The sequence below is a fragment of the Phalacrocorax aristotelis genome, chromosome 8, assembly GCF_949628215.1.
Source record: "Phalacrocorax aristotelis chromosome 8, bGulAri2.1, whole genome shotgun sequence".
In the NCBI taxonomy this organism is placed as follows: domain Eukaryota; kingdom Metazoa; phylum Chordata; class Aves; order Suliformes; family Phalacrocoracidae; genus Phalacrocorax; species Phalacrocorax aristotelis.
Genome location: NC_134283.1, coordinates 17,092,324 through 17,236,502, shown reverse-complemented (window position 1 = coordinate 17,236,502; position 144,179 = coordinate 17,092,324). Strand labels below are relative to the sequence as shown.

Sequence of the window (144,179 nt, the reverse complement as noted above, 5' to 3'; positions counted from 1 at the left end):
TAATACTTGAAAAGTAAATGCACCTGCTTTAGCACAGAAATGTCTTAGTCAAGTAAAGACAATGATTGGGGTGCTAAAAAAATATCATTTCAATACAGTAGAGACTGGAGTTTTACTCCTCCAGAATTCAGAACTCCCACTAAAAAGAAAAAAGGAAAAGGTAATTAAACCTCCAACAACTTCTTCAGCACGTTTTCATCCAGTTTAATTCCTGGGTGTTTTTCAGCATAGCTAAATACTTTTAGGAACACATGCCTGAACCGTGCATTTGTACATGTGAAATATCTCTGGAAAGCGTGTTACAGCAAAACATAGTTTTTATATTTGTGTACCTTAGTATTTTTGGAGGGCATGAACAAATAATTTAATATTGGGAATTTGTTTCCATTTTGGATAAACACTCAAAATCTGACAGCTCATTTCGATTATATTATTATTTCCTTTTAAGGATCAAACCTCTTTAAGCCTGCAAAGTTGCAAGACTTCAGAGTTAGGGTCCTGCAACTGCTAGTTTAAGATGGCTTGTAACGTCCTTTCTACAAAACAACTACTACCAAATTGAATGAAATAAAATAACAAGCCACATGTGTCTGCTTTCAGGGGATTGATAAAGATTTTGTTTGAATTAATCACTCCAGAACGGATGTTTGATGACTTTTCCTGTTTTGTTAATTTAGTCATTTTGACATAAAAGATTACTATTCCTGTACTACAGAGACCTCATGTTCTGTAGTAGTGAACTTTCTGGGAATTGACCGTAAGTCAGACTAGACAGAATGCAGAGTTGAAGCCAGAATCTCTGCTAAATTTCTTGAGGGCCACAAATATGGTAGTCCAAGAGATTTTGAACCTCCTGTCATCTGGGACAAGGATTTTGCTGTCAGAGAAAGAGGCAAGAGAAGTTAATAAATGTGGTGAAAGCAGCCCTTATCCAGTATTCAGCTTAGTGGAGCAGAGTAATTCAGACAGAAGAGCAAGGGGATGTGTGTCCTCTGATAAAGGAGGGCAAAAGAGTCAATGTCTCATACTTCTGACCAATATAATCACTGGATAAAAAGATAGCTTTACATCACATTTGGCAGAGTACTTGCCAACAAATTCTCAGTTTTAAAAATTGAGCTCTGCTCGGTATAGAAAAGGCATAGACCTCTGTTCATGAAACTATCTCATACTATGGCTTCCACATGGCTGAGTCTTTTTTGATGCTGAAAAGAACTTGATTTAAAGGCTTGTTTCTTTCCTCAGTGTTTCCTCACTGACGTGCTTTAGGCAGCAGTGTTTCAACCTTTGCTGACACTGGCTAGATTAGCAGTGATTCACCTCTGAGGCACTCAGCTCTCCCTGTGCACTGAGAGGGAGCCCAGGTTGGACTACATAGAACTTACACTCTGGGTGGGCAATACCATTTAACACCTCACTATAGGACTGCTTCCCAATCACAGTCCTCTGAGAATGCCCGCTTTGCATTTTTCTGTCCAGAGAGGAAAACATGTCATCCCCACATAGCTGTAGCAGAGAAGCCTTCAGGACTTAGGTCTTCTAGATCTTAGAAGAGGAAAGAGGTTGGAAGTGGCATGTTGCGCTAAGCCTAGGGGTGGGCCACAGGAGTGATGGCAGCACATAAAGTCAGCATGTGGATGCTGTTTTGATAATGTGTATGTTTAGCATCACTATATTATCTTGCCCATCAGATCATTTCACTTTAAGGTTGAAAGTTTATAGTTTTAATGCTACACTTTTAAGTGTTTGAATCATCTGAAGTATCCAGCTCTTACGCTCAGAGTATGAGCAAAGTAGCACCTATGGACTTTAAAAATCCAGAGCTTGAACTTAGTATAACTCCCATTCAAGTCAATGGATGCTGAGTTAGACTTTAATTATTTTTGCACACTAAAGACTCAAGAGGTGAAAATCCTGGCACCACCAGTGTTTTGCCATTGACCTCATAGGGTCAGGTTTTCATGCTAAAAGACATAAAATGACACCAACATTTCGTTACTGCTGTCTTGGAACAGATTCATAACAGTGACCCAGGAGAAAAAAATCTGCATAATTCATTACCATCGTGCATCTACCCAGCACTGTATCACGACCTTCTACCTTGTTTAAAGACAGGGAATAATCTATAATTTTGAGCTGCCTTATTTTAGCCTTATTTAAACCCTCTAAGTAAATTCTTGATTATTTTAAATGAATATAATTAGAAAATTCTCTTTTGGAAATGATGGGGTTTTTGTTGGAGTTGTGGTTTTTTTTTCATTTCAATACCTATTCTAAAAAGGCTTTGTAGTAAAGCTGGAAGGCAAAATTCAGATTTATAACTGCTTGTGAATGAAGTGCTTATGATTAACATTGAGAACTATGAAGAGTTTATATATAATTCCTTAATGATCCTTAATGAAATATCTAATTAAAGACCAGCTGGAAAGATAATCTTGGTTAATAAAAGGAAATCAGGGGATGAACTGTTTTCTATTATGTAAGAGAACATGCAATATACAATAGACACTATGTGCCGTCTGCACTTAGGTACAATAAACTGATAAAATAGAAATATATTCTGCAGCCCCCTATTAAGTTGTTTTCAAGATTGCAAATGCAAAATATTGGCCATACGTTCTATATGATAAAAATAATAGATTCTTAATTCATAGACGTAAGTGTACTGAAAAATGCAGTTTAAAAATTGTGCAGGAAATAATATTATATAAAACATGGCAGCTGTTACTTTAGCAGATTTTTGATGCTGTAGAATAATCTGAACCAAAATCTGTTGCCCGTTAGAATGAAAAAAATCTGGAATAACTTTACTGAATTCAGTGGAGTTCCTTGAATTTGCTGAAATAGATAAGCTTCCCTAATGCCATTCTCTGCATATTTCTCTAAAAACACAGAGATGATCCAAATGAAAAGCATGTTCACAGAAATAGACAATCACTGAAAAAGAAAAACATTCTCATTTTATTAAAGAAGAAATTAAATTCAGCAAAAATTAAGTAAATCCTAATTGCATGAGGCTTTGCCTCAGATCTGTTGGATCACTGGTGTGGCAATTGATAAGCAAATATACAGAAAATGTCATCTCTGTCCCTTCTGCTGGCCCCTGTTAAACTTTGCCCTACATTACAACTTTTACATGTTTTTAACTTTGCAAACAGAATTATCTTATCCATCATAGAATAATGAGTTATTATGGACTCTGACAGCTTTTTTGTCATAAGCTGCATATTTTGCTTTTGTACTGCACACAACTGACAGTGAACAATATTGAAAACATACACACAAATTTTTTAGCTGGTATCTCATGAGAACTAATTGATAAGAAATTCACACTTTTGGTAAAGCCCATCTAGGACAAATTGTACAGGAAATTTTTCCCAGCTGCTGCTTGTTATATGCTTGTTATATGCTGGGACAGTGGAGTCAATGTAATACTCTGGAATCAGGTGTGAAACCCTGGAAAAGAACTATGAAAACATGAACCTGTAAGAGAAACTACCCAACAGTGAAGGCAATCACAGCACAGTTAAAGCAGGGTCGTTAAATAATGAGCAGTAATAGGTGACTGCTCGAAGTTGCCCTATAAAGCATCTGTTACCTGCTGTAGGGTACAGGATTAATTCTGAAACATGTAATCTAGAAAAGTAGCAAGACTTCAGTCTATTCAGTCTTCAGCAGCAAATAAATTGGTAGAAGATGCTTTAGCATAGGCTGTCGCATTACTTTGCGGACAGTCACTCTGTCCAATGCTTTGGATTATAATTCTGTTTCTTCCTTTTGGTAAAGCGTGGCACTCTGTATTCCCCAACCCAGCTCATTTTATTAGTTGCTACTTAGGGGGGTTTTGCTTAATTTTCTAATGTCTATTTCTTGTTGCAAAGCTTATCTTGTATGGGGTTCAAAAATATGTTTATTTCTTTTCATAGGTAAGCAATTCTGCCTGTGAATTGTCTGGTCAGGTGTATAATTTCTTGTCCTTGTTCAAAGTCTGCTTCCTTACTTCTAAATTTGTCAATTTTGGTCATTATATTTGTAGTACAGTCAGATTTTTAAAACATATTGCATACAGAGGGGGAAGGGAGTACAGAATCAGACTCTTCTGCTTGGTATAAGCTAAACAGGCAATTGTTTGCCAACAAGGCCATTAACTTCAGTAACAGCTAATTGTACTTATCCATGCATGCAGTTACCCAATTTACACTGCAGCTATGCTAGTTAAGGCACTCAGCACCTTGCGTGATTTTAACACATATTTGCAAAGCTACAAAGCTTTGAAGAGCTGCCCCACACTGCGTCTTCTGCGTGACTAATATTGGAAAGCAAATCAGCTGCTACCACTATTAGTATTAGTAAGATTCAGCTGAGAACAACACATAGATTAAGGTAAGGGTAGAGACTTTGGAAGTGTAAGCAGAAGGTGTCACATTAGATAAGGCTGTTATTTGGGAAAATTCGTTCCAAATAGAATGAACCAAATATTTTGCAGAGCTACAACAGGTGTCACTGTGAAACTAAACAAGATGCATGGGACAAACTGTATCAAATTCTCAGTTCTAATCATAGGCATTGTAATAGCTTTTCCATTTAGAAGTTCTCAATTATTATAACCCCTATTAACTTGGTTTTATAACTTTCATCCTAGTGATAGACTTGCTACCCTACTGGAATCAATGCTTTGCATGTACCTAAGTACAGGCATAGCCTGAACCAGAGTTGATCTGCTTATTGAAACAGTACATATTTACATTTGGAAATGAAAAGAGCCTGCTTGTGAGTTTTGTGCAAACTTTGTTTTCCCATCATTAAGACTTCTGTTTGTTGAATAACTGCAGAACTTGAGACTTTAGGGGTACTCATATTGCTTAACTTTGTTTCTCTGACCTCTTTCTGAAGGAGTCTACGGAGACTAATTTAGAAACCTCCCTCATATTCCTAGAGGAAAGTGGTGTGAAAATTCCTGTTTGTGTCAAACTGCACTCTGAGTCCATATATTGACTTTACTGGAGTAGCTTGGGCTTTCCACCACTCAAGGAGACCTTGGTGTCCTATGAGTTTTATGCAGTTGAACATCCGAGTCAGGAGTGGTACAATATCTCCAAGGAATGTGTATTTAAAGACTGGTTAATAATAAGATTTTAACCATTTGTTTCCCTGTTAACATTAATGAAAGCACATATTTATATGCTGAGCCCTTTCAAATTAATTTCCTGGACTTCTCTAAGGAAGTAAGAATAGTGTACAATGCACAGTTTTTCCTTGTATTGTGTATGAATACACTGGTATAATCTAGTATCAACTCTTTTTGTGCACAATTTTTTAAGCTCATTAAGCCAGTTTAGTTGCACTAAACTGAGATAAGAATCAAGCCCTCTTTCTCTTTATTGGGAGCTTTTCTTAGAATGTGGAACATGCTTCTTTCCAGAATACCGTGTAAATTTTTCCAAAACAGGTGCTTTGCAAATAAGCTATTATGGTACTAAAGAAAACATTGATTAGTTTTAAATGGCAGTAACAATTCAACTGCAAGTAAAGACAAGTGCATTTGCTTTTGAGGTTAAGCCTCTAAATTTAATAATTGAAGGAAAAAAATACAATAAGGTGCAACAGAAGAAGCTTCTGTGAAATGCATTACACAGTTACAACTGCCATAACTACAATTGCCTTACCAGGTCATATGTTTTCTACTCAGACTGTTTTTTAAAACAAAATATTTCTTTATTACTTTGTTATTTGGAAATATGTACTATTTGGAAAAGGTTAAATGTTCTGTGTGTTGATTAAGGAAATCTGAAAACTCAAGACACCATTCAAGGGAATATGGTATCCAGCTTGTGCAATCTATTTATTTTTAGTCTTGCAAACATTGATTTTACATGTGAAAACTCTGTTTTTAGGGTATTTCTCTCCCAGTTCCCTCAATTAAATCATGTTACATTTTGCTTAACATACACAAGACCAGAATTATTAGAAAAGAGATTTTGGCTATGTATAGTGCAGCTTAACTTTAAAGAGATTCTTGACACCTTTCTTACATAGTGAATTGCATAAGTCATTAACTCTCTAGATCTGAGCCTGATTGTACTATTCACACAACCTGTGTGCTAGAAAAAAAGCTGTATGATGTAAAAAGACCTCAAACTGCACAACATGAAGCAATAGCAGTTTTATACCCTTCTGACGGAATGAGGGTTTAATTCCTCTGAAGTTACAGAAGACTTTGGACAGCGAAAGGAATCTTCATTTGGTGTGAATACCCTAAGCCATTCTTCTTGCCTGTAATGCTGTTCCAGATCTGGGAGTACTTTTCGGGAAAACATGATGTATGAGGAAGAGCAGAAAGAGTGGGGTTGGAATGAAATTGTGATGACTGTGTTTACATAGTCAAATTTATTGCAAAAGGGAATACTAAACCTGTTCTTCATCCCGTAAAAAAGGCCAAGAAGTAGGAGTTAAATTATAGTAGCAACGATTCAGATTAGACTTTAAAAAAAAACCCAACTTTTATAATAAAAAGAAAATAAAGCACTGAAATATATTGCCTGGTAAATTTTGAAGTCTCTGTCTTTGGAGGTCTTCAGGAACAGGTTAAACAACAGCTGTCTGGAATTATACAGATACACTTGTCCCAACCCCCAGCATTTCTTTTTCTGTTATCCAAACAAAACTTCTGTGTCACCAGAGTTTGGGTTCTAGGGTTTGGCCCATGTTGTTTTGGCTTTTTCGAGCTTAATGAGTAGCCAGCAGTTACATGATTTATATAATGTGTAACTCTGTGAAAATATAAAGGCCACACTGGCAAATAGTAAATCATATGTTATATTTCAAAACATATATTAATGGATACATTTCTGGCATTTTGTTCAGTTTCCTTTTTGTGTATGCAGATACATTATTTTTGCATGACTTATGCATACTTTGATTATGTGTTTAAAATGTTATTAAAAAAAACAGTGTGCTGGTTTTGGCTGAGAAGGGGTTAATTCTCCTCACCGTGGGGGGTCAGCTACCTTCCCAGCTTCCCGCGCTCTGCCACGTGGCGGGGGGGCTGGGAGGGACAGGGCCATGGTGGGGGCGGCTGACCCCGACTGGCCAATGGCAGGTTCATTCCATACCATGTGACACCATGACCAGTATATTAAGGGGAGGCACTTTTGTGGCTCGGGAGCGGCGCGGCATCGGGTCGGCAGGCGGTGAGTGGCTGTGGCACGTGCAGTTTGTTTCGGCGGTTCGTTCCCCTTCCCCCTCCCTTCCCCCTCCCTTCCCCCTCCCTTCCCCCTCCCTTCCCCCTCCCTTCCCCCTCCCTTCCCCCTCCCTTCCCCCCTCCCCTGGGGTTTTGCGCCTCTCGTTGTTCTCCTTTACATTGCATTTCTGTTTTGTTCCTTTGAAGTTTAATTATTAAACTGTTCTTATCACAACCCACGAGCGTTACCCTTCTGATTCTCTCCCCCATCTACTGGTGGGGGAGTGAGCAAGCGACTGTGTGGGGCTGTGCTGCCGGCTAAACCGCGACAGTCTTTTTGGCGCCCAACGTGGGGCTCAAGGGTTGGAGATAACAACAGCTGCTGGTCACAGCACCATGTTGTCCTTTTTGCAGTTGGTGTTAAAGATTGGTGTTGGTTTGTTGAGTCTGCTGTGTTCTGCTGTGATTAGTTACGTTTTGCCTATGAGATTTGTTATACAAACACTCGTTTTCAGCTTTATCTGGTATTTGGGGTTTTTGCTGAAACCGTTACTGTACTTTGGATACCACCTTGTTGAGGCAATTAACAATTATACCTCCTCCTCGGAGAAATTTTATCTGGAGGAAATACAGAATACTATCATTGCAACTTTGTTCTATGATGTCTCTGCCTCTATTACAACAACCTTTTTGTATCTTGAACATCCTTGGGTGGTTAAGGTACACTTATTGTTAGTTTTTGGGCATGTTGTTTTGGTTTTGACTAAGCAACTTCAGAATATCACCCAGAAATCTGCCCCAAGGCTTGATAGTTACGAGTGGCAGGGCATGTGGGATAGCATGGGCAAATACCTAGGGCAGTGGGCACCCCCAGTGTTTTGGAATTTCACCCCCGAACAAGTGCAGAATCCTGAAAAACTAGTAGAATATTTGGAGAAAGTATGTTGTTACGCTGGGAACTCTAGAGACACAGATAACTGCAATGTGCTGGGGCCTGACCCGTGCATACCGAGCCCTGCTCAACAGTATTCAGTGCTCCCAAGGGAAAGAGAAGGTCTCTGGATTGAAATGCAAAGTGACTGGCACTGTAGTCACTCCAGCCCTGACAACAGGCACTGCAGCCACTCAAACCCCCACAACAAGTACCAGAGCTAGCTCAGAAAATCAACCTGTACCAGTATCAGTTGCCCCCATACACAAGACGAAATATTGGAAGCAGACATCAACTCATTTAGAACGGGATGATGAAAAAGCAGGGCCATCACGGGGAGAGGAGGAAGAAGTCATAAATGAAATAGAGACCACCCAATCCCTGTCCTTGAGCGAGTTCCGAGAGATGCGAAACGATTTCAGCCATCGTTCAGGTGAGCACTTTGTCACCTGGCTGCTCCGATGCTGGGATAATGGGGCCAGTAGCCTGAACTAGAGGAAAAACAAGCCAAACAATTGGGATCCCTTTCTGGGGAAGGGGGCGTTGACAAAGCAATTGGGGAAAAAAACACAAGCCCTCAGCCTCTGGAGGCTACTCCTGTCTGGAGTGAAGGAAAGGTATCCCTTTAAAGATGATGTTACATATCGCCCAGGAAAATGGACAACCATGGAGAAAGGCATCCAGTGACTAAGGGAATTAGCTGTGCTTGAGGTGATTTATGGTGACCTGGATGATCAACGGTCATCCAAAGATCCAGATGAAGCCGAGTACACACGACCCACATGGCGGAAGTTTGTACAGAGCGCACCATCTTCGCATGCAAACTCACTGGCAGTAATGTCCTGGAAAGATGATGAGACACCAACGGTGGGGGAGGTGATTGATAGACTCTGGGATTACGACACAAATATCTCTTCCTCGCTTGTCTCTGCTGTGGAGAAACTATCCCAAGAGATCCAGAACTCAAAGAAGATATGTCCTGCTCCCCACCTCTAGAGAGTAGTGTCTCAGCTGTTAGGAATAAGAGTCCTTTAGCTCAAAGGAGGGGATACACACCACGGGCCACCCTATGGTTCTACCTGCGTGACCACGGAGAGGACATGATGAGGTGGGATGGCAAGCCTACCTCGACCCTACAGGCACGAGTGCATGAACTGCAAGGAAGAACAGTCACTCAGGGAGGTTCTTCCAGGAAAGCTGCTGCTCCAGTTTCCAGCGAGCAAGTCCCCAGACAGAGGAGTAGAAGAGCTGATTTTATTTCTAAGCATAATAGAGGGACTCCTGATTCACATTTACAGGAAGTGAGTTGTGACTGTCATGATCAAGACTAGAGGGGCCCTGCCTCCAGCCAGGTGGAGGAAAGGGATAACCGGGGTTACTGGACTGTGTGGATCCGATGGTCTGGCACGTCTGACCCACAGGAGTATAAAGCTTTAGTGGACACCAGTGCACAGTGCACCTTAATGCCATCAAACTATAAAGGGGCAGAACCCATCAGTATTGCTGGAGTGACAGGGGGATCCCAAGAGCTAACTGTATTGGAGGCCAAAGTGAGCCTAACTGGCAATGAGTGGCAGACGCACCCCATTGTGACTGGCCCCGAGGCTCCGTGCATCCTTGGCATAGACTACCTCAGGAGAGGGTATTTCAAGGACCCAAAAGGTTACAAGTGGGCTTTTGGTGTAGCTGCCTTGGAGATGGAGGAAACTGAACAGCTGTCTACCTTGCCTGGCCTCTCGAAGGACCCTTCTGTTGTGGGGTTGCTGAAGGTCAAAGAACAACAGGTGCCAATCACCACCACAACAGTGCACCAGCGGCAATATCGCACCAACTGAGACTCTCTGATCCCCATCCATGAGCTCATTCACCAACTGAGGAGCCAAGGAGTCATCAGTAAGACCCACTCACCCTTTAACAGTCCCATATGGCCAGTGCGGAAGTCTAATGGAGAGTGGAGACTAACAGTAGACTATTGTGGCCTGAATGAAGTCACTCCACCGTTGAGTGCTGCTGTGCCAGACATGCTAGAACTTCAGTATGAACTGGAGTCCGAGGCAGCCAAGTGGTATGCCACAACTGATATTGCTAATGCATTCTTCTCAATCCCTCTGTCAGCAGAGTGCAGGCCACAATTTGCTTTCACATGGAGGGGCGTCCAGTACACCTGGAATTGACTGCCCCAGGGGTGGAAACACAGTCCTACCATTTGCCACGGACTGATTCAGACTGTACTGGAACAGGAAGAAGCTCCAGAACACCTTCAATACATTGATGACATCATTGTGTGGGGCAACACAGCGGAAGAAGTTTTTGAGAAAGGAGAGAAAATAGTCCAAATCCTTCTGAAAGCTGGTTTTGCCATAAAACAAAGTAAGGTGAAGGGACCCGCACAAGAGATCCAGTTCTTAGGAATCAAATGGCAAGATGGTCGTCGTCAGATTCCAATGGTTGTGATCAACAAAATAGCAGCCATGTCTCCACCAACTAGCAAAAAGGAAACACAAGCTTTCTTGGGCGTTGTGGGTTTTTGGAGAATGCATATTCCAAACTACAGTCTGAACGTAAGCCCTCTCTATCAAGTGACCCGGAAAAAGAATGATTTCAAACGGGGCCCTGAGCAACGACAAGCCTTTGAACAGATTAAACGAGAAATAGTTCATGTGGTAGGCCTTGGGCCAGTCCGGGCAGGACAAGATATAAAAAATGTGCTCTACGCTGCAGCCGGGGAGAATGGCCCTACCTGGAGCCTCTGGCAGAAAACGCCAGGGAAGACCCGGGGTCGACCCCTAGGGTTTTGGAGTCGGGGATACAGAGGGTCTGAAGCCCGCTATAGTCCAACTGAAAAAGAGATATTGGCAGCATATGAAGGGGTTCGAGCTGCTTCAGAAGTGGTTGGTACTGAGGCACAGTTGCTCCTGGCACCCCAACTACCGGTGCTGGGCTGGATGTTCAAAGGAAACATCCCTTCTGCACACCATGCAACTGATGCTACGTGGAGTAAATGGGTTGCACTGATCACCCAGCGGGCTCGAGTAGGAAACCCCAGTCGCCCAGGAATCTTGGAAGTGATTATGGACTGGCCAGAAGGCAAAGATTTTGGATTATCACCAGAGGAGGAGGTGACACGTGCTGAAGAAGCTCCACTCTATAACAAACTGTCAGAAGATGAAAAGCAGTATGCCCTGTTCACTGATGGGTCCTGTCGCCTTGTGGGAAAGCACCAGAGATGGAAGGCTGCTGTATGGAGTCCTACACGACAAGTAGCAGAAACTGCTGAAGGAGAAGGTGAATCGAGCCAGTTTGCAGAGGTAAAGGCCATCCAGCTGGCCTTAGACATTGCTGAACGGGAAAAGTGGCCAGTGCTCTATCTTTATACTGACGCCTGGATGGTGGCAAATGCCCTGTGCGGCTGGCTGCAGCAGCGGAAGCAAGGCAAGTGGCAGCATAGAGGTTAAACCATCTGGGCCGCCACATTGTGGCAAGATATTGCTGCCCGGGTAGAGAACCTGGTTGTAAAGGTACGTCATGTGGATGCTCACGTCCCCAAGAGTCGGGCCACTGAAGAACATCGAAACAACCAGCAGGTAGATCAGGCTGCCAAGATTGAAGTGGCTGAGGTGGATCTGGACTGGCAGCATAAGGGTGAACTATTTCTATCTCGGTGGGTCCATGACACCTCAGGCCATCAAGGGAGGGATGCAACATACAGGTGGGCTTGTGATCGAGGGGTGGACTTGACCATGGATATTATTGCACAGGTTATCCACGAATGTGACACATGCACTGCAATCAAGCAAGCGAAGCGGGTAAAGCCTCTGTGGTATGGGGGACGATGGCTGAAATATAAATATGGGGAGGCCTGGCAAATTGACTGTATCACACTCCCACAGACCCGCCAAGGCAAGCGCCATGTGCTTACAATGGTAGAAACAATAACTGGCTGGCTGGAAACATATCCTGTCCCCCACGCCACTGCCCGGAACACTATCCTGGGTCTAGAGAAACAAGTCCTGTGGCGACATGGCACCCCAGAGAGAATTGAGTCAGACAACGGGACTCATTTCCGAAATAACCTCATAGACACCTGGGCCAAAGATCATGGCATTGAGTGGGTGTATCACATCCCCTATCACGCACCAGCCTCTGAGAAAATTGAACGGTACGATGGACTGTTAAAAACTACACTGAGAGCAATGGGGGGGTGGAACAGTCAAGCACTGGGATACACATTTAGCAAAAGCCACGTGATTAGTCAACACAAGGGGATCTGCCAACTGAGCTGGCCCTGCCCAGTCAGAAATCCTACATACTGTGGGAGGGGATAGAGTCCCTGTAGTGCACGCAAAAAGTATGCTGGGCAAAACAGTCTGGGTTCTTCCTGCCTCCGGCAAAGGCAAACCCATTCGTGGGACTGCTTTTGCTCGAGGACCTGGGTGCACTTGGTGGGTGATGCAGGAGGATGGAGAAATCTGATGTGCGCCTAAAGGGGATTTGATTTTGGACAGAAACAGTCAATGAACTGAATGGCACAATGCGAACTGCTATATAATATTGTGTGTCACCTCTGTGTTCTATCAATGATATCAGAGTACAAGCCTCCCAATCCATGGAAGATCAACTATGAAACAAGCAAAGTGCAGCAGTGATGGAACGATAACTGACTTGGTATGCAGCAACCCAATGCCACACACACCATCTCTCCTGCCCTGAAACACTGATATGACAGGTGGAGCCCAGAGTCATGGACTGGGTGAACTCAGTGGACATTTTAATGGACATTTTACAGGGAAGGTCCATGAACTAAGGGAATGATGTCTGTGTATTATGTTAAAGGATGGGGGGGGTGGGGGTGGTTGGTAAGGTTGTCTTGGATGGTATGGGACCTGGGCATGGTGTATATGGTATGGAATAAGGGGTGGAGAATGTGCTGGTTTTGGCTGAGAAGGGGCTAATCCTCTTCACTGTGGGGGTCGGCTACCTTTCCAGCTTCCCGCGCTCTGCCACGTAGCGGGGGACTGGGAGGGGCAGGGCCATGGTGGGGGCGGCTGACCCCGACTGGCCAATGGCAGGTTCATTCCATACCATGTGACACCATGACCAGTATATTAAGGGGAGGCACTTTTGTGGCTTGGGAGTGGTGTGGCATTGGGTTGGTAGGCAGCTGTGGTTTGTTTCCCTTCCCCCCTCCCCTGGGGTTTTGTGCCTCTCGTTGTTCTCCTTTACATTGCATTTCTGTTGTTGTTCCTTTGAAGTTTAATTATTAAACTGTTCTTATCACAACCCACGAGCGTTACCCTTCTGATTCTCTTCCCCCATCTACTGGTGGGGGAGTGAGTGAGCAACTGTGTGGGGCTGAGCTGCTGGCTAAACCACGACAGACAGAAATAATATTTTGTGTGAAATATTACTTTTTTTTTTACATTTACATCCCCACAGAAAAGCTGTGAAATCTGAAAAGGTAGCAAGCTTCCAAACTTAGGAAGGTCAAGCCATATGAAATAAGGAGGGGAAAACCAGAAATAGCATATAGAAAGCAAGGAGAACGGTATAACATGCTGGTGTGGCATGTTTGCAGAATAAAGGGGATATATAGGGATGGGTGGGGAGACTAATGAGGAGAGAAGCAGAAAAAGGGAAGATTCATGAAGAACCATAAAGGGTAGGGAGGATGAATTTAAAGCAGTGAATTATGACCTAGGTAGTGATTCTAGGGAGTGAAATTCAGTTCTGCATCTTGAAAATAGAAGACACAACAAAGTTTGGACTTAGCCTGGATGACAGAGAAAATAGGTGTGTTAACCAAGATGTTGTACTGGATTAGGCCTGAGACTGTAATGAGGAGAGGTGGTGGGAAGACTTTTGGCTAATGAAACTGTTTGTCTGTTAGTGGAAACCACAGTCTCATCCAGAGTTCAGGGAGTTTGATGTGGTTCCCGTAAGCACATTTTAATTGTGATTGAGCTAAGGTTCCTTCATATGAAAAAATTGTCATAATTAAAGTATAAAAAAGAAGTGTAAGTGTTCAAAATTACTTTCCACAAAGAAAGATTTCCCGAGAATCTTTTGTTATTCCTTATTAAAACCATGGTGTGTAGGTTAGAAAAGAGAGTGATACAATTTGATATAGCCATTTAGTTAGTGTGGGTCTTGGTCACTCAAATCATAGCTATAATGCCTCTTTGTGTTGCAGCTCTTCATATTTCATATGAAATTTTCTAAGGCCACACAATCTATTTTCTCTGTTTGCTAGTGTGTGCATACTGACATGTATACACTCATTTGCAGTGATTTCTAATCTAGCATAGTTTTGTAAAGGCCTCCAGCTCATTAGCATTAAAGATGATAAATGAATATATAAATCTAAGGGGAAAGTACCAAAGTTAATAGTGAACTTTTTTGCATAAAATAACCATGGTTTCCAACATTTTACAAAGAGGTCCCTTCTCAGTTTAATGCGTGCTGATATAGATTGGTTCTATACAACATTTCCCTCTCATCTCTCCACCCTGTATCTGCAGTTTTTCCTTATGTCTATTCCCCTTAAAATCCAATTTTCTAGTTATACGAGTGTTTATTAAAAGCTTGACTGTAAGGTCTTTGTTTACGCAAAGATCTATTTTTATCATAACTGTTTATAATGGTTAAACCTCAACAACTTAAACACTTTACACAAAATAATGTATTTTCAATAAATTGAAATATTAACCAATCATATGTAATGGTTCAGTTCTAGCAAATGGATTGCTAGAAATCCTTAGGGTTTCATATAAATTGAAAACTGTATTGACTGACCAAGTTGCACTCAAATTACATTGCATTTGGATCAAAAAGCATAGAAAAAGTTCTCATTATAGTTCCCTGACATTAATTTGAGCATTTTTATATGTGTCCTATTAAGTACTTTAAGTGCTTTTTGATAATTGTGCTTTGTAGTTTTTACAGCACTTCAGCCTATTCCCAGTTCAATTTCCTCTTTTATCCGATGTTTGAAATATTGATTTCTGACAGATAAAAGCAAACCTTATAATCTCAGCAGCATGCAATAAGTGAATAAGACAGGGCTACAGAATGCATCAGGGAATGGTCATATTTGAAACCGTCTTTGTTTTATTACATTTTGTCAACAGAATTTACTTACTGCTTGCTGATATTTATGTAAAAGCAGGACTCCTGATAATCCAGTGATATTACCAGTTCCTGGTATACTTTTGCATTTAGTAAGATAAAAGAAGAAACTCCCTTGGTGGTTGATGATTGCAGCTGCTTAAACTGCTGTCAGCTGGCTTGAAGTAACTGTGATTTATCTTCTTCAGATTGTGCAACGTTGTGTCTGTGAACTTCCAGAGTTTGCATTAAAAACTGACAGAATATCGGAGTGCCAGAAGCTTCTCATATTGTGGTTCTGAAGGTAAAAGCAAGAGACGCTATCCTTGTTCTGTGTTTGGGAACACTGTTCAAGCCCTCTGTAAAGCTCCTGTGACATGAAAGGGAACTTAAATAAATGGGTTAGAATTTTGAACAGGGACTAAATACAATGAAAAGATGCTTTGTCTTACATATTTTCATGATGTCTCTTCTGCATTTTCTAGAATCTAGAAAGCAGACCGAGGAAATCAGTCCAATCCAATTTCTAATTGAGCAGGAAATGGTACATTAGGAATTCAGTTTGCCTGTATCTCCTTGTCATTACCCAGTGTAAGCCCTTTTGTGTCTCACAAGTAACATTGCATTAAACATCTCTACTCAGCTCCATTAGCACCCACAGTAAAAGAGCAGAAAATATAATCTACAGGGAATTAGCTGCTTCATCTCTGCAAGTATTTTCTCTGAAATTGTGAAAATCAAGATCAGAATACTGTTCCTCAGGTTACACAGTAGCTTTGGCAGTCAGTAGTAAACCTATCAATGTAAGAACACAACAGAGTCTCTGTCCTGAAGACCAGGTCAGGACAAAACTAATTATCTCTCTCTTGAAGCATACGTTTTGAAGAGGGATCAACTTTCCTGAGAACATAGGCAGGCACAATAAAGGTATGGGGGAAATGGTTTTTAAAAATTTAGACATTTCTTGGATGAACACTGAGATTTTATTTAATCCTAAATTAGCTATTGCTAATTCAGCCACACTTTTTTCCTCAATCCTGGAAATGCTTAAAACAACCATCTTGCATCTAAGCCTTCACACACGTGGGGACAGAATAGTTCTCATATAAAGGGCATTTTAAAACGTTATATTAGTGAATTTCAGATGTTATGGACTGGAACTCTGCCAGCCACTTAGCAGTTAAAGGTTTAATCTCCAGCAATTAAAGTTTTCATTACTAAGCAATTAGCACTTAAAGTTTTAAGTGATAAGCACTTGACTGCATTCTGGAAATGCTGGGTTGGTGATAGCAAAGCTGGGCTGGGTTCTGAAGAATGGCAAGCCTGGAAAAGTGATTTAGTTAAGGCTGTCAGGGATAAGAGCTTCTGAGCTCTACAAACCTTGATCATAGCTTATAGAATAAAGGCTGTTGGAGCTGAGCTTGCTCACTAATAGAATGCACTAGAGGCGGAGCCTGTAGGGAGCAAGAGAAAACATTAGAGTAATTAGAAAGGCTTGGTAGCTTAGGATTTAAGTTCAATACGAAGTCAGAGCTAGAGGTCTAAACTCAAGGATCAAGATGCATCGCCCAATCAGTCCTAGCTCCATCCGGACTCAGGTGCTGACATCGGGGAATACCATGATATTCACATGTCGTGTAATGTAAGCATAGGCAGAAAGAGCTGTTGCTGGCAGAAAGTGAGGTCTGGCTGGAGTTAAGCTTTGCAGCAAGGTTTCTTCAGTGATGATTTGAGAGTTGGGAAGCCTGAACCATCAAGACTACAGAACTGAATAATTAAGGATTTGCCAGTAAGAAAAAAGGCAGGGAGACTGCTGATTGAATTACATTTAACAGCAAATATGTCATTGAATATTCAAGTAAAAATCTATAAGCCCCAAATATAGCAAAATGATATTTTTTTTAATGTTTTGGAATCCAGCTTTAACATGCTAGCTGCACCCAACACAAATTTTTGTGTTCCAGCAGACCAACACAGAAATATGCATACATATGCAGGTTACATTCCTGTACATTCCATATGTGTAGGTAAAGTATCAACACAAAGATTCTGCAGTGGGTGATATAACTGTAGACAATCTCCATTAGAATTTCAAAGGAGCTATTTAGCATTTTTCATATTGGACTGGTTATTTACAGTTCACTACTTAAAAAGAAAAAACATTGGAAAAGGTTTATCTTCTAATAAATCAAGACCATTGCGATGTCAAGTCCCAAAGCCTAAAGGTATAAAGGCAGTTGCAGAAGCTGCCTCTTATAAAATATTATGTATACTATATTATATTGCATAGCTGAATGGAAAGTGCTTCTATGAAGAATTGGAAACGATTAGAAATGGAGAAGTATAATGGGGAAAAAATAGGACTGATGAGTTTTGGTTGAGGTTCTTGTGGGAATCAGGTTGGGAAACAAGCCATTGTATACACCATCTGATATTTTCTAATGGCCTGTTTGAATCTGACATTGTATATAATGTTGTATGCATGCACACTCCAGTATTATAGCTGATAGAATTATCCTAATATTTTTATCTGTGAAATTTCATCTTAAAATTTAAATCTCATTGTTTCAACTGATAACATTGGACTAATTTGATAGCACCAAACTAATGCTATTAAACCTATGAGCTGTGGAACATCTTCAGAAGACCAAAGTATAATATCCCTAACTTTGTATATGGGAAGGATTGTGTTGGCCTCAGTGGAATTACCACTTGATCAAACACATACATAGTTGCTTTGTTTGATGATGGACAGTGTCTTTGTGTAAAAGAAAATTAAACAGAGATAAATTAGCAGGGAAACTCAGATCAAGTTCAGGTGCACAAGCACCTGTGAGTTAAGTGGATGTATCTCTAGCTGTGTGGATAACTATTTGACCTAAAATACCTGTAAAGGAAATCTGTCTCCATTTTCCAGGACTCTTTAAAAAATAAAATTGCTTCTAATAGTAAACAAGTGTGACAGTGAAATTCTCCACCAGGCTCAGTTTTGGTGCTAAATAAATTAAAAACAAAACAAAAAACTAAATAAAAAAGGTTTAGTTACAGGCATTGGGATCAAGAGGTTGAAATGCAACTAGTTCTGTTTTTCCTACCTTGTTGTTTCTGTATTGAAATTTTTGAAGCACTGCAGAAAATTTTGGAAGAAAGTTTTGGAGAGTTTCAGCTAAAATGATTGGAATTTCTATGTATAATGTGTAAAGTCAGCCAGTTCAAAAGGCCTAATTTGGGTCTTTTGCACATGTGTTTGAAAGTGGGGCAATATGCACCGTTCTTTCACTGCTTACTCATTTATTGACCATTTAAAACTGAATTTCAACACTAATCTGATACCCTACAATCATTATGTCTTTCAATACAAGTGCTTACTACAAGTTACAACACGGCTAATAACTTGTGTCCTCTGTTACAAAGCCAAAATAAACGACAGCTTTTTGTGCCACCCCAAAGCGTACACAGTATATACAGCATAAACTAGCATATTTTATCAGTATGTTTTCTATTTGGTCTCACCACCATAAAGGGTCAGAGAAAAAATTAAGTCACGTTAATAGATGACTTCTCTTATCTTGGGCACTCTGAGCAGCTGTGATTTCTATTCCCATGTACACAGTATAAGAAAACTAAGACATTATAATGACAGTAAATACTCCTTATAGTAAATGTACTTGCTCTGGTGATTTCTACTTATCTGAGGAAAATAACATCAGAATTTTGCCTGAGCTTTTTGGAACACTTTTTTCAATAGAACCCAGTATTTTTTTCATGGGGATAACCCTCTGAGACTCCACTAGGATGTCTGAGGAATTAGTGCTCCATGTATATGTTTGCAAGTATTTTTAATATTTCTTTTTAAAATTTAGGCAAACTGATAATATTAGAATATGTTTATATCATTAAAAAGTAACTCATCTACCTCATAAGAACAATGTAGATTGAATTCCTTTTTTACCTAAGTCTTTCCACCTTCCCCTTTCTCTATAATTCTCTTTGATGTCTGCAGCTGTTGTCTGCCAAATAAGGCCAACAGCTGCCTGCAGTGCTGCTGTTTTACCAGCTGCTAAAGGTCTACCATTCACCAGGCAGCCAGTTCTCTCCCCACACCGTGCTGCAGAGTGTGTGTTTATCAGCTGGTGGCTTGTACACAGCCTTTGAGCTGACAATCCAGTCCTGTCACAAACTCTCCACCTGGAAATGCTCAGCAGCTAGTGTGCTCATGTTGATTTCCTTGTTAAACACGTGTCCAAAGTGTCAGAAGAATGATATCAAGCACATTACAGTACGTAACAAAATGACAATATTTCTCTTTATTTTAGCTCCTTAATACCATCTTTAGCTAAGTGGGAAAGAACACAGATTGCATGACCCTGGGGAATCTTGTTTCAACATTTATTGTTGCAAAAATATATGGCTTTCAAAAGATAAAATGTATTTCAAATATCAAATCTCTCCCTATGCTGAGCTAAATGATGCCTTGATGTATGCCTTGTACACTCTATGTTGACAGATGTGAAGTTCAAGTAAGAGCAGAATTTGGCCAGCCAAATTTAACATAATAAGATGGCAAATACTATAAGGGCAAAGGATTTTCTAAACATAAAATGTTCCAGTGTGTCTGAATTCTGTTTTCAGATTTAGTCCTAGATAGTCAAAGATAAATTTGAAGTTTAGTAGAGCTCTTATTACTAAGGAGAGAGAGAAACAAACTAGCTACAACTTCATTCCTTGAATTAAACCAAATCTTTCTGGAAGATTGCAAAAGTTGACTGAATTATATCATCCACATTTCCTCTTTCCCAGTGATGGCAGTAGCTGAGTCTGTATGACCTCTTTGCCAGGTTCCCACAGTTCTACTTTTTCTGACTTGTTGGGGGTTTTTTTTTTCTGACAGCTACCCTATCCCCTCTCTTTCTTTGTCCAGTGACTCTTCTGCTCCCCTTCATGTCTAGCCCTAGAGTCATAATCTCTTGGGAAATTGTTTATAGGACTAATTTAGATAAAAGTAGCTGGGTCTTTATTTATATATTTTGTTGTAGATGGGTATGGGGTTTTTTTCTTAATCTGTCTTTTTAGAAGTTAATGGATACTGGTCTAACATTACACTAGTGATCATTTACCATCAGGCTTCCTAGCTGCCTTGTGGACCTACAAAAGTCTGTTTATGCAACTCAAGTGAGTCAGAAATGTATTGCCCGAACCACTGTTTGTCAAAGAAGATTACTGTCAAAATCAAAAGGCTTCACAAAATCATTTACTTTCCCTAGAGCCGTTTTCTTCATAGGGGAGAAAATGGAAGAAAAGAACTGGGTTTTTTTTCAATATATGCAAGATAAAATGGTTTGATTTTTTCTTCCTAGATGACTTCTTTTCAGAATTTGGGTTTTTTGTGTTTACAAACTACGGTGGAATTGATTCCTTACCAGTACTAGCAGGGAAGTAGTAAAGAGAGCCTTGGAGATATGCATCTCATTACCTTAATGAGGGAGAGCTGTGAAGTAAGACAGCAAGAAGTTGACCTAAAGAAGGTGCCATTTTTTAGTCTGGTCGGAAAGGAAAGGTTGCTGACTGCTTGCAGCTCGGGCCTAAGAGCAGTGGGGACATGGAGAGACATGGCTGAGGAGACGTCAGCTGGCTGTGAGTGAGGGGGGCTGGGTTGGGGGGAGGGGGTGCACCCATGTGTCCCACGGACCCTGTGGTATAGAGTGGGCCACTGAGGCCACTGCTTACTGGCACCAGGTACATTCTCAAAATTCAGATTAAATCATAAAGTTTTTATCTTTTTGTTAAAAGAAAGAATCCTGGGGTAAAGGAAACACTGCCTAGGATTAGAAAGGTGTGAAATTTGTTTTGTGTGTTCTTATCAAAATGAAAACCTCTGCCTACACAGCCCTTCAGGGCGAAGCTCATAGACAGTGCAGAGTGTCGTGTTAATTTTATCCTCTTGATTCATGCAGAAAATACCTATATGTTAAAAAGAAGTCAGGTTCTTCTTCAACAGGGATATTTTATGTAGGGATCACAGAATGCTAAGGGTTAGAAGGGACCTCTGGAGATCATCTTGCCCAAGCTCCCTGCTTGAGCAGGGACACCTAGAGCAGGGGGCACAGGAAGGCATCCAGGTGGGGTTTGAATGTCTCCAGGGAAGGAGACTCCACAACCTCCCTGGGCAGCCTGTGCCACTGCTCTGGCACCCTCACGGTAAAGAAGTTTTTTCTCATATTGAGCTGGAATTTCCTGTGTTCCAACTTGTGCCCCTTGTCCTGTCATTGGGCACTACTGAAAAGAGTCTAGTCCCATCATCCTGACACCCACCCTTTAGATATTTATAGCTATTGATGAAATCCTCCCTCAGCCTTCTCTTGTCCAGGCTGACCAAACCCAAGACTCTCAGCCTTTCCTCATAAGGGAGATGCTCCAGTCCCCTGATCATCTTGGTAGCTCTCCGCTGAACTTGCTCAAGCAGTTCCCTGTCCTTCTTAAACTGGGGGGCCCAAAACTGGACACAGCACTCCAAATGTGGTCTCACTAGGGCAGAGTAGAAGGGGAGGATAACCTCTCTCGATCCACTGGCCACACTCCTTTTAATGCATTCCAGGATATTGTTGGCCTTCTTGGCCACAAAGGCATGTTGCTGGCTCATGGTCAACTTGTTGTCCACCAGCACTCCCAGGCCCTTCTTAACAGGGCCACTTTCAAGTAGGTCAGCCCCTAACCTGTACTTGTGTATGGGGTTGTTCCTCCCCAGGGGCAGGACTTTGCACTTGCTCTTGTTTAATTTCACGAGGTTCCCCTTGGCCCAGCTCTCCAGCCTGTCCAGGTCTCGCTGGATGGCAGCACAGCCTTCTCGTGTATCAGCCACTCCTCCCGGCTTGGTATCATCATCGAACTTGCTGAGGTTACACTCTATCCCATCGTCCAGGTCATTGATGAATATATTAGGCAGGACTGGACCCAGCACAGACCCCTGGGGAGCACCACTAATTACAGGGATCATGCTGCCTAGGGTGCAAAGAGGACTTGGTAGAACATTGCTGAGCACTGTATATTCAGGATCTAAGTGCTTACAAAAGTGCAAAGAGATTGAATAGGAAATGTTTTGAGGGTTTTTTTTTTTTCCCAATGTCTTTATGTATTACTTACTATGTAAATGCCACCTTCTTTTGTGAAGAAGGACACACTGTTGTTTCACCCCTGACTGCATGGGCACTGTGCCTCCAGTGGGATAACCTGTAAGAGCAATCCTGGTTTTGCCATTGGCTTATGGTCCTTTGACCTATGGAGCCTGTACTTGTGCACCTTCACTTTTGTGATATTTCTCATTTCTTTACAGTGAACTAACTGTAAAGCCCTGTTTAATGTGCGTATTATCGTCTAACACAAGCTTGCTCTGCCTTTTCAGGAGGCCTCTGTTAACATCATTATTTGGGTTTTTTTCAGCTCTGAGCCCTGAGTGGGACAAGTTCCCCTTTATCTACAATATGTAGCGTAAAAAACACCTGTATGGTAAAGCACTGTACGGTCCTGGTTTTTGCTTTGTGGTGATACTGAAATATGAGTAAGAATTAATCACTAGTGCAACTTACCAACATGAAAACATGAGTCTGATACCTTGAAGAAGAGGAGAACAGGTAATCCTCACAACAAATACTATATTTGGCTATTAATGTCCTTAATTAAAAAAAAAAAAAAAGGTAGGGGCATGGAAGCAAAAGTTGTAAAATAGAGTTGCCCTTGTAGTAAGACCAGACATTCAGCTGTTACAAATTGGCAGTGATCCACTGGCTTCCAAACAGCTATGCTGATCATGCCAGCTGAAGAACTGACCCTGAATATTACCAAAGTTTTCCTGGAGGTGACAGGAAAAGAAATCCTTTACAATTTCCTCTTTAAGAACTCAGGATTTCCGTTTTTATAACTGCAAACTTCTGAAAAATTCAGAATGAAATGTGGAGCACAGAGACAGGCAGCACCACGCTGACTGTATTTGATTAGGGTAATCCTTTTTTTCCTTCTATGTGGTTACCACAGCCAAGCAGTTATTTATCATACTATCAATTGCTTGAAGCACTGTAGACTACAGGTTAAATATTCTCATGTCAATGTGAGCTTCTGCTCCAAGTTCTCATTGAAATCTAATGACTTTCATCTTCAAAAGAAATTTTAATGAGTTCAAAGTATCTACCCTTCTGTTTTAATTGTTGTACTTCATACACTTCACAATCTGTAGATCAAAACCACCTATTTTTCATTTTTTTCACCTGAAAATACTGTTGACAAGCTCTTTCCAGAGCTCTCTTCTTCTGTCCACTTTTTATTAGTCATATTCATGTATGATATAAATCCAGAAATATGCAACATATGCACATTTCAATCCCATAACAGATCTAGTACTTACCACTGAAGAAGTTAGCATGTGCCAGACACTGTTAGTTTGATTAGCCTGAAATCAGAGATGTCTCAGATGCTAGTGTCTGTAAGAGTCAAATAAATCCATTAAATAGGAGGTGGCAAATATACTTGGTACAAGTACCAAGACTTCTCCTAGACTTTATGTGGAAAAAGCACAAAAAAAAGGTATTTCTGTGCCTGTATGAGTAGGCAGCTACATAAATACTATTGTCCTGTCCTTTTCTCACTTCCATGTGCCTGCTCTATATGTTTCAGGTGCCACTCATTCAGTCCCGTTGGCATCTTCACAGGTTCTTGTATTTTTATAATTTCCTTTTGCCATGAGCATCCTTCTTTCACTCATCCTCATAAATATGAATTACTGTGGTCTGGTTGAAATAAATATAGGTATACAGATTTGTAAGTGGAAAGGTATCAGGTTTTTTCAAAGTGGCTGTAGTCTTGAATTCAAAGTTGCAGTCAATATTTAGAATGTAAATGAAACATGCGTGACCTGTGATTGGCTGCCAGCAATTGTAGGGACTGGAGCTCTCTGAAGTATCTGGCCTTAATAGTTAAGTTTCCAGTATTCTAAACAGGCAGCACTTGGTTTTTTCTCTTCCACCAGCCCTATAGAGCCCTTTATTTCCCGTTTGGTTTCTTATAAAGTTGTATAATATATAGCATTTTAGTACCTTGCACTGAAGTGTGAAACATTGCTATGCTGGAGAGAGTGAGCCTGATAAGTTATTGGCATTGCACGATATACTGGATGGATACAGATTGAGTGATTCCTTGACCAGTTCTAGAGATCTAGAATTTTTTCCTGTTGTACTTACCTGGTTGCTCAGTAAATGATGATGCAAAGAGCTGTATGGTACTGCTCCAATAACAATGGCTAGCAGACTATTAAAATGTTGGCCTCCACTCATTACTAAAGGTGGGCCAGATCATTTAAGTTCTCAAGTGCCATATGTGATAAGCCAAGACTAGACTAGAACTATCTCCTTATTGTGGTTGATATCTCTTTTTTAAAAAAAAAAAAATATTCAGTTGTGACTGTAAAGAAGGGTTAAGACCCTACATGGTCACTAGAACAAGTTTTACCCCAGTACCTAAAGAGGGGCCAAACACAAACATCAAATCTAGATATAAGCTGTTAATATATATTAGGAAATATCTCAACATTGAGGTACCTGCACAGTTTTTGTTTCTGTATGAAACATTCTTGGGAGAATACACTGGAAGAGTACAGTTTAGTATGTACTTTATCATGGGAAATGAGGAATGCAGCACAAAAATGTACTGCTTACATTCTAAAAAGTTATAAAGTGCATCCATTGAGGAAGATTCAATTGGATGTATATTGCACTCAAGAATGGTTCAGACCCTTGAAGCGTTTCAAAATCCCTGTGGTGTTTAGAATAAGGATGCCTGAATTATAGCAGTGAGGCACACATCTAGACCTCTATATCTGACCTGACTCTGAGTATTATTTTTTTAAATACTTTTAGAAAATAAATTACAAGCTACTACTTGTGCTCATCTCCTTATATGATGGTCCAGCTTTAGGGCTCAGTTACTAGTTAAGGAATTTTTAAAATTGTTCTCTTTTTAACTACTAATTTACTATCAGCCATCCAAAGACAGATTGGTAGGATATAAATGAAATGCTATAATTATACAAGGAAGTGGGTCGCTGACCTTTGGATTGCAATATCTTGTCTCTTTTGTCCTTTCCTTATACCACCCAGTCTACAGGATGAAATTACATCTTTTTCTTTGGTTGTCTCAAGAATGAGGTGGTATTGGAAACTAGTGAGGCATGGCACAATGTAGGTGTTCACAGATGCAATAATTTACCCATTTTCATTTTGTTTGAGTTTATTAACACCTGTGTCTCCAGGGAACACAGGGAGGAGGGAAGGAGAGAATACTTCAGCAATAATTTAATGAGCAGCACTTACACCCCCCTCTCCAGCCCTGCTGTTATGTCATATGTCAAGATACCTCACAACCAAGCAATTTATAATACAAAGTGGAGATATATATATTTATAAAGGAAGAGGTGCAGATGGTGGAAAGCTATATGTCATGACATACACACATACATGGAAGACAGCAAGGGAGTCATTAAAAATATGGATTTTTTTTTTTTGTAATGCAGTGTCTGTTTGTCAGTGGGTGTAATTGGCATACATCAATGGAACCTCTCAGAAATATACCATCTGAGGACTTAGTCACTTAATGGAAGTTAATAAAAATTCATTATAGGAGAGTAGCAAAAAATTCTTGGACAGCATTTGGAGACAAAGCACATAAGAAAATATGGGATCTGCTGTCTCCTGAACTTTCATCTGAGTATTTGTTCCTGGAGTATTTCTGAAGATGCTGTTCTAGGCAGTAGAACACAAAGATTTGCTGTCATGTTAACCAAAGTATTCTGAGATCTGAGAAATTACAGTAGGGCTTCGTTACAGGCTTTGTTTAAACATAATCACATAAATCCAACAGCAAATTTTCAAAGTCAGAAGCAAAAGAAGAGTTTCGTTAGTGTAACTGACTTTTCTTCTTCTCTTTAATTGTTAGAAAACTTTTTCAGTAGAGTGTAAAATGTACCAGTATATTGGCTTAACTGTCAGTATTATTCACTTTTTTATATTGCAAAATGAAATAAATCTGTGCAGAGTACTATGAGACTATCCCTATTTTGCTTATAAGTCTGTTTAAATAATCTTGTTCTTTAATGAAGCAGCTACTTTGTTTGCTATTAAATAAATCACATGTGAATTCTCCATATTCAGGGAAATGCTATACATTTCACAAAGCTTTTCTTAAAAATCCTATTTGCATTTTATTGCTGAGCATGGTTCTCTGTGTATTGCATTCATAAGACTGGTATCAATACCTGTCTGAAAAACTTCTGCCAGGTTAAAAAAAGGGCATAAAATACCTCAATTTTATAGTCTCTTTTAATAGAGACTTAATATCTGCAAAGGGTGACTGCAGTAATAGTATTATTGTGGTTATATTCTGTGATCCTTCAGATTTGAGTTCTGTCTTCATAATCTCAATGGCACATTTTGGTCTTTTCTGTGTTTGTTTTCCTGTGATTCATGTATGTGGGGATCTGGTGAGGAGGAGGGATTGAAAGAGAGAAAAGGAAGGGTAAAGAGGGTAAAGTGCAAAAAAAATACACAGATAGTTCCTTACCATCATTTGTCTTGTCCTAGGAGAAATTGAATGTAACACAGTTTTTAAGACAATGGTATTCCATGAGTTTAAAGTGTGGAGAGAACAAATCTAGCCTACTACCTAGTTTTCCTTTCTCATCCTTTATAAACATCCTCATTATTTTTTTATCTTTGGGTAGAGGAGTAGAAAAGGTAACAGTATCAAGTTTGGTATTTAGCAAAACAAAAGGTTGTTGTAGTGTCTCAGTCTGCAAGTACCATTTTGTGTCCTAATAAAAGTGCTCAAGATGTAAAATACTAGATCAATAAAAGCATACTTAAGTCGAAGGTATAGAGTAAGGCCTAAAATAGCGGGTTGCACTCTAAGAGAAAGATGACTTTAAAAAAATATGGAACTTGAAAAGCCCATATTCTCTTTTGAATGACTTAGGGTTTGAGGTCTTAGGACTTTAAGAAGAATCTTCAGCAGAACATATAAGGGCATGCTGCACTGCACAGCATGGTGATCGCTGAGCTAATGTGGAATAACCCACCTCTCCAGTCAAAAGCAGGGTAGCAAGAAGATAGTGCACTTTTATTATATTCACTTTGAGGAACATTCTGGTGCCCAAGCTAGTGTTTCTGAATGCACACCTGTAGTCTCGATGTGGCAGCTCATTTAGAGTTACCACAAGTATTTATATACCATGGCAATACATCAGAGTAATCAACCTTATCAGATTTGTGGTTTAACCTGTCTGTGAATCATTGGTTTCACTTAGTTGAGTTTTTTAATAATCGGGCTTTTTAATTATAATTGAACATAACTAAGGTTTAAACAAAACATTATTTAAAAATTAAAAGATCAAATGATTTTTTTTCCCCCTGAAAATATTGCCTGGTCAAAAAAAACACAGCTGCAATTATTTGTGGCATTAAATTCAAACCTGCAAATTTTCTCAGTTGAGTAAGGGGGAGCATGGATAGAAGGAAACACAAAAGGTTGTGCAGCAGTTTAAAAAAAAAAAAAAGAAAGCCCCCAAAAAACAAACAAAAAACCATAAACAAAAAAAAAAAACCTGAAAGTGAAAACTGAAGCCATACTCAAATGGTTGCTTGGACTTGCTATGATTGTCAGTAGTCTCAAGCACAGGTTTTGTATTTTGTATGTTACTAATTTTGTAGCAGGCACTTAGAACTGCAGACCGTGGCAGTGCTGTAGGGGCAAACTTCTGGGAAAAATGAAAGGTGGTCAGCGGCTGTATGAACAGGCAAACTCTGATGTTGTCTTCCTCCTGTGTCTTGATCTCAGTCTATCATTTGTCACATTGTTGCTATATAAACGGGTGACAATGAAATGAAGTCAGTGGAGAGAAGCATGGCCCACTGCTCACTAAAAAGCCAGAGCCACATGGTGTGCAGGTGGGCAATATAGTTCCCCTGGCAAAGTGGGAGGGAGGGGAGCATATTAATAGATTCAAGAATTTACATCCACTTGTGTATGGTGCATATGCCCATACTATTACTTTCTGCCTGTTGATAATTCTGATTTGTGTTTCTTAATTCCACCACCTCTACAGACGGTGAAGCTGTCTTTTCTTCCTGAAAGTGCAGTGACTAACACCACAGGTTGTGACTGTCTGTGGATGCTAGTTTGAGAAGTATTTCACACACAGTGTTCAAGCCATCTGTGTGCTAAATCTATTTGAAGGGAGGGCAGTTTAAACACTCGCAGAACCACCTCTGTCCATCTAGTTGACTTAACTAAAACTCCAATCTGCCTTTGGTGAGGAACTGCATGTAATAAAATGTTCTGGGTTTTGTCTTTTCTTTTGTCTATTGCATATTTCTTTGGAACAAATCAAGACCCCTAATGAACCTTCATCAGAGGATTATTGGGACTTTTCAGAGGCTAACAATTACTGTGCAGCATCAGGAAAAAAACTGAGGTTGTAAATAGAAAGTCAGCAATGGTACCCCTCTGACCAAAACTGCATTTCACTGAGTGAGGTGACATGCTGAACACTACCTCCTTCTATAGGGATAAAGGTGAAATAATCCTGCACTCATCCTCTTGGGAAATACTTCAGCTTGCTGTTACATCAGAGTCCTCAGGGCATTGGGAAAAGCATAAAGCATGAGAGGTCACCAGAGCTATAAGCCTGTCCTCACCTCGTTTTTCTGCTGTTATTGTAATCAAACATCAGATCCAGATGGTTTATGTGGAAGTCTTTGGGAGATATTGGCAACAAGGTTCCAAGGAAACAACACTGTTTAATCTGGAAATAAGGATAAATTCTTATTTGCATGGCTTGGCAGTAACATTCAAGGTGCTGTAGTTGTTCTGTATTTCTTCCTTATTTCTACCTATGCCTACCACAATCACTTCTTCCAAATCCTAACTCTGATTTTAGGAAAGGCAGCTTTGGTGAGTATCATGTGTCTCTGGCATGTCTGAAGTCATAGTATGTCAGTGAAGTAGTCACAGGATAATTCTAAGGATCTAATTTGGAGATTAAAATAGCAGGTAAACTGGAATTTATATGAGAAGGACTGGCTTAGTAGTGCTCTTGTAATTCTGTTTAAGAAGGTGCTTTCTAAAGGTGTTGCTTAGAAGAGTCAATGACTGGTGTCAGTCTGGTACATAGGGAATTTTCTGCAGTGATCTGTACATTAGACATTATGCAAGCTTTTCAATAGTATATTGAGATCTCTTCATCTCTGCAAGCATACCATGATTGGAGGTGGGGGTGTATGATTCTTCAGCATTAATGGTTAATTTCCTTTATGCTCAGAACCAAATTCTTTGCTTAACTCTCTCTCTTGGCCCCCATTTCTCCCCCTCCTCCTTCTTTATACAATTCACTCTACCACTTTGATCTACTCTGAAACACATAGGTTATGTCAAACACCTTACATTCACTTCACTAAGCTGTGCAATCACCACAAACATTTGCCCAAATAACCATTTAGCTTTCTAGCTCGACACAGGTATGCAATTTTGCAATACTGCATGCGAATTATTTAGCTGTGTCTTTCCTTATGCTTCTGTATGGAAGTAATAACTGTAACTTGCCCAAGAAAAACCTTCTTTTTAACAATAAAATATATTGTCCCTTAAACATAAATTTTTGCATGTGCTGTTTTACCTCTCACTATGGTAGAAGATACTAATAAGCCACTAAAACTAGTAAAATTGTCACATCACTTTAGGATTTTTACTTTCCGGCCCCTCCCCCCTCCATTCATCTTTGTGAAGCCTTTTCCTTCCAAGAGCTTTGCAGAATGCTGTGTTGATCAGAAGTGGCATCGTAACTCTCAGGTTAACATGAATGACATGCTAAACTAAACATAAACTTTCACCTCCTTCAACACCTATACCTTTTGTGCATCAGCAACATATTTTAACCAGTAATTCTCACAGTATCTTCCTCTTGATTATGATAAACTGCATTTCTAAGCATTATGTGTGTTCAGATAATTTGAGAACCCCATTGTTTCCCTCCAACAAAGAATTATGTAATGAAATCTGTTAGGACAACTTCAGCAAAGCATCTGAACTAAAAGCTCCCTTATAAGAAAGGGCAGAGAAACATCCCTTGAGTTTATCTTCATTGAGGGTGTTTCACTCTAACAGTTTACAGTTTGTTCTTTAAAAGTACACAGAGTTTGGTGCTAAAGTAGGTCAGTGTCCCACTTGTATACAGATCCAGTAGAAAGGTTTAGGTGATCCTCTTCCAGGAATGGTGACTTCTATATCCTCTCCAGATCTGAACATTACACAGCTCCAGATCTGAACATCACACAGCTACTTGATACTGAAGTTTAAAACACAATAGAAATAATTTAGTCAAATAGAACACAATTATCTGAGTCTTGTATTTGATCAGGACACTAGGGTTAGCAGCTTGATAAACAGACTGCGGTCAACTTGGCCAGTAGTCGCTACAGAAATTCAAACCCCTAATCTCATATCTTATCTGAATGCACTTACTTCAGCAGAAAACTCCTTATACTATATAAGACAAAATCCCTATGTTCAAAACCTGAGGGAGAAACTCAATGTACCATATGGCCTGTGCCAGTTTCTGGAAAAGGTTTCTTTTCCGAGTATTTCTTAACTTTACCTGGACACGTGCAATCTGATGCACCTTGGTACACATCTGAACTAAAATGCTAATTTCAATAAGGCAGTTAATGTCTTGCAAGATTTTAGGCTTAGTGGTCACTGTTATGTTACAAGGGACATCATTAAAACATTGTATATAAACTCGACAATTTCAGTTCATGAAAGAATTAAGAAAAAACATTTTAACTTGAAGTCAGTATTAACTTATTTCGCAGAAACTGATAGGTAACATATTCTGAGGAGTTTAATTGGATGCTGTTTATAAACTGACTGTACTTAAACCGAATTGATTCCAAGATTGCTACTATTATGCTAAACTGAAAAATGAGAACTCAGTTTTACTGACAGTTATGATGATAATGTATGCGATGCATAGATAGTTTTCTTGTATAAATTTCTGATCTGATGCACCAGATGTGAGGCACAGTGATGTGGATAACCTAAGTTACCTAACCTAAGTTACTACATGCTACTGTAGTACTATAGAAATTATGTGTTCTTTGATAGATGATTGCAATAACTATGCAATATACTGCTGGTGAGAACCCCTTCTTAACTGACTTTGAGTGCTGGTTAATTTAACCTCTCATTTTTATTAGAAGTTCAGTGCTATGAACTCTGTACTTCAAGTAAAAATACTATGGTAATTACTTACTGGGGGTGAGTAGAAGGTTTCACTATGCAGTCAACAAGCATCTATCTCCAGCAGGAGCAAGGTTCAGTTGTCTGCCCAGCTGATCTGCTGGATATGGTGTTCAGTCCACCATGCTCACTGCTTTATCTTTTGAGGCATTCCATGCACCACAAGCTCTACTCAGAGCTTATAAAAAGGGTTATCTTTTGAATTCCCATTAGAAGGTATTTATAAATCTTCCTTATTTTGCCCATCCTACCGCAGACCACCTTGTAGTCTAGATTGAGCATTTCCATGAGTAACTGTCATCCCTTTTCAGGCACCTATAGTAGGCAAACCTGAATCCGAAAAACATGTAGGTGGGGACTAGTCTGTTTGGATATAACAGCCATGCAGTTAAAGGGATATACTATTAAATTTTAACTTTCAAAGTCATTAAAGAATTGTCCTGAGTATAAAAGTCAGCTAGAGCTGTCCTTTAATGAACCAAAGTTTTCCAAAAGGGAAGAAGGAGACGAAGCCTCTGTTATACTGGTAAATTAAAACAATCACAGCAGACTTTCTGTTGGGCTTCAGTTAATGCATGGAAGGGACTAAAAACATAAATACAAAATAATAAATATTCTCTGATGTCAGTAAGTTTTAACTGGATTTCAGTTTATCTGTACTTCAGTTTGCTGTCAGGATATTTTTTATATGTAACAGTACAATTAATAATCTTCAGGATAATACCTCAAATGATGAAAGTAACCAAAACTGAGACTAAAAGTTTGTAGATGTAAGACAAGAATACATAGCTAGCATTTGAGGGGTTTTTTTTCCCCCCACTGTGTTGGAAATGCCATGAAAACCAGCATGAAAACCCAAAACAGGCCTTTAAAGTTACAGGCCTAAAATCTGACATTCAAGTTCACCTTAGTTTTGAGTTCATAAAATATGTAAATTATTCCTCTAATACACACTGTAAATGCTTTCACATGACAAACATTTGTTTACCCAACTTTGTGGTGCTCTGCTAGATTAAAATGTGCCATCTAAGTACAAAGTAATATCTTTGTTTTCCTTGTCCTTAAATAGACCTTCATATAAAACTACAGGTTTCTTCTTTAAAGATTGTGTAATAAAGCTGCTTGGTTTTTTTTTTTTCCTTTAGCAAGTTATGAAAAAACTGTTCAAGTGTATACATGCTAACAGTTTCAAAAAGTAAAGAAACTCTGTGCTGATGGGAAAGCAACATGTGAGACTTCTTTATGTAATCTTAAATCATAAATACCAGAAATAAAAAGGTATCTTGGTATCTTTTTTTTTCAATGAACATGTATATTACCGGCAATACTTGATTTTTGGTTTGTTTTGGGGATTTTTTTGTCAAATTTCAGAAGCAGTTTGTTCTCAGTCACAACAAATTGACAAGCATAGATAGTATCAAAGTCTTCTTAGGAAATTATTGCTGTTTTTTGAAAAGGTAGGTCATATATATGTAGCAAATTGAAATAATCCTCCCAACCATAGGCTTATCATAAAAATCAATTTATTTCCTGATTCTGTCTGAATACATAAATCTACACAAATCCAAATAGATTTAATAATTTCTTCTGAGGTAGATTTAACAAACAAGTTTGTTTTCAATCCATGCAGAGTCAAGAGAAGATACTTGAAAGGCTTACACCAATATGATGTTTGATGTTTTTATTACTGGAGAAAATCCTTACGTGACGAACATTAGTCCCTGCCACTCATTTTGAGGGCCTAGTGCTGATAACTGTTTCATAATAGTCACTATGGTTTTATTCAGGTTTGGGGTTTTTTTTTCTTTCTGTAGAAGTGAATGCAAAGGTGGAGAAGTTTCCTCACGTTCTTTAGCATCTTTGCTGGATTTGGGGACAATAAAGGAAGCTTCTGAGTATCACAGAGTACATCAGTGAGATGGCAAGGGTCTCTGTAAAAAGAGTGAATACACACGTGCTCAAGACTTCAACATGTGAAGTTACTTATCTTCTGTAGTTTTAGGAACCTATCTGGCTTTACTAACTCCTTGCTTCTTAAAAGCTGAATATATTTGAGATGCCCTCAGACAGCAAGTTTTTTTAAGGATTGGACAGGATTTTTCCATCCATTGAAAGACAGGAAAAAACCATTGCTGTGAGCCAAATAGTTTTTAGAGAACAACCACATCTCTTCACACTGCTGTCAAGATTGGCCTTTAAGCAGAGGGAGTTAGTTGTTAGGCCTCTTTTAAGGAGAGAGTTCACCAAAAGGTTTATAACAAAATGACCTGTTGCCACTCTTCCTGGTATCAGATTTGTTTATTGCAATATTTTTTGTATTGTGTTTGATAGAAGCCTTCTAGTGCAGGAAAATAAAGGAATGAGGAAAAAAGACAAGATTATAGCCAACTGTAGAGAAGTTGCAAAAAACAACTTTTACAGAAAAGTTATTTTGGGCAGATTAAACATCATAAATTTTGACACCTCATGTAATGACAAACCTTCCTTCTCATGGAAACACCTCTTTCAGGCATAATGGCAATATTTAAATTTTAGCATGTTAGAATTGAATTCTGAACTTTACCCTGAGAAACATAGTGCATAAGTGAGGCACCTGAGTTAGGATGCTTATTTGGCTAGGTGGCACCTTCATAGGTGTGCCAATCACATGGAAAACTGTCAAATGTATAGAAAGCTTTGAGACAAAAGCTCCCAAATTTAGCTTCCTGATACTGTGCACAAGACTTCCTTCCTGAGGAGGAGGCTCTTAGGGGGATGTGCAATAAATACGAGCAAGCTCTAGTTACTGGAACAAATTCGCAGTCTCATCCAGTATAACTGATACTACTGGAGCCAGATTTTGAAATGGACTAGCAAAGGTCTCTGCAAGAGATCTTTTCAGTTGAGGCGCTGCAACCTGATCTTTGAAGAGCTCAGTGGCCAGTGCCATGAAATCCACCCTGGTGGGCATTGACCCACTGCAATGCCACAAAGCTTTTCATCAACCTATTTGCATACAAACGATTCCTAACTCTGCCAGCTGTACTGCCTACATGCATGCCCCAGCCCTGTTTTAGCATGGTAAGTTCCTTATGGTATCAAGCTTTCTCAAAGCAAAACAGTTTCTAGTCCTTACTTAATGCTGTTGTTGTTCTGCATAGCCTCTGATCTGCTTAAATAGCTCAGTGTAGCCATGACTAACAAACCACTTGTATTCACAGCACCAGCTTCAGGGGAATGACACATGGTGGCTATCAAAGGATTTGAACACAGAACAAAACACAAACACTCAACCTGTTTTAAATAAATAATCTTTCTTGCTTTAAAGAAGTTTGAAGCACCGAGCTGTGGCCTATTCTGAAAGGCCCTTCTCTGACATGCTGAGGTTGCTTCCTTCAGTGTAAGCAGCCACTGCATCCCTAGCAGCTAGAGTAATCAGTATACTGGATCCAGATTACTGAAAGTGCTGATTTAAGTAGGTGAGAGAGTGAGAGAGAAGTGGGTTTAGTTCCATAGCATTCATAGCTTACGTGCGTATTTTGTGTTTATAAACAGGGATGAGCTTTGCAATTTTTAGTGATAATTTAAATCCTGTTTTTCCAACGGAATATTCAATTCACTGTCTCTCTAATCACATCCCTCATTCTGGGAATATTTTGGCTTGTTTTGCAGGTCAGTCATATATAAACAAGCACGTTAACACAGGTTCAGCTTCCCTTGTTCACCTGCATAATACTACTGAAATCATATATATCTAGAAAGAAGTGAGTTTTGCCCTCTTTTTAAGGCTGTTTTGTACACTAAGGAAGGGGTCGCTCTTTAAGCCCATTCTTCTCCCGTGTATTCCTATTGCCAGAGTCTAACAGGTAGACCCAACTTGTTGGCTATGCATACCAAAAACTCCTGTTAAAGCCAATGGAAAGTTAAGGAGAACCTTTTTTTTCTTTTTTTAAATGAGGAAAATGTTCATTCTCTGAATCAAAGTTATTACTGATATCAGTGAAAAAATGGGTTTTGTGGCTTCAAATGCAATTTGTTAGACCTCTGTTAATATTTATGCAACAGGCCGCTTTTTGCTGCTTTAATGCTCTATTAGGCAGTGGTTTTTTTAAGGCATGGTTGATAGAATATTAGATAAATAATAGATAAATAAATTTTAGATAGATAAAAACACAAGTATAGTATTTAACTTCACACATAGCATTCCCAGCAAAGTAGTCTGTAGAGACTGAGCCTGAAATGTGTGTGGAAGTTCTTCATGTCAGCTGAGTCTTGTATTTTATGTATGAGTTGTATTTTATGAGTACAGTATGTTAATTGATAGATATGAGGCAGCAATCAAAATGTAAATAGAACTTGGTTTACATTAGTGCCTAAGTTTGCTGTTATAGATATATTATATATGCTTTTAGGAAGCTGGACTCAATTTCAAAGTATATCTTTAATTCATGAATTGTTAAAATGAATTCCATTTGTGGCTTAAAAAATATTGTGATTAAAAAATTATGCTTTTTCTGAGCTGAATCAACTTCATAATTTCACATTATTCCTGTATTGAAAGCAAAACCAGAAAGGAGCCCTCTTGTTCGTTCCAAAAGCATTGCTACCTTTTTTAATATTGTAAAATAATGTTCAGTTGACTGATTACTTTCACTGTGACAGCTGTACCTTCGGTAGATTCTAATAAACCCAGCTTAGGTTAAAGGCAATATTTCATTATTGTTATTGGTATACGCTTCACATATTTAAAGGACCATATTCAGAGGCAATGTTGTAATGTACTGTTTCTAGTTATGCATTTATGGCTTGTATATGATAGCTATATGGTGGGATAAAACTTGTAAGCTGCTCTGCCTTCCACTAACAGTAAATAGAGGAAGGGGCACATATATGGATAGGGATGATTTTTACCCTTATCCTACTGTTCAGTTGTCCTAGAGGTCTCATTTTTTGAGGTGCACAAAATTAGGTCATTTGCAGAACCTTAGATAAATTTTCTCCTCCCCAAATGACCTGATAATGCCAATGCCTGTTGTATGTGATAGAGAAGTGTAACAATGTGCTTATTCTCACAGCAGTGGTAGTTTAATGTGAGCAGTCCTAACACAGAGATAAGTGAGTGGCCAATTCTTATCTCTGATGGAAGGTTCTCTTGGGGATATCTTTTATATGATGACCTACAAACCTCCAATTCAGGTGGCAATTAGGTGACTATCTGGATTATGCCCTTTTATTCTAGGACAGCAATCAATTAATAACCCATCTACTAACATGTGAGAGATACCTACCCTTTTCCCTTATTTGCAGCCTGTATTATGTGTGTTATTAAAAAACAAATATTTATACTCAAATCAATGTATGAGCCTTAAATACATTACTAGAATATTTACTACGGGCTGGTGTCTATTGTTTTCTGGAACCTAACTGACCACTGCCAAGATAATTTTAAAATGCTAAACTTATCTCAAAACTCACATAGGAAAACTTTAAATAACAAAATGCTTAATTATTTTGTAGCTAGGCATGCTCTTACTAATGCCTGCATTTAGTGATGGAGACTATAAACTGTAAATCATACCAGTGTTTCCCATGGCAAAGCAAGCTGCAATCGTGATCTGACAGTGCCTTTTGACCTCTCTAAGGAAGGCATAGTGGGAATTATGTGAGGACAATATGCTTGATTAGTCTCTCCCTAGTTTGCCTGGGTGGGAAGATAATTGAAAACACAATGGACTTTGAAAATTGAAGGTTCTGAAATGCACTTTGCAAACACATGCAATTTTAAATCTATAATGTGTCATCTGTATCAGCAGTGGACATTGTCTTCATTATATAAATACAATTCTTCTGCTAATACAGTGCAAATAGGGGTTAGGCAGCATCTGCAGCTATTGTAATCCACACTTCAAACAGCAGTATCTGTTTTATATTCTTAAATTCTGAGAATTGAATAGGAGCTTGGAACAGAAGAACTGATTGCCTGGTTGATTTCACGTTCTCTGATTTATAGCATTCAATAAATAAGTTGAATTTTGTCCACTAAGTGACCTTATAAAAAAATTAACAGTATAGCATATACTTGGGGAGAATTGGGGAAAGAAAGAATTTGGTTTAGCTATTTTAACACACTGCATCTATAAGCTAGCACCAAGATTATTATTCTGGATGTTTTCTGGTCTGTTGAGTCCTAATGTAGCTAATCTCCAACAGATAGTGTTGCCCAGGGTTCCTGTAAAACAATCATGTGCAAACATATTTTTTAACCTTTGTTTTCTGCAAAGTACAGGCCACGCTGCTGAACAGTCTACAGCATTTATTTACAATGCTGACTCCTATTATATATCATTAGGTACATAATAATTATAATAATTATGTGCATTGCTTAGGCTACCCTGCTAAATAACAACCACTTTTATTCAGAAGTCATAATTGCAGCAGCTAGACTTAAAATGAAATCTAATTAGATTTCAGTTCACCCTCTTTCACACATAATCTATATCCACTGTATAGTTATGAAATCTGTCCAGCAAAGATTAATTTACTTAGCCTGAAAAATTATTATCTCTATGGTCTGACAGGTAAAAGTTATAAAACAGTGAACGTTGTGTAAAAAAAAAAACAGAAGAGTTTTAGTAGAACTTCAGGGGTTTTGTATGACTTCTTGAAGAAGGCATAATGCTTTTTCACAGAGCTATTTCAGCGGTAAATACATTGGGGTTTTGCATCCATAGCTGCATTAATAAACATAATAATTCTGTAACTCAATAGGGGAATATAACCTTAAAATTAACTCTTGTAAGTTTCTTGAATTTTGTACATTTGAATCTGATCTTAATATGAAGCTATAGCCTTCCTTGTGTGAAATTGAGAAAGTCTACAGTCTTTTCAGCAAGGAAAGGTGGAAACACAAAATTACAAGCTAAGGAAGTGAAGTAATCTTTAAAACTACATGATGATCCATTTACTAAACCTATTTTCTTTCAAAGGACAGAGCCAAGAATTAGCTGATACCTTCTCAACATTAACCGTTTTCCCTGGCACATGACCCCATCGGCATATCCATATAATCTTTTTGCAGGGCAATAGCTAGCACTGGCCTTAGTCACCTATGACCATGGAGAATTTTACTGTATAAGAAGTCTCATTAAATTATTTCAGTAAAATTTTTAAAACCTTGGATGGACCCAGGAAGGCAAACAAAGTGAGTGGAGAGGTCAAGTAATAAACATAAGGAGGAGATTCAGTTCTGAACATCTAATGGGTTACGAGCAGCAGAGATCAGGATGATCTGCAGATTATTTTTTCCACTACAGAATTTGGAGAAGGGAGCAGGTTCTTTAAAAAAAGACCATAGGTGAATTTGATTGAGTGCCCATAACAAGTTGCTCAGTGGCAGCTTTTTGCCAGGTAGTCTAAACGTAACTGGAAACAGTTATTAGTGCAGTAAAAACTGCTTGTATATTTGAAAACTGCAGACTCTACTGCTTAGTAGAAGTTATGTTAATTGGGCCATTAAGTAGATGGTCCAATGTGGGAAGCGGGGTAAGTGTATTCATACCAGTCCTGAGGATGTTTCCAGTCTGAAATTTATTTAGGGTGTTCTGCTGGGGCAGGAGACTGGCCCATGGTGACCTCAGTCCCCACTTCTTATCCCAGTCCCACTCCAAAGTCACCTGATACTTTCCAAACACTAAGCTTCTCTCACACAGCCACATCTAATTCCAAAGGCATTTCTTCCTCTTTCCACAAAGCCCCTGTGCTCATTTCAGCTCACTCTACCTTTCTGCCGTGGATTTCCACCCACTTCAAAAGACTAAGTTAGAGGTTTTGAACTGTAAAACCTCTCTTAGATGACTGCCTGATTTTGGGAGCCTCCAGACCCTGCAGGTTCTGTGGTGACATTTTGTAAGTGCCAAGGTTTTGACTGGCCATCTTTGATTGCTCAGCTGTGTTGTGTGCCTTCTGTGTCATCTTCAGGTAGCTCCTGCTCAGTAGAAGGAAGTTGTAGTTTTCCACTTTTGTATGCAAAACTGTTTAGGCCCATGATTTCCTTAGTTGCCTTACATAGTCTTAACCTCTGTGTCATAACAGTTAGACTGCTATTAATTTAACTCTAGCTTGTAACCATTAATTCCAGGCTGTGATGTCTATACTAGCCCTATCTGGTGGTAATAACCTATCCTTCCTTAATCCGTTGAAGAAAGGTGCTGAAAAGGTTGCAGTTCGTCAGTCTGTGGGCAGTGTTGAGTACCTACTTCCTGGGAAACCATTTCAGTCTATGTTTTCACTATAGCTACTGTCATCTACAGTAACAATAACACATCTGACTTAAAACGACATTGTTTAATTCCTGATAGGAATCCTGTTGCAGTGATAGCAAGGTTAGTATGGCTTATCTAAAAGAAAATTACTTTCTTTCTATAGCTACAGTGGAAACAAAGGGCCATATAAGCACACATGAACACATACATGTACAGAGACATATCTATGTTTTCTGAGAGACTGCCTTCTGAAATGTTCAGATAGGATTTTAGAACCTTCCCCTTGAATGTTGCTGAAACAATGACATCAACCCTTCTTATAAGATTTACATTTCTGTCCTTTATTCTGGTTGGCTGATTCTCTCATCCCTTAGTGATTCTGAGCATGCATGCCTACTTAATGCACAGTATATCCACAGGCATTTCATTTATCTGAGTTGTACTGACTGAGAACTATTCATGCAGAAAAAGTTGGGTGACAGGTATTGACAAGCACACAATATTAAGAAGGGTGCAAAAGTAAATCTGCTTCGGGAGTTTTGGAATACTTAACCAATAGACTTTGAATTCCTTGAAAGTTCAGCTTATTATTGCTGTGCACTGATACCTTTGTTTTTGTGACATCAGCAATACCTTCTTTTTACAGCTCAGCTGGTGAATTAGAAGTTATGTGTATCTGAGGTTACCTGAAAAGGTTATGTGGACGGTGAAGAAATTAATATTGTAGATTGTCATGGACCAAAATTTTGTGATAGCTGTAACAGTCAGATTTACCCATTCATATCTAAATAAGGTGGACATCTGGCTTTCAAGACCACCTGAAAACCTCTGATATTTACGGATCTTTGAAATACGTTGTTCTGAATCCTTAGTTATTTTATTGTGGACAACAACATTCCAAATATGGCTTCACAACTGGAACAGGTTACTTATGCGACAGAATCTCTCTGTGCAGGTTTTCAAGAGTCAGCTACAAAAAGACATGGCTGTTCTAGTGTTGACAGCAGTTCTTGCCTGAGTGGAAGGCTGGACTAACCGACCTTCAGTGTTTCCTTCCAAATAACACTCCTATGACTCTGGGAATGTCTGGAAAATAATGTTAATTTTGCATGGAGTATAATTCCTATGACTTGAAAGCTTCAAATCTGCATACAAATGTCTTGGCATTCATCTTGAAATTTATAAGTTAGAACCAGAATACTGAAAATATCTGAATTTTGGCCATGAAGTGTCAGAATGAGAGTTCCTGAATGATGGAAAATCTGCACTAACTACTTAACCTTAGTTGGCTTTCAACTTCAGTGTTGGCCTTTCCTGGTTGTAGTTCGGGATTACTTGTTTGTTTGCTTGGTTTGGGAACTCCTGGACTACTGAACCCCAGTGGGAAGTTTTGCATGACTGGGAAATTAGAATAGCAGATAACAACTTGTTTATGAAAGTCTGAATGGATGAAAAGGAAAAGGATTGCGGTCTACTTTTACTTTAGTGGGTTTACTTGTTTCAGTGTCATTCATGATTTGGAAATGTATGGTCTCACATAGAAAAGGATCGGTGTTACTGCAGACAAGTCTTGTGACAGGTGACTTCCATAAACAGGAGAACCAAGCAGATTATCAAGCATCTGGTTAGAATATGTAATCAAAACAAATGTATTATCAAGATTAGAAACTTACATGGTGTCCATAAATAATAACAATGCTAATAACAAAGATGTAAATTAGGTAAAGGTTTTCTGTTTTTAATAGAAATATTCATAGTTTGAGAATGCTTGAACTCTTCTGTTAAATATTTAGAAACCATGGGCAAGGAAGCAATAAGATTTTAGGTGTGGTTTGTTGCTGGTTTTTGGAGAGAAAGAGAAAATATTGCTGGTTTTTGGAGAGAAAGAGAAAATAATTTCTAAAAGATATATAGAGATATGTAACAAAGGCATTGTATACAGAAATAAAACTGAAGAAAGGAAACTAGGAACTGTAAGAACAATTTGAAGTTTTTATTTTTAAAATGCGAAGAACAAAAGAACCTCAGTGGTTTTGCTGTGCTATCTGGATGTAATAAAATTGGGTATAATTATAAATAATGGCGCAAGTGTTTAATAAACATTTGTCTTTGGGAAAAGCTGCTCCATGCTTTCGTATTGTATGATACTTACAATAAATTATTGTTACTATAGTTTACCTAACAGAAATCTAGAGGATTATTTTATGTATCTGCATTGATTAAAGGAATCCTCAATCCAGAAATAAATAAAAAACCAAATTCAATAACTGGAATCTGAAATTAGACAAGCCTAGGTGCTACAAAATGCAGGTTTCCAAAAAAGATACACTGAGCACTGATTACAGGGGCTGTCTAATACTGAAAACGTTGAGAGCAGAATGTGAATATTTTAAAATGCCCTACTTCAACCAAAGCTAAGGGCATTCTCATACAGCACCTGTCCTATGTTGTGCAGGCAATTGAAATGTTTCATGAAGGCTGCAAGTTTGAGACTGTGCATTTGTGCTCAGAAAGAGTTGAGAAGGGATCTGAAAGCAAAGACTTGTTCTGTGGAGAATCATGTCTGCAGGAGAGATTTTCTGAGTGCCTCAGTACCACTTTCACCAGGGTAATTGTGCCATTACCTTGGTAGAGGGAAGGAACTGTCTGTGTGATGGCCCAGTGATTTCAGTATAAGCCTATGCAGACTCAGGGAGGCACCTGAAAGTATCTAGGAACAGTGCCTGCCATTGCAGATGCCAGCGTTCCTCAGCCAGCAGTCCTACAAAGGGAATTTAAAGCCTTTGTCTGGTCAAATCCATACACTCACACAAACCTGAGGTAGTTTTATTTTTTTATTTACTCTTGGGGTTTTTTCTGGGTGTGGATACCCTCCTCCTTCACTTCCCCCTAATTTTCAAGGTCTCTTGACATTTTGATCTCTTATCTTTTTGAATCACAGGGTTTCTCTGTATGGTTTAAGACTCGTAGGTGGTTGCACAGAACAGAGTGAACCTGATTTAGCTGGCATGGCTACAATCAGCATGAGAGGCTGCTGATTCAGCAGGAGACAGTTACAAAAACACTTCTGAGGGAAACCACAGCATTAGGCAAAGCTGTCAAAAACAAGAAGGATGGAAACAATCACTTAAAAATAAAGTGCCTGACAATAGTCTTGCTTGAAACGGGAGTAAGCCAGCCTGTTGAAACGAGCAGTGATGGTAGTATAAACAAGGTCAGAATTGGGTCCAACACCTGACTTGTAAGGTGTCAGTGAGACCCTTGAGAGAGCCAGTTTTCACAACCAGCATAATTTAAGGTGACTACGTTCAGTCGCAATTATTAATAGAAAAAATGTCTGGCTAAATCCCTGCTATACATTGCTGTATGCAGAAAGAGTGTTGCTTCCTGACCTTCAGCAACATTCTAGTAGCTTTATTTGTTAAATATTGTGCTGCTTAGCTTAAGTAAGCAGCAACAGAACGTGGCACTTTCTGGAGAGGAGTGCTGCACAAGCAGTCCAATGTGCTTCCACTGACTAATGTTGAAAAGGGAAGAAATAGCAAGACTGAATATGTTTTGTACTTTTCAATATGCTGTTTCTGTATTATGAAACTCTGACCATGATTGGTGTACAACTCAGAATAATTCAATTTTAATAAAGGAGAGTCGGGACAAACTATCTCAGGAATGCAAAATGTCATTAACAGAATGTGAATAAATACATGATAAGCCTGGGAGCTCAGCGTGGCAGCGCTCTCTCTTTCATCTTGTTTCTATGCCATTGTCTATATAAAGGAATCTGGACTTAAGTTTTAAAATGGGAATGTTTTTAAATAAGTATGTTAAGAGTAGAAGCCCAATGGTAATGTTTTTAGAAATATATTAAACTGCCCTAACAATAATTTTTTTGTGTGTGTTCATTTGTTAACGTAAGGTTTTGTAGTTCGCTTGCTTGTAGAGGTAACATAAATACTGGAACAGGCCCTGCCACAAGGACCTTTATCTTGATTTTAGTGGCAGTAGAATCAGCTTGGAGTGAACAGCTTGTAGTCAACAACTTGTAGGCCTGTATGTTGCATTGCTCCAGGGTGGCATCAATCCAGGGAACTTATTTTGAACTATGTCTGGAAATTATTGAATACATTTTTGAATACTCCTTTACTTAATTATATGCTGCTTCTATGGAATGGATAGTGAAAAGGCAGAATATTTATCCCTATATTTTTGTGTTAATTGAATGTGTAGCTTGATGGCTTACAGAACGTCTTTTTCCACAAATACTGTTAAAATAGTTGTGTTAAATATTAAAAAGGCAGAGGCAAAGCATGAGTCAAACTGGGTTAAAAACTAGAATTAATATCATCACCACAGCATACTCCATTTTATACAAATTAGTGAAGTACATCCAAAAAGGGAAAATTATCTTGTTTTTTTAGAATTGGTCCCTGACATCTGGCACTGATGTATTTCACATCAGTGAAGTACATAACTTGCTCACAGTATTCATAAGATCTCTGATAAAATATTTTTCCTTCAGCAGAATAATTGTGGCGGAATTCTCTGGTCACTAGATAAATATTGGGCTTGTGATTTGTCAAACGAAAATGCTACCAAACGAAATAAGTGTCTTAGCATCTTTTATTTTCTGTTCAATTCTGTATATGTTAAAGCAACAATAGAAGCAACATGCATTGAAATTTAGTACTTGCTTAGACAGGTATAAGGTACAGTGCACCTAATGAAAAGCATGGGCAAAAAAACATGTTAATTTCTATGCCTGCACTGTGACAATTCCTTTTCTCCTCATATTATTAATTAAAAGTGGCCCAATATTTTTACTACTTTTCTTTAGTGTGGTGTGACCATAGATGGGTAGTGATGCTTACAGGAACACAGGCATTCTGCAAATCCATCTACTTTTGCAACTGTAGGTACATAACAGCTGATGTGCTGAAGCTTGCAAACATTTTTTGAAGTCGATATAAATCATCCCACAGCAGCCATTCTGAGATTAGATGTCCCTCACATAAAACCCTTGGTGATCCACAAACCACACATACTTTGGAAGTGAACAATTATAGCAGTTTGGAAATTGGATGCTTTTTCTCTTTTAAAGATATGTAACTGATCGGTATCATAGTTACCCACAACAATGACTCAGAGCAGATGAAATATATCCACCTTCTTTCCTCTCTTACACACACTCAGGCCCCAAGATACCACAGTATTTACAAGCTCATGCTCTTGTTAAGTGGGCCATGCTGCCACATAGTGGAAGTCTGATACACTCTGTCTTTACCCATTTTATTAAGTTGCACGAGTATAAAGATGAAATAATGGGGCTTGTTCGTTTATGTAATAATTAACGGCACATTTACACTCCTAGCATATCACTGTTGATGTTTACTATTTGATCAAGTATGATGGATGCCTTGTGGTTGCAGATTCAGATTAGCATAATTTCATCACCAAGGGACCTATGAAAAGGTTCAATTATAGAGCAATCTCATTAATACCAGGGCTTGTTAAACTAATAGAAATAGGCATCCCAACAGCTCTGATATGTATACATGTGCTTAGAATATAATTAATGGAAAAGTAACCCATACCTGAAACAAGCTTCAATGATACAATTACGTGATGTACTAGGCTGACTGAGGCAAACGTTGTTACAATATAAAGAATGTTTTATTAGATCTGTTTAAAGAAAAAATGTCAGCAAAAATATAGGCAACCTTTTTACAAAATGTTAAGAAAAGATTTATCCTTTGTCTTTAAGTAGTACACCATACCTATTTTTTTTTACCTTTTGATGAAAAACTATTTAACTTATGCTGTTCTTTGATAGAGTAGCATGAGAAACAGTACCCCGCCCCCTTTATTGTTAGCCTCTTCATTTTTTAGCAGCCATTTTTCTAAAACTTGAAATGGGAACTTACCTCCAAGCAAGAACTGTGGTAAGGAATTTTGTAGAAGTCCTGCTTATTGTAGCTGTGAATGTGGGTGGGCAGCCAGCTCTTTCTTCAGAGGAGCACAATTCAGATTTTCCAGGAAGGAGAATAGAAAACTACTGCAACTGGCACCTGTCATTCATGCATGACAGGAAGGAGTTTGAAGTCCAAACAATAATCTTACTCTTGCAGATTTTCTAGTGACAGACAAACTCTTTCCCTTAGTTTTTTCATCAGTTAAATGCAATAATACCAAAGCTGTGTGGGAAACAATTTTTTCCCAAAGAAAATTTTTCTGTGTCAAGACAATTAGAGTTCTTACAACTTGTTGTAATTGTATAATGATTGCCATTATTTACAAATACACCTCATTTACATTCTGTAATATAACACCATATCAGACCAACGATGATACCGAGCCATTCTACTTTGAATGGTTCAATGCATTTGAACACCTTCCATTGCCAGTTGAGAACTTATCTCTAGCCCCGTAGGAGCTATTCTAAACAATCAATATAAAACATTTCTTTGACAAATCATAGTATTCTGACTAAATATTTTATTAAAGATGCCTTGCTAGTGCTAATAATATTTGTCGTCTTAGGAGAGTTGTGCACTAAAAGCTGAATGACCAGTCTTACGAGTTCTGGACTTGCCACGGCTTTAGTCTGTAGGCAGCAGACTACTAACTGTATGGAAAGAGAGGCCTATCACTTACATGTCACTCTCCAGCAGCAGCCAATCTGGGGATATGCAATAGGAGAGTGTATTAAAATCATTTGGGACAGGCTGGATGTAAGTTACTGTCTTTTTCATAGTATCACATCAGAAAATGCAGATCCCTCATCCCCTAATCACTCAGGAACTTGGTAACAGTGAAGGAACCAGTTTTTGATAGCTACCTCCTGCTCCCATTGCAGGGAGCAAGATGGGATATCCATCCATTTGATATCCAAATGACCAAGCTTTAATTTGAGAAATGGTGAACTTCTCCCTGGCTAAGATCTTGTGTATTCAGGGAAGGTTTGTTCAGAACACACTAAAGTGTAAATTTGTTAATTCCATCCAAAGAAGCCCCATGAGACCATTCTTACTTGACTTAGTTTATACTGCTTACTAAGGGGTTTTTTAAAAAAAAAAACATGAAAAGCCACTCTCAAGCAAGAATAAGTGCGTCAACAGAGTCATGCATCTAAGAAAACTTTCTCGTTCAGGCAAAGTCTTGTGACACAAGAACCTTGGCTCTCAGTAGAGGAAAAACTTCCAGATTTTGGCACAATCCTTCCCATTATTTCTCCAATCCAAATGGCTTTAGTTCAGCCTTGCCAGAAAGCCAAAACTGATCTCTGCTGAAGAGAAGCATGACTAAATGTCATTTAGTTTGAACCTTTGTGAAAAGCAGTGTTGGATGGTCATCATAAACACAAGGTTGTGAGCTCTGAGCTCTGCCACTTCTCTTCATGTGCCTTGTGAAAAGCTTTATTTTCCCTATCTTCCAGGGATGTTGATGATTCAGGTCCTTATGCTGAAGCTGTTGTTTATGATATATAGTGGCTTTATGCACTATTTAAAACAAACAAACAAACAAAAGACTAGAAGAAGAAAAACAACAAAAACCCTATGTAAATCTAGGAATAATCAGTTTTTAGCACTAGGAATAGTTCTCTGTATCCTAGACTGTAATAGGACTGACTTTTTTCAATGGGATTTTTTTCTTCACTGACTTCACCCACTGAAATTAGCTTTGGATCATATATTTTGTATGGTATCTGATATTCCTACAATCAAGTTTTTAATCAGTTAGTGCTCGTAAAAATCTTGCATGTCTGCAGAATGCTGTAGAAATGGTAAACTGTAGCAGAGTATGGAAATAAGTTTTGTGAACACGGACAGCATCTGAGGCAAGAACTTTTTGGCAGCCGTATCTAGCTCCAGTAAAATGGGTCCTGTTCAGAATACAATAACTCTCTAACAATTCATTGTTGAATCCCTTGTTTCCTTTGTACACCTAATCTTTGCTTAAACTAATTTTTTATGCTGATGTGTTTATGCTGATTCCATCACATGATCTTATAAAATCTACAATGCTGCATTTTTTATCACTTCTGCTAGACAATTTTCTTTGCAATTTTAAGCACAATAACACAATTCCAAAAATACTTGAAAACTGATGAATGACTCGTACTGTAGTTCAGTGAACACCATAAAAAATTCGGTGACTCAGAGTCCTAGCACAAACCAAAGGTCCAAAAAAGACTCTGTTGTTCACAGTACAGAGGCACAAAACCTGAAGACTTCTAAATCAGACATTAGAAGCTAGTCCTGCTTTTGCAGTTGTCACTTGTCAAAATTCCAGCTAATCCCTGTGTGGATTTTTAGAACAGTGTAATGGAACCTAATAATTTTATAACGAGAAACAGTGTGTTTGCTAGATTAATTTCAATTTGTAATGTTGATTAGTTTCACGCAAGAGTGTAATGATCTGGAGTGGAGGAATATATGACACTGGAGCACTCGAAACAGTTTTCAAAGCATAAAGCAGCTGTGTTACATATTTCTTCTACTTAGAATTACAATAGCAGTGTAGCTCACTTTCTGAATGATTCAGCTTTCATGTTTAGAACACCAAAATCTTTTATTCTCTGGGGCAAACTGATGCCTGCATCATGTCTCTGGTTGAGTGGATTAAGTAGGAAATGACTTAGAATACCCTGATCAAGAACTAAGAATATTTGAGGAACAAAGTTTGCTCAGGCTTATTTCCCATCTGAAAACAGCACTTCTCTATCAATTATGCACACTAATGTCAGTTACATGTATGGGTATCTTTATTAAATTTCATTGTTCCTGATCCACTTTTTATCTAATATCACTTTGCACTAACACATATCTATTGATGTGACTAGTCCAACATCCATGTAATAATGCCATAAAGGAAAGAAGAACCAGTCTGTCATCTTTAAAAATTGTATATTTACTTTTGAACACAAAGGCCTTTTGAGGTGTGGCCATTCATACCACGCAGCTTTGTTGGATAATGTCCTTTATGAAATAACATTATCACACTGCTTAGTAAGTCCAGCGACGATTCAGCTGGTGTTTAGGTGGTGATAACATTTGGGCTGAGGTTTTGATAATGAAACAAAACGGGTATGAGAATTATGCATGTTCTGCCTTGGAACTACCTTTGCAGAAGAACAGGTGCATCAAAGTACTTTTTTAAGAGGATTGAGCATAACTGGGATTTGAAGATTTCATTGGAGGTCTGAGTTTCTGTTTAAATATAGTCTCTGGAGTAGATAGAAAATGCTAGATATGAGACTAAGTAGGTATCACAGGAAACAGTAGAACTATAATATGGTATTACTGCACCCAGTAGAGTTAGAAACGTCAGTCTAACAGAGCAGGCATATTTCTTATGCGTAGATTTGTAAAATAAAAAATCAGCAGCCTTGTGCAGATGACTTTTAAATGAATCCATAAGCATTGATACATTCCCTGCCAAGGTGCAATATCATTGATCACAACTGGGGCTCATTGTTATTAAGGTTTCAACAACATTTGTATTAACAAGTCACCTTTCTATCATAAAAAGGCAGAGGTTTGATAGGCATTAAGAAAACAGCTGCATCATAGCGAGCAGCCAAGAGCACAGTGGGTGTCAATAGGAGGTAAAACTACTCCTGCTGAGACAAGTGAAGAAGAAAAATGAAACAGGAGGATTTGTTCCAGCAGCCCTGTCTAATTGTTTATTCCCTTCTCATTCCATCCTAGTCACTTAAGGGCTACAGCTTCTGTCATGTAAAAGGCAAAAACCAAAGCTTAGGCTCCTTAGGGATTCTCTCACTGTAAACGAGTGGAATTTGGGTGCTGGGAGCTGTGGGCAGGGTGATGGTGTGTTACCTTTTCCTGATTAGCTACAAGGCATTTACTTCAGATAAGTGCTGTGTGGGCATATGACCTCATAAATGGCCCCAACCAACACTAATAGTCTACTTTAGAGAGGAGATTAGGTTCCACTAATGGTGTCACAGCATGAAATAAAATGCAACGTATTAACTGGGGGAGAGGGAGCAGGAGGTGGGAGTGAACTGAGGGGAAAAAAAACTTGGAACGGAAATAGACAGCCTAAAGGTACAAAAGAACCTAGTGATAGCATAGGATATCTGTAATTCCTGGATATAAATGGGTTTTGCAGGTTTCTTCTGTGGAAATAGACAACTTAAACAGTGTGGGTGCTGGCCTTCCTTCACTGGAGGGATCGCAACTGGCAGTCAAAAGCTTGGCTGTCTGGGGTGTGCTTGGTCAGAGCAGAAAAACCAATGCACGCCTCTGCTGTAGCTGAGCTCCAGTGAGTGCCACAGAACTTGCCTACAGCAGCAGGTCTCTGACAGCTCTGCATTGCCCCAGCGTGCCTCTCAGTGCTATCGGCAGCAGTGCCTTACTGGATCCATTATATTGCTTCTAATACTTTCTAATAGCAGAAAATGAAAACATTTTTACTGGGAAGTTTCATCCAAATGCAAGCTGATTTAGGCCATCTCCCCTCAGAGGCATCTGTCTCTCCTTCATGGTTATATGACAAGCTGTAAAAATGCAATATTTTTTTTCATCACCGGTAACGTTGAAGGTACTGTGCTTCCCAAGAAGAACAAATCAGGCATTTCCCATAGTCTGCAGTAGGGTCTCTTATAACTATAAGATGCATTGGATAAACAGAGCAAACAAAACAGTTGTAGTCAAAAGCTTGCTGTCAGGTGAAATATACCTGATAAATTATATTATCACTGTTATTTCATCCACTTAAGGTGGAAGAACTGGAGCAACTTTTAACAAATTTGTCAACAATATTCTGTTCAAATATTCTTTCTTGGTTCTAAAATTAGTTAAATCTGGCAGCAGAATTTCTGCTCCAGTTTATATGATTTCTAATTTTTTTTATTTTGGAGCTCACCGCATTTGTGCTGACTGCATTTCCTAGTGGGATGAGGTTAGATGGTTGGCTCATGCATGTGAAAAATATTTTGGCCCTTGTCATTTCTCAGATTTTGCCATACTTATGGGCCTAGCAAGTGAACACATTGAAAAAATACTGCTCTCATACCTATTTATGTATAGGTATCCATGCTCACTTTCAAGTCTCCCATCAGAATTCACTTTTACATGCTACAAATCAGGGAACAAACTATACATTGCATATTCTATTTGCCAGCTGTCTTAACCTTACGTACAAAAACAGTAGGCAAGAAAATACTTGAATTAGAATCTGATTTATTAAAAATAACCCTTGAAACATTGTAAGTAATTTTTCAGTTGAAAAATTATAAAATGTATATGTGGTTTTTCAGTCTAAGCACATTTTAAAGTCCAGAAATAGTTTAATAGGCTAGCAAGAGAGAATCTTTTCCTCTAGACTGTCTATTGATTTAACTGTTGCTTACAAGCTGAGGGCATGTGATTAAAAACTCTCTGGTTTTCAATAATAGAGCACTGGACTTCTCACTAGAAGACATGTTCATCTACTCTTGTAGCACTAAGGTGTAACAATGCAGTGTGACTGCTAATCTGGGGAGAGTTCCAAGATTATCTGTCCATTCAGCAACTTGTATTTTTGGGGAGGTGAAAGTGTATGTGGTGGACTAAAGCATGGATGCTAATTTCTGTTCCCTTCTCCCACATATCTATCTATCTATACATATAGATACATAGATATGTCTATCTACACATGTATATAGACATATGTATGAAACCGAAAAGTGGCAAAAAATGATATAATAGATTTTTTGAAAGAGCACTGACTAATTTCAGGGTTGTGTCTGAGACAGAGCAGATGACCTAAAGGCATCCCATGTCCACATGCGTCTGATGAAAACATTCATCTCTTCAGAAAGTTGAATAGTTGATTCTTCAGTTGTTCTTTGCATAGTGGCAAGATGAAATTGGAATATACCCTTTTTGGAGATACCAGTCAGTCAAACTCCCTAGCGCAGAGAATTCACTTTTGTCTGCATAAAAAGTCACAATGTCATTTGAAGTTATCAAACTGGTTTTCATTTGAAAAATGCCTCCTTCTGCAGGTTGATGCACCCATTCGTGTCCACCCCAGTTAAAGAATCTGTTGTTTTCTATAGTCAATACCATTGAGAAGTTGGGTGTATTTATTTGTATACTCAGTTGCTGCTAATGGAACACAGGACAGTTTCCCATACCTACAACAGCTGCCATCTTGGCTGATCTGTGTGCTTTAATGTGTCTCATACCTGAGCTTGGTAGGATTCATGGACCTGGCATCCATAGGCTCAAATTCCCTGAGAAGCACATGTTGGTAGCAGTACTCAGAGGGTAGAAATGAACGCAGGGCTTCAGTTTCTTTTTGTCCTGTCACATGATTCATAAGGGGTGAGCATTAAGCATATTAAGCTTATTAAGCATATCCTCCGAGCTGGGTGATACAAACACAGGGCAAGGAGCTTTGGATTTGCATGGTCTAGTCCTGCTACCTAGGCAGCAGAAGAACAACTAGAATCCAGAGAGCACTCTGCAGAGTGGCATCTCTGCCTACCTAGGTCCTGCGGTCTGGTAGCCAGGTTTTCTCCAAGTGACATGGAAGACCTTTGGGCTGAGGTGGGGAAGGATTGGATTTTGCCACTTCATGGGTAAATGCTGCAACTACTGGACTGCAGTATAAAACAGTCAGAAGCAAAATGTACTCAGGCAGCTGTCATTGCAGAAGTTATATTCCACTCTAATCGTAATGCTGAGTTTGTGAGAGAGGGGCTTTCAGACATGTCTCATCTTCAGCATGTCCCTTAGTGGTTTGGTGGCCCGTATCTTAGGGCCATAGCAGTCAGGCTCTTGGGACAATTTTTGGAAGGCATCTGCTACTCAGCACTATATTCTCCTCATAGGTTTTTTATGGTGGTTCTGGACGCTTTATAGGAAAGGGTGCTTCTCGAAGTTCTCTGCTAACTTTAACAGAGATGTATTGCAGTCTGAAGGCAATAAATACAATCTGTCCACAGGTCCCGTACAAGTGTTCGTGTACTAGGTTTTTTAACAAAGTAGCAGTGCATAGCTAGAGCAGAGACCGGGGCTAGGGGTCCCAGCTCTCACCGATTTGCTGTGTGACCCTGAGCAGCACGTTTAAAATCTGTGGTTCATTGCCTTCTTTGATAAATTGAGATGATGTTCCACAGTTTCCATACAAAATCCAATTACATATGAGACAAATCAACTCATGTTTTATGATATGAAATATAGCATAGCACGTTAGCCATGTAACTTTTGGTCTCAGGAAGGCAGTGCAAGAGCAGTGTGTGAAAGCCCACAGTTACTCCTACCGCTATAGATTTTTGTCACCTTTGCCTTTCTTTAGGGGACTGGAAAACTCAGTCTTGCTATAATTAAAACACTGATTTCATAGTCTTCTAACTTTCCTCTCAGCAATGCTATTAAACAAGTAAACAAACGAGAAGCAAGAGATCTGCTGTGTTAACTTCTGTGACAGGTGAAGACAGAAGGCTTTCTATAGGCAATCTGTAAGCTTCATGCATTTCTATGATTGTACCCTAATTTCATAAAGCAACAGGATTAGAGCATCATTCCTGCAGGATACAATGCCATTCCTTATTGAAACTCCATTTAACAGATCTGCTGCAGGTTAAGAACTGATCACTGTTCCCAAGACTATTTGAAACACTCTGGCCACTGACCTCAGTTGTTACCACCCTCATTTCCCAATATGCCACAGATTTGTACTTACACTCTCTCTGGGAGCTGTTGAAGCTGCAGGAGTCTGAACGTGACATTGGCTCTGATCCCAGTGCCCTCACACATGACCCCAATCAGCTTCACTGCAATTCTCATGATACCCACAGGGTTTCCAGATGGAAGAAGAAAAATAAATGTTATCAGCACAATCCAAATGGAAAAGGGTTATTTTTTCCATAGACAGTCTCTACTTTGATGCTGATACACAGAAGTTATTAATTCATCTCTTTGTATGAGAAGAGTTTCATTTATTAGAACAAGGGAAATAACAGGCTTACTTTGATTGTCAGATGCGTTTTTTCCTTTCTAAATGGGAAATAATGCTGAAAGGAATTATCCCTTATTTCTAATGCAATTTGTACTCCTCATCAAAACTCACAGTCTGTGATATGGAAGGAACTCGTCATTAAATCTATAGCTAACCTGTGCCTAATAGTGAATATTAGTTTCAGCTAAGCTACAACGACAGTTGTATTTAGAAGGGAGTCCAAGTCACAAGTCAAGTAATAATGAGCAATATTTCCTCTATAAAAACAGCTAGGTGAGGCTCTAGAGGCACCATTTAATAACATAGAAAAGGACATTTCATAGCATTTTTAACTATTTTGCAACATATTTTTATGTACTTTGATAATAAAAACCCTCTGCAGAGATCAGTCAGACATATTCTGCATTGACATTAGTGCTCATGAGTTCTTACTCCGTCTTCAGGGTGTAGATGTGCCTGGACTTATCCTGTAAACTGCCATAACTAAGACAAGGTTTTTAAATAAATCCATTTTAAAAAATAACATCTTGGACTGCTTTCTCATGAAATGCAGCAGTAACTTTTAGAGCTCTTTGAGCTTTTAAGGAATTTTCATTTCCATTTTTTTCCATCTTTAGAGGCAGAAGAGAACAAAAGGAAAACATAATTAAATTTATTTCCTATCATTCAATTTTTCTGTCGCTTTTGACAAGGAAATATTTATCATTGTAATTCTAATAAAATATGTTTTTAAAATAGGTATTTGAAATACCCTGAAATAATATCATGTGAGGTGTCTAGATATTGCTTACCCGCAATCACTATCTTTTCCAATGTCTTCATCTCATGAAAACTTTGAATAAGGTAATTTGTGCAGATTGTGATTTTTCCCTGTCTCTTTCCCCTCATGGAACACCTAACTTTTGTGCTATCTTATAAAAGATGAAGGCTGCTTTATGCCAAACAGGTTTGGAAAAATAAAACCAATCTAACCTCACATTGTTGTGGGGAATAAGTGAACAGAGTTGAACTTCACACCTTCACTCTGCAAAAATGTTTCTTTACATCATGATAGACTGGAAAATTTGGATAGTGATATGTTGCACTTGTAGCCTCTGCATCTACGTACACCAGCCTGGTCATTAGCAGCACAGTTTTCTCATCAGCACAGGTCCCATCCCTGATGTGATGGGACTCCTCCAAGGACTTGATCAGGATGTCTTTTCTCCATACCAATTCAATCTTTGCCTTGTCTGCTAAAATTACTAAGAATGTTTTGAATTAGTAAAATCTGTGATAAATTATTAATCTAATTAACTGCATTTTTTAATCAACAGAGCTAACATCAAACATGTTTTGTAAATATAGTAACAACACCTTTAGAACAAATTTGTTTTACAGGTAGTAATTAAAATAAATATTTAATCTATCATTGCACAGATAGTATCTGGCTGAGCATAGTATAATCATCTCAAAACCATGATGTGAGTAACTAATCAGATCAAAAAGTAAAGCTGCTTTGGTTTCCCTATAAATTATGTAGTAGCAATGTCACTGACATCTTTCCAGACACACTTTTCCCTCCTTACTATCTTAGTAAATGTTGTAGACACAATGAGAGAGTGTCTCTTCAGGATACTGATGAGGGCAGATAGAGGTGAATTTTCTTTGATTCGCTACTTTCTAAGTTCAATTAGAGATAGCAATTGGAGCTGTTAAATTAGCAGAGCGTCTTGATGGTCACTCAGTTTGTTGTGTTCAATCTTGGTAGGATAAACAAATAAACAAATTAGGTGGGTAGTAATTGAAAAAAAGAAGCAGCTGTATGTCTTCCTTGGCACAACCCAGGATCTTTAATTGCAAGTATGCATTCACTTGTACTAAGGCAAATGCATCTTGTTATGTATGTCTGTTTGTGTCAGATTTTGACATTTTGGCCCATTGCTTCATTAAAATAATCTCTGCTAAGGAGTCTTTCTTAATTATAAGAATTTTCAGTTCAGTTTACAGTTGTAACTATGCTATACTCAGTCACAGCTGTATGCCAGCTAGACAGTTTACTGAGTAAATATTTAGTGCCTGAGGTCACACATAGCTGTGCACATGTGTAATTCATACATAAGTCCTTCTGTGAAATAAGACTAAGGTTTAAAGGTTTTCAGAATCAGGGCCTGAGATGAACATTTCTGCCCTGCTCCTAGTCCTCCTAGCCCCAAACCAGTGATCCATGACATAAACAATGTGCTGAACTACAGAAAACTATCATCATCAGCTCACTTTTTATTTAATAACAATGAGGTATTTTTACTGCCAGATACATGCTAAGATTTTTTATGACACTTCTATGACATACAATGGCCTGTAAGATTAATCGCAGATCTTTAAAGGTACCCATGAGGATAGACCTCTGCACCTGCTTTCAGAGATGGCTTTCCCAACTGCAACTCACCTCACTGAATGTTCTTGCAAACCTTTCACTTTCAGCATATCTGTTTAATAAAAATCCTTTTACTGACAGTGAAAAATTGAACCTATCAATGTGTTACCAGCCCACATTTCCATTGCTACCATCTAGATTTCAGAAAGCCACTATGCTTAGCAAGAGGCAATGATGCTATTACAGCCTGACAGGGCATATTGAGATACTTGGGCATAGATTGCACAAATTCTTTTATAATTTCATCTTTTAGAATGGTCCTTGCAGTAGAGATAATTAGGAAGTGCTGCCTAACAGGGCTTAACAGGAATCAGTCTGGGAGGTCAGAGAGAGAGCAGAAATTATGCGTGATCCAAAGATAAAAGTATGTGTTCCCATTAAGGATAAAAGAAGCAACAAGTAAATCCACTACCAAAACCAAACAGATTACAGTTCAGGTGGTGTTTCTAAAAGGCAAAGATAAGTAAATCAATCTTACCCTCAGATATGGCAACTTTTAATAGCTCTGCCAGGGATGTCAGCAGTGCTAACATCTGGCTGCATTATAGTTACATGGTTTATTTCAAAAACTGTGAGCTATGTACTGTCCTAGAAAAAAAAACAATTGCAGTGGTAAAAGTCCTAAGTCCTAAAGAATGGACAAATAATTTTCTGCACAGTATCTTGCTTAACTGGGAGCCGTCTGGTCACTCCTACAGAAAGAAGCAGTGGTCTTAGAAGCATGCTTTTGCACACTTCTACAAGGAAGTTCCCCAGGCTCCTTCATGCCTGTTTGGTAGAGATGAGCTTGGGTGTGTTAAGGTCTCACTAAAGATACTTGCATGGAATGCTAGATGGAAACACTAGATAGAGTCCCTAGGCATCAGCAGAAGCCACAGTAAGAAAAAGGTATCTTCTTGTCCTACTCTTTCAAAAAGGATATTACTTTATTGCAGTCTAAATCTCAAACATTTAATTTAGGAAATATTTTGGAGCAATGATGTTTTTGTTGCAGTGCAGAATCAGAACAGTGTTAAGTCATGAGGACCATACCACTGATAGTCATCCTCTGACCTGCCACTGGTTTGAGTACACACTTGGCATACAGAAGATGCAAATTCAGAATTGAGCAATACAGGGAACCGCAGCTGGATCTCCAGATCCCTGAATGCTTTTTTGAATCACCAGGGTCTTGGCTGTTGCAATGTGAGCCTGACCTTTGTTGTGCCCCAGGAATCAGAATTTCCATCCTTGGTCAGCAGCAGCTTACAGCCCTCGTATCACTGCACAGACCATGTCTGTGGGGGTTGGTACCCTTCCTCTGCACAGTCCCATCCATATGCTCCAGGATTCAAAAGTGCTATGGCCTGGAGCACCTGGTCCCAGCACAAACTAACCGCTGTAATAGTATAGGGAAAGTTTGTGTCCTACTCTTACTGCATAGCCTAAATCATTATCTAACCCACAGTAAGTTATAACATAGCAGCGATATATTCAGAGCTGGCTTGGCCTTTTGAAATGCAAATTAATAATCAAGTAATAATTAGGTGCATTTAACCCTGCGTGAGAATAGCCAAATGTTGAGTCTGTTTTTCCAAAGCTAAATATCTGCTGTGTACATTACAGTACTGTTTAATAGTGCACACACAATAGTCATATAGCTTAGCCAGGCACCAGTGCTGAGTCAAGTGTGCGCTGTAAGGCCTCACTTCCTTTCTCATGGCTCTTTTGCCTTTGAAGTTAAGCTGCAGCAGGCTCAGCTGTGCTCAGCAGGAGGGCCAAAGGTTTGAATATTCAGATTTCATCTCTGTTTACAGAGTGGGCTTTTGAGATGTAGGAATTCTGTTACATTGTCTAGTGGCTGGGGGAAGGGTTGCTGAGGTTGTTAATGGGTCCCGAGGAGCTTCAGCCATTACACTAACCACTGTAGGCCCCTTCTGCTCATGCCAGACATTAATGGCCACATGGACCTAGATGCATGATATCAGGTACTTTTAACAGACCTTTTTAATTGCATCTCTGGTTTTACTTCTGGTTGTTTCATAGTGGCTGCATGCTGCAGCAGGCAATATTTAGTCTATTCAATTTAATTAGTGTTGGTTTAAAGTTGATTTCGGTGTACTATGGTTTTCTGCATTAGCTGACTTACACGCACATGAAGTCTCCTTGCTTCTATGAGGAAAAAAGTATGAAACTGGATAATATAACATGAAAGCCATGGATTTTCTAAGCCCCATGTGCTTCTTAACCACATGGAATACTCTCATGTAGACATCTGTGTAAGAGCCCAATTAATGAGTGCCCAGGAAGGGAAAGCAGAGAAGTATCTGCCTGCCCTGTCCTTCATTCCAGCTTCAGGCAGGCAGAAAAGAACTATTAGATTTCTACCAAATGGCTTGGGAAGAATGCATTTAAGTCTCACAAAGCAGAAGTCTGGAAATTCCCTGTAACCCAGAAGGCTGCTGCAAAACTCCACGAGATGTGCAACAGTAGGTAGGACTAGGATTGAGGCTGCTGCTTCTGATGGAAGTGTTGCGTAGCAGTATTACAACAAAGTATGCTGTGATAAAGGAATGCATCCCCATCCAGTTTGTTTCATGAAGGGCCCCTTTTTCCGATTACAGAAAAATTAGCAGCCTTCAAGCAGTATGTGACAGTTAGTGCAGAGCTGTGTGCGCAGCCAGGGAAGAGGCAGACTTGCCAAGCAGTTTGTTGCCTGTCAACAGAGAATGGCACTTGCTAGCGTGTAGCTGGGGTGGACCTACTACTCCTTTCTGCCTCTGGCCCTTATCACAAGCTACAGTCTTCACCACAGTTATTCCTGCCCTTTCATTCTCTTTTGGGCAGTTGTTTCCCATTCTTTATCAAGCATTGATAAATGAGTGAGTAGGAACAGAAATATTGAACTGGATGAGCTGTTCTAGCACTGGATAATTCTAGGGGCCATGCAGCATAATTAAGGATCAATGTGCTCCTTGTTACTTAAGGTCACCCTGTGTATTTGAAGACACACCTTAGACTTCCCCTGCTCAGGAGGAACTGAAGTGTTTTAAATGAGTGAACTGGCCTATTCTACCTCTTCTTACTCCTCTGGAAACCCACTTTGTTTCTGTAAATTTTGGGCGCTACCCATTAGGAAGTGCTGCACAGGGCTGCATACAGTTACAGTGGTATACAGAGCAGTTTAATATATTTGCACAGGGTGTATGCTAGTCTCTGTGCCTTTTTTTTACGTGTTTTATCCTATCCAAAATATCTAAGCAGCCTAATGGAGACACCGCAAGACAGGTGTCATTTCCTGACCATTGCAGTAATGTATCTTCAGTGTCTGGCAGAGGCAGTTCAAATTGAGCCAAGTGTGAATCAAGCACCTGCTATTAAAAGTAATACATTAAAGCAGAATTCCATCCATTTTCTCTCTTTTTTTTTTTTTATTCATAAAAATACATTTCTTGAGGAAGCAGGGATAGCAATGAAAGGATGGACAACTAACATCCGCATCTTCTCCATGTGATTAGAGTATTTGCATCAAATACTTTATTATGAAGGCTGGAGAACAAGAAAAGCACATTCAGCGTCATACGTTATGGCACAATCCCTCTCTGGTGGAGCAAACAATGGAACCATTATACAAGCTGACATATTTTTTGTTTCTAATATATTCTGCTTCTTTGTGTCTGTGTGTGCTTAAATAGCAGGCACAGATGTACTGTTTCCAAAGGTCTTTGACTTGTCATGAGAATACTGTCTTTACCAGTAAAATAAATTGATTGCTAGTGACAATGTTAACTATTATACAAAGAACACAGCTCTGGTGGGCTTTGTTAGATTTTAAAGAAAAGGTGATTATTTCTTCCTTATGACAGTTTGAAAGGTTTGCCATGTGGATATGGAAAGATTTTACTCATGAATATGCAGAGGTATGGCAACAGGTCGGGTAGCCAGATCTTCAAAGTAACCATTGGCTGTGATTGAGTTAGAAGAAGAAAAACATGAGACAAGCACAAAATGTGCAAAACCAGCATGGGAGGTCGTTGTTAAAATATTCAATTATGAGAATATTGTGAAATAACAGCTTTGGGGCACAATATCGGATTGATGACATAATTACAGGGAAAACAGTGTTATCTGGGATGATGCAGAGTGCATCACGTTCCTGGTGAGGCCACCAAATTCTTTAATAATACTTATGCCTACGGATTATTCCCCTATGCTATACTATTCAGCCCCTGAGCAGTGACACCAGGAAATTGACCTATGACACAAGGTAATATACCTTTCTTATCAATACGTGTTGCAATTTTTCTGGGAAGCATTAGAGTTTGCTGAAAAAAACCAACAACCCATGCAGGTATTGCAGCATGTTTTAGGGCAGAAAAATGAATGGAAGAACCAAGTAAAAAATAAACAGACATAAAATACCTATTTGTTGTATTACAATGGCTTTTCAAATATTTTTCCTGTTACAGTGTAAAAAATTATAAAAGACAGAGTAAATCTTTTGCTAGAACCTTTACATTTGTGCAGGTTTCTGCTCTGAAACATCTGTAGAAAGAGAACTTTCTGAATATGTCATATTAAAATAATTTGGGATCTTTTCCAAGCTAACTGAAACTGCTACAAATATTTTGTGTAATGAGATTGGAAACTATCCATTTGCTCCACTTAGAAAATGCTCTGAGTTCTCCCTTGATTGCAGTTCAGATCATGCTGCTAAACACCAGTTTAGACCACAAATCAGACTCCTTGTTGACTGCAGTTCAATTCATGCTGCTACATTCCAGTTCTCTGATAAGCAAGATGCTGCTCTACAGGCTGTGACCGGGGCCTCCCAAAGTCATGGATGCATAATTTTTACATAGGTTGCATTACTAGAATTAGACCCATCCTATCAAATCATAATTAAGGATACTGTTCTTACCTGATCATACAGCAAACCTTCCGTTTTTCATTAAAATATTTTTTAGTGATTCATCTAGTATTAGTGACAACTATGCATTCCTTTGGCACATGTAATCTGCCTTTCCTTTAAATCATTAACTCTTGATCAATTATCTATGACATCATTAATGAATTTAATCTTTCTCCTGGTTAGAAGACTTTTTCCTAGATTAATTCTTTCTCAGGTTACTGAACTTTTTTTTTATTTTCCTTACTGTTCAAAATGCTAATAGTTTTCACATTTGGTTTTCAGGTCAGGGTGAAAGAAGAAGATTCTTTCCTAAAATCTAGATCCCATTACAACACCTTGCTGATGAGGCATCTTTTTTCTATTCTTGACTGTTAAACCCCTCCTGGTGTTGCATAGCCATGTCTACCCCATTTCACATCAACACTCTTGGATTTGATTCCTATCATTGCCCCAGCACCATTTTTCCCTGCCTTGTTTCTTACATAGCACCTCTAGCCCCAGCATCTTTGTAAACTGCTATTCACATTCTGTGTGAGTACTCTGCAATACCTGCTTGTGGCATATTCACTTCTGAAAATAAGCTTTTTGAGAAAATTTGCCCCTGCTCTACCACAGAAATCTCTAGGAGAAAATGTGGCATGTACCTATATTCATTCTGTTATCAATGGTGGAATATGGTATATGACAGATGCTGCTACTTGTGAATGGTTTCTTCTTGCTGGAAGTATGTTGTACATGAACAAATGACCTCAGACCAGATACATTTCACTTTCACAGCCTCATCCACCTTCTGATAAGACAAGAATCAATGAATCACAGTGTGTTAGTTCTGCAGAGAGTCTCAGCGTTATTTCAACAAGACACACTCCCTAAAACAGTGTAAAGCTTAATTTTTGAAAGTGTCAATAATATATGCTCCCAGTGGACAAGTCCTGGGAGGCTGTGATTCTTTTCTCCTTTTGAACAAAAATCTTAGTCTATAAAAGCTTTGTTATACAGAGTAGATGTTCCTCAAAATTTCTGTACAGTTCAAATCTAGAAGAGCATCCAAAAATATGAGTTTATTAGAGTATTTCATTTCTTATCCATGTCACATGTGCCCCAGCCCCCAGACACTCATTACCTTTAGGAAAAGGTTTGATTATAAAATTTCTATAAGTGGGTGGGTTTTTTAGGGCAAATGAGTTATCAAATTCTCAGACTATCTTGAATCTTCGTTCTTCCCAGCCCCCAATTGCATATTGCTTTTAAAACTTCAAGTGAATTCTGTTGCATTTTTACGGGCCATAGAGGTACCCCCATATGTTTTAGGAAGATTGGGCTTTTGTACTTCTTCCAGTTCTCTTTATTGTCATCCTGTTCTTCTACTTATCCAGCCTTGCTTAGGTGTCCTTCAGCCTGGTTCTTTTGTGATTTTCAAATTTAAATCAGCTAAACTCCTTCCCACGCTCCTACCTTATTCTTAATCTGACTTTATATCTATGTCCATTCTGTCTCTGTTGACTGATGCTCTTAAAACACAGAATATGTCATAAGTGTTTAAAAAGGAGCAGGTATCCAGCCAAAGCAAGGAAGTAAAAAAATCACTGATTTTTTTGCAAACTTTCTGCACTATTTTTCTTATTAATAATCCTGCTTACTCTGTATGTTTTCAAATTGCTGAGAATTTATTATACAGATTGTAAAAAATACCTTCTTACTGAAAACCCACAGAGACTTGGATGAGACAGATGTTAAACTGAATGAAAGATGGAACATGATATTAAAGGAGCATGAGACCAAGTTTGTTTTGTCATAACAATTTCTAATCAGTCCTTACGTATCATGTGGTCATATTTGTAATGAAAGTATTCTCATAATATAAGAGAAAGCATAAAATGTTCATTCAAAAGCATCTACCAGCTGCATATACTGTATTAATATAAAGACTGATATACCTAATCAGGGGTTCACATTTCAAACCAGTAGGCCTAACAGCTTCTGAGATATAAGTAAATGAAAATTCATGATTCTGTATTGTGCCCAAGAGCCAACTTTACTGCTATTGCCATATAATTATTTATAGCTGCAAACTATCAAATGAAATTTCTTACCACCACCTTACTATATGTGGTAATTGATGTGAAGTGAGGCATTGCATCCCCTGCTGACCCCAGCATACTGAGAGTCGGATGGATTATATCTAACTCAATTATGATTTATTTTATCAATCTGCAAAGCACAACATGGCATAACAGGCGTTCTAAGTGTATCTGTTGATTGTTTCTCTGTGTGTCTGTGTGTATGCATGTTTTCCAAGGCTGTTGCAATGGAGCTGTCTCTAGGGAAAAGAAGAGCAGTATTGCTAACAATTTCCATGTGTAAATATATATTTCTGATGTCTTAATTCACCCTCATTGCCTCATAGGGATTGCCAGAATTTGTACTACAAATGCCCAGTTTCAGTAGCGAAGAACTTTGCTACAGCAAGATTTGCCAGTATGTTTGGTGGGGTTGAACACCAAAATATTCTGTGATCTGCTCAGCTGTGATTAGAGTAGAACAAGTATTCCTGTGTTCCAGTTCTTGATTTTGCTGATGCTGTGTCATTTCTTCAGTCTGTCAGAGCGCAGCAGTGGCTATGCTCTGTGCAAGCATCGAGACTTACATCCTGTCTCCTGCAGATGTCTGCAAAAGAAGGCATAAGGCTGGAGCAACCAAATGAAGCCTTCTTCATTGCATTCTTACTACTTCCAGCAATATGGAGTTCAGGGACTGCTGTTTACATCTGCATCATTGTGTTTAATAATCTTTAATGGACATTTCTTGCCTGAATTTTCTCTAGTCACCTTCTGAACTCCCACACAATTTTAGCATCCAAATGTACTATGGAAGTCTGTTTTGATTAAATAGGAACCATGTAAAGAAATATATGTTTCTATATACCTGCTGCTTTGTAATTTCACAGGTTGCTCCGTAATTGATGTAGTATGAGAAATGGCAACTATTTATTTCCAGTTCATTTTTTCCATGTTAAGGCATGTTTTTATAGACTTCTCACAAATCCTGCCTCAAGATTTCCTTTCCTAATCAAATTAATCCAATCTATTTAATTTTTCAGAAACCATTCCAAAATGTTTCTTGCCTTTATTGTTTTTCTGTATGCTATTCTGTAATGCCATGTTTGAGATCAAACACTGCAAAATATTCACCAGTCGGGGGCGCTGTGTATATATAATGTCTTTTCCATTCCTCACCTAAGCATTGAGTAAATGTTTACTGTCCATACTGACTCTCTCACTTTGCTAAGTGATAATAAATTATTTCGAGTTGAATACTATGTTTCTGGTTTGGAATAATGTTTTCTCCTCCCTTCCCCCCACCTATGCAATGTTTTCTTTTGTCAGCATCTTGTCTCTTCAGCTGTTTTATTAACAACTTGCTCAGAGATTCTTCTCCAAGTCTTGATCAGTTCAAGTTTTGACTGTCCTAGGTAATGTTCTACCAGAAATTGAATTGTTGCCAGAATATGCACTCCTCCATTTTTCTAAGTCAGCTATGAATATGTTATAGCAAAGGTCCCAGTATGGAGCTTTATAGGAAAGTACATTCCCTTCATCATGAAAAAAAAGTTATTTAGTCATACTTTAGTCACCAGCCTGTAGGAAGGATTAATTCATATGCTGGAAGAGAGGTTTTACTACTTTGCCTGCCCTTTTTCTGATTTTGTTTTTAAGTTTTGTGGTGGCCTGGATGCAACTCAGCTCATTCAATAAAGGTTGAGAATTCAACAAGTCATCTCATTGGCCTATTCTGTGGCCTGATTTTGCAAGGAGCGTCCAAAGAGTCAATTCTTGCAACATTATAAAGTTGCAATAACTGAATGTCCAATCACTGTGTAGTTGGAACAGGCTGTGCTCCAGGTATTTGGCAGTTGATAGGAAGTTCTACAAAAAAGTTCTTTGTGATGTTATAATGGGAAGTCTGAATGGCTTCATAGGAAATAATAGTTACAATTCCAGGTACTGACATTTTAGAGATTTTCATTAATTTAAATAAAAGTTATTGTTATTCTTATTAGTAATGTATACATTTACTTTCTTTACAGAGTTTCTGTAGTGTTCCTCCTCTTTTTCTCAGCCTCTCAGGACTTTCCCAGGACTGCACAAAGCAGCCATGGGGCTGACCTGACTGATGCATTCTTTGCATAAAGACATCTCGGCTACAGGGGGTTAGTTTAGTAATGTTACCCTCTTCCATGTAGGAATATACTCAGGAGATTGCAAATGCATCTATACCCCAAATATTACTGTCAGACAGCCCTTTTGAGTCAAAAGCAGTCCCTAGTTATTTGTAGATGTTATAGTATTAAAGTAAAGTTACATTTGCTCTCCCATCCTAGCAGACCAGCCATACACCAGACATCTTGAACAGGTGGGTCATGTAAGGTCTTAGGCCCATGGAATTTCAAAACCACAGATTGGTTCAGATTAGCTGAAAAAATATGAGACGACATAGAAAAAATAGTTTATTATTTTCTCCAAAGTAATTTTGTTCATAGAAATAAGCTAATCACACTATCCTTTAATTAGTACTTATATGGAAAAACGAAAACAGTTGAAGAGGGTGCACTATAAGCAACACTTCCTCTTTTTATAGCCATCAACTTTCAGCAAACTAAAGAAATAAGCACCATGATTAGAAGATTCAATATCCATTTCACAAGAAATTCACAGAGCTGTGAAGTTACTGTTCATTCTTCTAGAGATGAACATTTTCCTGATAACATGACGTACAAGAATGCCTATAATGCACTAAGACATGTTGATAGCATGCATATTTTATGTTCTTCTCCTCAGAAAAGTGACATAGTGCTAATTCAATTGCTATCGCTATTTAAATCCAAATGGAATAGTATTTACATGGGCTACATACTCAAACCTTCCAAGGTCTCTTATCTTCTCTATCAGAAGTTCAGCATTTTCCTTATATAAAACATATCTTAAGGAAAGATCTTTTGTTCTTTTTTTACTGTTAAAGAATATTACCTAACCTAGGAAGTAGATGAAGTTGCATTTGCTGACTTTGGTCATTCAGAGGAAAAAAAAAATCTGTCTTTGAGTTACCAAAGGCAAGGTGTGTATATTGCACTTTAATTTTGACTCCAAATGTCAGCTAGCAAGTAGGTAACTGGCCATTGGATTCTCAAGCACTTTAGCCCAAGTAACTTTCATGCTTCTATGGTATATGACATGGAGTGCACATGCTAGTGGCTGACCCAGTGTTTAACAGTGATTCACCACTGGAAATAGTCTTTGAAATTCATAAATTCCAGGCAAGCCTGTTTTATGGGGACTGATAATGCTGTATTAGTTGCTGGAAGTTAATGAGGTCCTGTGTTTGAGTACAACCAGATTAAAATGAAAAACGAACCACATTACATTCTGTTTTGACAATTATTATCAGTTGGTTGTAATATAAATATGCAAATTTTTCAGCTTGAACTTTAACATCCTCTGTAGAGACCATTCATCTCTTTAAAGTATTAATTTAAGTTGTAAAAGGATCCATATATCATTGCATGTCATTTTGAAAACAAATATTAATCAATTTTACACTCTGAATTGCCACTGTGCAAGTGTAATGTCCATTATTTTGGAGCAAGTCAGTGGCAAGAAATTTACATATTCATTCTGGCTTAAGAAATCATACGATAATACAAGTACAACACAAGAAATTCAAAAGACTTAAGACCTTATCATCATCTATGCAATGGCAAAAAGCCTGCCTTTGCACTCTCAGTGCATTGGTATGCAGTTTAGGAATATGTTTCTCATTCCTATCAGTATAACCTTGAAAGCTGGTGACAGCTGAAGTGCAGTCATAAGTTTTCTCTTCCAACAGAAAAATAGAAAGAAAAAAGGCAACAAAATGAGTGTAAAGGATATGGCAAGTTCAAGTTTTATGATAAGCTTTTTGATAGTGTATCTGACTACTTAGCTAGACTGTACTGTGTGGCGTATGTTGCTTGAAAGTGTGTTACCTCTAGGTTTAGGTAGAACTGCAATTGCAAGTGCATCTTTGCTGCTAAACTAAAGTTATATTTCTATTATGACAGAGCTAAACCTCTGTTTTATTAGTTAACGTTATAGGAAATACTTGAAGGTGTTTGCATGCTAAATATTTAAAGGACTCCAAATTTTGTATCAGCTGTCTCCCAGAGAAACGAGACAGTTTCCACTCAGAAAGCAAGCAGTCCCAGGCAAACACTGTGCTGAAAGCCTTGTCCTACTGAAGTAAAGAGGAAGTAACATCTGCAGTCCAGGTTCTTTGCCTGTTTCTTCTGAGGAAATCATAGAGACTGAATTATTGTTTTCCAGACAGAGTTGAAATAGGCAAAGGCAAAAGATAGAGTAAGTTAAACCTTCTAGTGCTTTCCTATCGTAAGTGTGTATCCTTGCTCAACAGTGGCTGCACTTTCTCAAGTTCGAGTCTGTCCATGACAAAGGTGAGTCCCAGCTAACACCAATAATAATGCTTCTTCCACTGAGAAAAGCAATCAGCTATTTTGGTTAGAACTGGAGACAAAAAATGCCATTTCTGAGCTCCAAGACAACAGGTGGAGAAAAGAATAGCAGTGCAGGTATCCCCCTCATAACTACCTCATCTTTATTAATTATGCAAAACCAAGCTCTTTGACATAATTGGCCTAGCAGAGGTTATACATAAGCTCCCTCTAGTGGATTATTAAGCAGAATTTAAGAAAGCACACATCTTTTCTCCAAACATTTTCTGTCACTTAATGTGAACATGAGAATAGTATAGGCACTGTGCTGTTCCCATATATCTATCTGTTGTTATCTCTGTCCACCTGCTTGCTGCCTCAGGGAAGTCTGCAAAACAATGTTGGCTGTAAACCTATGGTTAAAAAGGAAGAAAACCACAGCATTTTTTGGCTGAGCCTGCTTTTCTTCACTCCTTGGCTGGGTCAGTTTGATCGCTGCTTCAGGATACTGACGTTTCTTAATCATCTCCCTTTGTTTTCTGGTTAAGTGGATGGGTGAATAATTTGCCACACATTCTCTGTCAATCCAATACGTTGTGAAAGCACAGTTGAAGCAATACACACACTCTTCGTTTCATAAATTTGTCATTACAGCATAATCAGATCATTTGCACTTATCCTGCTCTTGCACAGGCTAATTCTGTATTCCTGAAAAAATAAGCACACTTGGTTACAGTGCTCTGTCTCTCCTTTTTCCTGGGTATTTACTTAGACCAAAACTGCAAAGGAAATGCTCAAGATACTTGTGTTCCTTGTTTGCACAGTTCATGCAGGTCAGAGGGAAATCATAAAAAGTATACGTGCAAATGGCCAGATACAAATGCAGAAGTATGCCAGATATGTCAACTGGATTTAGGATTATAACAGACATGTAGGCAATTAGGGTATTTGCTAGTTCAAAATACTCACATGAATGAACCCACATTATCTTCTGAAAAGTATAATAATATGTAATTGCAGTAACAATTCCTCTTCCATTATCTGCTAGACATCAACACTGTGTACATTCTATAATATCCTGCACAATTGATAGCAGGCAAGCTCCTCAGTAAGAGAAATACTCCCAGATGTGGTAATGTCCCAACACTGTGGCTGCTACCTAATATTAAAGAATTACAGTAGAAATGTTTCAATAGCAAAGTAGGAGCATTTCAGTTTTTATGTGGCATAGATTGCCACAGACACTGCCAAGCAGCTTTATAGAGTTCTAAATCTTCATTCAATGCCCCTTTACATCATTTGAATGAAGATTTAAACCTCAATAAAACTTTCTGAGTGCTTGTGGCCATCTTTGCTGTATACTGATCAAAGTGGGGTACAAGCAGACAAATGCACTGTAGTACACCTAATGATCAACACTATATCTAGTGACATTTTCCTTTGTAAGATGAGTTCTCTTAAAGGCTCTGTCATGGATGGTGCAGCAGTACACATAGAAACATATACACATTTATATCCAGTTTTTATGCAACCTTTTTAAAAGATTGCTTTGGGTGTTTTTTTTTGTTTGCTTTTTCCCCCATGTCAGGTTTATTTTCTCTATAACTGTTTTGAATTAAGGAAAGTATTTGGAGAAAATAATAAAAAAGAAATTAAAGCTAATATTTATAAGGAAACTTTCCACAGCAATATGGGTCCATTTCCTTGTTTGCTTATCCACTTCCAGCTGTCATTAAATATTAAAGTGCAGTGAGTTTTGGCATTGAATTAGAAGCTTAAATGAAATTCAACTTCTAGTTAACATATTGCCTGGGAAATTCAGCACATGCTAGTGCACAAATGCACACACAAGATATGACAGAGTGGAATTTGAGAGAAACTTTACTGTGAGAATATGCTGTTGATAGCGTACCTGTTTTGTTTCAAGAATACAGCCACTCAATCAGGAAACAGTCTGAAAAAAGAAATAGCCAGTCAGTGAACTGCGGAGAGGATTTGGTGTTTGGATCCTCCTGAAGAGGAAGGTGTGTGACCATTGTGTGTGTCTGAGCTTCCACATGCCTCCAGAAATGCAAAGGAAAGCACAACTTCCCTCTTGAAGATTAGACTCCCACTACAGGGTGTTTCTTTATTTTTCATTATGTTTTTATTTACATCAAGGCTTTCTTTTAATGATTAAAGTCTGTGAAATTACTCCCCTTAAGCAGTTACCTGCAAAGAGGTGTCTCTCTGGACCCATATTGTTCTATACTGGGACTTTTTGTTCAGAACAGCCTCTGTTATGTGCTTCTCATGGATACTTTAACATCATTCTTCCTACTGAAAACAAATAGTGAAAAGCAAAGCTTCATTGGTAGCGCTACTAAGAACATAGTGTGGCAACTACTTTCTATAAAGGATACAAATGTTTATGTGTAATACTTAAAAAATATAAAATAAAAAAATATGACAAGTATATCTTATTTGCAGTAACTGATGCTGCCAGCAGATTTTAGAAAAGTTTGTAAAAGCAGTAGTAACAGTGTGAAAATCAAGCTCTGATTTTTTTTTTTTTCACGTTCTTTAATGGGAAATTTAAAGACCAAATGTTGAAACTGGTCAGCCCCTCTCCTCTTGGCGGTCAAGCTGGTTCTGGCTCTGTGAAAGCCACCACCCAACCTGCAAGGGGGATGCATCAGTTACCAAGGCACTCAAAATGGGCTTCTCACAATGCCCTAACGGAGCTGCTCCACTTTTTGTAAAAGGTTTCAGGTTTGACTAAATCAAATGGAGACAAACTGATGATTCTTTGGCCTTGTTTTGTGGGAAGTCATGTCATTTCCAGTTCCTGTGTCAAGAGATGAAAAACTGGATGAGCTCTATATAAGAGAGACCCCCCTCAGAGTACCTGGGTGGGTGCCCCTCTTGGAGAAGAAGGGGCAGCAGTAGCTCATCCTTCTCCTTGCTGATTTCTGGCTCAAAACATTAGCACATTGACCTTAGGTTAAAATTGTTTTAATTTCAAGTTTAATTAAACTATAGCTTTCAGCAAATGAATTGTTGGCTCAGAATAAGTGCTTCACTCCAGTGCTGAATGCTGCAGAGGATGCCACCTTTCAAACAGCACTCCCATTCAAGGAGCCTGAATACCATCTGCCTGTCAGCCCTACACAGCCGCTGGCTGTCAGTCCTGCGTCTCCTGCAGGTGGAGTGGTGGGACAGTACCTAGGACTTGCCCCAGTAATGAACCACAAGCCTGGGGCTGAAAATGGAGCAAATGGGGTTCTTGGTACAGTATTAGGAAGAAATTGCAATAATCCGTTGTTTGCGTCGGCTCCCACTGAAACCTAGCAAGACAGTGTCCTGCATCACCCACTGAACTGGTATATTATTGAGGAAAATCCTCTTACCTAATGAAAAGGTTGGGGGCAGCAGTTTCACACAGCTAATGAAATGAGAACCAAAAAAGTACGAAATATGTTGTTTGTGATAAAATATCTTTGTACAGCATGTATTGTAAATTTTCAGTATGTTGCAATAAATCTCAAAACCAAAGTAATGCCCCAAAATAAATTAAGACAAGCCCAAATTCCCCCAGACTTCTTTTAGATACAAGATCTTGAAAATAAGTGCAAATTAAGGCCTTTTTTCTCCAAAACACCATAGCCTTGTCCAAATCTGTAGAGTTATATCAACTTTCACCAGTGGAAAACCAGGTCTGAGGGTTCTGTCTAGAGATTTGCAGCTAAAAGATGAGAGTAAAACTCAGGAAAAACAAAGTATATATCCCTTTTGCGTTCAAAATGAGAACTGAGTTTAACATAATTTCCAAATGATTGATCCCAAGCAGTAGGTTAGGAAGGGGGTGTTTTAAGGAATCTTGCCCCTTCCTTTCCCTTGTATTTGTTTATAAATAACATATTACCAATGTTAAGGTAAACTGAATCTCTTAGACAATTACCTACGGGGATTGCAAAACTGGTGTCTGCATTATAAAGCAAGTGAAGTTATGACAGCTGTGACCCCAGGGGAATTAGGGCTGAGTAAAGACTGTCTCAACTGCAGACAAATGATGATAAAGTGATCCTTTTAGCCAACAGTCAATGGAACCTGACAAGGCCAAACCTCCAACTAATGAACAGCCCAACCTTTGCTACCAGGAAGATGTACTGAAAGTTTAACCTCAATAATCATCAAAATACACTTGCCTAAACATTTTTAACAAGAGTGACACATATCATTAAATGGCCACAAAGTTAGATGAGTGAGGAGGAAAATAAGAGAGTGGGGGTGTATGTTCTTACTGTAACACAGGTGCACAAAATTGCCTTGATAGAACAATATCTTATTTTTCTTCTAAAATTGAATTTCAGATGGTACCTACGTCACACAGACCTAATAATACAGAAAGCAATTGTCTCAATGATTCCTATTAAATCTGTGCATTTCCAGATCCTTATAGAGTAATGTCAGTTACAGAACAATGTCAGGCTGACGGACGCAGCACAGCGTTAAAGAAAAAAAATCATGCACACAATAGGCCAGCTGCACATTAATAAATATGTAATGTTTGATTAAAAATATGGATCGTATTTTTCCCCCCAATTGCTGACTATCCCTAAGGCAGAAGATGTGATCTGGCTCCCACTGATGGGTTTATTTCTTGCTTGCTTTGAAAATACAAACTAAAATGTTTTCCTGTCCCAGCTGTTTCCCATTGTTCATGTTTATCAGCTCAAAGGGTGAACGGAGGAATAAAAAATACGCTCGCATTTCAAATGTGCCAGTCAGTCAGTCTATTGTTAAAAGAAGAAAGCCTAATTGTCTGTGCTGGCAAACTTCTTTTTGGTGAATGTCCAGTTTTTAAGAAAAGCTATTCAGCTGTGCCATTTGTTTAATACATGCATAAAAAAGCACATAAAATCACAAGTTTTCTGTGGGATGGGATGGGGGTGGGGAAAATCACATCTATAAGTTGTACCCTTGAAACACTCAAGTGATGGCCTAAGTAATAGTCCATGGATTACTTTTATTAGTTCTTCATTGGTCTGAATAAGTGGCTAGAAAGCATTTTCAAGGAATAAGAGCTAATGATGTCCTAAAACTGAAATTGGCTGCCTCCTCTAAATCTTACGCTTAACTTTGCACGTTTGAGAAGTGGCACTCCTTTCAAATTACTTCATCAGTGCAGTGGTTAAAGTTTTTTCCAGTTATATTCACAGGAGTTTTTTGTTTCTATTTAGGCTACTACTATTCTTCATTTCTACTATTCTTCATTTCTTCCCAAAATCTCGTCCTTCAGACCCTCATCCTAACAAAAAATGGGAATCAGGTTGGGGAAGGAGCAGGAACTACTTTACTGCAAAGGAAAATCTTCTGTTTGTTTCCAACTCTTGTGATAATTACACAGCTCTATCCTGTCTTTCACTTGCTTATACTGGCAGGGCTACTCTTCCAGCTTTTAGACAAAGCTCAGGTAATCAGAACTGACACTTATTTTACACTATGCAAATGAGCAAAAATTTAGATCTTAGACTACTATATTGACCAGGACTGTGTTAGTCCATCTTTCTGTGGCTAGCACTGTTTTTCTTTGAAAGCTTTTTGAAGAAAGCGTCATCTTTAGTTCCTCAGTTGTACAGCACCAAGCACAAAACATTATTGCAGTCTGAAAAATAAAAAATAATCATCCATATAACAAATGACTGTGATGCTTTCCTAGGGGTTCCCTGTTTTGCTAGGCTTTTCTTCTTTTTGATGGGGGAAGAAACAAGTAAGCGGCGTTATCATCCAGCTATCACCCCCTTGTGACACTAAGATGAGATGTCACTCACAACAAATTGTACAGATCTTTCTTACATGAGGAGTTCAATAACTCCTCGTGACATCTAAATTACCATTCCTGGGAGTCTGGGTTAACACCTCATAGAAATGAATAAGGCAATAAGGTAATTGTCCCAAGTGCTCTGCAGATCGAAGTAGCTGCTTTGGTCACCCTAAGCTCATATTTCCCTGGAAGCTTGAGAGCCAAGTACTGCCTAAAACTGGAAACTGGGAGTGTAGGGATGAGCTACCTCATTCAATAAGCTGAGGGCTTGGGGTTTATTCTAAGGCTGTCTTTACTAAGGGTTACTGGCATATATGAAGCTATTTCATACTGGAAAGCGCAATGAACTGGCTCCATAAAAAGTAAGTTCAAAGGTCATCAAGGCTAAACAGTACTTGGACTACTAATAATAACCCAGCCATTACTTGTTCACGAACTTAGGCTTCGTCCTGCATTTAGATGTTTGTGGGTCTATCTAACTGCCATGAATGTGCCCATGGTCTACAGCTACACCTCACTGTTCGTCTTTCAGTATCTCTGACCTCTGTGCATACACACTGGCAGACTTGTAATGGACATATTCCTTGGCATCCCTGGCAAAAAATGTAACACAGCTTCATGGACCAGCAGTGGTCTGTGGAACATAGTTTGAGAATCACATTGTTGAAATACTGATTCTGTAATTGTTAAATCTACATATCATGCTAAAAATCCACTAATGTGTATTTTTGTGCACAGCAGATGATATTTCATGCCTTATTTTTTGCTTTCTGTTTGCTGAGCTATAGCTTATATGCTTTTATATATGCTGATTATATAACTGTCAAGTCAATACAAAAACTAAGCCATCATTTCCAAATGAGCCATATTAAGTTAAGGAACTTGAATGGTTATAGGGAAAATATTAAAAATAAGTACCAGACTTTAACAGCAGTAGGTAAATTTTACATTATTTTTTTCTGTTCTATTTTTTACAGTCTGAGCAGTACATGCAGCTGTCTTCTCAAAAGTGTCTTCACAATCTCTCCAATGATGTTCAGCATCATAAACTTTACCCCTTTTCAGCAAGTGGTGTCAGGCAGTTTTGGCTGTGTGTTGGTGAGATCAAGCCCCACTCATAACCAGCCATTTCGGAAACTTCACTGACTATTAATTTATTGACTTTGATGAATAAAAATTATACAGATGTATTCCAGAGAAGGTAAAATCAAAAAGGAAAATTACTAAACAAAAATTAATATACAGTATATGGAAGGAAAGCAGTCAGGGAGAATGGACACATGGCTGAATTTTAGCTATTTATTTGGAGGATTTTTGTCATTGCCTTAGGGACGACAGGCAAAATACCAGCTACACATCTCCAGAAGCACAGTGCACCTTGTGACAGCAGGCAGACATCAGGTGAAGGTCCCACCCAGGAGGTGGTTTGGTGGCCAGAGAAGCAAGGGGATATGCTGGGAAGGGGCATGAGAGGAGCCTGCAAACCCTCTTGGGGTAACACAACCTCTCCTTAGCTCTCCAGGAGCCCCAGTGTTGGAGCTGCTGTAAACCAATTCAGTCTCTTTCTGTTTTTAAAAATCATGGAGAACTATGTTCTCTTTTATAAAGCATTCAAACTGCCACAGCTGGACAACACACAACAGTGAAGTCTGTGGATGTTCAGGGCAATCTCTATAAATGCAGTATTGATATTCTGTAGCTTCGCTACTAAATTGTAACAGACTTCATTAATGATGAAAATTTTTGGCTTAAATTCAGTAATTGATGAACTGTTTATAAGGTTTCAGTTAGTAGCTTATGAACTGTTCATCACATCAAATCTATCAGATTTGGGCAGATCTTGCAAATTTATTTTTTTTTTTTCCATTTTTTCCCCCAGAAAAGAAACTGAGTTTTAAAAACAGCCTACCGTGCTATGATTCTGAACTGACATTTAAGGCCTGATCCAGTATTTGTTTACTAGGATTCCTCTGCAGTGGTATGGTGATGTAATACTAGTAGAATTTCTTAAGATCTGATAAAGTGCCAAGCAATTGCTCTCCTGAAAACACTAACTCATAATTATACTGATTTACAGTAACTAAATCTATGGATGTTGCTGGCTGGTGATGTTCCAGCAATAGAGATCAAGGACAGATCTCCACTCTACTGTTATTTGTGTAATCATTTGCCCCAGTCAGAATAGACTTAAATTAAGAACAGGTCAAAATGGAGCAGAGCTCTTCATATGTGCTTAGCCCTAGTTCAGATAATTTGCAAACTGTGTCTCATGTAAGTATTAGTCAATACCATATATGTGAATATGACTTCATAAAACCAACAGAGACCTCCTATTTGGTCATTTGAAATAGCAGGTCAACAAGCATAGCAAGTGTTGGAAACTGCCACTTCTCAAGCGCCATTCTGACATACATGCTCCAGCCACAAAAATAAAATGGTGTGCCTAAATCACAATTCACTTAAGAATTTTCCGACCTTCCAAAACAGAGAGAAATTTGCAAAATTATTGCTTTGTAATTGTTACTATTTATTAAGAAATTGTTAGCTACTTTCAAGACTTGACTTTTCCAAAACTGATACATAGGTTAAAGTCCAACTCCTACTAGAAACGCTCTAAAGTAAATCCCCACATGAATAACTGCCTCCTTATTTCACCCAGGCACCAATTTTTTTCCAGAAGGGGGAAAAAGAATCTTTCAGCAGATCCTTCCCTGGTTTAAAAGAATATTGCTTCACAACAGTTTTTCCTTTAATTTTTTGTAAAAAAGGTAATTTTCTCAGAAGGAAGCATTTCTGTGTTCTTTGGCCTTTGGGAGACAGAATAATTGGCAAGACTTGGCAGAATTAGTGATATTATTGAACTTGTAATTGTTTAATGTCTTAGTGTCTTAGATGGAAAGTCAATACATTATGATGTCACCCAAACCAAATTAATATGGTGTTAAATGTGGTGGTTTGCATCTGAAATGCCTGTTTGAAATCGTTCATATCCTACATCTAGTGATTCAGAAGCTAGTAGTGGAGGGTAGTTGGGTGCTTTATTTTCCAAGATAAATGTGTCTCTTCCTGGCTCTTTTGTTTCCACCTGTCAAACCTTGAGGCAAAAATTTCTGCTGTGACTGGTTTTCCTTCAGTGGCTCAGAGCTTTTCCAAGAATTCTGAAAGAGACAATAAAACACAATGTATTGGTGAGCAGACCACATTTAATACACCTTTTAAAAATTATATTTAGCATTTTCTTTTGTAATACCAACTTCTTTCAAAAGTAGTGCTCAGCACAGAATGGGGCATTGGGTTGGACCGTTCAGGCATTATTCTTTTACCATGAATATTTTTATGCCCTGCATTTATTGTACTCTCCATGACAGTGTCCATGTTACTCCATTGTACAAAATTTTTGTACAGTGGAGTTTACACTCTGGAGCAACACTTTGGACTGGATTGTAATGTACTATAAATAAAACACTGTCCATTTTTAAAATTTAAAAAATAAGAAGTGCAGCATAGCAGGAGATTTTCAAAAGTAATTATCCCCAACTCAACTCTCTTTGAAAACAAGAGATCTGTTTTCCTATGGGTCTGTGTCATTCCTGGTTTGGAAGACAAATTCATAGCATTTTATAAAAAGCAGCAAATGAAATCTATGTTGTGCTTTATATCAGAAACAACAGGTTTCTGGTAGGCTGTGTGAAACATCTGTTACATACAAAATATACTTAGGGCTAAAAAAATCACTCTTTTCTTTGCCTCTATGGTACTTTCCTTGTAAATGCCATGCACTGTTTTGTTTTATGCAATATAATGTAATATCTTGCAGTAATCAGAACAATTAACTTTCTCATATATCGTGGCCACCCATCCAAAGCGATGACTTTTGACACATCATAATGGGTGTTATGTATGGTTGGTGTCAAGAGTTGCCTAGATATGCTGATAATGAGCCATACTTTTGAAGAGTCATAATCAATTATTCTTGATTTAGAAAGTCAGATCCATCAGCCTGACATCAAAATGTCATAACCCATTGATCTCACATTGCAGCCAAGGATTCTTTACTTTTATTAATGGCATTCAGCTATGCCAGTTACATCAGCAATCCTAGTTATCATTTTAGTGGTATCATTTAAAACAGTGAAGTTAGTGGCTAAATCCATTCATCCATTTTGTAATCCTTATTGATATTTTCCATTAATTCTAACATTGCTGCTTTAAAACTTCACACAATCTTAAATCCAATATGATCTATGTCCAGGAATAAGTAAAACAAAACACCTAGGAGTGAGAAAGAGCTGAGCATATTGGATTCCCTTCTGGGGGTCATTCTACCTCTGTTCTCGTAGTTGGTGATGTCAACACAGTCTTTCAAAGAAGTTGCTTCCTGCTATCTCACTGCTGCCCATCTGTTATTCCTGTATCTCCTGATGACATGTCACCACTGGTAGTGACAATTTCTTATCCACTGCTGTCAGAAAAAGAATAGCTTAGGAGCTTGGAAACAAATTTCAAAGTAAAAGTTGCTTTGAAGTTTGATCTGCTATTCAGTGAAGCACAGTGTAGAAGAAATAGTAAACATGTCAAGATAAAGGGAGGAATAAAAGGGAGTGAGAATGGTGGAGCATGAGCAAGATAAGCTGCATTTGCATGCATATCCAATGTGCCTTTCAGGCACAGATACTTAAGAGATGCAGAGCCCTGGTGCCACGTGGGATTTTAATCTGTGCTTTCAGATTACGGAACATACATTGTCTTGTTGAAGTAACTGTTGAAGACAGAGTCTAATTTTTTTATTAGTGGGACAATTTCTGTGGTACAGAATATTACAGCAAAACTGTTTCAATACCTAGGAACAGTTAGGGCTCCTCTCAATGTTAAAAGGTTTTTTGCCTATTTTCAATTTAAACTTTACAATTTTAAAGTCACTCTGATAAAAAAAAGATGGTAACATCAGAACACTATATAGAAACATCTAATTTTTTTCAAACACATTATTTTTAATAAAATCAAACATTCCCATGGATGGGTTCATGTTTGATAAGCAGTACTTTCCTAGTAGGAAACTATCCAAATAGAAATTTTTACCTAGTCTAATAATTGCAAATCATCTGGGCTAGGCAAACAATAGTTTGCCAAGTCCTACAAGCCCACTCTTGCCAGTCAGCTTCCTGCAAGACTCTCCCACACAGTAACAAGTTTGTGGAATCAGGCCCTTTGTTTGGATCAATGCTCATCCCTTCAGGCAGAGCTATTTGGCTAATTCAATCACACTGGCTATTTAATTAATAAGGAAGCTCAAAATTCCACATGAGATGAAAAAATGAAGAGCCCAGGAATGACCCTTGATAATAATAAAAGATAATTACAACCAAGAATTGCATTATTCAGACTTTGTTATTGACATGATAAGCACTGCCATATGCCATGCAAGCTGTGATACACACCCTAGTGAGCATAGGTATAGCAAAAGATCTTAGGTATAACTGCTTGCTGTATTCCAATGCAAATGTGACTTCAGGTGAAGAACTAAACACTATGTATAAAACCAGAAAAAAAGAAAACTTCACAGCAGTAATGATGAGAAAACAGTTTGGCATCTTGGTTGCCTGTTTTCAGGTAAAGCAGTAATACTTATAAGATCAGAGATTCATTTTTCTGTGTAGAAAGACCAGGGATGTGAATTACCAGATCCAGCTCCAGGAAAAGCCCAGGCTAGCAACTCAGCTCCTGAGTAAGGGCATCTGGGTGCCAGATGGAAAGAAAAAAAAACACAAAACCCACAACATTATTATTTACTAGCAAAAATATATGCTTTATGAAAAATGCTAGGTTTTCTTGCAGAAACAAGCAAGAAACTACTGGGAAAGGGATGGGGAACTACACTGATTTTGAAAGAAAATTCCCCAAAATATAAAACAGAAGTTTCTGCAAGAATGAAAAATTTCCACAGAAATGTTGGGCCTATTTTATTTACACAAGGCAAAGAAGTGTCTGCTGATCCCAGTGAAGCAATATATAGGGATTACCCAAAAGACACTGGGCATGGAGAAAAATAACAAGACTAGGTCACCTGGAACACCACTTTTCATACAAATTTTTAAAATGTGTGCTAGTTCTGAAAGACAACCAAGCTGTTGGGAACTAGAATTAGAAAATAGGCATCTGGGCTTAATTTTTGGCTCTGCCTTCCACTCCTTGTAAACCTTGGGCACGCTGCGTGTAGCAGTGGGTCCAGTTCTTCCTCCCTTGCTTTGTTTCATCTCTTCAGACTGTACATTCCTAAGGTAGGTACCATCTCTTCATCTGGGCATAGCACAGAAAGTCCCAATCTCATTAGGGTTTTTTAGACAAAATTAAAAGTTTTATAAAATCTTCCCCAATTCCTAAAGAGTTCCTGAGTTTATTGCTCATTAAAAGTCTGAATCTGAGAAGCCAATGTATTTGATTTGTAATGAATGTAACCCTTCAGTAAGATCACAGCTGTAATGTTACAGAATCAGTCATGTAAAGAATAGTCCCTGCAAGAAAACCTGCCTTCTCTTTTTTCTCTTTAACCTCAATAGAGCAGTTCTTTTGTTAATTACAGTTACTGCACACTGTGATATTGAAGTGCTCTGTTCTCAAACATATTCTTATTTATTTTAGTCCTTTTTTTCCCAGGTAATGAAATGTCAGAACCCTACTTTTTCTGGTTTTGTAGTATGTTGATCAAAGTGACCTTTGCTTTGCGGCAGACACAAATCAATATAGCGCTTTGCAGTATTTGACAGATAAAGGTGCAACATATAATAAATGGCAATCACTGACAAGGAGAGCAAGAAAATACCTGCCAACTTCAGTTCATACCAGCAATTTTCAGACAATGCCACATGTTATGTTCAAAGTAAAATTCATTTGTCCATCTAATAACAGATGGGGGATATTAAAGGACTCAGTTTTGTTAAAGAAATGTTTCATCTCACAGTAATAATTCAGAGTCCAGTCAGGGTCTACAGTGGTTGGTTGCAAGTAAAGTTATTACATTCTGAAGACAGGTTAGAAGAGCAATTTTCCTTGCCATAAAGGAAGGAGTGGTGGGACAGTAGAGGAAGGGGGAAAGTGGGGTGCAGGGGGAGGACTTTTACCCAAACAATGAAATAGTAATCATATACACAGACACACAAACACAGTCTCTCATTCTCTCTCACACATACACAGACACACACACAAAATGTCTTAATATCCTAAAGCAGCTCTCCAGTATAGTATTTCACAGATGATGGTTTGATTTTCTCATATTCTTCCAAACCTGATGACGTTATATACAAATATAACCAATTTCTATTTAAATGCTTCATTGCAAAGTGTCTGCCAGAGATTTGAAGTCAAGTGGCAGCTTCAGCCCACTGTAAATGAAGTGTGTGTTAGGGTAAATTTCTCTTTCACCATGGCTTGTCTTCATAACACAAATAGCTTAATATGAGGGTCTAGCCCAAATTGAAAGCAAAGCTGGATTTTACCCACTGTAATGAGTCGTGCTCAACCGTATCAGAAGAGGTGGCTGAGCAGCTGCTTTTCACAGCATAAACACAGGTAGCCCAGCCCTCAAAGCAGACTCATAGCAAAGCATGAGGGAAGCTGAACTGCGTGAATGAAAACATTTCCCATCATGGAGAGTGAATGTGGGACTGAGGCTTGCCTGTAGCCACTGTAAAAGAAGCAGCAGAGATTGAGGCACCCTGTCCATGGGGTGGAGTCTGGGTGCTTCAGGTCTAATCCTGCCAGATGACCTCTAGTTACTTTTCTTATTTCCTAAGGCATAAGTGCCTGTCCATGGAATGATTAAAAAAAAACCTGCTGGAATGACCTTTTACTGAATGTGCTCTACCTTGTTTGAGCACCTAGAAAGCATCTGTATTTTCTTCTTCTCATAGGAGACTATTTTTATACTATGACCGAAAGGCATTTTCATGTATCTGTTGTTCATAATGTATGTAAGCTTACGACTACATTCGAGTATTTCTTACTTTCACAACTCTTTTTTACAAAGCTGTTGATACACTTCAGGCAAAAAAAAAAGGCCAATTCACAACATACTTGTGGCTGTTAAGAGGCGCTTAATGTGGTTCACTGAAGACTCATATCTCATCTATGAAGCCAACACTTTGGTTCAAAAACGTTGATCATGTACATGCAAGTGCAGTGTGTACCTGCTAGTGCATCGTACCTTCCCTGTGCAAAATCTAAGATTGCATAGGCTATATTAACTTCTGATTATGATTGTCAGGATATGACCATTTATTAGTACAGCTCAGGGCTAATGGTCAAATATAGTGCTGAAGCTTAGGACTGAACCTGAACTATAAAAAACAGCTGATGCTCCAAAAGCAGGATAGCCTCCAGTAAGAGGACGCTTCACCCATTGCAAGCACAGTGCCACTTCAGCATGCTGACCAGAATGCATCCTTTTGTATCAACATGCAAAATGGAAAGTCTAGTTCTAGAGAATAAGTACAGGACCCCAAAAAACAGTAGGAATCTTTTTTTAACTGCTCTAGATTCTTTTTAGTTTAGTGAACTTATCATCACTTATCCTACACTTTTTCAATAGAAATATTCTTCTTTTGTGATCTGTTTAATATAAGACAGGTCGTGCTGCATATATAACACTATACAAATGAGAATTTATCTGTCTCTGGTTACTGCTGTGCCATTTTAATACTATTTTCTCACCCTTTCTTTATGAAAATTTAGTTTACCTTTGCTCTTTTTTTGAGACAATATTGAACAGAGAACAGATGTTTTCTGTCACTTGTCTGCAACAATGCCAGATATTTTCCTAAGCTGCTGAATGCATGATTAACCTTAAACTGATCCTACTTCTATGTATCACTTAAACTGTACTCGTCATTACCTGTGAAATGTCACGTTGCGTAGTTCACGTTAACCCATTCTGAATTTCTCACACTCTTGAGCTTGTGCAAAATAATTGTTTCTCTGATCATTATACATTTTGCCACTCAATATATTTACTGCAAACCAATCACTTAATAGTGGTCTGTAGGAACTATCAATAGCTTCTGACCTCTCCAGTCTGGGAAATGTTGTTATATAGTCTGGCAAAACTTTTCCTCATAGAACATCCTTCTTATTTGAAATGGCCTGGTAAAGAAATTATTCCATGCTAAGTTATTGCAGTCTGGCCTTTTGTCAGGTAATCGGCAGTTATGAAAACACCACATTAATTCCCCCTAAAGTTGTGTGTACTTGTTATGCTACTGTAAAGTGTGTGTCTGGGAGAGGAGAGAGTCTCTAATCATAACCTTGCTGAGGGGATTGTCACCCCAACTGGCAAATGCTCAACTGTGAGCAACAGATTTATTACCTGACATAATTAATTGCCTAGATAGTGACATTTCCCATATTATAGACAATCGTGAATTATGACCCCAGCTGCTAGCCGCCTCATTCACTGAAATCGGTTGATAAATATGTTTATTCGAGGTCAGCTTGGCCTCATCCATTAGAAATATTGTTTTTCTAAACATTACATTGATTTAATTTAACTCTAATCAATTTAAAATGGTTCTGACAATTAACAAAAGCTTCAAATATGACCTTAAAGTAATAGGATTCATTAGCTATGTTTAGGATTAAACTTATCCTAATAGGGCTATTTTTCTTCTGAGGGCATGTAGTAGGCCGGCTGGTGGTCAGTCAAAATGAAATCAATTATTATGAATTATACAGTTTGGGTTGATTATGTCATGCCTGCTAATTTGTATAAATAAGGACCTCAAACAATAGAAGCCATTTATTAATAACTATCTGTATCCCAACCTGTATCACACTTTATGTTACAGCTGCAGGATCATCTGTTACCCATGAAGTATTATACTCTCTACTGCTAGGTATATATGCTAATTAAACCCATAATTAATTGTAACAGTTATAGTTAAAGTCAAAATGCTGACAGCCTTTTTGGCCTATTTTTCATGGTAATCAACTGATTCAAAAGGCAACTTAATCAACAATTCCTGCACGAGCCAGGGGATCATAATACAATGGCAGCACCAGTGACAGCTGGCACCCACAGGTCTTTGGATACAATAGGAAATATAAACCTCTAGAACTGAAATGCTTCAGTATGAACAGTGCCTGTTGTTCTTCTGAGACAAAATACAAGCGTAAGTCGTATTTAAGACCTGAATTCCTAATGCAGTGGTTAACAGAAATGCACAAGTGCCGTGTTCCAGAGAGTCTGCCCTCCCTTCCTCGGGTAGCAGCAGCAGTGAGGGTTCGGTACCATCGTTTAGTGTCTTCTGGTTGTAAGATCTCACCAATCCCTTTTCCACCCACAGTGGGGTGGATCTCAACAGAAATCCACAAATACTATTCCAAGACTCTCTCTGAAGCAAGTGTCCCATGTGGGTACAAATTAGGGTGCCTCCAGAGTGTCCTGAGCTCTTCAGCAGGCCACCAACAATGGAAGAAGGAGTAAAGGGAAAATTAGTGGCCACTTTTAGCAATCACACCTTGCAGCCCAGATGAGGTGCAATGCCAGATGGGCCATCCAAACCTGTTGCATCCACTAGATAAATGTCTCTATATGGGCCTCTACTTGCTTTCTGCCTCAATTTAAAGACAATCTAGTTATCCATCATTGCATGTGGTCTCAGATCACGATTTCTTTCTGAGTCATTCCTTCTGTGGTCAGGCATGCTCATGGCCCATAGCTCCGCTAAGCCAGCCAGCAAATTTATACATACACAGCTTCAGATATGCTGCTTCTTAAACGAGGTTATCCATAGTTTCATTACTAAGATTTACACTGTCAGTTACAGAGATGCCCATTCAATCCTGTAACACAAAAATTTATGGGCATCACAGAGAAATTTTTATTGTTAGAGCTCATATACAATGTGTGCCCTTAGTGACACATTTTTAAATAAAATATATTGTACTGGTGATTTCTACAGCTTAAAATAAAATAAAATAATAATCAACTTTTAGCTCCAGTTTCCCCCTGGTTATTGAGCTGAACTTAATGACTGGCTGAAAAGTATTTGTCAACACAACAGCTGGAAAGCAACACTTTCTTGTAGCTTTATGTCACAGCATATGCCAGCCACTCAGAACATGTGATAATTCAACTGGAGCTGGTACTACAATAGCAGATGGGTTGAAGCATTGTTATTCTCACTCTAGCTCCTGGCCCTTGAGGGATCACTAAATAAAATCAAAGCAGATGGACCATTACAAGCTCATTTGTGTTCACTACAAGCACCTCAACCTCCAGTTGTGATATACTGCACCTTTGTATAAAATGACATGTATGGTAACATGACCTAATGAAAATAGCATCAGACTTGGCAAGTGAGGAATGAGGCTGGGAAATATGCACAGATCTATTTATCACTGAGTTCTTACCTTGCAGAAAGGGTGCGTTTTCTGCCCCCCTCTCTCCATGTTTATCATTGTATTTCTCTTCATGTTTATAATTTAATTTGCCCACACTTGTCATAAGAACTGAAAGAGGCGGCCATTGGTTCTGGCTGTAGAAGGTCTAGCAGGTTTCCTGGCCTCTGCAAAGACAGGATGAATGCTACTAACTGCAGTGCAAAACTCCTGTTATTCACTCATTTCTACAAGCTGTTGATAAATATGTTAATCCAGGTGTCCCACAAATGGCAAGGCTTTGACCACCCACTGATACCAATATCTGTGGGGATCAGGACTTCCGTGTACATTTCTCAGCCTGTTCTTACAATGAGGTCTTTCACAAGTTTGCAGTTTTGAGCTTATGGGGGACTTGACATAGTACATAAAATCAGTTGCTCCAGTAAGGTCCAAAATTTTTGTCTGTGATGTCAGGCAGCTATCCCTGACCAAACTGTAGGTGTCCCAGGGCATGGGAGTAATTGCTTCTAAAGGATGAAATATATCAAAACTGTCAGTTGTCCAGAGGAGGATCCTTTGGGGTCTGCTGGCAAAATTAGAGTTAGTGCTGAAAAACTCTTCATGCCATCCTCAGCAACCCAGCATAAAGTGGAGGCACATCTAATGCCTGCTTAGAAAACATTATATTCATTTAATGTCTTCTGAGCACCTTGTACAGCAATGAACCAACAATGTCACCTGAAGGCTTTTGTCCTACAGTCCCCACCCTGGCCATCATGCTCCAGGGAGCAATGGCAAGATCTTGCTTTATTTTATGACCACTGTTCCCTCTCCACAACCACAGGGGCACATACACACACACATGCGTATGCACAGGTAATGACAATTTCCAAACTAAATTCCCCTCAAACATGAGCTTTTTATATTCATATGTATCTTTTTTCTGCCTGGTTTTCAACAGCTTCTGTGTACTATTGCCGAGACAGCTGCGTTCAGTGCTAAGTAACATATACTGTGAACTTATTAAATGCTTTGGGATTTCTTTTTTTTCCTGTCTAAACAGGAAAAGTGGGAGTAGTCAGTTAGTCAAGTGTTGGGGGACCGTTAGTTTCTTTTGGTTTTATCTGCATGAAAGATCCCGTATAGGACTATATATATTTAGTAAAAGCTCCATAGGTCAACTGTCTGCCATAGGTTCCCTTCATGCAAGCTGCTGCTGAGTTTTAAAGAAAAGCCAGACAGGTGCAGTAATGGAAAGCCAAAGGAGTTGCTTCATTAGGGTTGGGAAATACAGCTGAACTTCTGTGACTACAGTATGAGGGTTAAAAATACTTGTCCAGCTTCCTTTGTGAAACAGCCTCCTGCTGAGTGTTTGAATTATATAAAAACTATAAATATTTCCCACCTTAGCTAGAAACTGCAGGGCAGCTGGACAGTCTCATGGACAGTGTTTCCAGGTAGCGTACTGCATGCAGCTCCTGGCCACATTCATAGCTGCCTTGTTTGTTCTTCCTGAGCACTTTCTGTTAAGTGTAGTGACTCATCCTCAACTGCGAATCAGCGCAGGTCAGGTCAGACGTCAGCACTGTGTCTTATCTGCTGGCCAGCTTTCCTGTCAGCCAAACTAATTTGCTAAGATAATTCTGTTTCCTGCCATCTGTTACAATAAATCAACCACTGTAGCTTCATTGAAGTCTCTGCTAACTAATGAGCTGCCCTTGAAATTCTCAAACTGTATGCAGGGAGGGGAGGGGGGAAGAAAACCCTTATTCTTCTAAATACAAGAAAGTTTTAGATAAACAACTTGATGTTCTGTGCAATGCTGAGTCTCCTCAGCTCCATGTTAATGGCTCATTCGTGCCAGAGTCAGCTTGGACTTGGGCAAAACCAGTAAATGCATCAATCATTCCTTCAAAAACGAATTTTCTGAATAATGTGATCTCAGATGGTGGAGCATACAGGTGCATAAATGCAAACATGGAGAGGTGAGACACGGAGAAAGTCGTGCACTTTCGGGAAAGAGTAGGAGTAAAATGACAAGGGAATCCACTGTTTTGGGTGTTGAAAGAAATAAACATGTTCCTATGAAATGGTAACTCTCGGGCACTTAATTTTGAATAGGAAAAAGTACTGTAGACAGGAATTGAAGAAACATGAAGCATCCTGGAGCATGCCTACTACAGCAGGAAGAACTCAGGGGCAAAAAGGTTTTAAGATCATTCTGCTTTTTCCTTATGGCAATAACAAACTACTGAGAGTAGCAGTGATATTGTAATTTATAGTCATATTTAAAAACAGAAGATACAGTAGTTTATACCCTGCTTGTATTGTTTTGTTCAGATTTGATATTTACTAATGCTGAACTAATTTTTTTTAAAAGAAGGACTTCTATTCCTCTTGGAATGTCAACATTTTCTTTTGGCTTTTCCTGCAGATCAACATTAGTTTTGTAATAGCTCTGCTGGGATAAAAGTCAGTTGTGCTACACCAGTTAGGTTACTGAAGGGAGCCAACACCTCAGCAACATGGTTGGGTTCGTTCAGACAGTCATTTGGCAGAAGGATGCTTAAAAAATTGCATATTCCCTCCCTGTCTTTAAATATTCAGAGGAAAATTCACAGAAGAACCGATAATGTGACAATAATAATGAGACTGAAGAGCAGCATAATAGTGTGAACTCATATATCCCTTGGTTTCATTTACATGTTTAGCAGCTGCTTGTTTCTCAATCATAGAAAGATCATTACCTGACTTGTAAGAAGAGAGGGGAAGTCTGTTCACCTTTGGGCAACTAGCTCTGCATAGTTGTTGCCCATGTCATTATACATTATACATTTAAATGCTGCATTATAATTTATTTATTCATTGATTTATTGTAATAGATCAGTAGAAACACAATTACCTTTGCAAATTACTTTGACAGGTGGGAAGTTTGCATGGTTAAAAAAAAAAACCTAACTTGCAGCATGGAATGTGAGATGCTACCTAGTGCATAGCATCCTAATGTGTGAGCACTAGCATATACAAACTAGTCTCTTTAGAAAGTGAAGGTGAATCCAGCCAATTTACAGACTGTTTAAAAAGAAATTACTGTGTAACTTATATGCAATTATCCTTATATTCCCAGATGTCTCTTTTCTTCATGGAACAGGGAATCAGCTGAAACTGAAGGATAAATAGGATGGGACGAGAAGATGCCTCAAAAATGAGAAATCTAAAGGTGGGAAGTTTGCAAAGCTTTTGGTTAAGCTAGGCCTGCCTTTCTGTTAGTGTGGGTGTCACGCTTACAACAGCTGAATTTACATCACTCCTGCCTTCAGGAGATACTTGCAGACAGGTCCTAGGCTGGGGGCTCTGCCTGGCTGCTCGCTGCACTGCAGCGGGGATGGTGCTGTTTCACAGAGCTGGCCTGAACGCAGAGCAGCACAATTCAAGAGGACTTATGGCCATATTCCACCCCTACACCTCCCACAACCCCCCAGAGTACCTGGTTGCTGAAACCAGGGCTTAAGTGGACATTTTGGGGGGGGGGGGTAGGGTGTAGGGTGTGGGTGGTCACAGACACAATGGGACCACCATGTTATTTGCTAGCCAAAAACGCCCTAATGTGTAGCTACCGTGTGACATCATAAGGTGACCCCATCTGAGCGGAAGGTTGCCTCAAGAGAGGCAGGCAGGTAGTGCCCAGCACACTTGTGGTACACTCTGGACTCCAGGTGAGACACCGAGTGTCTGAGTGTGCCCCGGGGCAGCCTCAGGGTCCTATATACAATGCAGTGCTGCAGCCTGAAGAGCAAACTGATGCCAGTGACTGTAAGGTGCTCTCTAACCCAAGCATCAGTGATGCTAGAGCTGAAAACACATGCCCTAGCTTGCTTCAGGCCCCAAAACCCACCTAATTCCTGCAGGGGAGGTGGGCCTCAGCCAGATCCCATTTCCTGAGCTGGCCCAGAGCAGAGGTCTGAGTGACAGCCTAAAATAAAAAAAAAAAGTAGGGCTAAAGGCAGCTGCAGCCACACCACCGGGTTCAGCAGCCACGGGTGGACCCCCTCCTCATGAACTGAGGACTGTGACTCACACTGTGCTTTTTTCTGTGACATTTTGTTTTGCATGAAAGTTTTTGGGTTTAAAAATTATTACTGCCTTCAAGCTGTTTACAGGTTTCCATTAGCTTCCACTAAGCTCTACAAATGCCCCAAGATCGCTTAGGTATTTTACATCTCCCAGTAGTATCTGCTTCAGTCGCTCAAACAGCAGTTTCATTTGGCTCCAATTTTTCCAGTCTTGGCATTTTGCACTGCACAGCTGGGCCCGGGATCCCAGGGCAGTTTTGGTGCAGCAAGGCCTAAGGTGCCGGGCCCAGGTTCCCACACTGGGCAGATGCAGCCCAGCCCCTCAGGTAGCTCCCGTGCTCAGTGGGGACATGAGCTCAACCTGCAGCACTTCATGAGCCATCTGTGGGCTTGAGCATTGCAGGGATTGCACGTCCTGCCCGTGCGTGCAGAGCTGCAGAGCCCTGGCCTTAGATTTGGTGTGTGTTTGAAATTTACAAACCTGTGAGAGATATGTACCTAATTACGTTAGCTCAAAAGTAGTTTTAAGAGCAGCACTATAAAAATGGGATTACAATAGCTTTACAGACGCATACAAATATAAATCTTCATTTTTAAAAGTCGTGGGTTAGGAACAGGCAAGACGTTTCCAGCTGGTACAGCCAGTGCCCTCTTGTGACTGAATACTCGAAATACAGGTAGAGCTCCAGAGGCCGCTGCTCAGCAGAGCTCAGCTCCGCTGAAGGTAAACATTGGTGTTTACGTAAAAATGTTGAGATGTTCTGAGCACCTTTCCCATAGTGAGTCACAGGAGGGCTCAGCTTTAGCTTTTAAAAAGTCAAATAGTAACCTCATTGCAAATGAAAAACTCAAGCTTAAAAACCACAAACCCCAGTGCTTTATGCCCCAGATGTAGGTAATGCATTTCCTGAAAATAACTTTTACAAGTATTTTTAGAAGTGTTGCAGTATTTGATAAGGTAAAGATTTTTACAAATACTTATACTGACAGCATTCCATTTACAGGTAGGAAGTCCCAGGCAGGATGATATTATTGTTGTTATTAATTTAAAAATAAAAATAAACCTAGAAATACCGGAGAGTAGCATTTCTCTAGCTAGAGAACGCAGACAGCCTTGGTGTGCAGGCCTTCTAAACGGCAGCAGCACTGAAGCTGCAGCATGATGCCACGAGGAGCTCAGTAAGGTAGCGTACTAAGCATTTAAAAATTAGTTTTCCCCACAGGCAAACTACAGCCAGCTATAGCAGCTGTTTGTTGGTTCCCATCATCATATCAGATACTAACTGGTAAGACACAAGTAGTATACTTAGACCTGAGCTGATAGAGTACAGCAATGCCTAAGTTTCCTAGAAATGTTGAAATTAAGAGACTGTCAAAAATTATAGAAAAATAAATCCTCCTGTAAGTACACAAGCTACTTCAACACTGTAGTCACTATTTTGTGACATGCCCAAAACTCCAAGCCCCTAATGAAATGAACAGTCATAAGAATATTTTTAATTAATACAGAAAGAGCACATGGTACATTCCTCTCTACCAGCAGCTAATTCCACTCTACCATTGGGGGTGGGGTGGAGTTAAGACTAGTTGAGGGCAACCTGCTACAATGGTTTGTTTCCCTAATGCATTCTTGGAGCCAGTCTTTGTGTAGAAACATGGGATGTTTATTTAGCAAAACATCAAGAACAGAGAAAAACATGCTTTGTAATAGTAGTAAAAATACACAAAGCTTTCAAGCTTGTTTTTTACACCAACTCAGTTCTGAAACCATAAAACTCCAGTTGGCAGCATGTTGCACCTTAGTACTGTATTAAACAGGCTTGTGTTAGGGAGCATGGTGACCAAGTTCATCTGTTCAGTGGAGTATAAAGTGTACAAGAAAAATACGTGCATTGAAATGAACCATTTATGAGTAATTGCTGTTACACACAGTACTTGCTTACAACTGAAATCTCAGATGCAGTTTAGTACAACACAGTACTAGATTTTTCAAGAGCACAGACTCAGTATCACAGATATTAGAAAGACTTTTACTAAACATACTATTTTTTTTCTTCCAATTATCTCCCGCACCAAAAGACAAGCATTCTGATGTAGCTTACTGTGGGTTTGGGGCTTGGTGTGGGGTTTTTGTCTTATTTTGGTTTGGTTTGTGTTTTTTTTTTAGTTGTAGTAATGTGTAAGGCATCACCTTTAACTTGCACCTTTTCTCTTTACCCTCTATGTTAAAAATAAGCATGTAGCAGCACAGTGATTTGTTCAATTTGTTTTACTGGTTTGAGCCTCTAGTTCCAAAAATGGTTAGCAGCTGAGTGGTGGTGGGGCAGTTTTTCTCCCATTATGAAAGTTTATGTAATATTAAACTTTTATGTTTTTACAGGCTGTCAGGAACTGTATTTTCAATGTGTTTTCCCACTCACAGGTTAAGGCCGTTGCTAGCAACACTTCAGAGCCAAACCATGAAGCAGTACTCTAAGTTCTATTAATTTATGGGTACAGTCACTGTATTAAAAAAGAACACTGATTGGGTGGGTCCCAAATGCATTAAAAATAAAAGTTGGGTGCTTAGTCATTGGGCTCTTTGGGCATTACAATTAACAGCAGTAGGTGTTTTAAAATGCAGACTGTTGCTACAAAATATCTTATTCAATTCCCCTGCAATATAAGCGGAAGGCTAAATCCGATTTCTTACCCTTATATAGAAGCTATTTTACAATTTTCCTTTCACAGTGAAACCACGTTTCTGTCTGTATACTCCTTTCTGAGACAGGAAATAAAAACTGGGGTTAGTAGCATTTCATTTACATTGCCACATTAGCTCCAAGCCAGTGCAGCACACCATAAAGCAATGCTTCTTGGATTAAAAGAAGCTGACTCAATTGTCAAACCAACACCTTTTTTTTAATGCTACAGACGTCGTCTTTGTCCTCTTAATTGATAAGCAATAAACTAACCACATAATCATGCACTGTTTGCGAAACTTACTTTGCAATATAAAGTCGTACAAAATGCAGGCTGTGAAGTACTCCCTGCATTTCAAAACGCACTATTTGTCACCAAGAAGCGTGCACAATAATGCTTTTAAAAGCCATCAGGGTGGTTTTTGGTGTCCTTCCGCGCCCCCCCCCAATATGTTCTCCACACATACCGCAGTAAGCGGTCACACAACTTCATGTCCTTTCCATTCACAGGCCAGAAGATGGGAAGCAAGAGGTCAAGCAGTTTTCACCTGGGTCACTTTAGTCACTTCTGCTAATAGGATATGCATCCTGAAAAAAACGGGATTCTTAGGTATTTGCAGTTGTGAAAAAAAGAGCGGCTATTTTGCTAGAAGATGATTCACCTAGAAAAACTTTAATATGCTTGCCAAGTCCACCTCTCCCCTCTGGCCACAGCAGTTCCACGGCTGTTCTCCACATTCAGGCAGATAGCAGTAACCATAACTTTGGGTAGTATGTCATATATGGGAAGTGGGGGGCGGCGGAGAGAAAGATGACACAAGTGGAAGACCTATGAAGAGTTAATGCATTGGGAATACTAGAAAATATACCTAGGGAGAGCAAAGGGAAAGAATTCAGACATTCAAAGTGGTCTCACTGGTACATACACAGGTTCATGCTTGTTCATTTTATAAAGCCTGTTTGCACCGCTTGCAACTACTTTCAGGTTGAATCACGCAGGGGCTAAGGGAATGAACGTACCAGCACAGTGAGAGGCTGTTGCATTATTGTCACTTTTTTTTTTTTTTTTTCCCCACAAACCCCCTCTTGCCTTTGCTTTGCAAACAGCTCTATTTAAAAACATCACTTCAGGAACCTGGAGGCTGTGGCAAGACATCTTCTTCAATATGCAGCCAGGGTGCGCTGTCATACCTTCTGCCCAGATTATCTAAGTGTTCTCAAGCCCATGTTAATAAATACAAGCTGCCTTGCCAAGACCTACTACTAGTCTTTTTGCCTTATGTTGCCTATGAGATGCTTCTATGGCATCTTTGTCCACACATCTGAGCATCTGCAGCTGCTGTTCCAGAGCAGGATGGTAAGTCGCCAAGGAAGAGGCAATGGACAATAACCCACCCCTCAATAGATGGTTATAGAATCCATCACCTAAAGCTCACTCAAATGTTTAGGAGAGAAAAAGTTGAAGAGCATGTAGCAGTACCAAAACTAAAGAAAGAGGTTTTTGCCCCCAGAGCTCATAGTAGTACTGAAACTAAAGAAATAAGAACTTTGCCAAGGATCACAGACTAGATAAATAAGAAAGGGAACATGAAAGCCAGGAGACTATGAGAGGCAGAAGCAACTGTGATGCTTTTAGTAACTTTCTTGCTCTTGAGAGTGACAAATTAGAACACACTTCATGCAGCAGCTAATGGAACAGATCAACTATCTCAGCAGCCCTTGCTTTAGACAGATCAGTCCTTCAAGCATAATTTTCAAGTATCTTTCTTTCTCCTCTTCTGTGGTAGAGTGTGTCCTAAAGAGAGAGTTTAACATTTCCAAGAACAAAAGTAACCACATTTCCTACAGCAATGGGATCAGTCTCCGTTGTCTTTAAAACATGCGCTTTTTCTAAGTGGCTTTTCCCTGTTATATTTTTGTGGCTACAGACTTGATCCCAAAAAGGAAGTTTTCCATATAAAACATCTTAGAGTTGAAAATGTACAGCTCAATATGCAACTTCTACAACCAGACGTTTCTCTGTGTGTGTATATACACACACACACTATATACATACATATATACATATACATAGTTGCATGTTTGCAGTCAGTGTAGACAGAAGTAGCTAAAAAGCAACTGTAACAACAGCATTTCATTACAAACAGGAACCAGAGTTCAAAGTGTAACATTTTACATCAACAAAGGTTTTGCAGCTTTTCAAGTTAGTTTCATCAGGTACTTGGTGTACAGTAAAACTCGGAACCACTGAAATTTATAATTTCATCTCTGAAATTTAGAGTTTCATCTTTCCAGGCAGAGACTGTTAATATTAATTAGTAATTCTGAAATTAAGACTCAGATGTGTAACATACTCCCAGGTAGCAGCTTAATGTACTGTAGAAAAGCCAAATATGTTTTACCAAGGACTAGAATCCACTTAAGTAACATTCCCTGAGGCAATCCACTAGTTTATTGTTTTGTCCTCCAATCATTTGTATATAGTTGCCATCCTGTTCCAGACTGCTTTGTTTCTTCAAAAATAGACACTTAGAAAAAGACATTTGTTAACTTTCATTGCTGATTTAATATTTCAGCTATTATGCTTCCCCTTAATACCTCCTTCTCCTTTCCCCCCCTCCAAAAATTGCAAGTGAGCAGATAGCAAATCTGCATGTTTGATTTTCATAAGATAGGAATTCAGATCTTTAAATGAACATTAATTTTTGAAGATGCAAATCTGAAAAGAATGCAGTAGACATAACAGAACAGAATTAATATGCAATGAACAGTCTAAAATTTATCTTACCGACACTGAAGTTACTCTCCATAAGACAGAGAATGTATGGTGCTAGAAAGCTCAAGGGTGGGGAGAAGAGGTGGGTGCGGAAGGTAGAGAAACACAAGAGAATCATCATCCTTAGTCCACAGAAACCCACTCAGCAAGAACAGTGTATCTTTACATTGTCAGTGGACTAAGGAGGTTTCTCCTGCTATGATTCCACCTTTATACACAGGCTTTTTGGAAATGTTAATCAATGCACTTAAAGCTGTAAGTTTTAGTAACTTCACTTTTTTTGTTTATAAAACACACACACACAAGCACACTTCCCAGAGTGCAAAATGCTTAAATACTTCGGTTATAGAACTCCGCATTTAGTTTTTGGAACAGTAACCCTTCTGCTCTCAGAGTCAATTTCTTCCTCGTCATCGCATCCATTGCCAGCAATGGTTGCATTATAACTAACCCAAAAATGCGGCAAATGCAACAGCAGATAACTCTATACTGTTTCTTCAGTTTTCCAGAGGATGTGGTTCATTTGTACAAACTTATCGTTGGACTTTGATACATGCACATGTAAGCATCACAAAGTAGTCTCCGTGCACAGCCTTGAATTTTTCTGGAATCCAGTGAGTGTAATTCTTCTAGAGACATCTTCAGGTATTCACCAACTTCTGGACATGGGGTAACTTGTGGAATGTTAAAGCCATTCTGACCTCCTTTTAACCATGAGGAAAGAAAGAGAAACAGATTAGGATAGCATCTGCACATATTTACTCTTCAATTATGACAGCATCACCAGTTCTTGAAAATGCCTTCTAAAAAAAAATCTAAATATGCCATTCTGGACTACTGCAGGATAAACTTAGACAACAAGCATACTGTTCAAGAAAAATCACAATTGGTGTCAGAATATCTTGCAGTGTTACTAACAAACACACACCCACACAAACACCGCAAAACACCCCCACCGGAACAAGACATTTGGGGTTTCGTTAACTCTAAAGATTCTGTGCAAATTTCAGAGAGTGACTGGAATACGTATTCTACCTCAAATGCTACTGAATTTGTTAATAACATGACAACTGGTAACAGTTGATTAATTTCTAAACCATGAGTGTCTGTTCCTGACTTGCAAGACTAAGGCAGAGTTTGCTCCTGGCCATTTTCCACATAAAAATGAGCAAATTCAAAAAAGTATGGACTTCCATGATGTGGCTCCCCAGCAGACATTTTTAGCTTATAGCACCAGCAGAAGAAAAATATTTGTGATACAAAAAAGCCTTAAGATCAGCAGGAGATACATCCAGTGAGTACAGTGATCTACATTCCTGAAATAAAGTGGTTCTTTACAGACTTCAGCGGTACACATTTCAAGCACTCTGAAACAAAGCTTGTTTGCCTTCTGGCTGTTACAAGAAAGAGACTTTAATCCTGCTGCAGTTTCATTTTCACCAGGGCGCAAGTTTCTCCACACACACCCCCCCCCCCCCCAAATCACACTGTAACAGGAGGTTCAAGAATTCTTCACACAAAGAACTCTATGACACTGACACTTGCGTCTATTACTGTTTTTCTCAAGCACAAGAAATGAACAGAGGGTCCTTATTTAACCACTATTTAATGCAGCAGTATCTAAGAGAACACTTGTTTTACTGACATTTGTAATATTACAGGGTAACAGTTTGCACTGGTAACTCTAAATGGCATAGATGATGTAATGTGTGACTATTTCTTTTATTCTAAAGACACCTACACTAAGTCATTTAAGCAAAAGCAATAAAAATATTTGCATATTATCTGATAATTGTGTACATCCACTTAAATATAGACTGGAAGAACACATTACTGCATTTGATTATTTAAAATTAATTCTCTCTGCCAAACTTGCAAAGTATAGCAAAACGTATAAGAAATCCTGCTAGAAAACTTTCGCAGTTATTTCTATACCAACTACTTGCTAAGGCATGCAATCTAGCTGAAATTCAGATTATGCAAATCAGTGGCTGCTATGAAATCAATGCACTGAGGTAAGGCTGGGTCCAGGTTAGTGTCCCACCATTAAGTCCTTCAAGTTAAATGACATTCATACCCCCAAGATGGTAAGAAATAGGCACTGAAATTTTAAATGTAATAAATGTAAAAAATTAAGAGAAAATTAATAAGAATAAATAAAAAAAAAAACCTACCATCCCGATCAGCCATACTGTCAAAGAAAAGCCAGGCAGAGTCATCCCTCCCGTATTTAACAAAAGCTACATAGTGGCTTGTTTCTATGCAGAGAACAGCAAACAACTCCATCTTCTGGTAGGGGATGCAGCCATGTCGCCAATCCCAGTCTGGCAGATCTTTAGGTAGCGACAACGGATTGAATTTATGACTCTGTCTCTTGGGATGAAGATGAACCTACAGTTGAAGAGATATTTCAGAAGAAAAAAAAAACACCCCGTAAGATTACTTGTTTCAGTGTCAGACAAAGCTAAAAAGAACATTACTGCTGAACTGAAAATTAATGACATTAGAGAAGGAACCGCAGTAACAGTAGCAGACTAAATATATTTCTTCTACTTTTCCCCACCAGTATATAAATATTGCCCAGAAAATCCAAACCTAAGGTTAGAAGGGAGGTCAGACTTAATGCAACAATTTTCTACTATGCTCAGACTTGAAAACAAGCTTATGACAGCTTCATGCAAGTTACCAACCAGCTCTCAAAACCAGAAAGTTCTATGTCATGAATTTATCAATTCAAACAAGGTAGCATGTATGTAAAGCTACGATTTAAAGCAGGCAACAGGAAACATATTCCAAGCTGCCTACAATTACTACTTCTCCACTGATTCAGTCCTGGATTTGGCAGTTGCCATGTTTTTAGTAAGAAGCTGTTGACAAGCATAGTGCAGAGTTAAGTGGAGTTCTTGACTTGTCACCGCAGGCTACGCTTTATTTGGTGGGTGCAGTCACACTAGTGCTGGTGAGATCTCACTACACACTTATGTCCTCCTGTCGATTGTTACAGCACATACCATTTGGGTTAAACCCATGTAGAATAACAAAGACAACAACTTACTTGTGTATTGCAGGTTTTGCAGAACTGTTTGATTTTCCCAGCAGAAATATCAGTATCTTCATAACATTCTCTGCACTCATACATAGCAAGCCCTCCGCATATGCGGCACTGCCTCGGAGCTGCATTTTTAAAGAAGATATTAGTCTCCAATCTGGGGAGGGTTTTTTGGGGTGAGTTTTTTTTGGGGGGGTGTTGTTTCTTTTAAAACTATGAGGGGTATGGAAAGGAGGGAGGATTACTACTTTAAGTGGAGAAACACTACATTAAAAAAGCTAAAAACAGATTGCCAGTCAAAGCAGAAGTGTACCACTGTGTTTAATGTATTCCCTTCGACATAATGTGGAATAAGAGAAAAAGGTTTAGAGCAGTAAGTTGCAAAAGAGAAGATGATAAAAATTAAGTTTTATCAACTGCATGAACAAGTAAAAACAGGCTTTTACATAGAGTTGGTTCTCTCTCATTATATTGGTACAGCTAGATTAGCCCTTATGTCTGCCAACACCAGGAAAAATAAAAAATAGCATAAGCTGATGGCCATGACAGTGACAGAAAATCCATGACAGCTTCAGAGATTATTATTCTAATAAGTTTTAGCAGTTTTATTAATTCTTTTCTCAAATATGAAACCAGGTGTCTTTTCTTAGGTAATGCAGTGAAAAATTCAGTGGATGACAAATGTCAGAAATTTAGGTCACAAAAAAAGTGATAGCTTTATAATTGAAAAATGCACCACCACTAGATGCTGCAGGTTTACATACTCAGGTTCTCTTCTAGTTTGATAAACTAATGACGAAAAGCTTAGAAACAAGCAGCATAAACTGATGAAGACTAATGAAACATAGTCAACATTCTAAGTACCTGTTAACCAATCTCAGTGCTACATTTAGCTCTTAGGATTTCCTACCTGCCATATTGATGAAGTTTTGCTGCTAGTAAGTCAATTTTAACAACAGTTTTGAAATATGTTTAGTTGTGCAGATACTGAAGAAGTGAATAAACATAATCAAGCAAATTATATTCGACACATTCTTCTGAATAACAGCTTTTGACATGAGGAAAAAAAAAACACATTCTAGCCACTAAACTTTCTTTTCTCTCAGCCCGAGCATCCCACAGTGTCTTGTTAAATATTTAAAAAAACCAACCAAACAACAAAAAAAACCCACCACCAAAAACCACCCAACAGAAGTACCAGGAGTACTTACTTCCACTGTAGACACTCTCAACAACTCTCTTATTACACAACACAATGTTGTATACTTACTATCTTCAAGTAAGTCTGTTATATTTAATTCCAAGGATGGAAAGATTTTGTTGAACATTTTGAAATCCTTTCCAAACCGAGGCATTTGGATAATCAGGCAAGAGGGTGCCTAGGTAAAATGCCAGAATATAATGTAATGACCTTGAGATAGATAATTATCTAAATTTAGATACATACTTCTAATGCTATAAACATATTCATGTTATTTAAGTTTGCAGCACATTGACTTCAAAATTAACAAGATAAGCAAACCAAAATTAAGTCTGAGAGAAACTACAGCTAAAAAAGCCCTGGAAAGTGGCATCTAAATCATTGTCAGATGTCGTAGGTCCCAGCCATGCTCAAGTATGTTATTAAATATACTGGACTGCACTCCCCCATACTGGAAGGGGCAGAAGAAAAACAATCTTACTTTTGTAAAGCTTTATACAAACAGGCATCTCTCAAAATATTAGTCCTTAAGACAATTTACCAGCAGTAACTAAGAAGTTACCTGTTAGTAATTCTTTACCTAAATTACTTTGGTCTGTTCAGCTAAAGGATACATGTCATTAAGTCAACCTTAAAATACTTTTGTACTGTAGGCAACCTGTACCACCCACCCAGTACTCTCATTTCCAACATATCCACATTTTGGTTTTGCGCCAAATCCTACTTTCATCCCATTTGCCCAAAATGGGCCAATATCTAGGGATCTTCACTTCTAACAAAGCAACAGCTGTCACCAACCTCTGCAAACTTCAGGTTGCTATTGATGAATGACCACTCTAGTAACTGCTGAATTGTTGGGACTCCAACTTTCTCATTTTTGTCCATAAAAATTTGATAGAAGTAACAGTCTTGTACTTTCTGACCTGCTGATCTAAAAACAGATTTAAAAAGATTGAAGCTCTACTGTAATGATGACTGTATTCTACTATGAAAATATCTTCCAGAAAACAGTCTGTACACCCCCTCTGCATTGAAATATACTGTGCTTTAAAAAAAAAAGCCAGCACAAAGTGCCTTAGATGACAGGCAATCAAGTATTAAGCGTGGACTGATTTTAGAAAAACTTCTTTAAGAAATAAGAGCGCTATAAGTTTCAGAGTATGTTTTTAAAACATATGTCTATGCATTACTGATCTACCAACTGAGAAATACTTCCTAGGCATATGCATTGAAAACTCCAACACACTAAAGCAGCTTTCATTGGAAAGACAAGTAAAGTTTCAGTAATAAAACATCAAAAGGAACAAAAATAGTTCTCTTCATTATGATATTCCCAATAAGGAGTTAAAATAAATAAAATGACTGGATTTAATGAAACATTTCCTTTTAAGTCAGGGAGATATTTACACTGCTACAACAGAAGTCTCACATAGGTGGCTAGCATTAGCCGTATCTATAGCCATGACAGACTTGTTATATAGTTAACAGAGAGCTCTCCAAAAGGATAATCCCAATTTAAGGGCTGTCCAGCTCTAATTGTGAAGAAGCCTTCCACACATAGGCAAACATAAAGAAGGCAGGCTACTACATTAACTGCCATAGTAAGTGGGCTGGATAAACTTCATCCTCACAAAAAGAAAAAAAGGGGGGGGGGACAGGGGATAAAAAAAAACAACAAAAAACCCACCAAACCACACCCCAAACACACACCCACCACAAACCACGTCCCCACCCCCCAAAAAAAACCCCAAGAACCACAAAACCACAACAGTTTTATATGGACAGGGAGAGGAACAAAGGATTGAGCTACCAATTTAAGTAAGTTTTGAGGTCAGATGTCTCAAAACAAAGTCAAAATTAAGTAATGATGTCTTCAGGTAATATTTCTGTTACATAAACATAAATCTGAGCTATTTGGGAAGACAGCTTCAGATGAGTAATTCAACCTCTGGAGGGACATAAGAAAGTATATAGAAGACTGCTCAAATTGAAGAAATGGATTTTGCTATCATGGAGAAAAAAAGCATATACAAGTAACTGGCCTCCAAAGACAAAACAAAATTAGGTAGGAGCCATTTCATCCCAGTGTCAAGAGTTCCTGGGATGAAATTCCTGGGAACTTTCATCAAATTTGCCATAAACAGTAACCTCCTCCCATCCCAGCCAGAACTTAAGACGACATTGCTTCTTAGAGTACTCAGGTGCTGAAAGGATTGTAAGAGTAGGATGCTCAAAGTTACTAATATTAATTTTAAACCTAAGAAGAAAGGAGTCTCCTGAATTACTCTTAAAGAGTTACGGTACCTGCACAAAATACACCAGCTTCGGTGCTGAAAGCTGAATAATGGAACAGAAGTTCTGTTCTCTGTATGGCACCAACATGACAAAAACCTTGAAGGCCAAGCTTTACAAAAGGGGGATTAAAGGAATGTGGAAGGTAGTGCAGAAACATACAAGTGGATTAAGATGCATCTTCCCTTGCTTTTACTTTACTCCTTTCAGCTGTGACTTCTGCCACAGCAGCATACCTGTTAACTACCAAAAACTAGAAATACACTCTCACATGAGATCTATTACTCTAATTATAATAATAAATACTATTATTATAATTATAGTATTGTATCCCAGCTGTTTCACCAGAATACTACATTAGCCACAGGGGTTTCTCAGCACATCGTATTTCATAGAATTGAAGAGAGGCAGTAACAACAAATGCGAAGGTTTTAAGATGGCAAGCTATTCTCTACACACTTTTCTATACACACCCAACACATGCTTGAAGTTATTTGTTGTGCTTTGGCTTTTGGGTTTTTTTTTAAACCTACCAAACATTGACCTTTGTCTAAGCAGAAGCAGGAACACAGTTCCAAATTCGTGATATGCCTTGATCTCTAATCCCAGGAAAATTTTGAAACGTTTCCTATAGAACTCCTACAGAAGATAGCCTCGGTGTATTCAAATGGCATCTACACAGTGAGCTACAGCACACCATGCACAGATGCTCTAGGTGTGGTGCCCTAGCTCCTGCATCTCTGCATAGCGCAGCAGATAAGCAAGCACTTATACACCTCCTACACTACTGAACTAAAGCAGCATGTAAACTAATGCAATTAGAGAAATGGCCTGGAAAACTACACGAAATGCCCTGTAACACTGCTGCTGCCACAAAATGCAGCACGGAACCCAAGAATATCAGGCATCAGGCTAACAGAATCATGGCAGTGGGCAACAATCCCTACATCTATTAAACTCAGTTATGACATCTGAATCCTTGTAGTGCTACAGTCAAGAATGAAGGCACACATAAATGCCAGTATCTTATTTTGATAGAGAAGCCAAACTTGATCAAGGCAAACCATTGAAATATCTTCATTAGCCTTAAAGAAGAAATGCAAATCAGTTTCCATGGCTTAAACACCAATTCAACTGTCTCTGCAGATTGTCCCAGGAATAAGCAGATATAAGCTGTAGGCCACATTAGGAAGTGCTGCATGGTCCTCTTACAACAGCTCTTCTCCAGCACAACTGACAGGAAGGCAGTAAGGCTCTCAAGCAGACAGCACTGGGACAGGGGATCTTTGTCCGCTTCTCATGAAACTATGATCATGAGCTTTTCCAACAAGTGACCAGTGGGGCAAAACCCACCTACCAAAAAAGCAGGAATTAGTGTCAAATTCATCAATATAGCTTTATTATATTGAATCTTATCAGAAATATGAATTACAAGTCACAGGTGCTCTAAGAGCTATCACAATTTGAAAGGCAGCAGATACTCTCCCCTCATCAGCCTCTACAAACAGATGAGTTCAACAAAGAAAAAAGATTCACCTTATTTTCAACAGTGGCTCAACTCTTAGAATATGATGAAATAAAATATTCAAAAATTCTTCTGGATCTGGGGGGGGGGGGGGGGGGGTGGGGGAGGAAAAAAAGTCTTGTTAGTATGCAAAACCAGATACGATATTCAAGACAATTTCAATGAAAGTTTTAAAAAATTTTAATAGGAAAAAAGTAAATGTTCACTTTTACAGCTTTATTAACAAAATAAGATTATGACAAACCATAAACATTTTCATGACACAAACCTCTATTTACTCTTTTGGTGTCAATGGCCCTAATAAAAGACACAGGCTCAACAGGGTAACAAATCTTTCCAGTAAAGATCGAAAATATGCTCTGTATTTCAGAGGAATCACTTGGCACCACACAACTTTTCCGGGAGAAATAAAAGCTTTCAAAAGAAAACAGTGAAGCTGCAGAGAAGCAGTGAGGAGTAGTGACTGTAAGACTTACATAAAAGCCACACAATACTACAAAGTTCATCTAAACTACAGACTGAGTTCTCTAACCAAGAATGCAGCCACTACTAGCTTACCAGAGGTCTGTTCTTCCCCAACACTGAGAGTTTTCTGGTATATTATTTCTCTTCCTGCCCCTAACTGCAATAAATGTTGGTTTTCAACATTTAGCATTTACAAGAGAGAGTAATATTCTCCCACACAGAAATGAAACAGCTACAAAATACAATGCTAGTTAATCGTTATATGCGGCAGAAGACCAAAAGGTTGGGAAATTCTTTTTCTAACATAATTTACACATTTTACTTCTTAAAATACTACATAACCATTGTGACAATGAAATGTTGTAGTGGAAAGATTATTCCTCAGGGTCCAAAGCGACGTTTTGAAAGAGGACAAAGACCCCAGCCTTATCACAGTCTTCCTTTCTGGGGAAGAGCCTTAGATCTCCCTTAACTGCTAGAAAGGGGTTACATGGGCAGAGGAAGGCAAAAAAAGAAATCTAGTCAGTGAAAGATGGTTACGGCAGAAACTGTTCAGCTAGGGTTCCTTACTGACCTGAGGAAGCAGAAAAGGCCTTTTTACCACCCAATGGTCTATCCCTGGTAGATATATTACTGCTACAGAAAAATATTTGTGTGTTTTGTTCTGGTACAATTATATAGCAAGGTATTTCAGTTCCTTCATATTACGATTCTTGCAAATATTGAAGAAAGGAAAACCTCCTCAGTTACCTTTTTCTTCTGAAGTGAATCCTGATGCAGCCTCAACTTTTTCAAGTATTTTCCTCAGTTTCATTATTTTTGTAGCACACACATATCCATATCTAAGATAAATGGGTTTAATAAGCTATTAGTTTGTGATCAACTCAGAATCAGAAAAAAAATCTCTCAAATGCTGAAATACAGGTTCTTCAGATCCTTCTTTAACCATGTACATTACTTCTTTAAAACTATGTACTGACTCCTCATATTCAATCTTTCATATTTTTTTTTAACACAGTATAAATTTAGTGCAGTGCTCAATGTTCTTGCATAACCTGTAAGAACTCGTTTTAAACATTAACTTGCCAGGATAACTGTTTTATGATTTGCCAGTCAATTACTTTTGATTTGTTTTCATTGCTTGATTTGCGCCGCTTAATACATCGTTTTCAGAATATTACATAACAGCAGCACTGCAGGAGTTGTTAATAAAAAACTATTTCAATATCTGAGAAAGATACAGAACTGTATTGCTGACCCAAGACGTTGAAGTTTTGAGTATTTGATTTTTTTCCTCTAAAACTTTACAAAAACTGCAAAGAAAGTTTTATGCATGGTGGAAAGGACTGAAAGTCTTACTTCTCCTACTTCTCAGCCGTTTGAGATTTCCGTTACTTGGTGTGTATCCTACTACCTATACCACAGAACCCTGGAACACACCAGGCAAAGTACACGCACCTTACAAGAACAAGGGTTCAGAAGCCACCATTTTACTCCAGGAATCAAAATTAAAGCTTTGTGATAAATTCTTCAGTGACAGCCCACAGAATTTCAGAACTACATATTGCTCACATGTTTAAAAAAAAAAAGCTAAAGATAAGTTACTTTTCATGCAGATTTTTGCCATATTTCCTTTGTTCATTGTGCCTAAGAAATTACAAAGCTCAAGTTGAGTTCTTTTAATAAAAGCATTTTGACCACTGCCGACCACATGTAAAAATTAATGAAACTTTTAAAGCTAATCTATTAAATTGTGAAACACCAACATAACTGAAATACTTTTTTTGTCAAGAACAGCAGCATTAAAACCATGTAAATACAAATGCTGTGAACCAACATAACTTGTACTTATCAATGCTTTTGTATTCGTACCTATACGAATTTTATAATAGCTTTATGCTGACCGCCATTTCCAAATAAAGACTAGTGAAAATATTCTATCACCAAACAATGAATAACAATTTTCAGTCAGTGCTGATCAAATTTACCATGAAGAACAAGTAAAAATACTCAAAAAAAAAAAAAAAAACCGACCCACCAACAAAAGACACAGACTGGCAGCAGCAGCTAGCCAAAACTTTCAGGTTTGCAATAGGAACACATATGCAGCAGGATCTCATATAAAATTTATATTAGACCAGAGACCATTTGACATCTTTACTTACATTCTCAGAGGATTCACAATCTCTGTCCGCAACAGCTCTTGAGTCTCACTATAATATTCTACATCATTCTTTTCTTTAGGTCTGAGTAACACAGTGTCTAAAACAGAGCTAAAAGAAAACAGACTACAAAGGAAAAAAAGAAAAGGAAGGTTGTTTTGATTCTGGAAGATACAACCATTCAGATGCCTGAGCAACAGGAGACAAACCAAGCAAAGCCACAGGAAAAATTGAAGAACTAAAACTCAAAAAGAGATCATTATGGGCAGAGGACAATATAGCTGTATTCAATAGTAAAAGTCCACTCTAACCCAGTATCCTTTCTGCAGCACAGTACAAAGCCAGTTGCCAAGGCAGGAATCTGCAAATAAACTGTAAGAGATAGTTCCCTCCCTCCACCCCTCGGCCTCGGTACTCTCAACCATTTACAGTCAAGAAGAGTATAGATACATAAGGACCAGTACAATTTGGACATGATTAGCACTTCATGTCATGCAGCGAATGCTGCAGAACTCATTCATACTGAAAGAGCACAGTTATGTGTCAAAGATTGCAGTGCGTGACTTTAAGCTGCACAGTAATACAAACAGTCATTACAACAAAGATCACGTGTTCTGCATTTCTAGCATGGGATGCCACTATACAAATTAGGAACTTACCAGAATAAGGTGGAGTCTAAGTAACAGGAGTTGTAATGACCCTGGATACCTTTCTTCTTTCCAATCATTGTCTCTAAACCTTCTTTTTCCATTTTTGGAGGAGTGTTTTCTTCTACCACTTCACTTAAGTAACCTCCAAAGGCTGAAATTTTTTTTTTCAAAAGACACTTTAAAGCCTCAAATTTTATCCTCCTTGATATTTTCCTATTAATGTTTTATAGCTAAGTGCTGCCTTCATGTAAGCATTCCTTCTGTGGACTAGAATAGCATTTTGTTATAGTTGAGACCCCTTGTTTTCTAGAGAGTGAACAAGGCCTTACTGACAATGCACGTTAAGAGCGGTTCAGAAAGCTTGCAGCACTGAATTCATTTTATCCAGTAGGAAAGAAGTTCTCTCCTCATTATAAATGCCCTGTTCACACTATTTTACAAGTGACAGGCACTTTTTTCTTTGCTCTTGTCCCAGGCAACATGACCCAAGAAACCTAAAATATTTGAAGTTAGAAAAAAAATTGAGTTTTTCACCACTAACTTCCACCATAAAAATACATGCTTTTCTATATTAATATTTAGGCAAAAACTAAATTTGACATTACAGAAAAGTAACTGTCTTTTTCTGATAATGCACTCACATATTGCTGGAGTTGCAAATACCATTTTCAGCAAGATTGCTTTACAACTTCTAAAGTAAAAAATGTACAGCATAACAAAAAAACCACTTAACTTTATGACATTTTTAAAAATATTAATATTTTCTTGTTTTAAAGCATTAAAAACGTAATCCATAGAAGCATTACATTCTGTACAGACTGATCTTCTATTCATTAATCTCATTTAAGTAGTAACTGTACAGATTTTTTAAGTTTTCAATACAAAGAACATATCACAGGAGTCTGTGAAACCAAAACCTAGGTCAGTTCCCAGCCGATAAATAAGTAATGAGCAGAAGCTCAGTACCTAGAGAGTTGCAGCGTTCAATCTGGTTGGAAACGGGCTGTAGTGAGGCAAACCTCGAATCTGGCCTGCAGCTTTTGAGTTTAACAAAAAGAGCTTTCTTCGGAGCACAAGTGAAGTATCGAGTTCCTTTAAATGTTCCGTCTGTACAACCTGCACATTCATCTTCCTGAAAATTCAAGTGAGAATTCACTATTTTTCTTATTTCTAGAATTCTGCAGTAAAACACTTGATAAAATATTTACCCATACATCACCCTTCAGGTACTCTGAAGCTTGATATACAACGTTCCTGCATTTTAGTACACAAAACTTGAGCTGAGGTGTTCTTTAAGTGGATTTATTGAGGAAATTAAGAGTTGCACTTTTTTCTTCAAGCTTAAATTTTCACTCCATTCAAAATAAAATACAAACTCCATCAGAAGCAGCTTGGGGGAGGTGGAAAAGAGCAGCAAGAATTAAACCTAGCTAACAATAGGAACTTAACTAAGGTAGCTAGTCACTCCAGATTTCTTCTGTAGTTAGAAAGAGCACGTTGCACTACCGAGCACCTTTTAAAAGTCAATTAAAATCACTAAGCATTGGGTAGTGTGAATACTTCCAGCGTGACTCTAACCTGCGCAAGAAAAACACCTGCTTCAGAACACAAAAAATGTCCAGCAAGGAAAGACAACACAAACTAGGTATGAAAAACAACAAGTTATCTTTGAGAAGTCACGGAGGACGGGGGTTGTCCCAGAGGACTGGAGGAAGGCAAATGTTACCCCTATCTACAAGAAGGGCTCAAGGGAGGATCCAGGTAACTCTAGGCCCATCAGCCTTACTTCAGTCCCTGGGAAAGTTATGGAATGAATCCTCCTGGGGGCCACCACAAGTCAAATGAAGCAAGCAATTGGGAAAAGCTAAGCACGGCAGATCGTGCTTGACAAACCTGGTGGCATTCTATGACTAAGTGACTGGCCTGGTTGACATGGGGCGGGCAGTGGACATTGTCTACCTGGACTTCTCCAAGGCCTTCGATACGGTCCCCCACAGTCTCCTCCTGGAGAAATTAATGCGTTATGGCCTAGACAAGTGGTCTCTGCAGTGGGTGGGGAACTGGCGCTGACAGGCCGCACCCAAAGGGTGGTGATAAATAGCTCTTTCTCAAACTGGCAACCTGTCACAAGTGGAGTCCCCCAGGGATCGATATTGGGCCCAATGTTATTCAACATCTTTATAAGTGATCTGGATAACGGCATCAAGCGTAGCCTGATGAAGTTTGCTGATGACACCAAGTTGAGTGGGGAAGTAGACGCTCCAGAAGGGAGAGCTGCTCTGCAGGGAGATCTGGATAGGCTGGAAGAGTAGGCCAGCAAGAACCTTATGAAGTTCAACAAGGAGAAGAGTGTAAGGTCATGCACCTGGGAAAACGTAATCCAGGAGTCAGTACAGACTGGGATCCACCTGGCTGGAAAGCAGCTCTGTGGAAAGGGACCTGGGGGTCCTGGTGGACAGAAAGCTCAACATGAGCAAACAGTGTGCTGCTGCGGCCAAGAAGGCCAACAGGATGCTGGGTTGCATCAAAAAGGGCATCGCCAGCAGAGATAGTCATCATCCTGCTCTACTCAGTGCTTGTCAGGCCACACCTGGAGTACTGTGTACAGTTCTGGTCCCCTCTGTACAAAAAGGATGTGGACAGGCTGGAAGGGGTCCAGAGAAGGGCCACCAAGATGATCAAAGGACTGGGAAGCCTGCCAGATGAGGATAGGCTGGGAAACTGGGTTAGTTCAGCCTTGAGAAAAGGAGGCTCAGAGGGCATCTCATCACTGTGTACCAGTACTTAAGGGGTAGCTACAAAGAAGATGGAGACTCCCTTTTTTACACGGAGTCACATGGAGAGGACAAGGGGGAAGGGACACAAGTTGCTCTTGGGGAGATTCCGATTGGACACCAGGGGGGAATTTTTCACAGTGAGGACAGTCAACCATTGGAATAATCTCCCCAGGGAAGTGGTTGACTCGGCCATGTTGGACACCTTCAAGAGTCGTCTGGACAGGGTGCTGGGCCATCTTGTCTAGCCTGTGCTTTTCCCAGAAAGGTTGGACTAGATGATCCCTGAGGTCCCTTCCAACCTGTGATTCTGTGATCATTATTTATCTTCAATAACACAATTTAAACTATATTTTCTGCTTACTAACAATTGCTAGGTTTTAATGCAGAAATGCATGACAGGCAAGTTCAAGACCCCAGTTTAACTGGGGATATTCTAAGATGCAGTCTCAGAACATCTGTGGCAAACTATAGCTTGAGCTTCACCCAAGAAACCTGCAAGAATCAGGAGTTTTCTTAACAGCTTAAATTCCAGTCACATTCCACCTACTTTGCTAAGTATGTTTGTTGTAATTGTACACTGCTTTATCTGAATTTTTACTGAACATTATCCCAAAATCCCTATTGTCCTAATTGTACACACGTTAATTTAACTGATAGCCAATCACAACTTTTGCAGCAGCTAACACAGTGTAAATGTCATACATAACAGCAATTCACATTTGCAGCAACTGTGAATCTACAAAGGCACCATAGGAATGCATAAAATACATAGCTGTCAAGTCAACAGTATCACTACCATTGATTATCAAAATCAGCGTTATAACTCTGACAGTTATAACTCCCATGCTGCCTGTTTGCTGATATGCAAAAACCAAACAAAAAATTGATATTCAGTAAAGACTTACAGCTAATTCCTTTTATATAAATCTGTATTTCAAAGAACCTCTAAATACAGTCAGCTTTTTTCAATTAAAATGTCCACAACATAGCAAAAGGGCACTCCTTTAGAGTTAGTAAGTGACCAGTCCTACAAATTCAATTACCCATTGTGACACAAAGACATCTCAGAGCCTATTAATAGAGTCAGATCTAGGGCAGCCACAAAAGTCAGTCCTCATCTAAGAATTTAACTATGTTGTAAGCAGACCACATGGCAACCTGTTTGGACAAATTCCTCCAGACTAACTGCTTTTGCAAAGTATACAGACACCAACTCTCAGAAACAAAACTAGTAACACTAGTAATTAACACACTAGTAATTAACATGAACTACAATTTATATTTACCAGTTCCAGCCCAGCTAATACTTCGTTTACGCCAGGGGGCTGGCCAATCCAGCGGATTACTCCATAGAAAGGAGGATTTTCTTTAACTTCAGCCAAGGAACCTGCTTCAAGACCATGCGAGTTCCCGACTGGGCCTGCTGTTGATGGGCTCTCCTGGTTAGCTATTGTATTTACATCACCGATGACTGACTGAACAGATAAAGAGAGAGGACTATGTCCAATAGTACCATTAGTACTCGTCGTTTTTGTCAAGCTAAAAGGAAGGGAGTGAAATCTGTTTTCTGTAGACACAGAGTTTGTTAAAGGTGGTTGCAGTGGTGGTGAAGAATGCCCAAATCCAGGAGATGAATCAGTAAGTGATTTTGCAGGGTCTTCAGCAACTGTTAAAATCAAACCCAAGATGTTAGTAAATATTGGGGCTTTTTATCCCCCATCTTACAAAAGTATTTAACTATCAAACCAATGAAGTGCATCTGCAACCACATCTGATTTAATGGGTGTCCTGTATAGGAAGCACTAACACCTGGGGACACATAGGAAGAGGTTTGTCACTTGGCAGCACTGGACAGGCAGAACTGGCTGAGAATACACTGCTGTAGACCTACCATTTTTACCACAACCAACAGAAATGAACAGCACAGAGAAAGGAGACTTTAGCAAGAAACTACAGGAAGGTTTAGATGGAAAACTTTTTAATTAACCCCTACATCAGAATATTTATTTGAATACAAGTTAACATCCCCAAGAATTATGACTGTAATGGGCAAAACTAGGAAGAACTCATTGGTCAGTGTGACTGAGGAAAGGATTTGGTTCACAGCTTATAGAGATATGAATAATTGCTTGCAGACATGATTCGCAAATGGGAAAATGTTTATTCCCCTAGCTCTATCACAATATACTTTAGTTCTAACACAAGGAATCTATCAGTGTCTATAAAGAATAAAGGATTTTAAAAGTCATGACTAATGCAGTTCTTGATAAATGAGATCACACCTAGATGTAATAACACAAGTGTTCTGTATCTTCCCTCATCTCTTTACATGGTCTCTAACACACAATTGGTATTCAGAGCAAAAGCCTCTTCATCACCTCTTCTCCCCATGCTGTTTTATCAACTGAAGCTAACGTCCAAAAATTTCTTTAAAAATTTAATCCTTTATTTCTATAGTCCTTTCTAGATAGGATATTTACCTTGTTTATTTAAAATATTATAATAAACTGATTTTTAAACAGAATTCCAAGCTGTTGGAACAACATCTGTTAGGCAATCAAGAAAAATTCTAATCCATTTTCTTGTTACAGTTCATGGAATTCAGGGGCTACTACTGCTATAGGCTTCCATTGTAAATTAACATTATTAGTCTAGTATTTACCCCTTCAGTCACTAAACCAGCCAACCACACTTTAGAAAAGTTGACCAGAGAAAAAAATTAGATCTGGAAGCAAATCAAGATATACTAATCCTTTGGGTACTTTTAAGAATTCAAAGATTTTACAGAAGTAACTTTAAAAAAAAAAAAAAAAAAAAAACCACAAAAACACATGTATGCTTAGTCAGACTCGGGTTTTTCCCCCCCTATTTCCAGGCTGATTAGCTGAGATGGCAGGATATTATGGTTCCCTTAGATCTGTAACATTTGCTACAAAAAGACAAGCAAAGTAGAATGACTATATACTTGGCTACAAGGAATATCTTCCTTCCAAGCCTCAGCTTTTATTTTGCCTGCAAGACATACATATTCCCACAGAGCTTTACATACGTTGCCAAGAATATAGTCTCCTACATGCAGAATAAAACAAGTCTGTCAATTAAGACAGAATGGATTTTTCAGAGGGAATCCAAGATGCTTTTTACGATACAGTATGCCTTCCACTAAAACAAAATCTTTAAACTGTTTTAAATTTAAACTCGTACTTGTTTTATTTAAAGAACATCAATACACTCTAGTTTGATTTTGTGGGGTTTTTTGTCTGTTTTTTATGAAACACTATCATCTCTTTTTACCTTCATCAATATACCATGGGGGTTTTGTTTTTGTTTGAGGCTGAGAGTCAACTGATGAGCCATTTAATGTGTAGAAGACTTCAGATCTGTTTCTATTTCCAGGTTCAGAGGTAGATCCTGGAAAACAACACATTTTACTGGGGAGATTAGTCTTTTTACAAAGAGTTAGCTACACTCTTACTTCATAGTATAAATTTGTTACTATACTTTGAAGTATAGTAACTTTGCCTTTCCACAAAGCAGCAAACTCTGTCAGAGCTAATACAGTTCTAAACTAGTAACAAGGTGGCAGTTCATCCCAGACCAGCTTAATCCTCCAAGCTCAAACTTCAAGCCACCAACCTGAACAGGTCACAGAAAATACCCCTCAAGTGCAAGTTTTTCATTACTATAAATTATGGATATAAGAAAGCACATGAGATAGAGTGTACAGCAGGTATTTTTTCTGCTGTTTTTAAAGCAAAAAATTTCAAATAAAAAAGCAAATTATCAATCCAATTCCACACAGCTATAACTTGTGCCAACATACAACCACAGGTACCTCAGTGAAGACTATCTGGGCCGGCATCCAATGCCAGGCAGAATGAAAGCTTACAGAATATACTGCCATTAGTATTCTACAACCCAGAATAGCCACAAGTAAACTAAAAAATACAGTGAGTTTTTATTTCTGCCTTAAAATTATTAAAATATTTTTTAAAAATTTGTTGAAAAAGAATTTTAAAATTCCCTTCCAGTTTTCTTCTTCTCTGGTATGACTTTCAGAGCTGGTCAAAATCAGAGTCAAAAGAAGTTTATATTTCAGGAAATTTAATTTTGCTTTTGAATCACAGCAAAATTAACATATTCACTATTAACTGGACCTGCTCCTAAGCTAAAAATTTGGAAGTTTCTAGTCCTGCAGAAGGAACAGAGCAAACTATATTCATTAAAAAAGAAAAATCCCAAACACACAACACACTTCCAGAAAAAAACCAGAATACAGCCCTGAACTGGTTATAGTACACAACTAGATAATATGCTCTTGAATTTTTGCTGAATCTCAAACTGTTTTCACAAAAGCAAAGGTATTTTAAGTAGTCTTAACTTAAACTGTCTACTACCTTTATTATGATTAAATAAATTCATACTAACACTCTACTTCAGAGAAACTTAACTTGATATGTAACTGAAATAATAAAATGAAGTGACAGAAAATGCAAGGCAACACTTTTTCCCAAGCAATGTAAGTTTTTAAAGAACACCACTTCCCATACATACCTGTAGCCTTTGGCTTACTATGATTGAATAAGCTTTTGTCACCACCACCTCTGGAGGTATAGGCAAGCTTGGGAGGCCTCCTGTCCTGTGACAGAGTCTCTACAATGTGGTGTATGAAGAGAATATTAGCTTTCCCTTTCCATACTTTTACTATGTCACAGACAAGTTCAACTCAACACATAACTGACACAAGGTCTAGCATCATAAGTTTTAAAACTGAGTGGAGCAAAACCTTGTTTGGCATATAACCAACATTTTATGTATATAGGATTTGCTTCTATCACATCAGCAATTACTTTGAAGTCTACCATTATTTCTTGAACACATCAAATAGACTGACTTCATGTTTTTCAACATATGCGCATGCTTCCATTACATGAAATGGATACATGGAATTCTGAACTTTGTTTTCTACCAATACATCTACAACCAATGCTCTCTTCCCAAAAATGGAGAAGTCCCCATGAATTCTCCAGAGAGGAGAGGAGAATTCATGCAAAAACACGCATCTCAACTAAACCAACAAGTAGTAGGTGAACATAAGAAAAAGTTAGCCAACCTGAAGAGAGAGCAACAGTTACAGACTACAGGCTGTACAAGACCACACAGTCATTAGTACCCGTCTTCAGACGGAGCACAAGAGTTTTACATGAAACTTTTTTTTCTTTCTTCAGAAAAGGAATTGGGAGACTGTAGTGGTTACAACATAACAATGCTCAGTGAATAACTGTGGACAGTGATTACTTCCACAGTCTTGCTATGAATTTTCAAATATTTACTCACAGAATGCATAAACAATACTATCAACACTTTTAAAGTACAGAAAGAACAGCTTTCTGATCCAAGATATAACTCCTGGAGTAAATTGAACAATGTTTAATAGAAAGAGTCCAGCTACAGACACTCACATATTCATGAACACTACAGAACTGTACAACATTGTAAATACTACGCAATTTGACACAAATTTTTTTCAGAATTAAACCTTTCCTACTGGTGAGACTATAACCAAAAGGAGAAGGAAACTGAAGAGAAGTTTAAAACAGAAAGTTAAATTAATTCAAGGGAATTTAGGATATTAATTCCACAGTATTGTTTTAATCATATAACTGTGCCTAGGTTGAGATGTTATAAAAGCCTGCCTTCTGGTTAAGAAAGCAGAGCATACCTGGCATAACATCATTGATATGCAAAAGAAGTGTACTTTCAACACTTGCAAAACTACACAGCTGTATTCCATTATATCTTCCATCCCAGTTTCCAATAGGATTATCCTAAAAATAGAAAGACATGTTACATGTATCCCAAGAGAAGATGTACATCGTACAGAATACACACATATGTCTTTAGGAACATAAAAAGTAGGAAAATAAAAGGTTTGACAACATCTACTTTTTCCTGTAATGAACTTTGTATTTAGAACGGTCAAATATTAGAGTCTTTAAAGACAAAGGCATACTTAAAAACCATTCTTTTAAGAAGTATTTTCTACTTTAACAAGCATTCCTCTACTAAAATCCATTGTTTATAAACAAGTTAGAACAATTCCAGTGAATTATTAGGCAACAGCTACTGCAATCAAGGAAATGGAAGCACCTGATCTACAAAACAAAAACAAAACACCCTTTAAACACCAAAAATTTGAAAGCTGTTCATTTTAAAAAATTTAAGTTGCTAGAAATAATTTTAATTACTAGCTTCACATTTTCTTGAAAGATCAACATTTGTACTTAAAACTCAAAACTTCTGAGGTAGAACAAAGTCAAACAAACCAAAGTTACATGAAAAAAAGCTTTTAAAGACAGCTTACAAAGAAAAAAGAATCCAGCCTAGTTTTTTAAAAGGCAGAACAAAGCCAATCTCACAAGACAAACACTCAACTCCATTACTCCAAGACTGACAGGTAACATTGCAAGTAGCTCAGTGGAGGCTCCTCAGAGTAACCAGAGTATGTCTGAACCATTTAGCATCAAATAGGATACCATTTACCTTACGCCAAAAAACAATTACCACCAACGGACATCTTTGAACACAAGTGTTTATTTCCCATTTTAGGTCAGCCTCCGCTGAAGTAGCTTGTGGATAATGTTTCTTCTTATATATTGCATGTAATTTACTAGCTAACACACATGCAAAAGTTATTAAAGTCAGATTATTTTCTTACCATGTCCACTCCAACAACGTATCCTAAACTTTCGTTTCCTGGTAAGACATCACAGAATATAACTGTCCCATACTCTATACTCTCTCCTATCTTCAGAGAAACCCTGGAGTTGATCTCCAGAGGAGGAAGTTCTACCTGCATTGCATCAACTGGAGCTGCATAGTCACTTTCCAGTTCATTGTCGTCATCTTCCACCAGCTCCAGTTTGTCCAAAGCAACAAAAACCCCACAATCCTCATCACATCTGAAAAGCTGCTTGCCTTGGTACTGTCCATCAGTAAAGCCCTGACCACGACCTTCTTCCTAAGTGTTGAAGAAGAAAGAGGAGGAGGGAGGAAAAGTAAAGAAAAAAAGCAGCAGTGTATTTTGTGCAAAAGCAGACTACTACAAAAGCAGTAACATAATCCAGCATTTTGGAGAAATTGCAGTAAGAATCTGCCTGATGAGCTACCGTTATATTGGGAGAATTCTATTGCTGGTTTTGTGGCAAACATACTGTTTATTCCCTGAAGATAGGCAGTGGGTAAGATGCCATTAGATTAGACAGTAGCTGCAGGCAGAAGCTGTTGTACTCAGAGAAGCATGCTTTCTTCAGGTGCAAATCTTGCTTCCATCATCAAATTTTTCCCATATCAAGACAAGACTAATTCATACTAGACATAATGCTAAGCATTCAAAAATTCCCCTTAGGTGCCAAATAAAGACAGCTGATTTTCAGAAGCACTTGGGCCTGACACACTTGGTGGGAATTGCGAAGAGTTTGTGAAAAGTTTAAAGAGGACTTTGAAATATATACTTCTAATGCAAGGGTGGCACTCTCCCAAATCTAATCCTTCAAAAGCTATTGGTTGACATTAATTTTGCAGAAATATCTCACTAGGAGCACAGAACAGCAACATTCTCCATCTTAACTAGATGCCATTTGGCTTTCAGGGCTCTACAAAACCAGCAGCCCTAAAATCCAAGCCTGCATTTATGGCTTGTATTCTGACATGTGCAGGGAAAAACAACAGAAAATTTCAACAGAAATCTAAGAGTCAGGTATTTGCCGCAATGGGGATGTAAGTAATAAAATTTTTCTAGGCTGGAACAGTCAGAGTATGCTCAAGTCTTTTTGCCAGCCCACGCACCTCATCAAGCTTCAATTAACATGCAGAATACAAGGCTGATGTGATACAGTGTGTTCACAGGTAATCAATAACAATACTTATGAAAAGACTGAAGGCTACAAAATTCTTAGGGGTAATAATTTTTTTCTAGAAGCATTATTACTACTACCTCTTTAAATAGAAGATATGTAGCTCATCTTACAAAATATATGTGATGCTCCCCCTTAGCAAGAAACCTACCAGCAACTCTACTCCAAAGTATATCCCGGTGAGGGACCTTTCTTGCAATAAGGGTCCTCGGAAGCGAACAACTCCAGGAAATTTATCATCTCCCGATCTCAGCTGTACTCTAACAGGCGAGCCAATATCTATTTGGATGCCTTTAGTTAACCTGCTTTTGCTTTTAAACAGACTGTATCTGTCCTCACAGTTAGTAATGGCCAAAAGCAACTCAGCTAGTTTTTCATTTATTTCTATAACATCCTTCTCATCCACAAACAGGATTGCATGAGGTTGTTCCAGAATCTTTAATCCAATCTGCAGTTTCTTCCCTTTACAAGGAATATTTCTGGAGTGTCCCACAGAAGAACGGTCTTGAAAAAATTGCCCAATGCTACCTTTGGGCACTTTCAAGAGCTTTTGAGTCTGCTTGTCTATGACACTGCATTCTTGGAGCAGCAAGTAAAAGATCCGCTCTTCCCAGTAGGATGAACTTGGTTTTTCTTGACTCCATAAGCCCGAACTCATTGTGATTAAAACTTCAAAAGCTGCACAGAAGTCTTCAAGAAAAATAAGCTGTTGATTTATGTGCACTGTTCTTGACAGATTCTAGTGAAGGGTCCAACCTTTGTGAAACAATGCAATATTCATTTTGCAAAGAACCAAAACCGGAAGAGAAAACCTAGAACAAAACAAAAAAAAAAAAAAAAAAAAAAAGAAAAGAGAGGCAACATGAAATTGGGGAACTACAGCAAGTCTTAAGTAAAACAGCAGCAAACCATTTAAATCTGTGACGAGTTCTACTCCTCCTACAGATTAGAAGTAGTTCAGCAAAATCTGAGACAGTGAACATAGTCTCAAAACAGCCATAGCACTGGTGATCAGACATACCCATTTCTACTTGTAATTGCTGTGCATTTCCTTTCCTTCTCTAGTTTCTTGAAGGAAGGGGCTATGAAAAAAGTATATATAAATGCAGAAAACACACATAAGTGAAAGGAAAAAGCTTAATTTCAGATGAACAAGAATAAATACCCTACTCACATTTACAAACAATATTTTATGGAAGCTTTCCACTATGAAGATCTTTTCCCCTGCTTAGCGACTACTTCTTTCTGTCAAAGTTTACTGCATCTGTCACCCCGCATAACATTTTGATTTAGTAAGGTAGAACATTGTGTCAATGTTGTAGAGCACCAGAAAATGGACACTTTAGTAATTTGTAACAGTTATTTCTTTAAATAATAGAAATGGACAGTTCCAGTAACCAATAAACAATGTATGAAAAACAAATTATGCCAGCACTGCAAATTGCAATTCTGACGAAAAACCTGGGGGCTTTTCTTTTTATCATTTTAGAAGAATAGTTCACTTCAATGAAGTAGGAGATATATCACTTTCAGTTATTAAAATATCCTGGAAGAAAACACCTTAGTTAAACATTATCCTAAGAATTATAGTTCACAATCAATAAACTAAACAAGAACAATTTGAAAATACTTCACTGCACATGGTGGCAGATACAAAACACGTACACACGTATATCATCTCCAGTTTAGATCACCCTAGATACATGAGGAAAGATCCGCAGTACCTTAACAGGACTTGTTCTTCTAGAGATGACAGAAAAGGATAGCAAGTTAAGAACACATTGCCGTGTAAATTTTGCTGCCAGTAACCTGTGATGCCACAGCCTGCATTCAGCTGAAGGAGAATCTCAATGATTATTTATGGATTTAACTTCAGTAAATAAAAAGCAAATACTCTTTGTCCTTCTGCCTCCTCTTGCTACCCTATTCCTCCAGATCTTCTCTGATGGCTTTCAAATACCACAAAACCTATTGCTATTTCTCTACTCAGTTTGATCCCAGCTTCAGAGGCTATCACAGAAAACAATGGAATCCAGTAGTACTGTAGTTATTTTCATCATCTGTTTTTAAACTGAAAGAGTATTTAAGAAACCTTTCCCACCAAAAAAAGTAATAGCAACCACAGAGGACCTAAATTTATGCAGAGTAGCATCTTTCAGTCACTAGGAATTCACACATTTCTGTGTTGACTTGCTGAGCCTTCCAGTGAGGCTCTTGTACCATACAGCCATTCAAACTAACTATAGCATGCTTCTCGTCTTCACATATGTTACACATGGGTGTCAATGTCATCATCACACTTTGACACCACTGCTGCAGCAGCTCACAGGAATTATGTGGTTTCAAGTGTTTCCATCTGCAAAGTAATTAACATCTGAGGACAGAATCTGGACAGTTTCAGACCTCACTGAGATAAAATCCAGTAGACTGTCAACCTGTTTTCAAGCTAAGCAATATTTTTATTCATTTTCATTTGATACACATAGATGGGCTGTAATATTTCTTGATGATTAACAGAAGTCTGACATCAGTATCAGATTGAAAAAAATACTGTTTTATACAGGAACTGATTAAGAACACAACAGGATCTTCCCCTACACCCTTCCCCCAAAGGAAACATGATTAAACAACCATTAGTTCTTACAAGTTTACTCAGATATTAAAATAGAGTTCCATTCAAGTTCTGTCTTCCCTCCCCTTACTTTCTCCAGACATTGGGGGTGGGGGGGGGAACCAAACAACAGATAATGACTTGTTTTTCATAGTTCCATTTTATGTTCTCAGCTTTCAAAGGCTGATGTACTTAACTTTCCTTTTTGTGAGCCATTCCACAAAGTTAATCAACTCCCAATACACTGCAAACAGGAATCTCTGACATTACAGGGACCATGACCTTTCCTGTTTCACTTTTAGAAATAATTTATTTTCATTTGAATTCATATGTGTGGAAACAGTAGATTAACAGAGAATTCTGTTCAAGACCTAAAAAAAGAAATAATTTTTATTAAAATTATTTATTATATCCATTTTTAATACATATACCCTGCCTGCAGATCCATTGCTGCAATATTACATAATCTTCACATGTTTAGGAGTAAAGAATTCAGTGTGAAGACATGTTAACAGCTGCATTTAGATTATATAATGATAACTTTATACAGTGCATAGTCAGTCTTTCAAAGTCCTAGTTGTCCGCAGAGATGTTCTTCAGCCACTGAATACAGTACTAAAAGGTCTTCCATTATGGAAGAGTTCATTATCACTATATAAAATGCCTTCCTTTAAAAACTTACTACCACCACTATCCCCTGCCAAAAAAAAATGTACAGCTCTGAAAACCAAGTCCCCTTCTGTTAGAATAATAAAAATGATAAATTAGTATTTTAACAGCACAGAAAAGCTTGCTTGAAAGGATGTTAAGTTCTGGCAATATATCAGAAATATATGTACATAAGCCACTGATTTGAAGATTATTTTCTTACAGCCATTTTCCATGGAATTGATTATTCTGCTATTAAAGTATACTTGCGGAAGCAGCAGCACACAGGTATCAGATTAAGACCAGAATAAACTACTAGACCTCAGTATGAATTAACTTGGGAACCAAACAAATTATGGTCAGCAATGAGTCATCGTTACACTGCACAACATACCTGCAACTATAAAACTTTGTGCAGAGAGTACTTGACCACCACCACAGACCTTTAAGTGTCAGAGTTTGTTCAACTGCATTCTTCTACTCCACCTATCTGAATTATTTTCATGCTCAAAGGATTTGGGGAAGCAACAGGAAAAACAGTTATGACTACAACACTTCCTGCTTTGGAAAATATTTTTTAAATATCAGAGGGAGGTCATATTAAGCTACCTAACTTCCAAGCTTCCCTAAGTTCCTTCTCTTCCCATCTTGGGTCACCATCGTCCCTACAGAGACATCATAAGAAAAAGTTTGCTCTGAAATATGAGAACTTCTTTCTACCCTGCAGTAGCCTTAAATGAACTATACAGAGAACTTTGAATCAGCTATCAGGTTTCAGCATGAACATAAAAGTCCGTAGCTCTGATTCAGAGTATAAAGTAAACAGGCTTAAATAAACTGTATATTTTATTACAGAACTTTATATACTAAGTTTTAAACAGCTAAGATGCAAAATTTTGTTATTCAACAGTCCAAAAATTTTCAAAGGAAAGTCAAAACTAGGAGCAAGTAAATTTATTTGCAGCTCAATGTAGACAGAATTACGTGAGTGCAATACAAGGCACAGGTGGAAAAAATATAGATGGTTTCTTCAAAATAGTGGTTGAAATATTGTCAATACAAGTAAGTTCATACTGGAAACATGATTTCTAAAAGAAAATGCAGCTAAAAAAAGCTCCGCTAAATGTTGTTAGGTGTTATAAACTTGATAAAAATATTCTACTTTAGAGGAAGAACAAAAATCATTACCACTATCAGAATACTCAGGTGTTACTAGATTTGGCAAGCGAACACCAATACACCGTCACTGCTGTTCTTGCAAACAACCCTTCTGTCAACTTGATATGCAAGTCCTACCAATAAGATGAAACGTCAGTGCTCAGAATTTTAAATGAAAACCAAATCATGTTTAACTTTGTTGCGGAACGGAGCATTTAATGGCAAGAGTGATGTAGCCGTATATCGCCTAGCAAGGTAAGATGCGACGTACTGTGCACTTGCAAGTCGCGAGGTTCGACGCAAGGCTAAGTTTTTGAGAACAGCTGTTTCCTCCCCGCCCAGTTTTGAGGATTTTCTCCTCCTCTCCGGGCGGTTACGAACACGACAGGGAAGGACAGCCCCGGAACACTTCTTAAGTCGGAGCAACGGGCTGCCCAGGGCTGACGCCGGGCTCTCGGAAAGGCAGGGCCGGCCGCCGCGGCCCGGCTCGGCCCCGACGCCGCGGGGCCGACCACCGCGGCCGCGGAAACGGCCGGCAGATCGGCTGGGGGCGGCAGGGCCGGGCCGGGCCGGGCCGGCTCACCCCTACCTAAGGGCGCCGAGCAACGTCCGGCCCAGGCCCCGCCGCCCCTCCCTCGTTCGCTCGCTCGCTCGCTCGCTCACCTCTTCATCCCCAGCCGCGGGCCCCACCACCCCGCTCGGCCAGCCTACCGCAAGGCTCTCTCGGCGCCGCGTCAGGGCCCTACGGCACCCGGCGCTGCGCCCCGACCCACTCCCCGCTCTCCCATCACCGTCGTAAGTAGCCCAAGGCTCCAGCCGGCGAAACGCTCCCTACTGCTCCGGCGGGCCCGCCCTCTTGTTCCCCGGCCTCTCTTACAGCCAATCGTAGCGCGCCGGCGCCGCCGTTTCGTAGTGGTATTGGCCAACGTCTCCGTCAGGTAAACGTGGCCGGGGGGTTTCCGCTCCATCAAGATTGTATGAGCCGCAGGGGGGGACGGAGAGGTCACAAAGGCCCGGTTGCGGAACGCTCTGATTGGTCGTCCGGAGCGCGAAGGCGGGACGTGGGGAGCTACGGCGGTGGTGATTTGATGGAGGGTGCGTGCGCGCGCCCCCATTGGCGGCGCAGGCAAGGCCGGCGGGCTCCGAGTGGCTGCGGGCGCACATCCCCGTGGCGGGATGAGGCTCTGGCTCTGTTTCCGCTGACGCCCCGGCCTGGGTCGCGGGACGGCTCCGCTCCGCTCCCTGAGGGCCACGCGCGGGGACGGCAGAGTGCGGACTCGTCAGGGCCTCACCGCAGCCCGGCTCGCGGTCAGAAGCTCCGCCGCGCTCCAGGCTGCGGGCGGGCTCTGAGAAGGCGGCGGGAGCGTTGTGGCGGCTCTGTGGCGCCCGCGCGGCTCCCCGGCACGCGGCGCTTTGGCCACCGGCTGGCCCCGGGTGTCCCTCACGGAGGGGGCGGCGGTGGGTGCCCAGGGACTGCTCGGAATGTCGCGCTAGGTCCGGCCTTAGTAGCCGGATTTGAAATGCTTTTACTCTGGAAATGTGAGTAATGCCACTGACTGATTTAATAAAACCAGCAGGAGTTTACTGGAAACTCCAGAGGAAACGATGAGATTCCATCTACTATGGAGCGAATGCTCGCAGTAATCATTTTACTTTGTCACTTAAGAGCAAAATTGCATTTTAAAGTCATATTTAATTTTTAAATAATAAATGGTGGTGAAAAGATACTAAGATTTATGCATTACATTTCTTCATTTTGCAGAAGGGCAGAGTAAGCCCGAGTTATGCTCTGCTAGTCCTCAAGGTGGCTATCTATATACACAGCAGCTGTATTTTCCTCCATTTGTAGAGCTGCCTTTTATGCTACTACAAAATGCATTAGCATGTCCACTATAAATCCTCTTATCCCAAATTTCATTATGTTTCTATCTGGCGTATAATTAAATGACACGTGGAGTGTGACTATGAGTCTATTAGCCTAAGTACACCATAATTATATTTGACAAGAAAAGGAGACAAAATATCAAAACATTAGATAGGCATGACTACATGTGGTATTCCTAATCACTCAAAACAATACTGAAAAATATTTCTCTAGTCCATGTAATTATGTACTTAACCCTCTGTGATTTCAGCAAGAAGAACGACCAACATAGACCATTTAGAAAGTCTGTCATTCTACAGACAGAACAATGCTTGTGCAATTGATCCCAAGTTAATACCCTATTGACCCACTGGGCTTGCATTACAGCTCTGTGTCACTGACAGACCACAGATGAAAGGCAGGCCAGGACTGTTGTTTACTCTAAAGCTCCTTCGTATTCCTTTAGATAAAGGAGTTTTAAAGTGGTAACAGGGCTTTGGCAGCATAAAACAGGCCTGTTATGTTTCTTTCATGTTGAAAACCCTGTCAGTAACACCAGCACGACTTATTTGCCATCAAACAGCAAATTATTTCTTTAAACCACGCTCTTGTTGAGAGAGACATGTTTTGTAATAAGGAAGTATGGTAAACAAATTCCACTTGCAAATGACACAGCATACAATTAAACATTCTATAAATAGCATGGAACAGAATTTTGTGCTGTGCCAGGATAGGAGTATGGTTTTCATTTAGCACAGCATCACCCTAAAAGTGCAGAATATTCCTGCAGAACAGCTGAATTTTTTGCTACTTCAAACATGGAAATGATAGGTATTTTTCCAGTTGCATTAGAAAAAGAGAAGGTCCTTGTAGAAGCATCAAAGACAACATTAGAGTGCTGTCTAAATATTAGTTATGTGATAAAGCAGGACTTGGATAAATATGTTAAGTATTTCTGTCTCCTCTTGTTTTTTCTCATTATCTACATTCTAATGAATGATTTGGTAAAATAAATAAGGTTTAGTTACACAGTCTGGGGCCAGAGAGGAAAAAGCAGCACAGACTCTATGAGGTTGCCTGAAGCTGTATTTCTTTGGACAGAAGACTCTTTTCTAACAGGGATATTGCAGCCATATTCTTTAACAAGAATAAGACCTTGCTGTGCCTAAAATTAAACACCAATAAAATCTGGCAGTAAACTGCAGTTTGTATATAACATTGGCCTATCTCACAATTTTTCAAGCTGATACTGGCATTGTATTCTATGGTTAAATATTGTGTCTGTCTGGGTTTATGTAATCAACAGGATTGGGAAAATGTGAACTGCCCGAATCAGGGTATAAATCAAGGCAGGATGTTTTACACTACTGCAGCAGTCCCTTCTGGTTCTTTAACTATCAAAAGCACAAACATGGACTTTTAATACAGGCATCCTCAACACGGCATTGCAACACTAGCTCATCTGGTGGCTGGTTACCAGGTTTTAGACATAAGCTTTTAGGTTGGTCTTCCTAAAACGAGTCCTTTTACCTTAAATCAGGGTAGAGGACCTAACTCCTGTGACAACCGCTTTTATGCGCTGCAGCATTACGATGTTAACCTTGCCTCACTGCTATGTTATTGCAGAGCACTCTTCCGCATGCCTGGGTAGATACATTTTAACACTGTGCTCTTTATGTATGCCAGAGAAAGTCAGTGCTTCCACGGAATACAAACTCTTGAGTGAGCCCATGCATGAGGATCCCTTTTCCATCACTATGACAGAACATGCTTTTCCATTAAAATTTACCACAGTTCTGTGAATAGTCAGATAAACTGCACTTGCCCATCTCAGAATGGTATGCTGCCATGGTGAAAATTCCCCTTTTCCACTGCTTAACACTCTACACAGTATTTGACTGTTAGAAGTGGAACTGAGAATATAAAAATAAAGATAATAGTTATGCATTCTGCTAGCAAGCACCACTGTCTACTGTAGACTTTTTTTGAATGTACTAATCAAGTAAACACTTAGGAAAGTAAAATGCTGCCAGACTAACACCACTAGGTCCCAGTGAAGGGGCAGGGGCTGTCTGGGCCAAACCCAAGCTCATGGGAGCAGGGTGGGGAGGAGCACTCTGCTAAACCTGCTGTGGATGTCGTGGCTCCTGGGTATGAGGAATCCATTCAGGAACCAGCTGTGACTGTAACAGCTGGCTCTACAGAGGCAGGCAAAATTCTTGCAGAACACCTTTGATTTGTAAGTTATTTCATATCAGTCAGCCATACTCATAATAACAGGTTTCACTTCTTTTTAATCATCCAGGTTAATTTTACTAGGACTTACTGATTCTGAAATAATTTGAAGTAGAGGTCATATTTAATATACTGAAAAATATACTTTCCTTTTTTCTTTTAGCTTTATGAAGAGCAGGACAATAGCACTAAGCATCACAAAGTAATACATTGCTTTTTGGCAACACATAAATTAACATTCAGAATTCAAAGTTTAGATACATCTGTGAACTGTCAGCATGAGTGAAATGCACTGAAATCCCCCTTGGTTTTTGCTTACAATTGTAACCAAACCCATAAATCTAACTTGAAAGGAATGAGACCTGAGCCAAGAACCCATGCCTTGTCTACACTTAAAAGGGTTGGCTGGTATAGCTATACCTTAGAGCTGTGTTGGCAAGCACAGATTTCTTTTCTGGTGTAACTTTCCTCATGGAACATGCTAAACTGGCTAAAGGACTTTGCCAATATTATGGCATCTACACTAGGGCTTTTGCCAGTATGGATGTAGCTGCATGGGAGTGATTTTTCATCATTCTGACAGCTATTTTGGCAAAACTTCTGCATTTAGGCTGAGTCCAAGTTAAAGTTGGCATTGTTTTATGTTGCAAATAAAGCAGAAGAGAAGCATTGGCAGTTTATGGCCCTGGTTTTACGTTATTTCAAATTGTTCTAAAGGAATGTGTGGGGCAGGATCCATGTGGTCCTTTGGATGTTTGCCTCCCACATTTGTGCTGCATTAAAATAGCTTCATTTTTCAGTGAGTGAGCTTTGGCAATGGGGAAACTTACATTACTAAATAAAGATAGCATCCATATTATTTGCTCCAGAAATATCTATCCTGATGTTTTAAAGCAAATTTCAAAAGTGAAGTGAACTGCAGAAGGAAGTATATGGGCCAAAGGACATGTGGATGAATGCATTATTCTTCTTCATTTTGTCCTCAGTTCAACAAAGAATTTAAGCACAGGATTAATTTGGGGCACACACATAAGCCCATTTCTAGTTTAGTAGTCACGTGGGATATGATACTGCTTCTATTTGAACTTTAATTAAGCAGATATTTGAAATTAATCATATGTTTAAGCACTGTGCAGAATTGGGATTTGTGTCAGAAGGACAAGTTTACTTTGAGTGAGGCTACTTATTGTGGTACCCTCTGCATTTTCTTTTCTGAACTGGGTGTTAAGTCTGTATTTTAAAGACATCCCATGGGGCATGTTTTTTCCACATAAGTACATTTACATATTTGGCTCTTTTTTCCTAATCTCTCGTTTGCTAGGTGTGTTTTTTTGGTTTCAGAAATCCATGCAGAGAAGTTTTCATTGATTTTGTAATTGTATTTACTGTTGAACTCTTTCCTCTGCCAGACTTTGTGTTTGCACGTGTAATCCTGACCTTTGGGTTTGCAAACCTGCCCTTGCTGCTGGAGCTGTACTGTGGACAACAGGCCGTGCATCGCCCACAGACAGCACAAGGGATGTTTGAGGCAGACAGGAGGTTTCATGCGTAATCAGTCAGCACGGAACCAGTGAGCCAATTGGACGAGGAAGTCTGATTTAATCAAGGCTTCTTCCTTCCTTTTTATAAAATACAGAATGTGCCTGTTAGAAGAAAACACAGACATATTTTTCTGCGTCTTGAAAATGCAAAGCAGGCTTTTCATGACTTTGTACAAACTACACATACACCACAACTAAAAGCTCTTCAGCAGTTTCCAGGTGAGTATTCTGTGCACTTCGGTTTCTAGTGTTACTTACAACTCAGTGAAGCAGTTGGAGTGGCATTTACCCTGAAACAGAACAGGATGAGTGTCTGAAGAAAAATTGTGTAATTTATTACAAGTTTTTTGTATTGGTTTGGATTGTTTGTATGTAAATATAAATAGTAGCTTAGTTGACAGAGCTTACAATGATTTTTAGATGTGAAAATGAAACTGTTTGTATGAAGTACCGATAGTTTTTAAGGCAGATATATTTAAAGCAGAAGATTTGTATATCACAATGTTCACTTCTGCTTTCTTCTCTTTAAAAGTGTATTGTGTTTCTCTGGTAAATCATGTTTTAAAGTGGTATTTTTGTCTCTCTATATATACACATATATACATATTTTATGTATATAAAGTTACACATATATAAAAAGGTATATATCTCGACTATAAGTAGAATTTTGCTTATAAGATTATACCAACTCATAACCAAGAAAAAAGTTGTCATTTAAATTTATTCAGCTATTTTCAGATTCCTCATTTAATCTAGTATGATTATCTTTACATTAAAAACAAATATTTGCAAGTTTATTTTCTTGGGGTAAATTGTCATGATTTTCAAAAGGCTGAGCAATTAGACAATAAGTAGGTGGCTACTCTTCATGTTCAAAAAGCAGGTCTTAAGGAGGACTAGAAGAACAGTGAGAACTTTCACCTCCTAGTCCAAAGTCTGAAAATAAGGGCTTCCATGATGTTTCTGTTAAGGAGGATGAGAACATGTATGTAATTGCTTATCCAAGTCAGGCAAAGGAAGGATTTCTGTTAGTGGAAAGTGATTTGCACTTCCATTATTTCCAGTGGGGAAAGTAATTCCTTTTCTTTTTATATCCTCGCAGTTTGCCAGAAATCAATAGGTCCGCTGGAGTTTCCTTACCTCTGTATTCAGCATTGCATAACTGTGTGGTAGACAAGTGGAGGCAAAATGATATGTAGTAACATCCCTGTCCTAAACCCTCTCATTACTTAATAACCACTGCTTGGGCATTATTTTTACATTTGTAGCAGGGAGACTTCTTTTTCTTAAAAGTAGGTTTTTATGTTATTTGATTTTCACCTATTGGTTGAATTGTGAGCAATACTTCTCTCATGCTAACTAACAGAATACAACACCCTGGCAAAGTTGTTAGGATGCTCTTAGAATTTTTTCAACTGCTAGTATAAAATAATGATGTAACAGGTAGGGTTTTTTAAAAAAAAATAAACAAAACCAAAAAAACCCCAAACCAAAAACCAAAACATCCTGGGGAGACATTTATGTGGCGGAATGGCCAATCTGGTCTATGGAGTAGGAGTATATTGTGTTAGCCATTTTATCAGTTTGTAATAAAATATTAGTCCTAGCAGAACAGGCATACAGATCTACAAGCACAGTATATAGGTTAAAAGGAGAAGTAATGGCAGAATGCTTCTCTAAAATAATTAGAAAATTCAATTCTCCTTCCACCTAACCATTGTCAAATTCATTTGTTTTGTCCTCACAGTATGGAGACAAGTCTCTGGAGAGAACTTGAAACTGTGAAATATGACAGAAATATTATACTATTTTATATATCGCACTATTTTGCCCTCAGGTTGTGATTAAGAACAGATGGCAAGCTTGAGGGCAAAATGCAAGGAGAAAAAAATCTGTCCCCACTGAGGTTTATGATGAACTTCTTATCTATAAGAATGGAATTCCCCACCTAATCTCATTCAACATACCTTCTTATCATTTTCATGCTTGATTTTAAACTGCCAAAAAGATATCCAAACACTTTACGTGGTAATGGTAATAGGAAAGGTTCTCCACTGGTAGCTATGTAGATATTTCTATTTATTACTTTAGTTTTTGTGAAATTACAGTTGCTCTCATACAAGTTCACAAAGAACAATGAGTAAGTCATTAAAAAAGATTACCAGACTGGATCCTCTAAAGGCATGCTACTAAGAAATGTCATATCTTTTTTGTAATCTTTCAGCAATAGCTTGCAATGGACCAAGACTCCCACTGCACAGCAGAAAGGGAACTGTTGGAAGCTGTAAACAGGATTACTACATTTTCTACCACAAGTCCAACTGATGAAGAACAAAACCAACCCAAAGCTGAAATTTCATGTCAAGTGAGAAAAGAAAACCCAGAAAAAGATGACCTGCAAGGTTGATGCTATTCTTTTATTTTTCATGTAGCTATTGATGCCATTAGTCTTTTATATAAAAAACTTATTTATTGTAGCAGTAGTCCAGATTTACACTGCTATACTTCATCAGATGGCCTGTCTCAGGAGTGCACTTTATGTACATCACAAAATCTGAACTTCTTGGCAGTATCAGCAAGGACACCGAGAACTGGATTGAAGCTAATCTCAAGCAGTAGTATCCCCTGCTTTATGAAGGCAGCATTGAACTTTTACTATGTCTAAGATTGCTGTCATCTGTTATTAAATAAAATGTTATATATAATCCAAAATATATATAATTTCCTCAAGATTTTCAGCCTGCAAAGATGTCATAAACACCACCTCTCTTAGGAAATATATGCTTTGTAGAGATTGAGCCAAACCCCAAAGGCTTGCTAATTGAAACTGTAAGGCTGAATGATTAAGGACATGTAAAAGTGGGGCCAGTGAAGGAGTATTATGGTGCCTTTAAAATTCTATTTCTGCATCAAGCTGTTATCTTCCCATTCATTATGTTTCCATTCATTCCCCTCCATTGTCAGAACGTTAGATACACTGCAGACTGACTTCAGCTGACTGCACTGGCAGAGACATTATTGATAGGAAATTAGGACTGGTGTGCCCACTGAAATACAAACATTCCATTTCTTTTATCCACTTTGCTAGCCTATATGCCACCTGATGAAAACTGTTGTCAGTAGATTTCAAAGACAGAGAAATCACCCTTTTGAAGAGCTACATCAGACTCCCCTGTAAGCAAACTCTTCAACCAGCTGTCCTACATTTCTATATAAGCATATGTATATATGTTTGTGTACACCTGTGTGTACGTGACTCTGGGCAGAGAGGGAGAGGAAGGGAGGGAGGTATATAAAAATATTTGTAGCTGAACTGTGACATCAGTTCAGCTACAAAAGAAAAAGAGGATGTGAGAATTCCTCCTTTGGCTGAGCTGATTATCTGAGTTTCTCCGTTAAGGTTAGCATATTCATGTTTTCTCAGCTTTCACCTGTTACTGAACAAACCCAATATTTGAATAGGTATTTGAATTTATGTCTGAATTTGCAAATGCATTGTACTATCTTCTCCTTTTAGCAACAAAGAAGCATGGGGGAACATCTAATTCAGAACACTGAGTCAGCATTTCTTAGGGCTACTTCTGGGATGGTGAAGCATACTTCCTGCTCAGACTGTGACCGAAGTTACAACCTAGACATACAATGCTTCGTGTCAGCATTTTTTCTATAACTTCATATTCTGTAGCCAATCTGCTGTCTTTCAAAATTTCAGACCACAATAACTTCAGAGAATCTGGACCTGTCTTTATTAGCAGTGAAATCACTTATTTTATCAGGCTTTAGATCTGGCTGCTACAGCAACAGAAATTCTAGGCTCTTCTTTCACAATAAATGCATAAGAGTTTTCTTTCCAAATGCAACGGTTCTAATCTGAAATACTAAATATATTGTTTCTAGATTCCAGGGCATCCCTAAGTCCCAACTCTTCCATGACCACCAAGGAGCTTCAGGAATACTGGAGGAATGAAAAATGCCAGTGCAGACAAGTCAAACTCCTTTTTGAAATCTCATCAACCAGAATTGTAGAGCATCACTTATCTAAATATGTGGTAAGCTAAGAAATGAATATGTAGGAAGACCATTAATTTTTATTCACTCTGCAGGGGTCTGCCAGTACACAGCATGCCTCACTACATGAAAGCCTTACCAAGGGCCAAGTTTTGCAAGCCATGATCATACCAAGTAAAACCTGTCCTCACATGAGCATAGCTAGTGGAATCTGCCCCCAAAAAAACCCTCTGACAATCAGTTCACAAAATCTGTAGCAGTAGAAAAGTGATATCAAATAAATTAGTATCTTGAGTATCCTGAACACCCAGAGGCTTGTGAACGTTAAGGAAATTCACACAAATATAAGAATATCAATATAGTTACACTTCCACTGAGCTAGGCTGCTGTGTTGCATTTATATAACTTCCATATCAGAGATTTATGTTAGCACAAGTGCAAAATTCTTTGATGTTGACAAAGTCTAAGACATGCTCCAGCTAGATTGCTTGGGATTGTTCTCCTTTCCTACCTAGAGCTCCATCAGATGGCATACTTCCGTTATATTTTTATGGTGAAACTTGAATATGAGGGACAGGAACAACAGATGGTTTGGATTTTTGTATCTTTACATGTACTGTAGTTGTACTTGTACTGTACTACTGTACTGAGACTTGGTTTTTATTTCTGATTCTGCTCCTGGCCTTCAGGAGGACTGATCTAGAGCAAGCCTCTTTCAGTACTCCTGTTAAATTCAATAGGGATGTTTTCCTTGTTTATAAGGAAACCTCTGAGATCTGTAAATAGAAAATGCTAAGAATCATACTAGTGGTGTTGATACTGGGTGATGCAGCTCGGTAGAATTTGAAGCAGGTAAATATTCTGGAGACTGTCCTCTGTCCCATGTTGCATGCTATACACACCTACTTAGATGCTGCCATTCTTGCATACATCTAATAGTATCCAGCTTGTTGAATAGTTAAAAATTATTTTAGTTAACTGTATGCAAACAAGAGTATCATTCAGTGTATGTGCAAGTAGTTAAATTCAGTCATAAGTTACACACCTAGGCAAAAAGATTTACTTCACAACAAACTTTAGCCAATTTGAATGATAGTCTAATTAAATGGTACTTCTTCCCTTTTTCATGCACACTCCACAAATAAAAACCCAAGTACTTCTAAATTATTCCCTTGGCTGCCCTTCATTAAATGATAGCTTAATAAATTGCTCTTATGATTGTTTTGGGTATGCATCAGGCATATATACAACTTTCAGCAGGAGCAGGACAAAGTGTAGGAAAATGTCACAGTGCTTACAAATGAAAAGAGGTAAGTCAGCTCAAATTTAGAAACCTTTCAAGGAGCACCTGTAAAGATCATTTATGAAGATTAAAAGATGATTTCTCTTCAAGGAAAAGCAAGGACAATAATCAGACAGACACTAGTGCTAGTATTGGTTTGCACCCTTCAACAGCAGCAAAGAAAACAACTGGCATGAGTAGAACTGCTCTAGTTCCTGTATAATTCAACAGGAACAGAGTGAAGTTAAATGTGAACATGGTCATGGTCCAAAAGCCAGCAAGGTCAACAGTCCATGTCCTTAGCTGGTGTACGGTGACAAAGTTAATCTGGCCTCGGTGGAACTCCACTGGTTCATGCACATTAGGGATTTGACCCTTCCTTGGCATCATTATGCTTGGGTCAGGACCAGATGAGAATCTATTTGTACAACACATAACACACAATTTTATTTTGCAGCTATTTTTCTAATATCGCGTTTATTATAGTCATTTTGAGGCTAGTGAAGAGCTGAGGAAGACATACTCTTGAGTACTGTTAATGTGGGACATTGTTGCTGTTAGATGTTAGTGAAGGATTTTGGATAGCAAACATTTTTATAGAAATGTCACCTTCTTTTTTGCATTATTTATATGCCAAGTAAGTTTGAATAACAGGACAATGATATAGAGGGGAAAAAAGGCTTTGGAGTTGCTTCATCTTATTTTTGCACACACCAAATATTACTGCCAAATACACCCTTTTCTTCCACAGCATTAATAACACCCCCAAATCCTTAGAAATGCCTGATACTAACAACATTTCTGAGTATTATGACCAATATAAAATAGATTACATTCAACATTAAGTCTGGGAAATCCATTCAGTTCACTGAAGGTGATTGACTGCAGCAGCCGTGGCTGTTATAAACAAAGTACAGCTACAGAAATGCTTTGTAAGTGATTTTATGTGCCTCAGTCTGCTGCTAGTTCACCATTCCCTGCACTTTGCAAGGATGGGATCTGTTAGAGTATTGTTTATTTACAACTCATTTCCACGCTAAGGTTAAGTCTGGTGACAAAAGTCCAAACTAGCAGGATGTGGGAGTTATTAATTTGATGGCTGCAGATTTCAAAAATCAGGCCTACACTGAGCATGCACCATTATCTCAGGCAGCAACTAATTTAGCAGCACTGCTATAAACCATAGGAGTAGACAAGGGGCTAGAATGGTCCTTCTTATGGTTATTTTTCTGTTTTATTGTGTTTAGATGTATAAAATCATCATTTTGCAAACAGGGAGTTTTGACAGCAACAAGTCTGTAATTGAACGTCGTTATTCAGATTTTGAGAAACTGCACAGAAATCTGCTGGAGGAGTTTAGTGAAGAAATGGAAGATGTGACCTTTCCCAAAAAAACTCTGACAGGGAACTTCACAGAAGAAATAATCAATGAGAGAAAATTAGCATTCAAGGACTATCTGAGACTTCTATATTCTATGAAATATATCCGGAGATCAAGAAATTTTATTGACTTTTTAACAAGGCCGGAGCTTCAGGAAGCATATGGTTGCCTGCGGGGTGGCCAGTACACCAAAGCTTTGGAAATCCTTTTAGAAGTCATTGGTCTGCAGGAAAGGCTAACAAAAGGCAACCCTGTCTCAGTTGTCCCTACTCTCTGTGCTATCGTGGTATGCCACAAGGACCTGAAAAATGCAACAAGTGCCTTTGAATATGGAGAAAAAGCTCTATCATGCCTTCGTGTACATACCAGCCACAGGTATTATATGCCACTGTTAGAAACAATGGTCACTTTGGCATATGAGCTTGGCAAGGATTTTCTGTCTTTGCAAGAAAAACTGGAAGAATGGAAGGCAAAAAAAGATCCCGTACGGGTTTTTACCCTGAAAGAACTTGCAGTTCGGGAATATGTACAATGAACACAAGAAAAAAATTCATTAAAGAACAAAGCTGTCGGGTCCTTTTCCGAAACACAAGCTCTTGAAAGCATAAGAACTGGAAATTACCTGTTTGTCTAACATAACTTTGTATTAGTAGAAAAAAATTAAATCAAATATCTTTCATGTTCAAAAGGGACATTAACATTTATGATGGAAAATACTATATTTACAGATACGAGGAGCATCTCAGATTATTAAGGTTTTTGGAAAGAAATTTGCAACAAAAAATCATTCATGATTTGCTTATTTTGAACATAGTCAACTCTGTGTGAAAAATTAGAATAGGAAAATACAATGAATAAAGCACTTAAGAATCTTCAGAATCAGAGGCATCGCTTGCTCACATGGAAACCACTTCCTTTCAAGAAGAGAAATATCTTGTCAATCAATGCAATCTGTAGGATGCATCTTCAGACACTGGATGTAGTTTGTTACTCTTCCAGCTGAAGCCTGGGCAAACAACACTTGCCATTTCTGAGAATGGATCGGTCTGTTCCCACTGAAGTCAACCGCTGTGGGTGGGAGGGCCTGGGCAGAAGGTTTACAATCAACTTTGATACGAGCAAAAAATACAAGTGATGATCATTCCATCAGAGAGAAGGGAATATGCTTGATTTCCCTTTTGTAGCTGATAGTTTTATGACTTGCATTGAAGGCACATTCCTGTTTGGGGTGATCTTTAAGTACAGGTCTGACCAAGGTAGAAAATTCATACCACCTGTGCTATATACATATTGGAAAGGAACCACAGAAGGGTGCTGTTGAGGAGGACAACTGGCTATTATAATGCTAGCATTTAATTCTGATTATCAAGCTGTGAGACACATGGTTAACAGACAGTCTATGTTAAGCATCTGCTTCCCCGTTGCCTTTCAGAGGTTTATGTAAACTGGGCATTGCCTTAGTTTTACAGCCTGGTACACTATGCAAATATCCTCTTGGTGGTACTGCAATATTACAGCTAGTTCTTTCAGGGATCCAACCCACACATACAAATACTAAACTTGTCTTGGCCCTAGCACCTAGCACTCCCGTGAAAGCTTCCTAAAAGCTGAAAAAGTCTCTGTTTACCTGCTTCTGTAATTTTCTTCAACTCTACTATCTCCCCCATACACTTAATACTTCAGTAAATTAATTCTAATAAATATTGTAACTAACATGCCATGCTAGCATTGGTCATTATTCGCTCCTGAACTCACTGAGTACTTTCAGGCCTGTACTCCAGGTACGGATACCTCTTGAACCACAATGACACTGTCTATAAATTAGGAATAACTGTGTTAACTTGCCTCTCAGGAACATAAAAGAATCAGCTAATTGAAAGTGCACTGAACCTGAAAAACATTGCTGTACATTGTTACAACATGGGTGGCTTGGAAAAAATACAGAATAATAGGAGTGTCTAGGGTAGAAAGTTAATATTTTAAGTAGCTATTAACAGCTAGGCATTAAACTCAAAACATGTGGATTATTTGTTATTTGACAATTACTATTTTTTCTAGTTATACCAGAAGTAAGAGAATTAAGAGTAATTAAGAGACTTAAGGACTAATCTTCCCAAAACTTACCATATTGCAGGACAGTTAAAATGGACCAAAGGTAACACCTTAGAGGATCATGTCTGAATCAGTAACAGAGTACTGAAGAAGAAAGAATGCCTGGAGTCTGCATCACACCCAGGCAACCTGGAGTTAAGGCAGAAAGGAAGCATGGCCATCATGCTGCTCTACCTCCACAGCAGTTTGTGGTGAATGGGGAAAACAATTTCCCTCCTTTTGCTTCCTCCCCTCATTGTGTGCAGCAGCCAAGGCACAACTGCCTTGGATTCTCCTCAGGTTCTTGCAGGTCTGTAAGCGAGTAGGTAATTGTGTCCACAGACCCTCACCCTACAGCTGACTACAAGATTAGAGGGTTCATAAGTACATGCTGTCTAGCAAGGACAAATACCAGGAAAGCGGCACATCAGGAAGATCTTACTTAACCTTTACTTGTGGTAATGCTATAACTTTCTACCACTGAAGGATTAACTGATGCAAATCTAACCAATTTTTGTTGGCATGGCAGTGCACATTAGGAATATGAAAAGGTGCTATTCAGCTAAGAGAAAAATTTACATAATTCAAAAGGCACTAAAATAAACAGTGCCAAAAAACCTGGTTTTGTTGGAAAAAGCCAAATTTCTTCTGAGAATGCTTTTCCATATAATGTACTAGCAGAATTTTGTCAGCAAAATGGTCCTAGAATAGGTCACATTTTCCCTATCCACCAGAAGGCAAAGGTCAGTTTCTTTGTATTACAGGGGGAAATGAACTAAATAAATACAAGAATGGTGTGAAGAAATAATATGTGTATTGCATAATTCCCCCACACTAAGTTCTTTAATGTAGAGCCTTTTAGTGGGGCACCTGTGGCAACCAGTCAGCCACAACATCTGCAGAGCTACCCAGGAAGAATACATCATCTGCCCCAAAGGGCTGATTTCAGTTTCTGCTGCATTGAGATTTCCAGTCAAGCCACTTCATGTATGACTCTGCAGAGCCTACAGCATGTGTTATCAAAGGGTAGTGTTTGTAAAACCTGTTCGTGATTTCATTACTATTAGAATACAACAAAAATAAAATCTCCCCCAACAGTTCAACCTCCCCCAAGCAAATCATGTATGTATTCCCTTCCTACAAATGCAGAGCCTGTGTCTTTCAGATTTATTAATCTCTTCAGAGATGACATTGAAAATCCTTGGAAAGAGAAAGCTGGTATGGCAATGGCAATGAATGGGTACCCACAGGGCCTTGATTGCACCTGGAGCTCTGCCACAGACTTGGTCTGAACTTTGCATGAGTAACTTAACCTCTGTGCACCTATTTCCTCACCCAGTTACTTCCCCAGCAAAGTTTCCTCATTCATGTTTTCAGTACTCACTGAACAGAAAAGCTGTGAAACTTGACCAAGTAAGTTAACTCTAACATTCAACTTAGAAATGTGCATTGGGATGGAGGCAATTTTAATATATATAAGCGTATCTAATTTCTTGAAAGTATCTCGAAATGGCGAAAATGAAGATAACAGAGGCAGTAAGTTGCCAAACCTATGTGCTTATTGTTGATTGCTTAGTTTCTTACTAATACAGTCTTATTTTATAATCGGGCCTCACTTTTATTATACACTAGAGAAGTTTAAAAAATATCTATTTATTGCACTGGACTACAGTGAGACCATGGTGGCTCATCAGCTCCATAGGCAATCAGCCAGTTCTGATTTCTTAGCTGTGTACTCTCAGAGGCTGGTTGGACCAACCAAAAGAATTCTGTTTTCATTTACTCACATTTCAAAAGTCAACTTCTGTGTATTCTTTTTCACTTGATTTTTGCAGCAAAGTGAGTATTTGGCAGTTATATGTTACTAAACTAAAAGGTAATGGCATTCCTGCTCTCATACTGACCCTACTATCTTCCACTTGGAATCACAGCCTGCAAGGACTGGGTTCCTTCTGCCTGTACATGTGACTTTTATCTTCCACAGTTAAAAATGTGTAGCCAGGCAGCGCAGATTTCTTGCACAGAGTCAGAGAAGATTAGTCTCTCTCCCCATTAACACTGCCCGCTGCAGGTATACATTAGTGGCCTAAGCAAGAAGAATCACACAACCACTGTAGAGTACCATATGTGCTAGCAATCTGTTATTATTCACTTTCCTCAACAACAGCACACAGTGCATCAGAGCTTTTCAGTATGATCTTAGTTTTCACATTGTCCTTCATACCTCTGAAGTATGCCTACAACAGACAACAATCCAAGTATAAATTCACGTTTATATTTTTTTCCGTAAAAAAAGGTCAAAAAAAGAAAATATTGTCCAACCAACATCTGCCTAGCATGTCTAACAAACCACAGGCTGCATACATACAAGCTAGAAGAAAATTTAAATAAAATCTGGGCAGATCATCTCCAAGAGTCCACAGAGAGTTGTATTACAATCTATTGAGCTTTACCCCATTTCCATATCAATTATTATATCATTTGGGGCATTAAGTAGATAATACTGTTTACACAACTTTCTAAAATAACTAAAGAAGCCCATGAGGATGCCTAGTTACTTATGAAACATATGCAGACAAGATGCTCTCTGTGCAATGCAGCATCTTGTTTACAGGGAATCCTGTGATCTTTATCACATACTTGTTATTAACTCCTGTTATCTGCTGCATCACTGGAGGATAATATTTGCTTTCCTGAATCTTAATAAGGCTAAATACATTTATTGAATTCAACAGATTTGTACAAGCAGCATGGGAGTCGAGTTCAGGACACAAGATGAAATCTAGGTTTTGTGGCTCAGACAGCAGCTGAGCAAATCTAATCAAGAATGTTTATTTTCTGATTAGATCAAAGGCAGGAGCAAGATGTGTTGAAAAACTAAACACAGTTGTAACGGTGTAAAATACTGAATGTCAGTCCCCATCTGGATGAGGTGAGAACCCCAAAGAACTAACCTATTTACATTAGGATCATATTACAACATATGTTCATCACACTTTGTGAGTATATATTTGCTCTATATACAGATACACAAGACACTAATCTTCATGTTAGACCAAGGAGAGTTGAGAGTAACTTCACTGAAATAAGTTATAATGTAATTGAGAGCAAAATAAGGTCTTCTGTCTATATAAACATGTGCACAACTCTATACATGATGGATGGGTGGATGGACAGGTGGACTGATGAGTGGATAGAGCAAAGAAATTTCAATGTTTTGGTGCTTAATATTTGCCAAGTGTTTTAAGAAATTTGGATCAAACCTACTTTTACAAGTACTACATGGTTATATGTACATAAACAGTTTTAAACATATGACCTTCTTTTATTAGAAATAGGACTACATCTGTAAGTCTGTGATTATTCAGGCAAGGAAAATACTCAAGAGAGATAGGCTGGATGGACTTTCATATACTAAACTCTCTAAACTAGTGTAATTGAAATATTGTTTCATTCCAGGAAGTGCCAGAGTAGACTCTAACTGATAACTGTAAGGAAATCTTAAAGAATTTTACTGAAAATACAGAATTTAAATCCTAATATTTTTCCTCGTTATTAACATTTCTAAAAGATTTGACTCCACCCTGGCGACTGGCTGTAGTGCCACTAGATGGAGCTGCAGCATTTACAGGAGCTCAGGACCCCTGCAAGCTGAAGCTTTTTTAACAAAAAGGATTTAATGACTTGAAAATTTTTTAAAACTCTACTCTAAAATCTAACGTATAAATTTTAATATGATTAAACTAAATATATATATATTAATTCCATCGGTGGTTTAGACTGGAGCACCTAGCTTTCTAGCTGTCCTTCAGGACAATTTAACATACCCCTTTATCAGCCATCTCATAAAGCTGGCTAGAAAGCTGAAAGAGAAAATGTTCTTGGAGGCTTTTAGACCTGGTGAGTTCAAAGCCAGAGTCACTGCAGTGCCTCAGTTCTTACAGTACCTTTTCATTCTGATCAAAAGGAACTAAGTAAAACTCACAACTCTTAAAAGAACTATCAAATAATGGGGGGAGGGAAGTAAAAACAAATGGACCCATAATGCCTCTGAACAGTGGTAGGGGAAGTTTTTTGACTCCATTTTATATAGCCGCACTCCCAAGTGTGAAAACAATAGATTATCCTGTTTTGAGTCCAACTACTACAAAATATCTTAAAGCTCCATTAATTTAATTATATGAAGGCATAGATATACCCCAAACACTATAGGTATACACATTTCATTTTGAGCTTTGTTCCCTTGTTAACACAGAAGGGGAAGACACAATGACTAAACCTGGACTGTAGTTGCTGGTCATCTCCTTCATCTGTGTTTTAAGTAACAAAACACAGAAATGTTTTTGGAAGCAGTCCCTGAAAAACATGGCATATTTGGCTAGCACAGGCCTACAGTTCCTTGAGTTGTGCTAGTGATTTTTATCAAGTTACTGGGATAGCCTGGGTTTGGAGGCTGGCTTCTCCCCCCACTGAGTGTCAGCTGCAGACCCGAGTTTGAAAGCAGCCTCTCCCTGCATCAAGATTTTTTTTTCCAAAATGTTTCTGCAGAGCCTGCCGGCTTTTAAAAGTGCTTAGGAAACAGCATGAGGGAACAGGCAGTCCAGCAGCAGCAAAAAGCAGGAAGACTATGCTGAAGTCGTTGAAAGAATACTCTCAGGAAGTGAAATCTTTGATGGGGGCCTCCCTCCTTCCTATTCAGTTTCTTCCAGAAATCCTGGAGGAAAAGAAAAAAAAAAAGAGAGACAAAAAGAAAGAAGAGAGAGAGAGATACAATCTCAGAAGACAAGATGTGGATTTGGTCGTTTCTGTCACTGCACCTCACCTGCAGGAACAGCAGCTTAAATGTGTGCTGAGTTAGTGGGGGGGGGGGGACTTCCACAGACTCAGTAATAATATACAGTGCTTTTATAGTGCTTCACATGTTCAGAACATTTCATAAATACTGGGCCAGATTAATCCAGGCTTTAAATCTGCATAAACCTTGGCAGAGGGCTCTGGTGCCCTGAGATTATGAAGTCTGCCATGAAACTCAATTGTGACAATCCATAAAAGAAGACTCAAGAGAGGCACAGCCAGGAAGGAAAGTTTGTTATTTGTGAATCACGAAGAGATAAAAGAAATCTGGGAAGAAGCAAACAAATGGTTGGTCAGTTGCATAACAGATGGCTGCATTTTTAGGGCTGATGTTGGGAAAGTTTGGGAAAGGAAGGGCATAAATTTCCATTCATTTCATCTCCTCTGGAGAACAAAGAGTCATGCAGATTTTTAAGGTAAAAACAGTAACTCAGAGAGACTGACAGGAAGAATTGGTTTTTGTTTATGCACTTATATTTTTCTTATCCTGAGGAGACAGCAGTGAGGATACTTGGTAGTAAGTAAACACGAACAATGGTATAAATTATATAGTCTTCACAAGCAGCAGTAAACCCACCTAACTTGTTCCTTGATTATTATGCTCCATGTTCATCTAACTGGTCTGCATAGCAACTGTAAGAGGCTTGATTTGTAGTGCATCAGAATTTTAAATGTATTTTAAATGTACTTACATTTTAAATGTATCTAAAATTATTATTTGTCCTGCTGTGCAGTAGCTCAATGATAAATGACCTAATTTGCTATATAAATCTCTTGTATAGGAAAGAAATTAATTTCCCTTTGGGAAGGCAGGGCACTCTGAAACTGCCTTTGTCTGTTGCTTCCACACCCAAACCCTTCAATACCTAAGAGGCAGAGCATGAAGGCAGTGCTAAGGAGACACTTGATCTGATCTCACTATGTTCTCCCTATTTCTGCAACACTGTAGCATGCCATTGATGCTCATGATAGAGAGGATGAGGGAACAGTAAACACAATAAACAAACAAGTGGAATGCTGAGACAAAGAACAATTACGCAGCTAGTCACAGTCAGAAGCAGCGCATGATAGAGCTGGACAGATTATTTGCATGCCAGGCCAGAGGTTCAATCTTTCCACTGGATGTATTTATAGCTACTATTTTGCATCTGTTTTACAACATCACTATGTGGGTCCACAGACCTCTCTGCTTCTTCCTCCCATCCCATTCTCTCTGCCTCAGACACTGCAATTACACTTGGAGCAAAATGGAATGATTTGTTAGCTATGGAAAGGTCTCTAAATTGGAAACAATTTACTTGAGAGACCATCTTACCTCACTGTTGCCACATTTGACAATTGATTCACCACAGCATAAAGGATTGGCTGCAGCAGAAGAGGCTCCAGAAGTGCCCTTAACTTCCCAATTGACCTGTACTGTTGGACTTTCCTCAGGCCCAGGTGGGATTTATTCACTGAACACTGTAGCCTGAATGTACACATTCTCCATGTTTTGTCTTCCTATTTTGGTAAAGTTCTTAATTTCACAAAAGCACATATAGTCTTAGAGATCTAAAAAGCTCAGCCTATGACAGTTTTCAGACATGCACGCTTCCTGTCTTTCCTGCCATACTGCAGTACACCTCAGCTGCACCCCGTAGTAAGTTTTCAGGTGCAGTCTGGGGCCATAAAGTGTTAGGAGGCACATCTCCAGAAAAATGCAACTTACTTGCTTAATCTGTTAGCTATAGTTACAAGACCTTATGTCTCCTAGTACAGTTGTATTTAAAAATCTGACTTTTCTCTAAAGATTTTTTTCATTGTTCTTTCTTTGTAACAAATGCCAGACTTCAAATACTGTCTTTCCTAACCATGTGGCTATAAAATTTCTTTTCTTTTTCTTCACTGCTATTAAATAGCACGCCTTTCCTGCCCATTGCAGATGACGCTCACACATCTGCACTAGTCATACAGTATCCATGATTTGGGGTTGCCACATCATGATATACTGATGTCTTTTGTCTCACTGCTCTGGAACAGGAGGGACAAGCCATGGAGGTGGACTTCCACCAGCCTGACTACCACCTTTAGGACAGGGAGAGCTGTTAATAAACATGCATGACCTTTAGTAAGAGCACTGAACTATGTTCAGTTACCTTCTCGCTAGTTCAGACTATCATCACCTGTCACAGGTAACAATCTCTTTTCTACCTTTCTCAGCAGGTTTGATGCATCTTCAGGCCTTACAGTTCTCTTCCATGAAGAATCAACTGTGGCGATCAATCTACTGCCTTAAAGAAACATTGTATTTATTTAAAATAAAAGGATCAAAAGAAAGTCTTACAACAATGAAAGAGTTCATATGCTAGTCTGATATTCATTAAGATCTCAAGGTCTAGAAAAAGATCTAACTCTTAGCCTCCTTCCTCAGATTGTCACCCTGGGCCAGCTATCCCTCCTGACAACAATCTTCTTTTTTTAATACTAAGAAACCTGCTGGAGTTTGCTGTATCTCCAAGACCCTTGCTCTGGCAAAAAGATTTGTAGCATTTTGGATCCATGATTCACATCCCTCAAAGCTATGTGTTTATTCCTCCGATTGTCTTCTTCTTGGATGACTGAGGCCATGTATCACAAAGAATTGTGTGGCCTTCCTTTTCTTATCTGAAACAGCAAATGTTAGAACAGTGTGGACATAAAGGAAGATCTGATAACCCACCTATGTATTGCTTCACCTGCCACCTCCAGGTCATTTACAGCATTCATGCAATTCATTCCGGTCAGTACTGTTAGAGCAGTGCATTGCACTACCTTGGGGAATCGCACTCCAAGTCTGTTATAAAGCAACATACTGATTTAGTTTCTCCTCTGTTACTCTGGTGTAACAGAGAACTTGCCCCTCTGCCTGTTTTAACTTTTAACTGAGTGCACACATTTCTAACTTCTCTTTACCAGTTGTTTTTTTTAAAAAATAAATCTTTTAGGAATTTGTATGTAGTTCAGAGCTAATTTTAGCTTGATCAGAAAGCGCTCTGGGGATGCTTGCATAAAAGGTGCTATAGAAGTGTACTACATTGCATCATATCCAAATCAAATTCAACATAGTTAAAAATTAGTTATGGTAGTAAAAAACGCTGCAGGGACAAGGCTGGCACAGAGTCTATGCTGGAAGAAAATGGCTAAATAATTGTGTTCTCTGTATTTTTACAGGTTAAGACAAGCGTCTTCAAGGGCAATTTGAATCTAATTCTTTGAGATATGAGCTGTTCACATGCAGAAATAGAGGAGGGATTTATAAGCAGTGGATAACCAAGTTGCAGCCATACAGAAAAGCTCTAGTGGATCTAGACTACGTAACGCCCAAAAGCTGTGGGCAGGTGGGTATATTCACATCTTTTTTTCTCCGTGCCCTGTTGGTAATAACACAAAGCACACAATGAGGGCATCACGCTAGGTAAAATCCATGCTTAGAACCACTGATAAAAAGCTTATTTTCCATAGAATGAAGAAGCAGTGGCATTCTGAGATCAGAGTTAGGCAGTCAGGTACTCACAGTTAATTGTAAGCGTTGCAGCTCCTATATGCAGTCTTCACAAACGTACATTGATTCACCACAGAATGTCTCCAAAAGAAAAGGAATTCTTAAGATTTCTTAACATTCTCCTGTGAGAGCAGATTTCTTTTTCAAACCATTGTGCCACTGTTACAACCTTATTTTTATTTTCAAGAATTTTCATAGAATCATAGGATAATTAAGGTTGGAAAAGACCCTTAAGATCATCAAGTCTGACCGCTAACCTGTCGCTGCCAAGTCCACCACTAAACCATATCCTCAAGCACCACATCTACCCTTCTTTTAAATACCTCCAGGGATGGAGACTCCACCACCTCCCTGGCCAGCCTGTTCCAATGCCTGACAACCCTTTCGGTGAAGAAGTTTTTCCTAATATCCAACCTAAACTTCCTCTGGCGCAGCTTGAGGCCATTTCCTCTCGTCCTGATTTCATTGAATCACAGAATTCCTCTCTGACACAGCTCACCTTTTAGAGATATTTCCAATAGATCTAATCCATCCATTCTACCTAGGAACTCCTATGCCTTTTTTTTTTTAAAAAAAAAAAAAAAACTAAAAAAAACCCCAAAACCTAAGGTTGCATGTAAAGTGTAGCATCATTAACAATTCTTTAATATAAGCAAGCAAATCTGGCAACTTTAAATCATGTTACTTCTTT

At 38.8% G+C, this 144,179-nt stretch overlaps 2 protein-coding genes across 6 annotated transcripts; one reads left to right on the top strand and one right to left on the bottom strand.

The window, feature by feature from the left end:
- Positions 1–92,988: 92,988 nt before the first annotated feature.
- CYLD (CYLD lysine 63 deubiquitinase) lies at positions 92,989–121,738 on the bottom strand. 5 transcript variants are annotated; one of them, XM_075101584.1, is made up of 17 exons: positions 121,590–121,738; positions 116,447–117,107; positions 115,098–115,400; positions 114,102–114,207; positions 112,934–113,032; positions 111,674–111,790; positions 109,666–110,045; positions 106,569–106,734; positions 105,612–105,753; positions 104,956–105,078; positions 103,541–103,632; positions 102,337–102,403; positions 99,307–99,439; positions 98,578–98,686; positions 97,314–97,432; positions 96,433–96,649; positions 92,989–94,962 (listed from the first exon to the last, which is right to left on the bottom strand). In XM_075101584.1, exons 2-17 carry the CDS (start codon positions 116,951–116,953, stop codon positions 94,778–94,780), a joined length of 2,865 nt encoding a protein of 954 aa, XP_074957685.1. In that variant the 5' UTR covers positions 116,954–117,107; positions 121,590–121,738; the 3' UTR covers positions 92,989–94,777. The 5 variants fall into 5 exon arrangements, with proteins under 5 accessions (XP_074957685.1, XP_074957684.1, XP_074957686.1 ...); XM_075101583.1 differs by lacking the exon at positions 121,590–121,738 and adding an exon at positions 121,376–121,576; XM_075101585.1 differs by lacking the exon at positions 121,590–121,738 and adding an exon at positions 121,376–121,576 and having other exon boundaries at positions 104,956–105,063.
- Positions 121,450–134,741, top strand: SNX20 (sorting nexin 20). Its single transcript, XM_075101588.1, has 5 exons — positions 121,450–121,650; positions 126,221–126,571; positions 128,577–128,754; positions 130,250–130,401; positions 132,890–134,741. Exons 3-5 carry the CDS (start codon positions 128,589–128,591, stop codon positions 133,556–133,558), a joined length of 987 nt encoding a protein of 328 aa, XP_074957689.1. The 5' UTR covers positions 121,450–121,650; positions 126,221–126,571; positions 128,577–128,588; the 3' UTR covers positions 133,559–134,741.
- Positions 134,742–144,179: the final 9,438 nt, after the last annotated feature.

Excerpts from the sequence above, each read along its gene's own strand:
- SNX20 (XM_075101588.1), top strand. The coding sequence starts at position 128,589 with ATGGACCAAGACTCCCACTGCACAGCAGAAAGGGAACTGTTGGAAGCT. Across the intron at positions 128,755-130,249 it reads AGAAAAAGATGACCTGCAAG|ATTCCAGGGCATCCCTAAGT; the intron begins GTTGATGCTATT and ends TATTGTTTCTAG. Across the intron at positions 130,402-132,889 it reads ATCACTTATCTAAATATGTG|ATGTATAAAATCATCATTTT; the intron begins GTAAGCTAAGAA and ends TATTGTGTTTAG.
- CYLD (XM_075101584.1), bottom strand. The coding sequence starts at position 116,953 with ATGAGTTCGGGCTTATGGAGTCAAGAAAAACCAAGTTCATCCTACTGG. Across the intron at positions 106,735-109,665 it reads TATTAGCTGGGCTGGAACTG|GAAGATGAATGTGCAGGTTG; the intron begins GTAAATATAAAT and ends TTGAATTTTCAG. Across the intron at positions 105,754-106,568 it reads TGAACGCTGCAACTCTCTAG|CCTTTGGAGGTTACTTAAGT; the intron begins GTACTGAGCTTC and ends AAAAAATTTCAG.